General features: G+C 37.2%; 1 protein-coding gene across 6 annotated transcripts; it reads right to left on the bottom strand.

Moving 5' to 3' along the window:
- Positions 1–36,639: 36,639 nt before the first annotated feature.
- Positions 36,640–137,852, bottom strand: NNT (nicotinamide nucleotide transhydrogenase). Of its 6 annotated transcripts, none has more exons than XM_054486921.2 (22): positions 137,735–137,852; positions 131,460–131,663; positions 127,705–127,934; positions 125,116–125,333; positions 122,073–122,160; positions 117,355–117,443; positions 113,090–113,277; positions 96,467–96,600; positions 95,988–96,179; positions 95,274–95,427; positions 91,540–91,701; positions 90,265–90,375; positions 88,970–89,115; positions 87,633–87,828; positions 84,766–84,999; positions 83,248–83,408; positions 80,719–80,898; positions 67,070–67,229; positions 64,933–65,014; positions 41,933–42,051; positions 39,403–39,518; positions 36,640–37,880 (listed from the first exon to the last, which is right to left on the bottom strand). In XM_054486921.2, exons 2-22 carry the CDS (start codon positions 131,608–131,610, stop codon positions 37,731–37,733), a joined length of 3,261 nt encoding a protein of 1,086 aa, XP_054342896.1. In that variant the 5' UTR covers positions 131,611–131,663; positions 137,735–137,852; the 3' UTR covers positions 36,640–37,730. The 6 variants fall into 6 exon arrangements, with proteins under 6 accessions (XP_054342896.1, XP_054342899.1, XP_054342898.1 ...); XM_054486924.2 differs by having other exon boundaries at positions 137,739–137,828; XM_054486923.2 differs by having other exon boundaries at positions 137,598–137,814.
- Between the last annotated feature and the right edge of the window lie 6,327 nt (positions 137,853–144,179).

Here is a 144,179-nt window from a genome sequence, read left to right as displayed (position 1 = left end):
CCTAATCCCCGAGTAGCCTAATTGGGAGGCACCCCCCAGCAGGGGCAGACTGACACCTCACACGGCCGGGTACTCCTCTGAGACAAAACTTCCAGAGGAACGACCAGGCAGCAGCATCTGCGGTTCACCAATATCCACTGTACTGCAGCCACCACTGCAGATACCCAGGCAAACAGGGTCTGGAGTGGACCTATAGCAAACTCCAACAGACCTGCAGCTGAAGGTCCTGTCTGTTAGAAGGAAAACCAGCAAACAAAAAGGACATCCACACCAAAAACCCACCTGTACGTGACCATTATCAAAGACCAAAGGTAGATAAAACCACACAGATGGGAAAAAAACAGAGCAGAAAAACTGGAAACATTAAAAATCAGAACGCCTCTTCTCCTCCAAAGGAATGCAGATCCTCACCAGCAATGAAACAAAGCTGGACGGAGAATGACTTTGACAAGTTGAGAGGAGAAGGCTTCAGATGATCAAACTACTCCAAGCTACAGGAGGAAATTTGAACCAATGGCAAAGAAGTTAAAAGCCTTGAAAAAAAATTAGATGAATGGATAACTAGAATAACCAATGCAGAGAAGTCCTTAAAGGACCTGATGCAGCTGAAAACCAAGGCACGATAGCTATGTGACAAATGCAGAAGCCTCAGTAGCCAATGCGATCAACTGGAAGAAAGGGTATCAGCGATGGAAGATGAAATGAATGAAACGAACCATGAAGAGAAGTTTAGAGAAAAAAGAATAAAAAGAAATGAACAAAGCCTCCAAGAAATATGGGACTATGTGAAAAGACCAAATCTACATCTGATTAGTGTACCTGAAAGTGACGGGGAGAATGGAACCAAGTTGGAAAACACTCTGCAGGATATTATCCAAGAGAACTTCCCCAATCTAGCAAGGCAGGCCAACATTCAAATTCAGGAAATACAGAGAATGCCAAAAAGATACTCCTCCAGAAGAGCAACTCCAAGACACATAATTGTCAGATTCGCCAAAGCTGAAATGAAGGAAAAAATGCTAAGGGCAGCCAGAGAGAAAGGTCGAGTTACTCACAAAGGGGAGCCCATCAGACTAACAGCTGATCTCTCGGCAGAAACTCTACAAGCCAGAAGAGAGTGGGGACCAATATTCAACATTCTTAAAGAAAAGAATTTTCAACCCAGAATCTCATATCCAGCCAAACTAAGCTTCATAAGTGAAGGAGAAATAAAATCCTTTACAGACGAGCAAATGCTGAGAGATTTTGTCACCACCAGGCCTGCCCTAAAAGAGCTCCTGAAGGAAGCACTAAGCATGGAAAGGAACAACTGGTACCAGCCACTGCAAAAACATGCCAAATTGTAAAGACCACCAAGGCTAGGAAGAAACCGCATCAACTAAAGAGCAAAATAACCAGCTAACATCATAATGACAGGATCAAATTCACACATAACAATATTAACTTTAAATGTAAATGGGCTAAATGCTCCAATTAAAAGACACAGACTGGCAAATAGGATAAAGAGTCATGACCCATCAGTGTGCTGTATTCAGGAAACCCATCTCATGTGCAGAGACACATATAGGCTCAAAATAAAGGGATGGAGGAAGATCAACCAAGGAAATGGAAAACAAAAAAAGGCAGGGGTTGCAATCCTAGTCTCTGATAAAACAGACTTTAAACCAACAAAGATCAAAAGAGACAAAGAAGGCCATTACATAATGGTAAAGGGATCAATTCAACAAGAACTAACTATCCTAAATATATATGCACCCAATACAGGAGCACCCAGATTCATAAAGCAAGTCTTTAGTGATCTACAAAGAGACTTAGACTCCCACACAATAACAATGGGAGACTTTAACACCCCACTGTCAACATTAGACAGATCAACGAGACAGAAAGTTAACAAGGATACCCAGGAATTGAACTCAGCTCTGCACCAAGCAGACCTAATAGACATCTACAGAACTCTCCACCCCAAATCAACAGAATATACATTCTTTTCAGCACCACACCACACCTACTCCAAAATTGACCACATAGTTGGAAGTAAAACACTCCTCAGCAAATGTAAAAGAACAGAAATTATAACAAACTGTCTCTCACACCACAGTGCAATCACACTAGAAATCAGGATTAAGAAAATCATGCAAAACTGCTCAACTACATGGAAAATGAACAACCTGCTCCTGAATGACTACTGGGTAAATAATGAAATGAAGGCAGAAATAAAGATGTTCTTTGAAACCAATGAGAACAAAGACACAACACACCAGAATCTCTGGGACACATTCAAAGCAGGGTGTAGAGGGAAATTTATAGCACTAAATGCCCACAAGAGAAAGCAGGAAAGATCTAAAATTGACACCCTAACATCACAATTAAAAGAACTAGAGAAGCAAGGGCAAACAAATTCAAAGACTAGTAGAAGGCAAGAAATAACTAAGATCAGAGCAGAACTGAAGGAAATAGAGACACAAAAAACCCTTCAAAAACTCAATGAATCCGGGAGCTGGTTTTTCAAAAAGATCAATAAAATTGATAGACCGCTAGCAAGACTAATAAAGAAGAAAAGAGAGAAGAATCAAATAGAAGCAATAAAAAATGACAAAGGGGATATCACCACGAATCCCACAGAAATACAAACTACTATCAGAGAATACTATAAACACCTCTACACAAATAAACTGGAAAATCTAGAAGAAATGGATAAATTCCTCGACACATACACCCTCCCAAGACTAAACCAGGAAGAAGTTGAATCCCTGAAAAGACCAATAACAGGCTCTGAAATTGAGGCAATAATTAATAGATTACCAACCAAAAAAAGTCCAGGATCAGACAGATTCACAGCCAAATTCTACCAGAGGTACAAGGAGGAGCTGGTACTATTCCTTCTGAAACTATTCCAATCAATAGAAAAAGAGGGAATCCTCCCTAACTCATTTTATGAGGCCAGCATCATCCTGATACCAAAGCCTGGCAGAGACACAACAAAAAAAGAGAATTTTAGACCAATATCCTTGATGAACATTGATGCAAAAATCCTCAATAAAATACTGGCAAAACGAATCCAGCAGCACATCAAAAACCTTTTCCACCATGATGAAGTGGGCTTCACCCCGGGATGCAAGGCTGGTTCAACATATGCAAATCAATAAATGTAATCCAATATACAAACAGAACCAAAAGCAAAAACCACATGATTATCTCAATAGATGCAGAAAAGGCCTTTGACAAAATTCAACAGCCCTTCACACTAAAAATTCTCAATAAATTAGGTATTGATGGGATGTATCTCAAAATAATAAGAGCTATCTATGACAAACCCACAGCCAATACCATACTGAATGGGCAAAAACTGGAAGCATTCCCTTTGAAAACGGGCACAAGACAGGGATGCCCTCTCTCACCACTCCTATTCAACATAGTGTTGGAAGTTCTGGCCAGGGCAATCAGTCAGGAGAAAAAAATAAAGGGTATTCAATTAGGAAAAGAGGAAGTCAAATTGTCCCTGTTTGCAGAGGACATGATTGTATATCTAGAAAACCCCATCGTCTCAGCCCAAAATCTCCTCAAGCTGATAAGCAACTTCATCAAAGTCTCAGGATAAAAAATCAATGTGGAAAAATCACAAGCACTCTTATACACCAATAACAGACAAACAGAGAGCCAAATCATGAGTGAACTCCCATTCACAATTGCTTCAAAGAGAATAAAATACCTAGGAATCCAACTTACAAGGGATGTAAAGGACCTCTTCAAGGAGAACTACAAACCACTGCTCAACGAAATAAAAGAGGGTACAATCAAATGGAAGAATATTCCATGCTCATGAGTAGGAAGAATCAATCTCGTGAAAATGGCCATACTGCCCAAGGTAATTTATAGATTCAATGCCATTCCCATCAAGCTACCAATGACTTTCTTCACAGAATTGGAAAAATCTACTTTAAAGTTCATATGGAAACAAAAAAGAGCCCGCATCGCCAAGTCAATCCTAAGCCAAAAGAGCAAAGCTGGAGGCATCACACTACCTGACTTCAAACTATACTACAAGGCTACAGTAACCAAAACAGCATGCTACTAGTACCAAAACAGAGATATAGACCAATGGAACAGAACAGAGCCCTCAGAAATAATGCCACATATCTACAACTATCTGATCTTTGACAAACCCGAGAAAAACAAGAAATGGGGAAAGGATTCCCTATTTAATAAATGGTGCTGGGAAAACTGGCTAGCCATATGTAGAAAGCTGAAACTGGATCCCTTCCTTACACCTTATACAAAAATTAATTCAAGATGGATTAAAGACTTAAATGTTAGACCTAAAACCATAAAAACCCCAGAAGAAAACCTAGGCATTACCATTCAGGACATAGGCATGAGCAAGGACTTCATGTCTAAAACACCAAAAGCAATGGCAACAAAAGCCAAAATTGACAAATGGGATCTAATTAAACTGAAGAGCTTCTGCACAGCAAAAGAAACTACCATCAGAGTGAACAGGCAACCTACAGAATGGGAGAAAATTTTTGTAACCTACTCTTCTGACAAAGGGCTAATATCCAGAATCTACAATGAACTCAAACAAATTTACAAGAAAAAAACAAACGACCCCATCAAAAAGTGGGCAAAGGATATGAACAGACACTTCTCAAAAGAAGACATTTATGCAGCCAAAAAACACATGAAAAAATGCTCAACATCACTGGCCATCAGAGAAATGCAAATCAAAACCACAATGAGATAGCATCTCATACCAGTTAGAACGGCAATCATTAAAAAGTCAAGAAACAACAGGTGCTGGAGAGGGTGTGGAGAAGTAGGAACACTTTTACACTGTTGGTGGGACTGTAAACTAGTTCAACCATTGTGGAAGTCAGTGTGGCGATTCCTCCGGGATCTATAACTAGAAATAACATTTGACCCAGCGATCCCATTACTGGGTATATACCCAAAGGATTATAAATCATGCTGCTATAAAGACACATGCACACATATGTTTATTGTGGCACTATTCACAATAGCAAAGACTTGGAACCAACCCAAATGTCCAACAACGATAGACTGGATTAAGAAAATGTGGTACATATACACCATGGAATACTACGCAGCCATAAAAAAGGATAAGTTCATGCCCTTTGTAGGGACATGGATGAAACTGGAAACCATCATTCTCAGCAAACTATCGCAAGAACAAAAAACCAAACACCACATGTTCTCACTCATAGGTGGGAATTGAACAATGAGAACACCTGGACACAGGAAGGGGAACATCACACTGTTCATGTTGTGCGGTGGGACTGTTGTGCGGTGGGGGGAGGGGGGAGGGATAGCATTAGGAGATATACCTAATGCTAAATGACGAGTTAATGGGTGCAGCACACCAACATGGCACATGTATACATATGTAACAAACCTGCACGTTGTGCACATGTACCCTAAAACTTAAAGTATAATAATAATAAAATTTTAAAAAATGAAACACTTGAACCAACTAATAAACATTAACATCATTAAGAGTAGGACAACTTGACATCATGCACCTCATAAAGAATAAGTACACAGAGCTTCTTATGAACTAGTTTCAAAAAAACTGGACTTGAATGTAATTAAGTCTCCAAATCTTATATTCTAGAATTTGAATATAATTGTCTATAGTTCTTATATTCTAGAACTTGAATATAATTATGTCTCTAGATCTCTAATGCAACAAATTTACAGGAAGTATGAGGGATAAAGGAACAAACTAGATGACACCATGAAGAAGCCACCAGCCAAATCCAGAGTGAAGAATGTTAAATGATGACACCAGCAACCTGATTTCTTCAACAAAGTAATGGCATTAAGAAAAAGGGAGATGAGAGGAAGAGAACCTGTTACAAACTGAAGAAAACAGACATATCAACTAAATATAAATGTGGTCTTTACTTAAATCCCACTTCTAATAAAACGACTGGAAAAGACATTTCTGAGAAAATTGGGAAATTTTTAGAAAGCTTTACATTTTAAGTGATATTAAGGAATTGGTGTTATTTTTTTAGGTATGATAACAGTATCGTGGTTATGTTTTTAAGCCCTTATCTGTTAGCAATACCTACTGAAGTATTTATAGATAAAATAATATTGTTTTATCTATAAATGACTAATTTATAGATAAAATTGTTGGGGGAAAGAGAAGCAAGTCAAGGGATTGAGGAAGAGGTTAAATAAAATTGACAATTGTCGACAATTGTTGAAACTGAGTAATGGATATATTGGAGTTAAGTATACTAACTATACTTTCATGGATGTTTAAAAAATTCCATAATAAAAAGATTCTGTAAACTCTTGGTTGAGTTCAGGTGTGACATTTTCAATTGTCAGGAATGCTATCCAGAACTTATGCTAACCAATCTTCCCTATTATGTGTAAGAAGCCCACATTCCTTGCATTTGATATATTTACATGATGCTCTGTTCATCTACCATTCTCCTTACTCAATGCATATCCCAATTGCCTCCAGGCCAAAGAAATAAAGGATTGAATAAGACCTAAAAATTATACACCATGCGCATCAGTTGGTTCCACAGGCTAGTGACATCATAAAACTATTCAATGTGTGGGCTAGCCTGATTTAACGTAATACTGGGTTTATTTTTTTCAGATGAGAACTGTTTGTCAGGACCCTTAATGCAGATGTTCCAATACAATGGCAACCTTTAAATGTCAAAGCTGATTTTAAAATGAGACATTTCCAAGATTCATAAACTGGATTTAGAGCCCCTTTCTGGCACCACTGCTTTTCCTATGGATGAACACACAGAAACGGCATGTGAAGACTTTGCGGTCCTCTGATGCTTCAGGCCTACTGGGCTGGATGTGCAAACAGCAACACTATCAAGTGATTCCCCAAACAACTTAAATCTCTTTAAAAAAAAAGTTTGGTGCTGTTGAAAAAAGAATATGGAAAAAAACAATACTGTGACACAAAGATCAGCTATAAGAACACAACAATGCCATTATAAATGATAAAAAATCAACTTCTGAAAAAACACTGCAGAAAGCACACAGATTTGGGAGTCAGATAAACCTGCATTTAAATCCTACTTTTATGTCTTGACCAGGTGTATATCCCATGGGCAGGCTGTTAAACTTCTCCATATTTCACTTCCCTCATTTGTCAAGTGGATATGAAAATGCCTATTTAATAGGACTTTTGTAAAAATTGAAGAAAATTTTACACATATATACAAGTGCTTAGTAAAACACATAAGTACTAAAAAATAGTAACTGTTACATGAATTAGAGTGATGAAATGTTCTATCCAATTAAGATAAGAAACTCCAAAACTACTTTGCTAGAAAACTAAAAAGGAACACAACAAACCATTTTAAGACTATTTACTATTCATAACAAAACATGAGCACTTTATAAATCATTTATCAATGCTGAATACATGTCTCCTCGTTGCAATAGAAATGGATATTTCTACAAACAAAAGGCAAAATTACATTACTGAAAATGCCTTAAGTGAAGAGAACAATCAGTTGGTCAGTGTAAATTGCAATTCTCTATTTCCTACTACCATTTCATGAAATTTCCATCAGTTCCTTTGCCACATGACTTTGATTTCTTCCAATCAATTCCTGCTCAGCCTGCTGTGCAATTCCCTTGGCCTATGCCCATGTGCTAATCCATTATCTCAACTCTAAAGTACATATACCTTTTCTTTTGTGTCATGTACATACTTGATTCTCCTTAACTATTGTGTATCCCAATTCTACACTGCCATTTTTATGTAGTATAACTTTATCAATTTATTAATAGGGTCACTTATGATGCATAATAATTTGGATAGGCTTTTACGTATTGTTTTGCAAACTTACCATTTATGGAACCAGGTAATAGTGTAGATATATCTTCAGTGAGTTGCTCTTTTGGCATTCTGAAAACATTTTGTAGAAGTTTGTATTAATAATAAAAATAGCTAATATACATCGAGCATTCAACATGTATTAATAAATGCCTAAAATGCATTAACTAGTTTTATCCTGATAACCCTAAAAAGAGGATACTATTACTATTTCCCCTGTATAACAAGGAAACTGAGGCTTAAAAAGCTCAGTTCTTCCTGGAGTTCACATAGCTAGTACATAGAGGAATTGGTATAACAGGTCAGTTGGTCAGATTCACGAACTCTTACACTTAACCATTAGACTTTATCATTCATTTGTATTAAGGATTCTGCATTATAATTACTGTATAAGCTCTTAAGCATATTATCTATCAAAGAATAAAAACACAAGCTCCAAGTTAGTAAAGGTTATATCTCATTCATCTGTGTATCCCCAGCACCTTAACCTACATCCTGCCATACATAGAAAATCAATCTTTGATGAATGAATAAATCAATTGATATCAAATATAAATTCTTCAAAGTTGTTAGCTCTTGCTTTGTTTTGTTTTTAAATCAAATCTGAAGAATGTATCACCACTCATTTATTCACAGACTAACATAGTAATTGTGTTAAATATTCTGATCCATTAATTTAATGCAAACCCCCTGAGAATCTTTCATGAGCAGTATTTTAGTAGCCTCATTTAGTAGCCTAGTATTTTTAGGCACTTCAAAGTCACAAAACCAGTATTATATTTTTTCCAAAATATTCTGGGAATGTTTTTTATTTATCCAACTTTTAATCTAAGTAAACTTCCACTTTACTTAGACCAAATTAATTAGGTGGTGTTGTGTTGGCTTTATATTTTTATTCCACTATTTAGAGTATATATAAGCCCAATTATTCCACTATTTATATTTTTATTCCACTATTTAGAGTATATATGAGCCCAATTTATTCCACTATTTAGAGTATATATAGGCCCAATTTATTCATATATATTTTTTCAATATATATATGAATATATTGAAATATATATTTTGAAATATATTCACAAAATATATGAAAAATATTTTCTCAATATATTCAAAAATATATGAATATATATTTTTCAATATATTCATATATATGTTGAAATATATATGTGAATACCTATACTTTCACAGTGTTTCAACTCAAAATTAATATTGTCAAGAATTTGGAAATAACTTTTGAATTTAGGCAAGTAGCAAATTCTTTTTCATAATAGTAATCACGGACACAGACACTACTGAAAAAATAACTACCAAATAACAGAACTGATTAGGGTGGGAGGAGCTTCAAGATGGCTGAATAGAGGCATCTGGCACTCGCATCTTCCACAGAGAAGAACCAAAGTAGTGAGTAGAATACTTTGAATAGATTTCTAAGAGAGAACACTAGAATTAACAGAGAAGTGACAGGAACCACCTAAAGCAAGGAAGGAGAGAGAAGCAAGGCAGCCTGCTGTCCTAGGAACAGCTGGGAGCCCAGAGAGGCTCCCTAGTGCAGGGAAAGAGTAAAGGAAAGATCCCAGCAGTTTGCATTCCCACTGTGGACTCCTATAATCCTCACCATAAGAGAGTCCCTCCATCTTCGTGGACCGAGACTAACATAGGGAGCTGCCTGGAGAACACACAAAGGTATTGCTACAGAGAGGGAGCTCATGCTGCGTCCTTCACACTGCCCAAGAGCTAAGCAGCTACAGCAAAGCACCATATTGAAAGCCCAACCCCTACCAGATTTCATCTTTTCTGGGGCCCAACAGTCCCCGCATCTCCTCATCCCTAAAGCTCCTTTGATATCTCCCATCCACAGCCTCCACCGCTTCTGGCTGCTGCCACCAGGGCCAAAGTGAAAGCCACTGAGAGCAACCCCCTCACCCACAGTAGTGGATATATCACGCATTTGCAAGATCCCTAGGGCAGGCTCCCCCATAAGCAGCCACTGTCTATATCGAAACTTCTCATATGCTCCACATAAATATATGCTTACCCATAAAAATTAAAATTAAAAAAATTAAAAATCGCTAGAAGAGAGGACTTGAAATATTCCCAACACATAGAAATGATAAATACTTGAGGTGATGAATACCTTAAATACACTGATTTGATTGTTACACATTCCATGCATGTGTATTCCACACATATTAACAAAATATCACTTATACCCCATAAATATCTACAAATATTAAGCATCAATAAAAAACTTAGAACTAAAAATCCTTTTATTTGGCTTCTCATCATCATTAAATATCATTATCTAAAAGAAACATTTATTGAGTAACTCCTATGTGTAAGACGTAGTACTAACAGCCAAAGAAGAGATTAGTTTTAACATAATATGAACTCTTATTGTATGTCCTTGAGTTGGTAGCTTAACTATTTTGTGAAATTATTTCTTCACTTGTAGAATGGGAGTGTCCATTTCTATCTCTTCATACTTCACAGAGTTGTGAGGTTTAGCAAAATTTAAAATGAGACTTTTGTTTAAAGGTTCTGCATAAACTCAAGATGTCTTTACCTCTAGGTATCATATTAAACTTACATGAAGCAAGCAATACTAAACAGCACAATGAGAGAGACATGGGACTTGAAATCAAGAAGCCCAGATCTTTGATAAGTTCTGACATCTTGCTTGAGGGTCAGATGACTGAGAAATAGGCTAGTCTCCTCATCAAGCAAAGGCAAGTCCTGGACAAAAGAGAAAAGGCAAGTCCTGATTATCCTAAGGACAGACACCCAAAGATGTAAGTTTCAAATATGTCTGAACTAGGAAGATCCACAAAGAAGGAAGATAAACAAAATGAGTCTCATAATCCACAGTCCCCAACTCTGTAGATTTAGGTTGTTATGAATTCAATTAGGCTGTTGTCATTCACTTTTTTCACCAAAAAGTTATTAAACACCTAATACATTTCAGGCACTATGCTGATCATTGGGAACCTAAAGATAAATTAGACAAAAGCCTGTCTCTCAAAACAAAAATAAATAAAGCTAGGAAAACAAATAAATAAATTAAAATTTTATAAGAAACTGTGAAATTTGCTATGATAAATGTACACACTGATAGTACTAGGAGCATATAAAAACAGCATGTAAACCAAAGTAAGAGAGGACAGGAGAGGCTAAATCCAAAAGGACAAGTAAGCACTACCAAATGAAAGGTATTGAGGAGGCTTTCCAAGCAAGAGGAATATCATAACCAATCACTGCAACACCTCCATTATCTTAATTTTCTACCATTCCCTTCTCCAATCAACATCTCATATGATTCTAATGCACCCCATCCAATACCCTATCAACAATTTTTTGACCAATACAGGACCTCCAATCTACAGACTCTATCACTTTTACACTGTCTCTCACCCTACTCCTGTCTTCTTTTCCTTCATTACCCAACTTCAATTCCAAGACTCATCATTAAATTCGCTCTTTTACATATGCTCTGAATTTCCTTGCTCCTTTCATAAATTCTGGGTGAGACTCCAATTCTACTTAAATGCAACTCTCTGTCTACCCTGTGCATAGCCTGAGCAACTCAATGTTGCTGGAGAAAAGCAAACCACCATGCAACAGATCTCGCTTTACACTTATTTCTAGTAAGCTAAAAAAAAATTAAAATAAAAAATGCTCTTGATACTGCCTGGCAATTCTCACTTAGCTACTGTCCTACTCTCCTAAAAATCTATTTCACACATCTCACTTCAAACTACAAACACCTCTTCTGCCTCCTTGCTCTCAGCTCTGGCCTTTGCTCCAATTTCACCAAAAACCCTTCAGAGGAGTAACTTCTACATCCTGTTTTCCCAACCACAACTGCCACTCTATATACCCTGCCATCCTGCCAGTTAAAAATGGTGAACCACCCAAGATCCTATTGGGGGCCAACTCCTCCACTTGTAAATGGTTCCCATCTGCTCCCATTTAGTCAAGGGCATTGCTTCTGCTGTTACTCCTACTCTCTTCCACCATCACGAATTTTTCTCTCTACTGAGTCAATAACATTTTCTTCTTAAAATGCTTCCCTCCCTTGGCTTATGAGGCACCACTCTCTCAGTTCTTTTTCTACCTCAGGGGCTGCTTATTCAGTCTCCTTTGCTGTTTTTTCCTTATCTTCTAAAACTATAAACATAGAAGTACTAAGACCTCTTCTGCTCTCTCCTAGGTGAGTTCATCTATAAATTTCATCTATACTTTCACACTCTTCAGTCCCAACCTCTCCCCTGAACTATTGTCTCTTATATACAGCATGAAGAATCAGAGCTTTATTGAGGGGAGGCAGAGTGGGGTGAGGAGGGCATCCATAGAGAAGGGTGGCCCAGGATAAGAATCACAGTCCAAGCAGGGTTAAGAGGGGATCAGTGTGGGAGAGAAATTCAGCATGGGGTGTCAGAGCCCAAATATGGTGAGAAGGATATTCATGCAATAGGATAGTCTGACATGAGGAGTCCATCCACGGAGTGGTCTATACAAGACGAATAAGGGATATAGGGTATGGAACATGAAACACAAAAGCCCAAGCAGGAAGAGGAAGACCTTCCCAAGGCAGTGTGGCCAGGCACAGAATACCACAGTTCAGCACAAGTGAGGGAAGGAGGATGTTCATATTACTACTACTATCTAGACACTACAGTGTGTCCATACAGATGTGTGACCAGGTACAGGGTCAAGATCTAAGTAGGATGAAGAGGATATCCATGCATCTTTTAAACCAGGGACCTATTTGGTCTCTTTAAAGTAATTTTCAAAATCTCTAACCTGATATAGTATGTGTTTTTCAAGCTCACTTACTGTTACATCCATGTTCTACCTATAAATACAAAATACTGTGGCAACTTGTTGGAATGGGAGTGGGTAGGTATATGAGTGGTGGCCAGGTCTAGTATCACAGAAGAGGTGACAATATTTCCCGGACTGTAAGGATTAATTTACTTTCCCTAGATGCAGAGAGGGGGCAAAGTTAATCTACACCAAAGGAATTCCAAAGATGTAGAATCATAAAAAAAAGTCATCTATTTAGTAATTTAAACTAGTTAAAGTCTGGAATGAAATAATTTCAACTTGAACAGTAGATTATGAGAAGATACAGTTCCTAGATAAATTAGAGAACCCAACATCCATGTAGTAGTAGTGAGTATGGCATATAGGTAACATATCCAGTTCTGAAGTTAGATTTGCGCTATTATCTCCGCTTCGGAAATTACTCTTTGTATGATCCTGGACAAATTCGTAAACATTATATACCTCCATTTCTCTACCTGTAAAATTGGAAATAGTAAGTGCTTCTACTTATTTCATAGATTTATTATGAAGATTAAATCATATCATTCCCTTAGACCAGTGATTCTCAACCAGGGGGTAATTTTGCCCCCAAGGGACTTTTAGTAACGTCTGGAGACATTTTTTATTATCATGACTGGGGAGGTGGGGAGGCTGCTACTGTTATCTAGTAGGTAAAAGTCAAGGATGTTCTTAATATCCTATCATCCACAGGACATCCTTCACACAAAGAATTTCTGGACCAAAATATTAACAGTTCTGAAATTGTAAAACCCTAACTTATAGTATACAGTCAATAAATGTTATGGGGAAAGAGGAGGAGGAGGAGGAGGAAGTAAGGAGAAGGAAAAAGTAGTGGGGGAGGAGGAGGAGGAATGATGCTGTGCACAAGAGATTAGCTTACTGCAGCTGCTTTCTGCTATGGTGAGTGCTAAGACATCATGACCTGCTTGTCATTGACTGCACCCTCTAATCCCAGCCACCACTTATTCTTCTACTTATACAATTGGTCATAGGATGATTAGATAAGAATTACAAACTGGTAAACTGGTGAGCCCTGAAAGGGGAGTCAAGCATCTGACCAAAGATAAGTTTATAAAACAGGAAGCATGAGTGACCAAACTCCCCTGTAACTCTAACACATAGGCACCATCTCCTGTCCCATGAAAAATCAACCCAGACCTGAGAACAGTAAATCGCAAGACCCAATAACCAACCATGAGAGCCGGCAGTTCACTCAGTCACTAGTCTTGAAAGAGTGATTCATACAACTCGTGTCTAATGAACCAGGCATGTATTAAAAATGGACCATATCACACTATACATTTCTCCCACATAAATCCTGGGAGGCCAAAAGATCTCTGAAAATTCTGCAATCCAGTGGGTGACAAAGCTAGAAATGGCTAAGGACAAGAACAGAGGATGCCCTGGTGAATATATAGGATCCATGACAGTATAGCTTTCTTCAAACTAAGCTTCAGCTAACCACACTTTGGCAGAACAAAATACAGAAGCAAGGATTGAGCCACAAACCAAAGAGCAATCTGCATGTATACGGACATGGAAAGAACTGCTTGTCAGAGGCTGGTTTTTCTCAGCCACAGGCTCACATGCAATGGTATCGTCTTCAAATTATGAAGGAAAATTGGATTCCTTATCCAGGCATGCAGGGAACCAATGAAGGATAATACCCTAGTTGACAAGTTAATGTCTCAACAGGAAAGACCAATTAAGAAATGTGTCATTTAAGGCACTGCCTATACTTCCAGAATCAACTCAATGTTTTTGTTTGAACTGACATCTCAAAAGAACAACTAAATGCTGGGTCTGGAGTCAGACAGAATTGGGTTTCAGTATTAGCTCCACCATTCACTGACTGCATCTTCGAGGAAAAGTTATTAAACTCTCCAGACTCCAATTTCCTCAACTCTAGAATGGGGATGCTAATAAAAGCTACATTGTGGAGGTGTAGTGAGGATTAACTGTGATAATTCAGGTAGAATTCCTATCTCCACACCAAGCACAGAGTAAGCCTTTGGTATATGCTGGCTGCCTTTGGTGTCCATGAAAAAAAATCATCTATTTAATTTTCATATATCATCTCCTATATTTGAGAGGAAAGAACACAGGTCTTCTCAATCATGTCACACATTGATAACTGTGAATTGGAGTGCAGGGGTTCATATACACTAAAAATAGAACTATAAAACAAACTGACTGATGAATGTGTTCACGATTCTTCCCCAATGTAAACATAACATTTCTTTAGTTTTGATATATCTATTCAAATGTTTGTCCTATGTTCTTTCTCACACCCATATTACCACCACCACTTTTAGAAGAAAGGACATTTCTTTTGAATAATCTGTTCCTCTTATATTTTTCTTTCTCTGCTGTGCTACTGATCAACCATTGTCCGAAATCTGTCAGCAACAGAAGTTCCACTGAGTGCCAGGTACAGTGGCTCATGCCTGTAATCCCAACACTTTGGGAGGCTGAGGCAGGAGAATTGCTTGATGCCAGGAGTTTGAGACCAGCCTGGTCAACATAGTGAGACCCCGTCTCTACAAAAAGATTTAAAAATTAGCTAGGCATAGTGGCATGTGCCTGTAGTCCTAGCTATTCAGGAGGCTGATGCAGGAGGATCGCTGGAGCCTAGCAGTTTGAGGTTACAGTGAGCTATGATTGCTCCGCTGCATTCCAGATTAGAAGACAGAGCAAGACTGTGTCTCAATAAAAAAGGAAGAAGAAAGAAGAAGAAGAAGGGGAAGGAGAAGGAGAAGAAGAAGAGAAGGAGAAGAGAAGAAGGAGAAGGAGGAGGAGAAGAAGAAGAAGAAAAAGAAGAGAGGGAGGGAGGGGGAGGGGGAGGGGGAGAAGTTGTTGCACTGGCAGAAGTTTTCTAGTGGTCACTGCAGTAGCTCAGTCCCAGGAATTATAACGTGAAAACAAACCCATTTCTTCCTGGAATGCAGAAGTTAAGCTATCCCAAAGTCCATGATTAGAACATGATTGCTTCTAATGAAAGGTACATTTAGTAAAATATAAGTCAGTTTCATATCTAGAGGCAGAATAATAATAGGTTAGAATACTAGAATAAGAGAAAGGAAGGAAAGAAGCACAAAATTAAATTAGTATTTCCACTGATGGTTTTGTGAGTTGCAATAAATCAGTTTTCATTGTAAGTGAAACATGAAAAAGTCATGATCGCTACCATTTTTTAAATACCTACTAATGTGCCAAGCACGGTTCTAAGTCTTTTACATATATTAACTCACAACAATCTTATGAGGTAGAAATTATGACAGCTGCATTTTGTAAGATGAGGGAAAGGAAGGTTAGGGAGGTGAACTACCAAGATTACACAGCTAGTAAGTGGCAGATCTGGGGTTTAAACCCAGGTAGTATGACTCCAGAGACTTTCCTTTTAACCTCTACTCTTTAATGTCCCTGAATAAAAGTAAAGGAATATTGCCTATCAGAGAGCATTAGAAATCTAGACAACAACCCATTTCACAAGATAACATTAGGTAATGAAACTATAATCTCATCATGGTAACAATTTAAATGATTTTGCTCCCAACCAAAGGTAATGTTGTATTTTAAGGAGAGTAAAGAAAATCTTTTAATTCATTAGGATTGTACAGTCAGCCCACAAAACTTTCAGAATTTGGTGATTGTAATCGTCTTAATGAGAATGAGTATTTTTTCTTCCAAGAGTTTAACATTCTTACCAGAAAGTAATATGGGGTTTTCTCCAAGTAGTTTAACTATAAAGGTCTGTCTTAAAGTGTCCTAATTTTTCATTGTCTTTTTCTATTTAATTCACAAATTTCTCATTTCCCCTTAAGTGAATAAACCATAAACTCAATATTTTTCTTCTCATTGGCTCACAAGCACCATCTAGTGAAGAAATAGAATAATTACAGAATAGTTTCTGAATGGGAATCACTATTTAATTTGTATTAACGAAGCCTAATACAATACCATTTTATCATTCTTCTAAAACAGAATGAGATGTGTTCAATGAAAATGTTATAGACAGGGCTAAAATTTGCATTCAAAAGTTGTTATTGTTTTGAATTTGCAGATATTGAGAACTAGCTTGCTTTCTATTTCCAACCCTTATTGGCCTTCCTACTACCAGGGACTATGAGCTATCAGATAGCATTTAAGTGATAGATTTTAGGTACCAATATTGCAAAATTGTTTTTGAAATTTATTGTTCTGAAACAAACTTGTAGAGACAGGATCTTGCTCTGTTGCCCAGGCTGTTCTTGAACTCCTGGCCTCAAGCGGACTTCCTGCATTGGCCTCCCAAAATGGTGGGATTGCGGGCGTGAGCCACCCCACCCAGACTCCTCACAGTTTTTAAATGCTGCGAAAAATGATAAAGGATAAGAGCCAGCTTATAAAGCACTCCCAGAACAATTCATTCAGTTTCTAAAAATGTATTTTTTAGCGCATTACAAGCAAATGGTTTAAGATTACAAATAGTGTTAAAAAGGTTTACACGAAGAACCAATAGTTCCTCTTTTCCTCTGTCTTTTCTCAGAGGCAGCCACTTTCTGCTCTTTATGCTCATTCTTCTGGTAATTGCATCATATTTCTGTATTTTATATTTATCTAATAAACATTATACAATTGCTCTTGTTTTTTTATCCAATTTATTAATCTCTGTCTTTTAATCTATTTACATTTAATGTAATTATTGATTTGGTTGGCTTTAAAGCTAACGTTTTGCTATTTGTTTTCCATTATCCCATTTTAAAGAATTGTTTTCCTTCTGTCCTGACTTCTTCTGGAATAAATTATATTTTTAAGTCTCCTCTAAAAAAAAAAAAAAAAAAAAAAAGAAATTTATTGTTCTGTATCAGCCCACCCTTTGCTCTCTCCCTTTTCCTTTTCATTTCTCGTGCTATGTTTTTAAAAATATATTCACCAAACCATCTATTGAGGACAACATCTGCCCTCAAGAAGTTCACAGTTTAGTAGATTTAGATGTTAGGGAAATAAAGTATTACAGGTGTTATGATAGTGTATAGTGTATAGTAGAATTAATCAATTCAGATAGAATTGGCTACTATTTTGCAATTTATTGAAGAGCAAGAAGCACATCTTATTATACAGCAGAAACTCTTTTAGCCAGCCTCCACTTAACCAACTCACCCCATTAACTGAAGCTCTTCATTGCGTCTGTAAAACATATTGATTAACTCCCACTGTATACTGAATGCTTTGGGCTAGTAGGCTACTCTAAAACGCTCGTGGACTTCTGTTGCTACCAGCTAAGTTGTATGCTTAACAAGAGGCAACTGGGTTTTGTTTCCAAACATGTGCATGCAAGTTTTACTTGCAGTCACGCAATATTAATTACACAATTTAATTAAATAATACATCAACCAATAAAATATAAGTTTAAGTACTATTGTCAAATCAGGTTGGAGTGAAACAACTATAAAAGATTTGAGGAAAATCATAAAAGCTAAAAGAATTCTGCATTCAAATTGCATTGAAGATGTTTTTAGGTTTTTACTCTAATTTAAAAAAAAACTTACTTGATGTCTATAGATATGTTTTGTGCAAGAGAGACAGTGTGCAGCATTTCTAGTATCTCAAACTTTAAGATGAAGTGAACAATGATGGCAAAAGGATTAATAACAAAGAACCATATAAAAAAGTGGCACAGAGGTTTAAGAATAGTGTCAAAAAAAGCAAAAGCACAAAGGGAGCTCAAGGCTGTGGAAAAAAACAATAAACTTGGCTCTTAAAATCATATTTAGAGAAAAATGAGAGCATGAGATGTGCACATCTTTGGAGTATGGTAGATGATGTCTTAAGTAGCAGAGAGAAAGTAGCAGAGAGAAAGTTGATCTCAAATCCCATTTTCCTCTGTTTCCTGTAAAAGAGAGTGAAACTTAGCTGGAAAAAGACCCTTACAAAGGACCTCATAACTCCTCTAAATTGCGTTCAAATGAAACTTTCACATGCTATTTCCAAGCATAATTCCAGAGCATGCTTTGAGATGATGGAATCTGTTGTCAGCCATCTTTAAAGAATCAAGACAAACTAGAAAAGTGTTACAAGTGTTACAAATATATTCCTGACCAAAAATGGCAAGAAGTGGATAGTGCAAATGAAGGACTGGACTGTTAATCATCTTCAGCTACATTCCAGAACAAATTATTAAAATCTTAGACTATGAGAATTTTTAAAGGGAACCATGTTGAGTATGGATCAGAATTAGTTCATAGAAAACAAGTCCTACCAGAACTAACTCATTTCTGGATTTGTGTATTTATTACATTAGTCAGTTTCCTATTTTTGTGTGCTTTTAGATGACGAAGCTTCTAAGATATTTTTCTGGACAAAAAGTGAAGAAATATGAGTTCAATATACACTGTTGTTTCTACTTAAAGTACCCAGATTAACAGATCAGAGTCAGCCTTGGAGAAGAGTTTGGAATGCATGTTGCCCAGTTTTAGCCTAAGCCCTACAAAATGATGACATCTTTTTTCCCTCAGTGAATCCAATGAGAAAATTGATGCTGTATTTACAGGTGACACAAAATTAGAAGGAACAGTCAACTCATTGGATGAAACAGAATCAGAAACCCGATCTCAGAGGATAGAAAATGGGCCCAAATGAGTCAAGTTAGGAAAAAAAAACGTACATGTGTAAATGGGAGAGAAATGGATTCACATCAGCAGCATGTGTAGAAAAAGATGAAGGGCTTTAGTTAGGTTCAATATAAGAAAAAGAAGTGTCAAAACAGTTCATGTTATCGTAGACTGTATTAATTAAAGAACTAGTAGCCTAGAGAGGAGACACCCAGAATAGTCTGTCAGTGGTGTCAAATGTTACAGAAATGTGCAAGAAAATGCATTTGAGATTTGTATTTGGTGATAAGGAGGTTACTGTTTACTTTCCAAAGTGATTTCGTTAAGGTAGAGACCAACAAAAAAAGTGTTTAAGGAGCATACAGAATGTGAGCAAAAGTACCCATTAGAGGGCTTTGATTGGTAAAGGGAAGAAAATAACTTTTAGGTAGAGAAGATGAGCTAATACTAGATTAATGTTAAGTACTCTTGTTTTTTTAAAAAAAAACTTTGAAATTTTATGCAATTTAGAGTAAAAAATTAAAATTCAAAAACTATATGCTTAGTATTCCTAGATTATTATCCAGCTTCAGCTGTGCTGTCTCTAATAATCAATAACTTTTATATTTTATTTTAATTTTACTTTTTTAGATAATCAAGCATATCAGAAAGACCAACTCTGTGTGATACAAAGGAACTAGAATATGGTTTAGCAGAATTATTGGAGTAGTAAAAAGAAAAGAGGAATCTAAACTGTGAGCAACAGCAGACAGAAAGAAAATTTTCTGCCTATCAGCTCTACCATAAAGAAACAACCTGTATAGGAAACATGGGCCAGAATGGAACAGAGAAAAGAGTCAGAAGATGATGAAGAACCCAGACAATAAAAAGAGGAGCACTAGAAATAGGAGGACAGAAATTCTGCCCAAACCAGGCTGGACTACAAACTTCATAATTTTCGAATAAGGAAAGAGTAATAGTTAACACCAGAACCACAATATGGTTTTCTAGTTGAATAATTTGTAGCTTGTTATGTGAATATGTATGCTTAGGTAGATAATAAGGACTACAGCTATATCATGAAAAAGAGGGAGAAGAGGAGAGAGCGAGAGGGAGAGAGAGAAAGGAAAAGAGAGGGAAGAAAGAAAGAGAAAACTACTCAAGAGCAGCCTGCCCATAAAAAGGAGTACTACAGACCCTGGGAGTGAAGCACATGATCCTTCTCATGGCACCACACCAAAACAACTCATTCTGTATTTGTAAAGGGTGAAGAAATCTTTCTGAAAAATTGACTCTACCAAACACATGCATGAAGTTAAGCAAATGTCAAATTGGTACAATTACTGTATTTCTTTGCTTCTTTGTTTAGTATCCCAAAGAGTCCAAAAATTACAAATAGTTTCAACTTGCTAAGAAGTTGTTTTCTAAATGTTAGTTGGCAAATCAGTTCTATGACAGCAAAGTGTTGTGGTTCAGAGTGGAGCCAGACAGCCCAGATTCAAATCCTGATGCCACCACCTACTTAATTAATTGGGCCCAGAGCTTCCACATCTATAAAATAGGATAGTTACTCAAAGGATTGTTCTGCTGTAATTAATAAGTTAGTATATTGAAAGTCTTTAGGACAGTGCTTGGTACTTAATCAGTGTTAAACAAATGTTCGCTATTATAATTAGCATCCTTATAGAAAGAGGAACAGGAGCATAATAGGGCTCTGGCTATGGGAAAAAAACAGGAGAGAAATACCATGTCACCAGGAAATTGATGACATACAGGCATAAGTCATTTTATTGTGCTTTAAGGCACTTTGCAGATATTGTGCTTTTTTACAAATTGAAAGTTTGTAGCAACCCTGCATTCAGCAAGTCTGTCAGCATCATTTTTCCAACAGCATGTGCTCACTTTATGTCTTTGTGTCACATTTTGGTAATTCACATCATATTTCAGACTTTTACATAATTTTTATGTTTGTTATGGTGATCTGTGATCAGTGATTTTAATGTTACTATTGTAATTGTTTTGGGATTGATAAATGTTGTGTGTGTTCTGACTGCTCCATCAACCAGCCATTCTCCAATCTCTCGCCTTTTCCTCAGGCCTCCCTATTACCTAAGACACAATAATATTAAAATTAGGACAATTAATAACCCTATAATGCCCTCTAAGTTTTCAAGTAAAAGGAAGAGTTGCACATCTCTCACATTAAGTAAAGAGATAGAAATAATTAAGCTAAGTGAGGAAGGCATCTTGAAGGCCAAGACAGGCTGAAAGCTATGCTTTCTGTGCCAGTTAACCAAGTTGTAAATGCAAAGGAAAAGTTCTTGAAAAAAATTAAAAGTGCTACTCCAATGAACATGTGAATCATAAGAAAGTGAAACAGGCTTATGGCTGATATGGAGAAAATTTGAGTGGCCTGGAGAGACGATCAAACCAGCCACAACCTTTCATTAGGCCAAACCTAATCCAGAGCAAGGCTTAACTCTCTTCAATTCTCTGAAGGCTGAGAGAGGTGAGGAAGCAGCTACAGAAGAAAAGTAGAAAGCCAGCAGAGATTGGCTCATGAAGTTTAAGGAAAGAAGCCATCTCTGTAACATAAAAGTGCAAGGTAAAGCATCAAGTGCTGTTGTAGAAAGTGCAGCAAGTTTTCCAGAAGATTTAGCTAAGATAATTGAAGGAGGTGATCGCACTAAACAAAAGATTTTCAATATAAATGCAACAGCCTTCTATTGGAAGAAGATGACATCCAGGACTTTCATAACTAGAGAGGAGAAGTCAATGTCTGGTTTCAAAGCTTCAAAGGACAGGCTGACTCTCTTGTGAGGGGCTAATGCAGGTGGTGACTTCAAGTTTATGCCAATGCTTATTTACCATTCTGAAAATTCTAGAGCCCTTAAGAATTATGCTAAACCTACTCTTCCTGTGCTCTAGAAATGAAACAGCAGAACCTAGATGACAGCGCATCTGTTTACAGCATGGTTTACTGAATATTTTAAGCCCACTGTTGAAAACTACTGCTCAGAAAAATAGATTTATTTCAAACTATTACTGCTTATTGACAATGCACCTACTTATCCAAGGGCTCTGCTGGAGATGTACAAGGAGATTAATGTTATTTCATGCCTGCTAACACAAGAGTCATTCTGCAGCCCATGAGTCAGGAAGTAATTTTGACTTCCAAATCTTATTATTTAAGAAATACATTTTGTAAGACCGTAGCTACCATAGATAGTAATTTCTCTGATGGATCTGGGCAAAGTCAATTGAAAACCTTCTGGAAAGGATTCACCATTCTAGATACCATTAAGAACATTCATGATTCATGAGAAAAGGTCAAAATATCAATATTAACAGGAGTTTAGAAGAAGTTGATTCTAACCCTAAAGGATGATTTTGAGGGGTTCAAGACAGAATGGAGGAAGTAACTGCAGATGTGATGGAAATAGCAAGAGAACTAGAGTTAGAAGTTGAGCTTGAAGATGTGACTGAATTGCTGCAATACCATGATCAAACTTTAACATATGAGGAGTTGCTTCTTCCGGATGAGCAAAGAAAGTGAGATGGAATCTACTCCTGGTGAAGATGCTGTAAACACTGTTGAAATGACAACAAAGGATTTAGAGTAAACTTTGTTGATGAAGAAGCAGCAGGGTTTGAGACACCAATTTGAAAAGAGGTTCTATGAGAGTAAAATGCTATTACACAGCATCACATACGACAGAGAAATCTTTCATAAAAGGAAGAGTTCATCAATGCAGCAAACTTCATTGTTGTCTTATTTTAAGAAATTGTCCTCTGGGGACTGTTGTGGGGTGCGGGGACAGGGGAGGGATAGCATTAGGAGATATACCTAATTGCTAAATGATGAGTTAATGGGTGCAGCACACCAGCATGGCACATGTATACATATGTAACTAACCTGCACATTGTGCACATGTACCCTAAAACTTAAAGTATAATAATAATAATAATAATAAAGGAAAAAAAAAGAAATTTCTGTAGTCTACATGAAGATGTAAAATAATAACTGAATTACCAAATTCAATATTATAAATATATACAACATAAATACATAGACATATATATAAATATATATAATGCATTTGCAGTAATCAAACAGAAATTTTTTATTTTGTAATTCTAAAAACACTTGAAATAAGCCATGATTTTTGAAAAGAGGATTGCTGAGGGCTACATGCCCTATCATATATTACCTCATATAAAACTGTGATCCTGGGCTTCAATATGTATTGACCTACATATAATGTTATTTCTCAGAGTTGGTATTTCTTATTATTTTTTTAAAAAATTTTATTGGTAACATTAATATTTAGCAACCTTGTGTGTATTTGTAAAATAAGCATGTGCCAATTAGGTAAATACTATAAAACTTTTTTTAAAAACAGATGTTAAAAAGATCCTATGTAAGAATGTCCTTTTTATATGAGAAAAAATATCATACAGATGAGAATTAAAAGGCTCCTGATAATTAACCATGACCATGAAAACTTGTATGAAAGAGAACTTTGATTTAAAATTGTCAGAGTTGTCAGAGATTCCTGAGGGAGAGAAGACACTGCTGGTTAAACACCCTTGTTCTAGTACAGCAATTTATAAAATATTGAACTGTTCTGTGAAATTGCTTTTGCTAACAGTGGAAACAGTCCTAACAAAGGTGCCAAGTTCTGATGTACATACATAATAAAATGAAACTTCTTGGGTATATTTCATTAAAGTTATATATTACAAAAAAAAAAAAAAGAAATTGTCACAGTCACCTCAATCCTCAGCAACCACTACCCTGACCAATCAGCAGCCATTAACATCAAGGCAAGACCCTCCACCAGCAAAAAACTATATATATATATATGACTCATTTATGGCTCAGATAATTGCATTTTGTAGCAATTTAAGTATTTTTAATTAAGGTATGTACATTTTTAAAGACATAATGCTATTGCACACTTAGTTGACTATAGTTTAGTGTAAACATAACTTTTATATGCACTGGGAAACCAAAACATCTGTGTGACTCACTTTATTGTAATATTCACTTTATTGTGATATTCACTTTATTGTGGTGGTCTAGAAGTGAACCTGCAATACCTCCAAGGTACGCCTGTATACACCTCTCTATATGCATAAGAAGAGGATTATTTATATCTCACAAACATTTTGAGGGTTAAGACTCCCAAAATTTAAACTGAGAGAACACATTTAAATGTCAAAGAACATACCAAACCAAAAATGTTTCTAATTAAATTTAAAATTCAATGATCAGATGACAATAGGAAATGCTGTATATTATAACCTTCCTTTTGGAGATTTACAGAGCATATTATTATCAATCCTGTGACAAAAGAAAAAAAGCACTATTTAATTTTATTTAAGGCAGCATTTCCTAAACTTGTGTGACCACAGAACCCATTTTTCTCTTTCCTGCCATTAGCATCACACTTTAAGAAGTGCTTCTCCAGATCAATTACTACCCCAGATATTCTAAACTGAAGAACAAACAGCAATTATCCCTAGGGAAATAAAAGTGGCAGCTTTTGACTCATACCCCTCAGAAAATGACAAAAATGCTATTCATAAGATAAACATTGGTTAAAACATGATTGCTATTCTTGCTCAACCCATTCAAAGTTGGAATAGCAATATTAAAAGAAAATCTAAAGCTCCATCACTTCCTTTTTTCTTATATTAATAAACCCACTGTATATAATTTTTATGTTTAATTATTACAGGCTTCAGTGAAGATAAATCAGAGAACTGCAAAGTGTATTAAAGCATTATAGTTCTTCCTTAACACATCTCAAATTATTTAATTATAAAAGAAAGGGAAGCTATAAATTATTATTGCGTGGAAAAACAGGAATAATATTGATGGCGCTCCAGTGATGTTTTTAGAATGCCTGCTAGTACAAGGCATGTTAGCTCTTATTAGTTTTCTCACTTCTGGAAATGATTTTGTTCATGGGTTACAATTGAAATGGGTCAGGCATTGTAAGGGAGCCTACATTGGTCTAATACGTCTTCATTTCAAGCATAGCACACTTAACTTTAATTTCCTCCTCTTGAAACATCTCACAGAGCTTTTAGAATGCCAAGTGACTGCTTTTTTGCCCCCAATAGTAATAAAACACCAAGTCCAGGAACAAGAATTTCTAAAGAAAGAAAGAATTTAATTGTTCAGAATCGCAGTTCATTCATTCACTCATTCATTTAACAAATATTGAGTATATTCTGTGTGTCAGCGTATACGGAAAGAATTGGGAATACTACAGTGGGCAAAATAGACAAGGTCTCTGACCCCTTGGAGCTTACAGTTCTAGGAGATATAAATATAATTACATATAAAAAATGTTGAATTGCCACTGCGATAAGTGCTCAAAGAGGAGATATTTGGTACTATCAGAGCCTATAATGGGAGAATTAACTTAATCACAGGGTTCAGGGAGTTAAAAGCTGAAGGAAGAGGCCAGGCATGGTGGCTCATGCCAACACGTTGGGAGGCCGAGGCAGATGGATCACTTGAGGCCATGAGTTCAAAACCAGCCTGGGCAACACGGCAAAACCCCGTCTCTACTAAAAATATAAAAATTAGCCAGGTATGGTGGTTCATGCCTGTAGTAACCCTAATCGGGAGGCTGAGGCAGGAGAATCACTTGAACCTGGGCGGTGGAGGTTGCAGTGAGCTGAGATCACGCCACTGCCACTGCACTCCAGCCTGGGTGACAGAGCGAGACTTCGTCTCCAAAAAAAAAAAAAAGAGCTGAAGAAAGAGCAGGAGTTATTTGGATAGAGAAAAAGGGGAAGAGCCTACCAATCAGAAGTCAATGTGTGGGCAAGTCTTTCTGTTCCCTCTCAGTTAGCTGTTTCCCAGGAAAGCAAACTAACAAATTAATCCTGGCTCAATGGTGAATGACAAAGAATAGTGTTATGTGTCCAGGGATAGTTGCATGTTTATTCTTGGAGATGAAAATTCTTTAGTTTAGGAGAAAATTTTCCTTATTTATATAATGGTGAAGTTTCAAGTACCAGGACAGGCTGATAAGGAAAAGATTCTTGGTAAGCAGGGCTTGCCAGTATCTCCCAACTCACAATGCTTACAGCACCAGCCATCCACACCTCCATGAGAAAAGACAAAGTTGAGACAATAAGAGGAAAACTAAGGAAGGAGTTTAAAAAGGAATAATCAGAACTAAGTTAATGCATAGTTTGTTCATTTAAAGAAAGAAGAAAGTTTGTTGTGAAGGCTGTTATAGCTTCTTTCAGTCTTCCATTGCCATATAACAAACCACTCCCAAACAACAATTTATTATTTCTCAGAATTCTGTTTCTCAGAAATTCTGACAGGGTTCAGCTGGTGGGTCTCCTAATTCCCCATGCCTCTCTCCATGTTGCCTCTCATGATTCAGCCCAAGCATCTTTTCAACATAGTAACTGGCTCCCAAAAGGGAACTTTCTAGATAGCCAAGCTCCAATGCACAAGTACTTATGAAGTCTTGGTTTGCACTCTCTTGCTAATGTCCTATGGGCCAAAGCAAGTTATATGGTCATGCCCAAAGTAAGAAAAGGATTAATTCACATTTGCAGGAATAAGTGCTCTTTGGATTTTTTGAAAATGATATATGTGTACACATACTATCACCAAAAGTGTCACTAAAAATATTTAGCCTCCTCCTTTTCTCACATTTGTAAACATTCTCCACACATATCTCCACTCTCTGACACAAAGAAGACAGATATTACCAGTGTTGGACGTTCCCTCGGTATTAAATTGTCCCCTATGGAAAAACAATGGTTTACATGGGAGAACCATTAACTGTATTCATCAATCAATTCATAAAAGGCAGTGAAATATGAGTCACCTAATTTTTATATTTGTTAGAAGAAGTGGTTGAAATTACTAAATAACATGTTTTAATCACCTGTAATTTTAATGATTTATGCCACTCAATTGCTGATCACTATTAATAACCACAAATTAGCCACACTTGCATTTATGGTGTATTGTAGGGGAACTGTACCAGTTAAGGTTCAATCAGAGAAGCAGAACCATTATGTGTGATGGAAAAGAAGAGATTTTACTAGGAATTAGACTTCCCACAATTGTGGATGCTGGTGAAGAAGCCTCTGAAATTCTCTTGGCTCTGTTTCTGGTGGTGGGCCAGAGGTGACGATAGGTGTGAGCAGGGCTGCCAATGGACACAAAGTCAAGAGAGCGAGGAAAAACCAGAACCCTCCCTCATCTGTCTCTCACTGCCTTCATATCCAGTGACACACATGTCCTGCAGAAGCTGGTGCCCTTCACCATGGGGCTGTACATCAGCTTTTCCCAGGATGTAGAGAAACTGAAAAAGAGATCCTGCAGGGGCAAGAGGAACTGTGGTCCCAGCTGCCATGCCAGGCCAAAAAGGGAGGCTAGAGATCAGGCACAGTGTGCACAGAGCAGCAGTCTTCCAAATTTCATACAATTTCTCTTGGGGCTACTCCTGGGGCAAACCTCAAATCAAAGAGGAAGGAAATTCTGGGAAACATACTTCCAGCTTAGCCAAATATATTCCAAAACTACCATAACCATACCCACCATCCATCAGAAACAGGGCTGCTTCTTGTCTAACAGACTAATCTGCGATCAAGCTAGAGGGCAAACAAGACACCAGACATCAGAAGAAAATAGAGAAACTGGTACTACTGAATTGCTGATGCCTGGTTTCAACTGACTCAATGTTTTCTTGGTAAGTTGAGCCCTCTCTAACAAAAAGAACAGAGAACGCCTTCTTCATTTATACTCTAACAAAGGAGTAAAAAGTAGATTTTGAAAAATACTGGGAGTGTTAGTTTTTATTTTAGTTTTGCCTGAGAACTGCATAAGGAAAGGGAGATTGGTCAATGCCAAAATCGACAAATAACTTTTAAAAGTCAATTAAAAAAATGACTATTCCAAGAGTCATGGCCCCTTGCCTCCCCCTCACAATAACCTGAAAAATGATACAGTTCTCTAGCACAAGAATTTGATTTAAAACAATAACAATTTAAAAATCTACATTATATTACATATTTGAAGATAACTATTTTCTTTGAAATTTCTTGATTTGGTGAATTTCCACATGCTTTCTCCTCCATTTAAAAATTCCTGTTCCTAACTGGGAACAGTGGTGTATGCCTGTAGTCCTACCCGGCTTGAGGCTGAAGTGGGAGGATCACTTGAGCCCAGAAGTTTGAGTCCAGCCTGAGAAACACAGTGAGACTCCACCTCTAAAAAAAAAAAGAAGATGAAGAAGGAGGAAGAGGAGAAGGAGGAAGAGGAGGAGGAAAAGAAAATAAAAATTCCTGTTCCTTCCTTCTCTAACCATCTCTTCTGTATCTTCTAGAACCCTTCCTCTGCAGAAATTCCCCAGAACCCCCTACTCAGATTTCACCTCTTACCACAGGCAGTGAGAATCATTCCTCTATAAGCCACCGCCATAACTTGTAAATCATTTGGTTTTTGCACCAAATTGTAATTTAATGTCTTATATGTATCCCATATTATACTGCAAGCTTCTTGAGGCAGGTGCCATGTCATATGTGTATGTTACCTGGCACATGGCACATAACAAATATTAGGGCTCATCGTTGCTACATGATTATATATTTTACAGATGGGAGACCAAACCAAGTCAGCAGTGGAAGGAACAGAATTCAAAACATTTCAAAACAAGCAATTTCTCACATCTCCTTATAATCTAGAAAATGTCATTTACTGCTACCATTAGTTCCTTTTATAGCTTCTTCTAGTTTGAATTGCAACTCCTTACTCCACATGCCTTCCAAAAATCTCATGCTCATGGTCTCTCTGATTCTTCTCCCCTTTGATATCCCCTACCACTATTTTGAATTGAAAAGAACTATCACAGTTTGGGTTTCACCCCCATCTCACAAATGGTTGTTTGGTCTCTCTTCTTTCCAGGGACTTTTCCTCCACATCTCATGGAAAATGAAAGGTCCCCATGCATAGCGGTAGCCACTTCACCTTTCTCAATCTGTGTCCCACCTCAACAAGCCCTCTCATCCCCCAGGCTCAAGTCCATCAAAAACACCAATGATACTATTGTTCCATGCTCTCTCTGTAGTATAGTCTAATTTTATGCTCAGATGGTGGTATAAAAATATTAAATCATGGCAATTTTACACATCTCTCTTCTTTGTTCCATTTTGCTCAACTTCATTTCTGTGGGGAAAAAAATATTTTTCCACAGGAGCAAAAACTTTATGCATAAAATATGAACCATTACATTTACTGAAATGCCCAAGTACTTGTAATTAAAGAAAAATATCCTTAATTGGCAGAAGATGTAACTCTTGAACTTCCATCTGCCACAGGTTAATTACAGGAAGGTTGTGATGTTTCGTGCTCCAATTTCTCTAGTAAAAATCACAATTAACAGCATACATAGAAATCACTTTTTTGAAAAGATTTCGTGAGTAATACAACAGTACGAAAAAAGTAGATGGGCTGCAAATGCTAACTTGTGTTTCTAAAAGAATACTTATCAAAAGAGCTGTGTTTTGACCTTTCTGTGTTTGTTTTGAGATGTGTTCCAATTATGAATTAATGGTTCCTTTCAACTTTTGGCTATATATTTAATACCAAAGCATTGCTGAAAAAAAACTAACAGGAATTAGATGACAGTGCACTTTTCATTCCTCCTAGGGCAGCACTTTTTATTCCTTCCCCCAAACAATTCACTGTCTCGCTAAATTTCTCAAAGTAAAGATTTCTGAAGCAATTGAGTTAGTCTCAGGAGATGAATTAAATGCCATCTCCTTAACTTTTTTTTTTTTTGCTTAGATCAATTCCATCATAAATTATTTGAATAGAATACCTACTATTTTCCTTGTGAAAATAGCACTAATATTCTATTCTCCTACAGAGGCTTTTTAAAATTTCACCCCAAATATAAGTTGTAGTCATAGGAGAAATTTGCCAGAATCTGTTGAGATTACCATACCCTCCACCTCATGCATTTCTTCCTTCCCATTCCACACTGCATTAAACATCTTGTAATTTCTATTTCATTTAAACCAAAGAAGAATTAGAGGATGCCAGTGTGCAAAGATATCAGTAACCAAGACTAGCTGTGACAATATGTATCTAAGGGATGCCAGACAGGATGGATGAAGACCAGGACACAACTCACTCCACCAAACTGTGACGTTACATCATTTACCTTGGTCCCCACCCACTTTGCCTTTGAATGAAGATGTGTCCCCAGCAGTAGGAGAAGGAGAAGGAAACACGCTGAATTAAGGTCAAATTTACATCAACAGAGAATATAGAGGCTCAAGAGAGGAATTCACTTAAGTTACAGGAAAACGAAGTCATATTTTGGCACATCGAGTTTGTGGCCTTTGAGAAATGAAAATCCTCAGCAAAAAGCTTTTGTCTGACCAGCTGTGAGGTAAGAATGTGCAAGAAGTCAAAGCAAGCGAAGAGGCGGAGCCAGTACTGTCCTGGAAAGCAAAACCCAGAAAGGTGGAGAATCTGCTCCAAAGCCGCCTCTTTTCTGCTCCTAAGGAAGATGCATTCTCAGGATACAGGCTTTTGTGTATGAGAAAAAAAAATGGCAATAGCTGCTTACAGAGAGAATGGGTGGAAATGCAAATTATGACTATATAACCAGCAACTTTCATAATTCTATGTAAAAATGGCATATAATTGGGCTCTTATTTTCTCTATGAAATTGGAAACATCTCTTCCTCTCATTTTATAAATAAATGGCATCTTCTTGATGAAATTTAACTGCTTTTTTTCACTTTTATGACTTGCATGCTTTCCTTTATTTTTAACAGAAGTCAACTGAATGGTTAAGTGGACCTCGCCATCAGCCAGATTTCAGTTTAAGTCCAACTCTGCCATTTGCTATTGTAGGATGCACTGAAACCCATAGGTTGTTAATAGAATGTTGCCTAGCACAAAATGAGTACTCATTAACTAGTAGATGCTATTACTATTATCCACCCACTGAACACTTTAAATAAAGGAACAAGGTCTTTCTATCTATAACCTTAAAAAAAGAAAAAAAAATTGAGCCAGAATAAAATTCCAGATGAGTCCTGAACAGAAGTCAATGAGAAACATATATAGTATACATTCCCCTTCCTCCACCCTGCATGGTTATATATGGATATTTATTTACATAATATATACACACATAATATATATTTTTATATGTGTGTTTATATATATTTATATATATAAATGCCTTTGTGCTTAATTTATCAAGAGGTGATACACTCTAGAAATGTAAGCATAACCAAAAGTGATTCATTTTGTAGAAAACAGTAACACCTTTCATAACGATGCCACCATCTAAATATTCATCCTGAGTTCATCACTAAAATCCACCCTTTGGAGCAACATGTACAAAACAGTGTTCTGGGAAAGACGCATTACAACGAGGACCACAGGCAGCACAGATATTCTGAAATCCTTACACATATAGTATACCCATATGATTTTTGTGTTATAGTCTTTGTTTTTTTTTATTTTTTTTTAATTATTATTATGCTTTAGGTATATCTCCCAATGCTATCCCTCCCCCCTCCCCCCACCCCACAACAGTCCCCAGAGTGTGATGTTCCCCTTCCTGTGTCCATGTGTTCTCATTGTTCACTTTCCACCTATGAGTGAGAATATGCGGTGTTTGGTTTTTTGTTCTTGCGATAGTTTACTGAGAATGATGATTTCCAATTTCATCCATGTCCCTACAAAGGACATGAACTCATCATTTTTTATGGCTGCATAGTATTCCATGGTGTATATGTGCCACATTTTCTTAATCCAGTCTATCATTGTTGGACATTTGGGTTGGTTCTAAGTCTTTGCTATTGTGTTATAGTCTTTGAATGTTCTATTGGTCTTATTTACAATCGTGATTCTAATCCTTAAAAAAACACATTTCCTAGTTACTATAACTATACCCAGTGCTCATGGGGCAGTTACTCCCAATCAGACACAAGGATGTGGACCTGAACTATGTGTAAGCTTCCATGCCCATATATATCCCAATGGGACAAAACCAGAGAGTTTAAGGACACAAAACTTTCCATGAGTCAATAAAGCTTTAAAAGGCTCTTTCTAGAAGGAGTGATTTCTGAAGCACAGTGTTCCATTAAACTCAGACTAGTGACAAAACATCCTAAAGGGATGAAATTCTGCTTCATCCCTCTGGGGAAGAAATTATCTCCCTCCTGTCATAGCACAAAGGGTTATTTAGTGTCACATTCTCCCTTTTCTCTGGAGAGTTTTAGACATGACCTTTCAGTTCTAACCCACTGATGCTGCTGCCTCCATGTGTATAACTGGGGACTAGAATCAAAGTCTAAAGAGAATTAACCAGGCACAGGACCCTGCTCCATTAGCGTTAATCACTGTATTTTTGTGAAAGGTGCACCCCCTAACTGGGAGGAAAAAAAAAAGACAAGTCCGGCTGATAATAACTTACTGGCTTTTAAAAACTCATTTCCAGAAAGGCACTGAAAAGCATAACACAAGGTGGTAATCACTGGCAAAATATGAAGTGCAAAACTTCACTGGTGGAATCTAATTCTATCCCTGACTGTAGACATTCCTGAGTTCTGCTTTTCCCATTGTAAACCAAAAATGAAGTAAGAGAATAGAAAAAAAAATGGCCTTATTTCAATTTCTAGATGGTCCTTTTCCAAAGGTTTTTATTATTCCCTACATCATATCTTACTGATACTTTGTATTTTTCATATTCCCAAATGCAACAGGAAGGAGGGTGAGAAAAAGTTTATTAGATCTTCATATTCCATCTTTACACAGGGAAACTTAAGCATCCCCCACTTCCTTGCTCTGAGCTCCCACCTCCTTTTCACTTGTCTCCATGGGGGGAAAGAACTAGCCACTATCATCCTAAGTGTCACCTACTTTCCCCAAATCCACATCCCCTTCCTCAATTCTTCTCAAAGTCCATGACAACCACTTGTTCTCCCCACTATCCTATTGCTGCCATGTGGACTCCCCTCTGAATTCACAGTCACCTTAGGCAAGCAAGATCACTTTGACTCTCTTCATTCCAATGTCTTTATGTCTGTTTTTCACAGTGACCAAAACAATGTGGCCTAACTGTCCAGCTCTCTGAAAGTCTAGTTTTGTCTATGGATAAAATATGAAATATCCAGGGACAAACTGGACTCTATATCTTTTAGGCAATTTTTACGCTAGTGTTATCCTTCATAAATATGCTTTTGGCAAGAACTGGAAGGCAGAGCTCAAGGCAGTAATCTTTGGCAAAATATGAAGTACAAATATTTTCTATAGAATGATGAGGCAGTCACATGCTTTGACAATCAACATGACACTGATGTAATATCTCCCCACTATTTAGGGTTTCAACTTTTAAAGTTCTTAGCTTTCTCTACCATTGTTAGGATTCCCTACTATTCTCCCAAATAAATTATCTTCCATGGACTATTTTTTTCTACCACTATCATAATCATCATATATAGGAGTTTCAAATATTGGTTGCTCTAATTACTGTTCTCATCATATACATCATTTTGTTGCCAATAGCCAAAAGGTTTTCATTCAGAATTATAACATATGCCATGCTAAATGCCTTTAATCACTTAAATAATAAAGAAAACAGTTCAATTCCTTAACCTAATATGTAACTTCTAAGAGACAAAAGTTTAAGAACTCTGAGTGCTTCAAAATCCAAATGTGACCATTTCTGCTACTTTACTAAACAACACTTTAAAAGTTTCACTTAGAAAAATTTTTTTCCTCCTTGTTAATTAACCTAATTCTTCTTTCCTTTGAGAATCTAAAGAATACCTGGATTATGCAAGTTGCTGCCACTGGAGGGAAAGGTTTTGAGTTTTTGTTATTGTTGTTTACTATTCTCACTGAATAATATTTGTTGGCAAATGCTCTCAAAAACTTGTGAACTATAAATTAGATATTTGAACTATTCTTCCTAGTTACACAAAAGAGCTTTCCAGTACTAAAATGCTTTAATTCACAAGACTTATGCCTTATGGGACTAAAAAATTTGTCCCTAGGTTAGATGAACATATGAGTCACAAGTTACTACTTCTAAAGAATATAACTTTGGGATCAGATAAATTGTATGAAACCTTAAAGTTTAATGATATATAATATGCTTTATATTTATGTTGGATGCGAGAATATAGCAAAATCTAAAAGTTAGGGTCATGACTTGGGTAGAATCAGAAAAGCAACGGTTCACTTTCCAAATTCATTACCAAATACTTAACAGATATTTCCTTACTCAGTAAAGGGTTAAAAGCCTACTGCACGAAGAGATTATTAGTCTCTATTAGTCCTCTCTATTCTAATTCCTAGAAAAAAAGAGAATATAAAATGATAGAGTCTACATGCCAGAAAACTGTCCAGATAGATACATGGGTAGCAATATAAGCATATATATAATGTGTAAAAACTTATAAATTTACTTTTTTTAATGTTTGTATTTATTGTGTATAACGTGATATTTTGAAGTATATATGCGTTATGGAATGACAAAATCTTTCTAATTAATATGTGCATTACCTCAATTAGTTATCACTTTTGTGGTGAGAACACTTCACATCCACTCTCCTAGAATTTTTCAAGAATACAATATATTGTGTTTTTTTACCCCAAAATTTATTTATTTTTTTAATGGGAAAGATCACATTTATTTCAGCAAATAACTTCTTTATAAATAGCTTCTGTTTTTTTTTTTTTTTAATTATACTTTAAGTTCTAGGGTACATGTGCACAACATGCAGGTTTGTTACATATGTATACATGTGCCATGTTGGTGTGCTGCACCCATTAACTCGTCATTTACATTAGGTATATCTCCTAATGCTATCCCTACCCACTCCCCCCAACCCATGACAGGCCCCGGTGTGTGGTGTTCCCCACCTTGTGTCCAAGTGTTCTCATTGTTCAATTCCCACCTATGAATGAGAACATGCAGTGTTTGGTTTTTTGTCCTTGTGATAGTTTACTGAGAATGATGGTTTCCAGCTTCATCTATGTCCCTACAAAGGACATGAACTCATCCTTTTTTATGGCTGCATAGTATTCCATGGTGTATATGTGCACATTTTCTTAATCTAGTCTATCATTGATGGACATTTGGGTTGGTTCCAAGTCTTTGCTATTGTGAATAGTGCTGCAATAAACATACGTGTGCATGTGTCTTTATAGCAGCATGATTTATAGTCCTTTGGGTATATACCCAGTAATGGGATTTATATACATTTTTTGCTTAGATGAGTAATCTAAACACAAACTCCTAATTTAAGACAAATGAGAAAATAAAGGATAGTTAACAAGCCCTAAAAGACAAATCAACATTAGCATTTCAATACCTACGGATAATTTTTTTTTTTTGGTGACAGACTATAAGGTACAATAAATTTTTTTAATTATTTATACTTAAATATCATAAAGACATAGGGAATAATACAAAAATAAAATAAGTCATATCTACCAATTGTATGACTTATTGGAAAAAGAGGAATAATGAAATAGAATGTATAAAAATCATTTTTGTTGTTTTTAGATTTTTGCCATAATTTATCATCTAAGTCCACTAACCTTTTGGAATATTAATTTAAGAAATTATATATACAAAAATCCTTTAAATATCCTAACCAATAAAGTAAAATAAAATGAACAGGGCATGAATTTTCAATTCATTTAACACAATTGATGACAAAGGATTGGCAAATAGCAAAGAATAAGATAATATTAAATAAAAATATTTATAAATTAAAGTTTTTACTATGACAAAAATAAATTAATAAATCTAAGTATGATTATTTTTAGTTTAAACTGAGTGCAGGAACCTTTTCAAGAAATCAAAATTGCTTCTTTCTAGATATAGCTACACGACTTTGAGAGAAGGAAAAGGGCAGGAATAAAGATGGTGTTTACTTTCTTCTAATAGAATATTCATGATATAATTCAGCCCTGAGTTTACTAGTGACCTAAGATCAATTAACAAATTGCATTTATCACTTAAAACTTTAAAAAAAGTCTTTTCTGCTTTAACACACACACACACACACAGATCTTAATCTCAGGCACAGCAAAATCGAAACTGATTATAAAACCAAAAGATACTGTGTGTTTTAAACTCACTAAACACCAGCATTACAGTAACAAAATTTGTACTACTTCTTTTTCTGGTTTAGAGATTGTCTTTCATGTGTTAATAATTTTTTGAAAAACTTAGTACCAAACTAATTATATAGAGAGACAAATAATCTGAGTATTCATCACACATTCACCTATATTTAGAGCTTTAGGCACAATAGCAAAGTCACAAACAAAATCTAGACTTCTATAAAAAGACATGATCTTTACTGGTGCTTAAATGAACAAAGAGGTAGCTAAAAAAAGCCACCATTTCTCTCAAATGTCATCAATTACATAAGACCTCAAAACACACACTGATTTGAAAAAAAATCCATCCCTATTATAAACAGTGAAGACAGATTAATGTCATCTATTTCATAGTAGCGGGTCTTCCTTGATATTTATAACAGGTAGAAATATTTGATTTTACTCTTTTGTCACCAGAGATAATTGCTACATCACTTGCCAACATAATGAACTCATTTTATTAGTCAAATGTTGAATTCCACTCAAGTGCACTTAATACAGTACTACACATTATAAGTCGATTGAAATTAAAGAGATCTCCAATTAGAAATGGGATCTTCAAAAATACTATTACTAATTTTCAAGTTGTATGTTTCACTGGTATTCTAATGAAACATATAAAGCAAATGATTTGTTTCCAGCATCTCTGAAAGATTATTTAGTCCTTTAATGTATTAAAATAGTAGTGAGAAAATATGCCCTTGAAATATAGACTCTGAAGTACAATTTAAAAAATTAAAACTGATTTGATATGGTTAATTCAAACTGTGGTTAAATTGCAAGGGGACAGCTCAGAAGTTCATAAAAGTTTCAAATTAGTCACATTTGTTGAAAAAAAAAACATAAAATGCAGGTGCCTGCAATGTTTACATTGTGTCAGATATTTCAGAGCCATGTATAATGTAAGTCCTGAAATTCTAAACACTTAGTTTCTTAAAACATTTCTGGCTACTGAGGAGGCATAAAAAATCCAACAGGACTACATCTAAAATGAGGCTGTTCTTTCTCCTTTTGTAAAATACTTTTGATTCCTAACACAAAAAATATGCACAGAAAGACATTTAGAATTTTCAATCCTTTTTTAAAATTGAGGGATTACTGCTTTTGAAAAATCTCTCTATACAGTTTTTGCTTTGCTTTCTTCAGTCTTCATTTTCTTCTAAGAGCTTTGCTACAGATGTACATCACCATGTATACTGATACTTTATTTGCCTGTTCCCACAACTGCAGAGGTGGCTTTATTAGCCAACAACTTGATCCTTAATATTTACTTCTGATAGGATTCTCTAACTTTCGCCTGGAGCGCGTCACATGTTTTCTTGGCATCACCTAGAAGCATGGCCGTGTTAGGTTTGTAGAAGATTGGATTGTCCACTGCAGCATAGCCAACACCCAAAGACCTCTTCATAACAATCACCTGAGAACCAGAGATTAAATGAGAGAGTGTATTTAACCACTAACCTAGGACATGTTAGGCAAACAAACATTGCTCTCTTCACTACCTTTGAACAAGGCATGTACCACTACTAATTCTTTAGTGCAGGGACTTTAAAAATACACAAGAAATATTTTTAACATATGTTTACATTGTATTAACTTTAATACTTAGGTGTGCCCTTATTCTTATATCCATTAGAGAAAAAGTCATGTTAATAATTTATCTCTGAGTGATAAGATTACAATTATTTTCTTCTTAGTGCTTTTTCTCTATAAAGACCATGAATACCATTTTCTAATCAGTAAAATAAGCATCTTTCTATGAATGTGCTAAAGAAAACAAGTTTAGTGCATAAGTTTCCACTACAAATTCTAAAACAGATGAGGTTGAGTGGGAAGTTATTCTTTTCTATGACTTTAAAGTATATCAGAAAGTTCTAGAACAAAAGCCCAAAGAGCAATCCAGCTTCTCACAATAACAGAGCTATAACTAACAGAATGTTCCTATAAATCAAAATGGAAGAGGTAAGTCAATCTATAATATTGATATGTTATAGACATTTACAATGACGTGTGTTATGGATGTTGCTGTCCTGCTGAATATCAAGTCATTTCTTAATGAAATGAAAAGCCTTTCTGTGGTCTACTAGGACACGTAATCTATTAAAAAATAGGAGCAGTGCAAATGTATTCTTCTTCTTATAGCATTAGTATAGTAATGCACTCTGCAAATTCTCCAATATTGACTACTGATACAATTTTTCATACACACATAAACAAATATATTTTATGTCTACTCACTCATCACAAATACTAAGTTCTAAACTCCCATATTTACAATAAAAAGAAATGAAATTAAATGGAAATGTACATTATGTTATGATTTTTTAAATGCAGAGGTGACTCAGTAGTGGTAAAATGTGCCTACTGCTGAGGCAGAGGAAAATTTACAAGCCTTTGAGTTATCTAAAATCTAGCAATTAGCTTTTTCAGGAGTAATATGCATGAGCGAAGCTTGCTTCATTATGCCACATTATTGTTTGGATTTCTAAATCACCTTTCTGCTAGACACTCTATAACAACTTATAAATTCCCTTTCAAAAAGTTAAGTGAAAAAAATATGCTCATCTTGGCATATGGAGGCGATTGATACTTACTCACTGTCCCAGAGGGAAGCCATCTGCTTCACAGGACTCGATCTGGAATTTAGCCAGACTCATTACAAAAGCTCACAGCTCTTTTTTCAGCTGTGGTTACTGATTTTGTTAATCCACCCACATAATCTCATCTGGTTCTACTTGTGATCAGGGAATACACTCAGGTTCTCTGGTGGCCAGAGAACAGACAGAAGCTGGATATAGGAAACTGGGCCCTAAACATGCTCTTACTCCTGGCCTCCTAGAAGGCATCATCATTTCTTATCAAATGATCAAAGCAAGTTCTGTGTGTGTATTTTAAGTGACCTTTGATTATCAGAATGAAATACAAGTCTGAAACTTTACCTGCTTTGATTTCCAGACCTCAAGGACTGGCATGCCTGCAATAATAGAGTTGGGATCTTCTTGAGCTGCTGAATTAACAGTGTCATTAGCTCCAATTACAAGGACCAAATCAGTATCTATATAATAAAACAAAAAAGAAAGAATATAAAACTCAAATGGTCACTTTTACATATTTTCAGACAAATTATAGTGATCTTTACTTTATAATAACAATAACAAAAATATAGGATTCGCACTTGTGCCAGGCACTTTACAAAGAACTTTATCAGAGAGGTTAAGCAACTCGGCCAATGTCACACAGCTAAAAATCAGTAGGTCTTGCATTTGAACTTGACTATCTTGACTACAGCCTGCATTATTATGCTTCTCCCCTCTCAATAAATCTACCTAATCTGACTTTATAACTTTTATGATCTCAAAATGATCTTACTATAGGGTCACATGAGTTTATGATATTTACATTCCACTTTCAACCTTTAAAATGACCACTTAAACCTCAAACTATAAGAGTCCAAGAAGAAAACCTAGGAAACACCATTCTGGACATCAGCCTTGGGAAAAATTTATGACTAAGTCCTCAGAAGCAAATGCAACAATACAATAATTGACAAGTGGGACCTAATTAAACTAAAGAGCTTCTGCCTGGCAAAAGAAACTAACAAGAGAGTAAACAGACAAGCTACAGAATGAGAGAAAATATTCACAAATTATGCATGCATCAGACAGAGGTCTAGTATCCGGAATCTATAAGGAACTTAAACAACTCAACAAGCAAATAAAATAAAATAAAATAAATTTTTTAAAATTGAAAAAAAAACATTTAAAAAATGGGCAAAAGACATGAATAGACATTTCTCAAAAGAACACATCCAAGTGGTCAACAAACATGAATAAATGTTCAACATCACTAAACATAAGAGAAATGCAAAGCAAAATCACAATGAAATTACTATCTCACGCCAGTCAGAACGGCTATTAGTAAAAAGTCAAAAAAATAACAGACGCTGGCAAGGCTGTGGAGAAAATGGAACATTTACACGCTGTTTGTGGAAATGTAAATTAGTTCAGCCAGTGTGGAAAGCAATTTGGAGATTTCTCAAAGAACTTAGAACTCCTACTTGACCCAGCAATCCCACTACTGCATACATATCCAAAAGAAAACAAATCTTTCTACCAAAAGACACATTCACTAGCATGTTCATCACAGCACTATTCACGATAGCAAAGACATGGAATCAACCTAGGTGTCCATCAACGGTGCACTGGATTAAAAAAATGTGGTACATATGTGCCATGGAATACTACACAGCCATAAAAAAAAGATGGAAATCATGTCCTTTCCAGCAACATGGAAACAGCTGGAGGCCATTATCCTAAGCAAATTAACACAGGAAAAGAAAATCAAATACTGCACATTCTCACTTATATGTGGGAGCTAAACACTGGGTACTCAGGGACATAAATATGGCAACAATAGAACCTGGAGACTACCAGAATGGGGAGGGAGGGACATGGGCAAGGGTTGAAAAACTGTGGGGTACTATGCTCACTACCTCCAACCCTCAGCATCCCACAATATAACCAGGTAACAAACCTGCACATGTACCCCTGAATCTACAATAAAAGTTAAAAAATATACATAAAAATAAACTAAGATGACCCCTTGAGATGCAATCTGATGTCTAATAGACAATGGTCTCAAAATCTTCATTAAAGCCATGTCCATAATTCCTGGAACTGGCTGGTGTCACACATAATTTAACAACAGTGGAATCTGAAAAGGGACATAAAATTAAAATGGCCTAAGTTTTCTCTTTAAGAACTGCAATATAAACTACCTTAGACTGTTGCCAAAAAAATGCCATGTGAATCTAGACATACACACAATTTCAATACTTTTTCTAATAAACAGCATTTTTTAAGTTTACAGTGGATATTTGCCAACGGGAAGTGGTTTAATTTTAACAAGCATAGGCTTGGGCCAAATGTCATTACCATTCAACATCTACCCTATGACAGCTATAACGTACAGCACCTTATCTAGGGAAATTCTAGTATTTTTAAAAAAGAAAAGAAAGAGAAAACTACTTCACCAGTCATACATTAGTACAATTGGAAACCAGTAAAATCTCAGAGACTGGCAAGAATCAGACACTAAATTATCAACAGAAGCACTCTTAAATGAAGAGCCTGAGGTTGAGTAACAAGCTACTGAGAATCAGGATCTGGATTCAAAAGCCAGGTCTGCCCAGATCCTCAGTCTTCAACATTTCTATGCTACACACCAAGGTTTTCGCCATCCTTCAGTTCTTCACAGAGGAGAAAAATTTACCTGTGCTGTTTACGAATCTTTTGTACCTTATTCAATACTATGTTTCACTTATTTAATTTCAACTTGTTATCTACCATGTACAAGTTCTTTTTCATCTGACTAGTCAGTCTTCACTGAATCTACAATTTATATCCCACATCTGCACTGCTTTATTCATAGTAAGAATATTTAAACTTCACCATTGCCCCCATCACTTACCTGGAAAATCATGGTTGATCTCATCCATTTCCAACACAATGTCATATGGCACCCCAGCCTCAGCCAGCAGCACATTAAGCTGACCAGGCATTCGGCCTGCAACGGGGTGAATTCCAAACCTAGACATGAAACAAATGAAGAGCTGGCCTTACTTGACAGGACATAATGTACAGAGACCCCAATATCACCTCCAAATCTGCACACTTTGTTCTTGGCACCTCTGCTTTTTTCTGGTACTATCCAATCTCTACAGAATGAAACAGAAGTAGTCCAGATATATAGTCAATTTACAAATACTGAAGTTGAAGATTCAGTATCTTAGTGTGCAGAAACTATAACTTCCCTCAGAAAAATAAAAACTTAACTTTGGAACCAGACTCTTCCATATATGTTTTCAGTGCAGTGAACTTCCAATAATGTTAATAAATAACATCACCTTACATTTAAAAAGCACTATGTTCTCTCATACTTTCTGATAAATATTGAATCTTTAAAAACCTATTCACCTAGCCTGGAATTAAATGTTTCCCATGAAAAATCAACATTATTCTATCAAAAGCTGACTTCACATTCAACTTTAACCACTTTGTTCAAAGGTAGGGAGATGCCTGGGCATGGTGGCTAATGCCTGTAATCCCAGCACTTTGGAAGGCCAAGACGGGCAGATCACTTGAGGTCAGGAGTTCAAGACCAGCCTAGCCAAAATAGCAAAACCCTATCTCTACTAAAAATACAAAAATTAGCCGGGCGTGATGGTGGGTGCCTGTAATCCCAGCTACTCAGGAGGCTAAGGCAGGAGAATCGCTTGTACCCAGGAGGAGGAGATTGCAGTGAGCTAAGATTGTGCCACTGCACTCCAGCCTGGGTGACAGAGCAAGACTTTGTCTCAAAAAAAAAAAAAAAAAAAAAAAAGGTAGGGAGATAAAATGTTGTCATACACATGATGTTAAAGCCTACAGCCACTCAGAGAATGATATAAAGTACTACTCCACATCACAGAAGACATGTGATGGGAACACACAGGAGCATCTAAAACACAGAGTGGGTAATACACAAGCAGAGCTCTACACTTAAGGTAAAGGACCCCAAAGCATCAAGCAACTTCTTTTGACCACAGATATAATGAGGTCTTTAAAGTTTTTTAATCCAACCTCTTGCCCAGTATTTATCTGTCTCCACAATACTAAGAACAGTGTGTGGCACATAGAAAGGGCTCCATAAGAAGTGAATGAATGAATGAATGAATCCAAAAAGAAATGCAGTTTATACTATCTCTTGGAAGAGATCCATCCAACCTCAGCCTAAATACCTTCAATGACCCTTCTAAGGTCTAATCCATTACTAGACTACATATATATGTGTGTGTGTGTGTGTCCATGTGTGTGCAAGTATGTGTATATATGTGTATGTATGCATATATATTCATATAGTAATATATTCATTCATATACAGTAAGTCCTCACTTATCCATAAGTTCTTAGAAAGTGCAACTTTTTAGAAAGTGCAACTTTAAGTGAAACAAGATATAATGAAACCAATTTTACTCTAGGCTAATTGATATAAACAAGAGTTAAGTTCCTACAGCATATTTCTGGCCACAGAAATATCACCAAACTTCTAAATAAAGACCAAAACACTTCTAATATTAAACACTGAAATAAATGTGAGCTATACATACAGTTAGGAAAGATTAATAAAATCAAATAAGATAATTATTTACCCAAGGCAGGAACCAGATCTGGACAGGACACCATCTCATTGCAGGGCACACTCCCAGACACCCATATTCACTCAAACTGGGACCACATAGACACATCAATTCACCTAACATGAACATCTTTGAGATATGAGAGGAAAGCAGAGAATCCAGAGAAAACCCACACAGGCATGGTGAGAATGTGCAGACTCCACAGAGACAATGGCCCCAGCTGGGAATTGATTTTTTTTTTCCTCATCAAAGTGGTAACAAAATGATACTGAACAAAATGACATTATTTGAGGATTTGCGATATATATATTTTCATATATTAATATATTCAGTCTTAATATAAGATTATATATTATATAATATATAATATATTCATCCATATTAAGCCAAAGATAAATAAATTATATGTGTGTATATGTATGTATGTGTGTGTGTGTGTGTGTGTGTGTATATATATACATATATATATGGCCCGAAGAGAAACTCCATCTCATTGTTTTCCAAGGTCTGTAGTTGTGCCATCTGGAACCATAATGAATCTACAACCTCTTTTATTTGCAGATTCCTGTCCGCTATCCTAGTGATATGGTTTGGCTGTGTCCCCACTCAAATCTCACCTTGATTCCTATATGTTGTGGAAGGGACCTGGTGGAAGATAACTGAATCATGGGGGCAGCTCTTTTCCCATGCTGGTCTCGTGATAGTGAATAAGTTTCACAAGACCTGATGGTTTTATAAGAAGGAGTTTCCCTGCACAAGCTCTCCTTTTTTTGCCTGCCACCATCCATATAAGATGTGACTTGCTCCTCCTTGCCTTCCACCATCACCATCCACATAAGATGTGACTAGCTCCTCCTTGCCTTCCGCCATGAATGTGAGACCTTCCCAGCCTTGTGGAACTGTAAGTCCATTAAACCTCCTTCTTTTATAAATTGCCCAGTCTCAGGTATGTCTTTATCAGCAGCATGAAAATGGACTAATATAGTAAATTGGTACTGGGAGTAAGGTGCTGCTGAAAAGATACTCAAAAACGTGGAAGCAACTTTGGAACTGGGTAACAGGCAGAGGTTGGAACAGTTTAGAGGGCTCAGAAGAAGACAGGAAAATGTGGGAAAGCTTGGAACTCCCCAGAGACTTGTTGAACAGCTTTGATCAAAATGCTGATAATGTTATGGACAATGAAATCCAGGCTGAGATGGTCTCAGATGGAGATAAGGAACTTTTTGGGAACTGGGGCAAAGGTGACTTTTGTTATGTCTTAGCAAAGAGAATTACGGCATTTTACCCCTGCCCTAGAGGTGTGCAGAACTTTGAACCTGAGCGAGACGATTTAGAATATCTCACAGAAGAAATTTCTGAGCAGCAAACCATTCAAGAGCTGACATGGGTGCTATTAAAGGCATTCAGTTTTAGAAAGGAAACAGAGCATAAAAGTTTGGAAATTTTGCAGCCTGACAATGTGATAGAAAAGAAAATCCCATTTTCTGAGGAGAAATTCAAGCCAGCTACAGAAACTTACATAAGTAATGAGGAGCCTAATGTTAATCCCCAAGACCATGGAGAAAATCTCTCCAGGACATGTCAGAGACCTTTGCAACAGCCCCTCCCATTATAGGCCCAGAGGTTTAGGAGGAAAAAATGGTTTCATGGGTCCCTCTGCTGTGTGCAGTGTAGGGACTTGATGCCCTGTGTCTCAGCTGCTCCAGCCATGACTAAAAGGGGCCAAGGTACAGCTTGAGCTGTTACTTCAGAAGGTGGAAGCCCCAAGCCTTGGTAGCTTCCTTGTGATGTGGAGCCTGCGTGTGCAATGAAGTCAAGAATTGAGGTTTGGGAACCTCCGCCTAGATTTCAGAAGATGCATAGAAACACCTGGATGCCCAGGTAGAAGTCTGCTGCGGGGGTGGGGCCCTCACAGAGAACCTCTGCTAGGGCAGTGCAGAAGGGAAATGTGGGGTCGTATCACCCACATAAAATCCCTACTGGGGCACCACCTAGTGGAGCTGTGAGAAGAGTGCCACCATCCTCCAGACCCCAGAATGGTAGATCCACTGACAGCTTGCACCGTGCACCTGGAAAAATCTGCAGAAACTCAATGCCACTCCATGAAAGCAGCCAGGAGGGAGGTTGTACCCTGTAAAGCCACAGGGGCAGAGCTGCCCAAGACCATGGGAACCCACCTCTTGTATCAGCATGACCTGGATGTGAAGCATGGAGTCAAAGGAGATCATTTTTGAGCTTTAAGATTTGACTGCCCCACTGGATTTCAAACTTGCATGGGGCCTTTAGTCCCTTTGTTTTGGCCAATTTCTCCCATTTGAAATGGGTGTATTTACCCAATTATATCTAGGAAGTAACTAATTTGCTTTTGATTTTACAGGCTCATAGGCAGAAGGGACTTTCCTTGTCTCATATGAGATTTTGGACTGTGGACTTTTGAGTTAATGCTGAAATGAGTTAATAATTTGGCGGATGGTTGGGAAGGCATGATTGGTTCTGAAATGTGAGGATGAGATTTGGGAGGGGCCAGAGGTGGGATGATACAGTTTGGCTGTGTCTCTACTGAAATCTCATCTTGAATTCCCATGTGTTGTGGGAAAGACCCAGTGGGAGGTAACTGAATCATGGGGCAGGTCTTTTCTGTGCTGCTTTCATAAGTCTCATGAGACCTGATGGTTTTATAAGAAGGAGTTTCCCTGCACAAGCTCTCTTTTTTGGCTTGCTCCCATCCATGTAAGATGTGACTTGATCCTTCTGACATTCTGCCATGATTGTGAGGCCTTCCCACCCATGTGGAGCTGCAAGTCCATTAAACCTCCTTCTTTTGTGAATTGCCCAATCTCACGTATGTCTTTATCAGCAGCATGAAAATGGACTAATACACCTTGGATGCCTCCTAAGCAAAACATCCTCAGTCCTTTCAACTGTTTAATGAATGACAGACATCCTGACCTACTGCTGTCCTAGTCATCTGTATCCTATATTGTCAATGCCCAGCTTAAGCCTCAGTCCCTCAAAGTGAATACAGTGTGCTAGACATGATCTAGATGCATAAGGCACAGTAAGAAAACCATATCCTCACATCTTCCATTGATAAAGCCTAAGTCTGTATCAGCATTTTTGGCCACCACAACACACCGCTGCCTCACACAAAAATTATGGTCATTTAAGATGCCTTGTTATTTTTCTCAAGAACTGCTGTCAAGCCAGGCCTCCCCACTCCTCATATAGGCGCATCAGGGAAGAGGTTAAAGAGCACAGGACTTGACCCCTTCCTAAAAAGAAGACCTGAAAAGAGCTATAGATGGCCATTTATTTTGCCCAGATAAGTGAGAAATAGTTTTCTACATCTTTAAAGCTAATAATGAAGACTCTAAACTACAATTAGGGGTCTTGTAATTGGAGGAAAAATACATCGAATGACAGATATTCTTTTTTATCAAATACCTCTATACACACAAATTAGAAAACCTAAAAGAGTTGAATACATTCCTGGACACATACACCATCCCAAGACTGAACCAGGAAGAAACTGATTCCCTGAACAGGTCAATAAAGAAACTGAATCAGTAATAAATAGTCTACCAACGAAAATAAAGCCCGGGACCTGATGAACTGACAGCTCAAATCTACCAGATGTACAAAGAAGAGCTGGTACCATTCCTACAGAAATGATTGGAAAAAACCAAGGAGGAGAGACTCCTCCCCAACTCATTCTGTAAGGCCAGCATCATTCTGATACCAAAATCTGTCAGACACACACACACACACACACACACACACACACACACACACAAACTTTAGGCCAATATCCTTGATGAACATTGATGCAAAAATCCTCAACAAAATACTTGCAAACCAAATCCAGCAGCACATCAAAAAGCTAATACACCACAATCAAGTAGGCTTCATCCCAGGGATGCAAGGTTGGTTCAACATATGCAAATCAATAAATGTGATTCATCACATAAACAGAACTAAAGACAGAAACCACGTGAATATCTGAATAGATGCAGAAAATGCTTTCAATAAAATTCAATATCCCTTCATGTTAAAAACTCTCACTAAACTAGGTATTAAAGGAACATACCTCAAAATAGTAAGAGCCGTCTATGACAAACCCATGGCCAACATTATACTGAATGTGCAGAAGCAGGAAGCATTCTCCTTGAAAACTGGCATAAGACAAGGATGCCCTCTTCTCAACACTCCTAGTCAACACAGTACTGAGAGTCTTTGCCAGAGCAATCAGGCAAGAGAAAGAAATAAAGAGCATCCAAATAGGAAAAGAGGAAGTCAAACTATCCCTGTCTGGAGATGACATGATTTTATACCTAGCAAACCCCACAGTCTTGGCTCCAAAGCTCCTTCAGCTGATAAACAACTTCAGCAAAGTTTTAGGATACAAAATCAATGTGTAAAAATCACTAGCATTCCTATACACAAACAATAGCCAACCCTAGCCAAATCAGGAACATTACGAAATTCCGCATTACGAAATTCCATGGGTTTTATAAGCTTTATGTCAGGAATGGGAGACAAAGACTAAATAGGTATTTTTTATTAGCACTGATAGCAAGTGGAAATGAACTGCAGAGAATGAACTATTAATACTCTAAGATTATTTTAAAAGGAATCCAGCATCCCTTCCTTCAGTGGGTTGTTGACAGTTTTATTTAAGTGAGAATAAAATTAAAGGCATTCATTAGTTTTAGGTGGTCATCCAACCTCACCATCTTAATGCAGGTTTTAGGTTTTTCAACCATGAATTATTCTATCACTTTTGGCAATATTACAGATAGTTCAACACTTAAGTTAAATTTTTTTTAAATCTCTAGAAACAAGATTGTTTATTTTTTTAACCAAACATTGCTATCCTAATGTCATCATCTGTACCAAACCAGAGTTTCAGTCACTCCTGACAACAAATGAGTGAGGCAAAATACTGACAATTTATGTGCATACTTTTCATGTAGTAATACGAGCTATATTCAGTACTACTACAGCTGTTTTCAAACTGCTCCAGAGAAAGCATTTCCAAATGTTACATGGATTCTTCTGCTGAGATCTCTACTTTAAAAATTTAATATTTTACAGTGGCAATAAGAAAATATTTGGAAAAAAATTTCTCCAGCAATCAAAGTGCATGCTCATTAAATAAGAGGTATTTTTCTAAACCTCAACTCTAAACATAAATATCTTTTCATATGCAGGTTTAAGCATGAAAATTAAAAATAGATTTAGAAAGCAAATGCATTATATTGAAATAACCAAAATATACTCCCAAGCCTACTGATCACCAGGAATTTGAGAAAAGAAATGATGAATGGAAGTTTCCAAGGTGCCTGAGTTTACAAATAACCATCACTGTTTTCATCAAGTTCCAGACTTTTAACCTTGTCTTCTATGGTGGAGATAGCTGAATAATCCCTCAGGTTCAGGGACAATAAAAGAAGAACTAAGAAAAAGATGACAGATCCAGAAAAAAAAATAAAGCTTACTTAAGTATAATAACAATTCAAATTTTTTTAAAAAGGGGAAAGGGCTGAATTTGTGTAATCCTTGAGTATGTGAGAAAGAAGGATGCAAACAAAGCAAAATGCACATGAGATTGACACAAACACATGGCTTTAAAGGCATGTATGACACAAAGTGTTTAAAAACAAGAAAGTTATTTGAACATCAAAATGGAAAGAATAGTAAGAGATTATAATCCACTGCAGAAAGTGGGAAACCAGGAATCAATACTGATAACAGATTCATAAGTCAGTAAGAAATAAACAAACAAACAAAGAAGCACTCTCCCTTACAGTGGTAGACCATGAACTGATAAATGTGATGGGGTTTTTACATCACCATTTTGCAATCATCATAATAAAGATTGGTACCGTAAAAATCATCAGCATGGACAGGCTCAGTGGCTCACGCCTGTAATCCTAGCACTTTGGGAGGCTGAGGCGGATGGATCACCTGAGGTCAGGAGTTCGAGACCAGCCTGGCCAACGTGGTGAAACTCTGTCTCTACTAAAAATACAAAAATTAGCTGGGCATGGTGGTGGGTGCCTGTAACCCCAGCTACTTGGGAGGCTGAGACAAGAGAATTGCTTGAACCCGGGAGGCGGAGGTGGCAGTGAGCTGGGATCACGCCACTGCACTCCAGCCTGGGCGAGAAAGCAAAACTCCATCTCAAAAGAAAAAGAAAAAAAAAATCAGCACACGTTCAGTCTAGGGAGTTAAGTTTGATGAAGAGCAAGATATTTGCATGGTCTTAAAGAGAGCTCAAAGCAGTTTGCCCCTGTTCCCTTACTCTAACCTCAACTGAGAAAGAAAAAAAAATTAAAACTTTTAATGCTTTCTTTGATAACTACGTCAATGAAAACTGATCTATAATCAGACAGTAGTTGTTAGAAATATTAACCACCTGTACACTTTGCTGAATGGGCATTTAATTATGTGGACAGAGTCCGTATTTTTCTTTTCTCCCCAGATAATAATTCCTTGTAAATACCTAACAAAATAGATTTTACCAAGTTTAACATCCAAATCTCTGCCAAGAAGAACTTACATTGAAACTGTAGTTTATTAATATGTATTTTAATGCACTGTTTGGTGGACACAGTAATGACAATATTTTAACTCAATGTTCTAACTATTTTATGAACCAAAGAAAGGCACAGAGATTGTGCCCCAACAAAGGCAGAGATCCTATAATTAAATTTTAGGGCCCTAGCATGTGATTATTTTTGAATAATAATGGAAGAAAATCATTTCCAAAAGAATGTATCTTAAAATAAAAAGTTTTAGATTGAAAAAGTCATTTCACTTTAACAGAGATTCTTAGTAATATATCTAAAGTATTGCATTGCATTATTAATCAGATGATTTTCTTTCAAAGAAAGAATGCCAAGTTGTATTTCAACTGTATCAATTTCAAATCAACATTTCAAATTAACTCAGAGATTTTTCCCCCAGTTACCAAAGGTACTCTTTTATCACTGACTAAACCCAATGATGAAACTAAATAACTAGATTTAGCTCATAGAACCACAGATTTAAAAGATCAGAGGGCACTTGGATAAGGTTCAAGAGAAACACAAAATACCTAACAACTTAAAAAATAACATACTCTGGCCGGGCATGGTGGCTCACACCTGTAATCCGAGTACTTTGAGAGGCCGAGATGCGCGGATCACCTGAGGTCAGGAGTTGAAGACCAGCCTGGCCAACATGGTGAAATCTTGTCTCTATTTTAAAAAATACAAAAATTAGCTGGCCATGATGGCACATACCTATAGTCCCACCTAACTCAGGAGGCAGAGGTGGGAGAATCGCTTAAACCCGGGAGGCGGAGGTTGCAGTGAGCCAAGATTGCACCACTGCACTCCAGCCTGGGTGACAGAGCGAGACTCAGTCTCAAAACACACACACACACACACACACACACACACTCTCTCTCTCTCTCTCTCTAAAAAAAATTCTGGATCAATTGGCCAGAAAAAAAGGCAAAACTGTGATTTTCAAATAAACCACAGAAGATGACCAAATATTTCTTATTTGCACAGAAGAGAAGAAAATATTCAAATGCAAAAGAAAGAATTTAAAAATTTTTTACTAAAAAAAGCTTTTTGTTAACAATTTAAAACAAATGCCTTATCTAGGGAAATTTCAGGCTTCTTTTTTGTGGGTCAGAGGGAGACAGGCTCATTAATCTGCCCTCATGCATAACCCCCAGTTCAATCCAAAATGAATCCAAGAGTATTTTACATATAACTCAAAGGACGGTTGGCAGTGGGCATGATCAAGACCATTATGGAAGCTGGGACAGCCTTTTATTTATGGAAGGTGGGGGAGGGATTTCAACCAATGGTCTTAAGCACTAGTAAGAGCAAGAAGCAGCTTAGAGGGAGCCCAGGATTTCCAGAATAACTACATGATGTTGCCCTAGCTCAATCCTACAGTACTAACTGCCTCTCAAATTAATCATGTGTGCTCTTTTGAGGTATTAAAAGTAATACTGGACACCAAAAATGCTTCCTAATTTCTCAATCCAGATCACCAGTAAGTGTCTCCTGCTTCCCCCAGGCCCACCAGGCCCACTGTTCTTCCCAAAACCTGACTGATGAGAACTTAAGACTAAGAATCGCTGTTCTACATGATATTTAAAGTCTGTATTAGTTTCATATTGCTGCTGTAACAAACTACCACAAATTCAGTGCCTTCAAACAACACAAATTTGTTATCACTTAAGGGCTGAAGGTCAGAAGTCCAAAATCAGTTCCCCTGGACTAAAAAAAAAAATCAACATATCGGAGAAGCCTTAATTCCTTCTGGATTGTTTTGTGATGAATTCTCCAGGTGTTCTTTGAGTTTTTCTAGGTGTTATTTGGATGTGTCAATCTCTAGCAAGGCCAAGGGGGTTTTCCTCAATTATTCCCTCAAATATGTTTTCCAAATTTCTAGATTTCTCTTCTTCCTCAGGAACACCAATTATTCTTAGTTTTAGATGTTTAATATAGTCCCAAACTTCTTGGAGGCTTTGTTCATTTAATGCTTTTTTCTTTGTCTTTGACAGATTGGGTTAATTCAAAAGGCTTATCTTTGATCTCTGAAGTTCTTTCTTCTGTTTGTTCGATTCTATTGCTGAAACACTCAATGCATTTTACATTTCTCTATCTCTGTCCTTAATTTCCAGAGGTTGTGATTGCTTTTTATTTATGCTTTCTATTTCACAAAAGATGTTTCCTTTCATATCCTGCATCATGTTTTTGATTTCTTTGACTTGGACTTCACCTTTCTCTGGTGCCTCCTTGATTAGCTTAATAATAGGCCTTCTGAATTCTTTTTCTGGCAATTCAGAGATTTTGTCTGGAAACGACACCCTGTTCAACAAATGGTGCTGGGATAATTGTAAGCCACACGCGAAATAATGAAACTGAATCCTCATCTCTCACCTTATACAAAAATCAACTCGAGACGGATCAAAGACTTAAATCTAAGACCCGAAACCATAAAGATTCTATAAGATAACATCAGAAAAACCCTTCTAGACATTGGCTTAGGTGAAGATTTCATGACCAAAAACCCAAAGGCAAATGCAACAAAAACAAAGATAAACAGATGGGACTTAATTAAGCTAAAAAGCTTCTGCACAGCAAAAATAATAATAATCAACAGAATTCACAGACAACCCATAGAGTGGGAGAAAATCTTCGAAATCTATACATCTGACAAAAGACTAATCTCCAGAATCTACAAAGAACTCAAGCAAATCAGCAAGAATAAAACAAACGATCCTATCTAAAAGTGGCCTAAGGACATGAATAGACAACTCTCAAAGAAGACATACAAATGGCCAACTAGGATATGGAAAAATGCTCAACATCATTAATTATCAAGGAAATGAAAACCAAACCACAATGCAATACCACCTCAATCCTGCAAGAATGACCATAATCAAAAAATAATAAAGGTTGGTGTGGATGTAGCGAATAGGAAACATTTTTACACAGCTGGTGGGAATGTAAACTAGTACAATACACTATGGTAAACAGTGTGGAGATTCTTTAAAGAACTGAAAGTAGATCTACCATTTGATTCAGCAATCCCACTACTAGGTATCTACCCAGAGGAAAAGAATTCATTATACAAAAAAGATACTTGCACACACGTTTACAACAGCACAATTTGCTATTGCAAAAATATGGAACCAGCCCAAATGCCCATCAATCAATAAGTGGATAAAGAAAATGTGGTATCTCAGCCATAAAAAGGAATGAAACAATGGCATTCACAGCAACCTGAATGGAACCGGAGACTATTATTCTAATTGAAGTAACTCAGGAATGGAAAACTAAATGGAAAATTATATGTCCTCACTCATAAGTGGGAGCTAAGCTATAAGGGCACAAACGCATAAGAACAACACACTGAACTTTAGGGACTCAGAGGAAAGGGTGGGGGTGGCAAGGGATAAAAGAGTACACATTGGGTACAGTGTACACTCCTTGGGTGATGGGTGCACCAAAATCTCAGAAATCACCACTAAAGAACTTTTCCATGCAACCAAACACCTATTCCCCAAAAACCTATTGAAATAAAAAGATAAAAAAATAATTTAAAAAATTCCTTCTGGAGATTCTAGGGCAAAGTCCATTCCATGCCTTCTCCAGCTTCTGCAGTCTTCCCTCTTTCCTTGGTGGGGGGCTACATCACCCCAACTTCTGCTTCCACTGTCACATGTCCTTCTCTAACTCTGATCCTCCTGCCTCCCTCTTATAATGACCCTAGTGATTACACTGAGCCCACCCAATGATCCAAGAAAATCTCCCCATCTCAAAATCCTCAACTTCATCAAATCTACAAAGTCCCTTTTGCCATGTAAGGTAACATAGTCATAGGTTCTGGGGATTCAGATGTAGACACTTTGGAAGACCACTATTCTGCCTACCACAAAGCTCTCCAGTCCCGAAATTCAGTGAACTAGGACTTCTATTTTAGCTAAATGACCCAATATATACTTTGTGATTACTTTTGGATTTCATTTTTATATCCCTCCTTGATTCCAGCTTATTTTGTTTAATTTTATTTGTTTTTAATACTGCTTTTGTCATCTTTAATCCATCTGGCTACCATCTTGAGGCTTTAACTGAGGTATCTTGGACCAAATTAGATATTAAGGACCTCTAAATATATTAGTTCTCATTTTGATGCCTTGATTAGCTGCAGACTGCATAAAGACACTGTTTCTGTTGAGCTAGTTGTAAAGGGTAAATAATTACCAATATAACCATCATGTTATGCCTAATATCCCAAAAGACCGATCATTTTATATCTACTTGCACAGTAATTTATTACGCTAAACTTTATGACTCTAAAGTCAGAGAAAAACACGTGCAAGATTATTACAAGAGAATGCCAATGTTTTGAGAAGAATAACAGAATACAGTCAAATGTGTAGAGAGATTATATATGCACACTGATGAGTCAATGTGAGTTTATAAAAAATTCTGGCACATGTAACTGGCTAAACCCCAAAGTATGTATTAAAATTAATTATAATACATACTTGGGGCCAACAATACATGGTTGGCCATGATGAGCAATTTCCCGGAACTGATGGCCAAAGCTCATCAATATTCCATCACCACATGAAGAATATCCAGAATTTCAACATGCAAAACCTACCAACCTTTTAGTTCTTCTCTTTCAACTATGAACATTATCTTTTATTATGTACATGCTTTAAAAAGAATGAGCTATCCCTGACCATGACAAGATTCTACAGAGGAAAATAACTAAAATGAGGTCATAGAAAGACCTTGCAGGCTTTCAGAATTCTTCCTTTATGCATCTACTTCTTACTATACAATAACATAACTGGTTGACATGACTGTGCTCTTCTAAGAGTTCCTTGAGAATAGGAACAAACCATGTCTTATTTATCAGTTCCTGACACTCTATTGTAAGGACTCCATTCAAGAGAGAGAAGGGGAGAAGGGGTTTTAAACAACACAGTGTGCCCAATAAAGTATACTGATTTATATACTATCTATGTCTCTTTCTAGAGAAGGGATTTAGAAAAGCAGTATAGGGTAGCAGTTAAGAGTTCTAGATTGCCACTGCCAGGTTCAAAGCATTTGAACAATTTACTTCTGTGTACCTCCATTCCTTCATGTGTACCATGGGATTGATAATAAAATCTCTTCAGAGGACTATTGAGGGATTTAAGTGATGTAGTTTGTATAAAAAGCTTCTCATACAAAGTGCTTTAGGCCAACACCTGGCAGACACAAGTGTTCAATAAATGTACACAGCAATTATCCTGTTCAAATATGTTTTTGTATAATAATATAAATGTTCATCTGTGTTTTTCAAATAAATGCATATTTTTAATAATCACTTAATACAAAGAAGCACACATTTTCACATTAAAACAAATGTTGATCTAATGTCAACACTTACTGGGTTGCTTTTCTAATTTTTATCTTGTAATGCCAGTAAAAATTAATAGAGTCCAATAGAAGGCAGAAATTATTTGTATTTGCAGCTACATCAAAAATATTAAAAAACTGCATAGTCAATCTAGATTGAGGCCAATAATGGTAAACGTTGGGCTCCCTGGGAACTTGGTCAAAACTAACATTCAAATACACATTTATTTTGATAGTCAATTTTCAAAAGGCCATTTTTAACCATTTAACAGATATGATTAGGCAAAAATGTATTGTTTCCTCGGTTGATAGATACAACAAATGTCATCAAGTTAGGATAATCTCTTCAATATCTTGAAGCAAAAAAAAAAAAATTCAACAGTATTTGCTATTTTCCTCTCTCAAATATGAAAACAATAAAGCCTTTCATAGAACATTAGATAATAAAAAAGCTCAGGCTTCAGTCATCAATTAAGAATAGACCCAGGCACAGTTCAAAAAAAGTAGAATAATCTACTCAAATGAAACAACCTGATCTTCAGAACCTTTTAAATTAACCAAGGAAGAATAAAAACAAATATGAGTGTATACAAGAACTATTCACAAATACTGAGTATACTTGGTAAAATATGAAAAAGAAGCAATTCAAAAAGTACAATTTTTTAAAAGCCTCTTTTATAATATATGGTGACATAAACCTCATTCTTTAGAGTTTTTCACAACTTCACATTAGACTTCAGATACCACATGTTTTAAAGGGGACACAACAACAGAAATTTCCATGATCACAGACCATGGAGACAATATGTCCTACCAGGGTACATAACAGCAGTTTTCTTGGGCATGTGAGGCTACTGAAGAATATAAAACATTCACCACATGGATCCTACCACAACTGTTCAAATAAACTATGTTTTGCTTCTTGTATTATGGAAATATCCAGACCTAGTTCAGCAATAAACTATTAAGAATGTTTAATTAAATCGAGCATCCCAATTCAACAGTTACACAAAGAAACTGTAAGTACAATTGGGCCCCTTTCTAAACTATTTAGAGTGCTTTTTCCATTTTGCAGCTTCTTGCTATTATAAATAGTGACAAGGATCAACAGATTTTTTTTTTAAAAAAAGAAGGTCTTTACAACCTTCAACTATTTGCTTACATGTTTTGTGAGTCACTATGCAAAATTTATGTCCATACTCCAAATGTTCAGAGTTACTTTCCCTTATTTTACTCTGTTTTACATTTTAAAATCAAGCTGGATATAGGACAATGTACATTGATAGCATTTTGGAATTTTGCCTTCCCAATACTATCATCCCACAATTTTTCTAAATATGTTATGATAACCTTCTAGGAGGTTGACAAATTAGGCAAAATACATAAACAGAAAATAAAAAGAAGGCTCATTTGTTAAACATCTACTAACTTCCCCTGTTTTAAAACTATAAATATTTATAAATCTATAAAACCTTAATGGTTTAAATAGAACTTAAAGATCTTCCAATCCAACTGCTTCTTAAGGTAGGAACTCTTCATTTAGAAATTATACCAAAAATGTTTGTACAGTGTTCTGTCCCAAAAACAGGCTGGAAATTCCACTGTGGATACAATAAAGAGTCCCTAGTATGAGCTATAGCTCAAGGACCTTTGGAATTCTGTTTGTATGTGGCAGTGTTACATTCTGAGGAGGGTCTCTGGAGGTAATCAAATGATTCTTTACTATATTCAGTATTTTTTTACATTTAATTATGCATTTCACCTGTGAAAAATATGATAGACTCCCTGAAAAGGCAAGTTTCTTTGGTTTATCACAAGCTGATCAGAACTTCTGGTGACAGTTATAAATCACACTTATTAAAAGTACAAGGAAAAGGGTTTTTTTTAAGCAATCATTTTAGTGAATCAGTTCTGAATAAAAATTTCCAAATCATGGTGTCAGCAGGGTAATTGTTCCTGTTAGATAAATTATCCTTGGTAGTGAAAAGGCCTGGACCAACAGGGTGGGGCTAGTCTATCCATCCAAAGGGAAACATGGTAAGCAAGTGAAAAAAAAAAATTCCTGATGAGGCAACTGCTGTCCACAAAAACTAATGAATGAGATGGGTTGTAGAGTCAACATCTCTGGTGAGGCTTCCCAGGCAAAGGAATAAACACCTAGCTTTCTAAAACCGTCAAAATCCTTCTTAGAAGCAGCGGTTCTGATGAATTCACTCATACAATTCATAGTGAAAAAAAAGTGTTCATTTAACTTCCTAGAACTTTCCAAAAGCCAGAATTAGAGAACACTTTGTACTTTTCTTTTTTTGAAGGCAAATAAGGGCTGAACTGCTACTCTGTTTCTGAATTCTGTTGTTCATCCATGGCCTTCCCTTCTTCAGAAAAAAAAAAATATGAAAGAGAGCTTACGAAAACATCTCAGGGGAACAATTTTTCTAATGCAGAATAGTAGACCTTGTCTTATGAATGTGAATCAGGAAATGTTTGACAGGCTACAGTCACATTTTCCATCTGTACATGTGGCCTGTGACACTCATCAAAGAGATGAGCTGTCACCTAAGAAGGATCAGCTCAGATGGTCTGGTGCAAACATCAACGCAGTCCTCTATAAAACCATGTCCCAAAACTACCTTTTTCATCCTGAGGAGAGTAATTATAGATTGTGCCCAAATCTGGCTTTTCCATCACTTAACCAAATCCAACTACCAGGCCCAGAATAGAAACTGTATGACTACTGACACTGTTTTGATTTTAAAATAGCCAACGAGATTATGAAGAATGATACCAGAAAAAAAAAAATTCAATTTGCAACTAACTCTTGAATATTACATTCTGGCATATTATAGAGCTTTAATTAAAATTATACATAATTTCATCTTTCTGTCTGAATAATTTTTATGATGCTATTAAATGGCTGCTGGAATGCAATGGTTAATGAGCTCAATAAAATGAAAATTATTTATAAGCAAGATCCTTATTTATTTATTCACATGAACTTCATTGTAAAAACTCAGCTCAAAGAGTTTCCTGTAACTAATACTAAAACCGGAAGCCAAAAATCACCCTGATGGTCAGTGACAATGATTTCGTCAACAGTAAGAGTTTTTTCCTCAGATCACAGGAATGCCTGTGATAAGAGTTTATAAGGAATGCGCCCTAGAGTGGTATGACCAAAAGAGGCTTTACAAAGCACCTAAAGCACAAGATTTAACACAGTCTTCTGTTCTTTCCACCATACCAATATGCTGTGGACAAGATAAAGCCAATCTGGGATGAAGGTGGCCACTTTCTAGGAGCATAACAGACACCTTTGATCTGGGAGATTACTAGCAACTCCACACAATAGGTTGAACATAGATGTGAGTGAATGCACATACTTTCTTTGGTTTTCCTCTCTTCCATCAAAGTTTCACTCATTTGACCAGTTACACAAATAACCCATACCCACTATCCTGCCACCATGTTTTTCAAGAAGTCAGCCCCAGTGCAAAGTGCAAAGAAACACACCACATTCTTTGAGAAAACCAAAAGGGCTGGCTAATTCAAGGCCAAATAGTGGCAGCTATAACTTTGAAACTCTGATACAATAACCTATGCTACAGCTGTTCTCTGGTTTTTCAAGTAGCATTGAAATTGGGAGACAAATGGGCTTATAATCCCCAATTCAGATTATCTTGAAGCCTATTAATTAATTAATTAATTAATTAACTAATGTAAATTCCATAAGACCAGGAATTTTCAGCTGTTATCTTCACTGAGGTATCCCCTGGACCTACAACAGTAGCTTAGGAAAGAGTACTATATATTATAATTATTTGTTCAATGAATGGTTATGGATATGAATAGTGGTATCTTTATTTTATAAAAGTATTACAAAGCTGACATGAAACTGCTAAATAATGTCTATTTCGTTACTCAAATACTATACAAGATAATTTTAACTGGCCTAGTTTCTATTCTCGTCAGAAATACATGACTTTATTGCTTTACCAATTTGCAAGCCTTGACTCTTCCTCCACCCAAAAACATAACAAATCCAAGAAGGCTGAACTTTGTTTATCTGAATCACACTTATCCATGAAAAACAGGAAAATCCTGCCTGAGTGCAGTGGCTCACACCTGTAATCCCCGCACTCTGGGAAGCCAAGATGGGCAGATCACCTGAGGTCAGGAGTTTGAGACCAGCCTGGCCAACATGATGAAATGTTGTTTCCCCTAAAAATACAAAAACTAGTCAGGTGTGGTGGTGCACGCCTGTAATCCCAGCCACTTGGGAGGCTGAGGTGGAAGAATCGCTTGAACCTAGGAGGTGGAGGTTGCAGTGAGCCGAGATCATACCACTGCTCTCCAAGCTGGGTGACAGAGCAAGATTCCAACAACAACAACAACAAAAAAAAATCCAGTTAGACAGTTAGATGGACAAAATATTTTATATTTTCAAGTGTCTTCAAAGAATCAATTTCTAAGTAAAAATAATACGTATTTAAACTTATAGCCATATTACACAAGACTGTAAAACATTATTAGACTGCAAATACCACAGGCAGCTAGATGTATTTAGACAGTATGTAAAAAATAAATGAAAATATTTATTTTTAAAAACATGCAAGATATTTCAGGTTGTAAAAAGTTTAAAATATCTCCTGGACAGCTAACTACTCCTTGCATTCTTACTGCCACTCTACTTGTCTTAGCATATTATCACATTAAATGGAATTCATTCATTCATTGATCTGTTAATAGAGATTTCTTCATAACTACAAACTTTTGAGAATTGGACTTATGCATCCTTGTATGCTCAGTACCTAGCAATAAGTTTCTCAGTAAGTTAGTAGTAGAAGGATATAGCAGAACATTAACATGAAAGCAATACATAACATCAGTTAGTCAAAGAAGTTGAGGCCGGGTGCGGTGGCTCACGCCTATAATCCCAGCACTTCGGGAGGCTGAGGCAAGCAGATCACTTGAGGTCAGGAGTTCGAGACCAGCCTGGCCAACATGGCGAAACTCCATCTCTACCAAAAATACAAAAATTAGCCAGGTGTGGTGTTATGCGCCTGTAGTCCCAGCTACTTGGCAGGCTGAGGCAGAAGAATCGCTTTGAACCCAGGAAGCAGAGGTTGCAGTGAGCTGAAATCATGCCACTGCCCTCCAGCCTGGGCGACAAGAGTGAAACTCCATCTCAAAAACAAAATAATAACCAAAAAAAATAAGTTGAAAGGTGTTTAATAAATTCAAATGATTTCTGTGATAATTCAAGCAATGATTTATAGAAAGAAAATCAAGCAGTAATTATAATAAAAAAATTCTACCCCTTTCTTTTTTTTTTTTTTTTGAGAAGGAGCCTCGCTCTGTCACCCAGGCTGGAGTGCAATGGCACGATCTTGGCTCACTGCAAGCTCCGCCTCCCAGGTTCACGCCATTCTCCTGCCTCAGCCTCCCGAGTAGCTGGGACTACAGGCGCCTGCCACCACGCCTGGCTAATTTTTTGTATTTTTAGTAGAGACGGGGTTTCACCGTGTTAGCCAGGATGGTCTTGATCTCCTGACCTCATGATCCGCCCGCCTCAGCCTCCCAAAGTGCTGGGATTACAGGCATATTCTACCCCTCCCTAATTACTCAATGGGAACACTATCTCTGCCTTATAATGAAAAGCCTATCATATAATCAATCCAAAAATTGGGAAGGAAAAAGAAAAAATATCTGTGGCTCTTACATCATAAGATTGTTGTCATAAAATCCTTTTAGACATCAAGCAGAAGTTAGGTAAGCTATACAGGCATTCTGGGCTACTGGGAAGCAAATGATATCTTGGCCACTAAAGAAAGTCTAAGCCAGTGAACTTTCATGACATTCTAAAATGAGTTCTTGTCATGAAATGTCATGTGCTTCATTATATAATCTCAGCTCGTGAGCATGTTATGACTATGGCCAAAGTAAAGGAAAACAGGAGTGTCTCTAAATCAATCATGGGCCATGAAGCCAGACAGACTGTATGACAGATGCGATTTTTCTTGGCACCACTTGGGTGTAACTAATTGATGACAATCATATGTCCACACTGGCACATTTCCACAGGGGATGTGTGTGAATATGTCACCACATCTGGATGCTAGGCATGCTGGGGTCCTGAGGCACAAAGACCTACTAACTCCAGAGGCCCAGCAGCTGTACTCAATGAACACCGTGGGAGCTCCACAGAGTGATGAAAGGACTAAATTACTGCAAACTGTAAATACAGATTTATTTCATTAAAATACGAGGTAACTGCTGCAGTCATCTCTTGTTCAAACAGACGTTTGCCCCTTAAAAAAAAAAAAAGGAAAAAAGCTAGCATCTATGTATATACATATTCCTAACTTCGTAAAGACAATTTGCATTTCTCCTGTGAAAAGATAACACAGGCACAAAGCAAAATCACAGTTTCTACAAATCTCTTTCAATAAAAAAATTCACACAGAAAAATATGATGATCTACTGTCATAATTTCAGCAAGAATAGTCCTCTTCCGTTTAATTCAAATGGAAGATTTACATAATTTGTTACAAAGTTCATGTTGAAAATTCAACACACTATAGTAAAAAAAAAACTACAATATATTAATATATTTTACCTTTAATATGAAAGAAAGATGACTATAAATAACTAACTTACAAATAAACTAGACTGAATTAATCATCTTATTCTGATCCTACATAATAAATTATTAATAAATTTATAAAATTATTTGAACTACGTTAATAATTATGTGAAGCAATGAAAAGCTCTCTCATGAAAAGCCCTTGGTCCTATTCACACAATTACTTCAATAAAAAATGTAGAACTGAAAAACTATTCATATATGTATAATTAAATATTTCTCATAAACCTTTCATCAAGTAATTACTCTTCCCAAGCAGTGTCACAGAAATCATCCTACAACAGTAGTTTATATCATGTCCTCATAGATAAAATTCTAATTTTAATCAGATCAGAAACAAAAAACTCATTTGTCTTATCCTTTTTCCTTTCAAATCATTTTTCCCATCTCTCTTATTTCCTTTGACATTTCCCTTAAGGTGCTGCCTTCCCTCAAGCTACACTACAGTCACAATGCTCTTCACTCCACATCCACCTATTTAACACTGGACTGATTTTCCAAGATGTCTGGTTAACCTAGGCTGATCAACAGGTAACAAGAGAGGTATGTCAAATTAATCCTTCCCTTTCCTAAGGATAACTAAGACATGAAAGGCATTTTTCTTTCTCTATTATGATTGCCACCCATCTCCTAAACATTTATGTGGTGAAAGAGGGCATTACAAATACATTAGACTTTTTCACATGTGGACTGAATAGAGAAAACAGTTTCTTTTTAGGAAAATCAAAAAACGTTGTTTAACACATCCTTTTCACTTGCAGGCCTACAAATGTTCTCAGTAGCAAAATGATGGCTTTAAAAAGCACAGTTTAATATCCTATGTAAAAATTGGAATAAGTAACTAAAAAGTAGACTTCTTATGTAAAAATTTAAAAATAAAGTCAATGACTTTTCTCATCTTCTATCTTCAATTCATCTAAGATTCTCAATAAATATGAAAATCTTATCACAGAAATGCTGGTCCCACCACAAAATAGTATTTTGATTCTATATATTTGACAAACAGAAACTATAGATTGGAGGAAGGAGTGGAGAAGGAGTGAGAGAAGAAAGGAAGTGTAGGAAAGAAAGGAAGGAAGAAATAAAGTGCAGCTGACACTAATACAATTAACTGCTGACACTAATACAATTAAGGTAGCCCCCTGATTTCATCATCTAAGTTTCTTTCACCACTACTAGCAGCTGGGACATTCTAGCCAGAGATTAGGATTCTGCATCCAGTCCAGCAAAAAGTACTCTGACTGGCTCTAGGAATACTGTTTGGCTTATTTTCTCATCATCTGTCTCCAGACAAAAGCATAAGGTTGATGTCTAAAACTTTTATGAACAGAAATTAACAGTTTTGTTCACAAACATTAACATCCTGGTAAACAAACTAATTCTATTTAATGAGTTACCTTGTCTCTCCGACTTAACAGTGTCACATCAACACAACTGCTAGTGAACCAGCCTCCCCACAAAACGGGCAGCAGTTGTCCTACCAGGGATAACTCCATAACCTCTCTTCTCTGACTCCTAAGTAACATCAGAGTCCCAGAATGGGGACCCAAAGGTGAGCAGGAGAGATGCAAAGTACCTTGAGGGTCACCACGTTCATCACCCAACGGCCCTATTTGTATGTTCCTCAAACCGTTTATCCAACGTCATGGAGAATAAGCTAGTAAAACAGAGTCCTCAACTTTGCCATTCTGCTTAATATCCTCCCAAGAGCAGGCCAATGCCCAAATGGCAAGTGGCAGGAATAGCTGCTGCTCTGATTCGTATTCCAAAACGTGGATAGCTTTATGAAAAGAACACTTTCAGCAGTCTTTTCCACCTGAGCATATGAGAGCTAACTCAGCAGAAAAGTAACCAGCGCACAGGTTTATTACTTGGTCTTGCTCTTTGAGGCCTCTCTTTTAAGACCTTTTGTTTTTATTCAGTGTTACCGGAAACCAAAAAGATACAACTTGATGTAGTTAAAATGCTTAACTTGACCTCTTTCCTCAAATCAAACCACAGAGAAACAAGACATCCGATTTCCCCATTAATAAATATCCAAGAATTTGGAATAACAAATTTTCCTTTTCTAAAATGAGTCGATAATATTTGAGTTGATGCTAACCCAGGGACAGCAAAATCTAAATAGTAAGACTAAGACCAGAATATGGCTTGTTCATTAACAACTTAACTTCTTTACCTAGGATTACACATGTAAAACACCACTTTAAGAAACAGTCATCTTTTTCAGAAGCCATATACAGCTGACCCTTGAACAACATGGGTTTGAGCTGAGAGGGTCCACTTATCCACAGATTTTCTTCTACCACTGCCACTCATGAGAGCAAGACCAACAACTCCTCTTCCTCCTTGTTCTCATCTCACTCAACGTAAAGACAAGGATGAAAACCTTTATGATGATCCTTCCACTTAAGGAATAGTAAATATATTTTCTCTTCCTTATGATTTTCTTAGTAACATTTTCCTTTCTCTACTATTTAATACATATAACATACAAAATGTGTTAATTGATACATATTTTGTTTATGTTATCAGTAAGCATTCTGATCAGCAGTAGGCCATTAGTAGGTAAGTTTTTGGAGAGTCAAAAGTTATATATGGATTTTTAATTGTATGGGCAGGTCAGTGCCCTAACCCCTACATTGTTCAAGGGGCCACTGTATTTCCTTTTCTCCACACACACATCTTTACACATACTGCAAGCCTTTCCACTGCAAACACTTACCTGACTTTTTTGCCTTGCTCAGTGAGCATCTTTACCAAATCAGCGATGGGGTATTGAGCTTTGGCTGCACAGAGACCATAGCCTGCAAGGAACATTAAGAACACAGAAGAATATGTTTTTTATTTTGAAATTACATGAAGTACAACTTCTCTCTTGATCAAAACACATGTTTATGCCAACACAGGCAATCATTTAACAGGACTAGAAATGAAAACAAATTTATAAGCTGGGCTTTTAAAAATATTGCCCTAAATTTGAAATTGGAAATGTAATGATTGCTCCTCAATCTTCTGTAGTGTCTCATGCTGCTGTGCACCCCTGCTCCCGACACTGCACACACCCTTGGGTATTCCCTCTCTTGTCTCTTTCTCTGTCTCTGTCTCTGTCTCTCTCTCTCTCTGTTTTTAAACTCTCTTCATACTTGGCTTTGATGACACTGCAGTCCCCTGTCCCAGCCTAACTTTGTTATTATTCTTCCTCTAGTTCCTTGAATAGTTTTTCTCCTTCTTTTCTCCACTTATATAACAAAGTTTCCAAAGGGCTTTAACTTTGACCTTCACATTCTCCTTGAAAATCTCAGCTCATCTCATGGCTTCAACAACCATCTGATGATTCCCAATCTGTCTGCAGGCTTGACCTGTCATTTGAATGCCAGTATAACATGCCTCTTGTCCCATCTCCACCTCAAATTTAATGTCTCAAAAAAAGAACTCAAAATTTCCCCCCACCCCGCACTCCAAAAACTGTTTCCATATTTCCGATGTTATTACAGGTATAACCAAGAACTTCAGTCATCTTCACCCTCCTTTCTGTCCATTCTACCTGCACAATGAATCTCACATCTGTCCCCACTTTTCTATCCCTGTTTTTTCAAATGCCAAGTCTCTGCTCAAGCTATTCCCACTGGCTTCTCCCATCCCAACACCATCTATCCTCTAAGTCCTAAAAACAAATCCTCACCTCCCTACAAACCTTCATAGGTTTCTTGTGATCGAAAAATTGTCTACATAGTTCAGTTTAGCCCTTATCATAACCCACCTTGCATTACTGATCTACCTATCTGACTTCATCACTAGATGGAAAGTGCCTAGAGGAAATAGATTGTGTCCTCTACATCTTTACACCTTTATACTCCAGAACAGCATTGCTCAATAGGTAAGACCAATGCTACTTTGGGTGTGATGATTCATTATGCAGCAGTGTCCCACACATTACAGTACATTTCATTTATCTGCTTCCATCCACTAATTGACAGTAGCAGTCCCATCTTTGGACAACCAAAAACCCAAATCCACCTATTTCAAATGCCCCTAAAAAGTGATATTGTCCCAAGTTGAGAAGGCTTACACTTTAACATTCAATTCAGCTAATGTCTCCTATTTTTACTTCAGTACATAACTAACTAGTAAACTACTCACATGTCAAATCAGTAGATTTTATTTAGAGAAAACTCATTTGATAACATGATAGAGTTAAAATCTTAATCTGAAACCAATGTATTACTCATAATACCACAGCATCCTGTGATAACAGTGAAGAAGAACTGAGCTAAAACTCAGAAAACTGGAAAATTGAGGCCTGGAGAGATTAAATGACTTGGGCAATTTCCCATAGATTGTTAGAGGCAAAATCAAGAACAAAAGTGAGGTATCGTGACTCCATACCAAGCTCTTCCTACTAGGCCACATTGCCTCATTTTGTTGAAAACCACGTGATTCTTGATCATTTTTTAAATAATCATTTTTGAAAAAAGAATAACATTTATTGAGCAACTCTAATGAGTGAGCTAAAGACTTTCATATACTATATCTAATTTAATCTTGACAATGGGCCCAAAATTACCAATGAGAAAAAAAAAAAGACTTGAAAATGATGTAAACATGTACACATAATCACAGAAAGACATGCCTAGAACCCACTGTAAGAATTTATAGAATTTCCATGCGATCTCCAAAATATTAACTTAAACTGAGAATTCTCAGTATTTTTCACTTAGTAATCATAGAATTGCTATTAAGTTTCCATTATATTTTCAAAACTAAAGAAGTTTCAATTCTACTTTCCTATTATAAGAAATTTTAACGTCATCAATTGTAACAGCTATTATAGGTTATTTGCTTTTGCTTTTTTTCTTTACCTGGTGTAATAATAATGCTATTAGCTTCTCGAATCATGTCAATTGCATTGTCAAGGTTGATTTCCGTATGTGTGCCAGAAATTTCCATGGGTTTTCCACCAGCTGTTGAAGTGGTGCCATAGCCTCCAAGAATCACATTAGCCAGGGAGCGATTCATTGCCTAGAGAGCCAAATTATCAGCTGTGAGAGTTCAATACACATAACTTTGTGAGAATGGTATACAAATGTTGTGTATATGATATTTGGAATCATTTTAAAAGGTTTATTTGATCATTTAAAACACTTTAATCAGATAAATTTCAGCTGGTTTCTGACAATCACTTCAAAAATTGAAATGACAGAAGATATCTGAGAACCACATTATCTTTTTCCCTATCAAATCAATTGCACTGATATATTTTCAGTAAAAAAAATAGAAACCAACAAAAAATTATCAGTAAAATTGATAAACTAATGAAAAAATCACATCTACTTATTACTGTCTGAATGCTGATTGAGCAATTTTATCTCTCAGCTGAATTCTGCTACAGATTCCATCTTCACAGATACCAGCTGTGAAGAAGCAACTGGTAAGAATCAAAACAGTAAAGATCCATTTCATCTAGAATTTTGCTGCCCTCTGTCATCAAGAAAATAGAAATATGGGGGTTGATACTGTCTTATTTTCCAAATCAATTATAGCTCCACAAAGCCCCATACCTAAGTTTTAATAGAAGTAACTGGGTTCACCATTAGGACTCTAAAATATTTCAGAAGAATAAAGTTATATACTCTTTAAAATTTATGCTCACTGTTTTAACTAGAAAAATAATCTCAAAAGAAAAATAAGAGAAATGAACTTCTCACGATCATTTATAATCACTAAAGAATGTACCATAGGAATGCCACTGCTGAAATATGTGACAATAACTGATCTGGTTTTGAAAACAGTTCATTTGTAGACCTCTGGAGGTGGGGTAGTAAAAGAAAAGGAAAAAAAAAACTAGTTGTTCTGAGTAATCAAATGCATTTTAAGAATTCAAATCACTGCATGTGATCAAAACTGTCATTCTACATAATCATAACTGACTTTATCACTTCAGAAAAAATTTCCAAAAACTTATTGAACTCTATTTTAAGTGCTGTAATAAATATATTATTTGCTTCATTATACGACTTAAAGGCTATATAAGTGTCAATCTATTGCTTTTTTAAAAAATACAACACTTTAGTATTAAAAAAGTAAAAATGCACCAAGATCTTCAATGATAAGTACCACATCGAGAAAACTATGGCCACCCCACACAATGATGGCTCAGCCTGCTACCAGCTTGGTGGAGACATTTCCCTTAGGCTGAGTAGGGCCCAGGCAAAGGCAGGGAGGAAAAGGTACACAGAAGATGAGCAAGAAGCCATACTTTAATAAAGCCTAAATAAAGTAAATTTCAAAGATGATGAATCAAAATGTTGCCAGAATTGTAATTGTTCTTTCAATCTAAACTCATTTATCAGACACAACATTGACATTTTACAGAGCCCAAAGTCTGACAAATTTGGCTAAGATTATTACATACAAAATAAAACCTGAAATGTCTTTACTTGTATTATTAAAGGACAAGAGGGTGAAAGAATTAAAGTAATGCCTTTTTTTTTTTTTTTTATTTGAGATGGAGTCTCACTCTGTCACCCAGGCTGGAGTGCAGTGGCATGATCTCAGCTCACTGCAACCTCCGCCTCCTGGGTTCAAGAGATTTTCCTGCCTCAGCCTCCAGAGTAACTGGGATTACAGGTGCATGCCACCACACCTGGGTAACCTTTTATATATTTGGTAGAAATGTGGTTTCACCATGTTGGCCAGGCTGGTCTCAAACTCCTGACCACAAGTGATCTGCCTGCCTCGGCCTCTCAAAGTGCTGGGATTACAGGAATGAGCCACAGTGCCCAGCTAAAGTAATGCTTTTAATTAAGTTCACAATCCCTAGCTGACATGATGTTTTAAATTCCTAACACCTTCCTCCCATATTTAAACCCAACGTTTAATGAAAACACAAATAGCCACATCTGAGACTTCCCAAACATTCAACTCATTGATCTAGATTAATCCTTTCTAGTTTTGAATTACACAATTCTGAAATTGTTATCAAAATATATGTTCTACCAAATTTTTGCCCTTAAAATTGATTTAAAGGACCATTTCAGACATTAAGATATTTCTGCCATAGATAACTTTTTTAAAAAAAGAGTCCAGTGAGGATTGGGTTCCAAGATGGCCAAATAGGAAGAGCTCCAGTCTACCGCTACCAGCATGAGAGACGCAGAAGAGGGGTGATTTCTGCATTTCCAATTGAGGTACCGGGTTCATCACACTGGGGCTTGTGGGACAGTGTGAGCAGGACAGTGGGTGCAGTCCACCGAGCGTGAGCCAAAGCAGGGCGAGGCATTGCCTCACCCAGGAAGCACAACGGGTCAGGGAATACCCTTTCCTAGCCAAGGAAAGCGGTGACGGAGGGCACCTGGAAAATCAGGTCACTCCCACCCTAATACCACTGCGCTTTTCCAACGGTCTTAGCAAATGGCACACCAGGAGATTATATCCCACGCCTGGCTCAGAGGGTCCCACGCCCACAGAGCCTCACTCATTGCTACCCCAGCAGTCTGAGATCGAACTGCAAGGTGGCAGCGAGGCTGGGGGAGGGGCGCCCACCATTGCTGAGCCTTGAGTAGGTAAACAAAGCAGCCGGGAAGCTCGAACTGGGTGGAGCCAACCACAGCTCAAGGAACCCTGCCTGCCTCTATATACTCCACCTTTGGGGGCAGGGCATAGCTGAACAAAAGGCAGCAGAAACCTCTGCAGACTTACACGTCCCTGTCTGACAGCCTTGAAGAGAGTAGTGGTTCTCCCAGCACGGAGTTTGAGATCTGACAACGGACAGACTGCCTCCTCAACTGGGTCCCTGACCCCCAAGTAGCCTAACTGGGAGGCACCCTCCAGTAGGGGCAGACTGACACCTCACATGGCTGGGTACCCCTCTGAGACGAAGCTTCCAGAGGAACGATCAGGCAGCAACATTTGCTGTTCACCAATATTCGCAGTTCTGCAGCCTCTGCTGCTGATACCCAGGCAAACAGGGTCTGGAGTGGAACTCCAGCAAACTCCAACAGACCTGCAGCTGAGGGTCCTGACTGTTAGAAGGAAAACTAACAAACAGAAAGGACATCCACACCAAAACCTCATCTGTACGTCACCATCATCTAAGACCAAAGGTAGATAAAACCACAAAGATGGGGAAAAAACAGAGCAGAAAAGCTGAAAATTCTAAAAATCAGAGCGCCTCTCCCCCTCCAAAGGAATGCAGCTCCTCGCCAGCAACGGAACAAAGCTGGATGGAGAATGACTTTGACAAGTTGAGAGAAGAAGGCTTCAGAGGATCCAACTTCTCCGAGCTAAAGGAGGAAGTTCGAACCCATCACAAAAAGCTACAAACCTTGAAAAAAGATTAGACGCATGGCTAACTAGAATAAACAGTGTAGAGAAGTACTTAAATGAGCTGATGGAGCTGAAAACCATGGCATGAGAACTACGTGATGAATGCACAAGTTTCAATAGCCGATTCGATCAACTGGAAGAAAGGGTATCAGTGATTGAAGATCAAATGAATGAAATGAAGCGAGAAGAGAAGTTTAGAGAAAAAATAGTAAAAAGAAATGAACAAAGCCTCAAAGAAATATGGGACTATGTGAAAAGACAAAATCTACGTCTCATTGGTGTACCTGAAAGTGATGAGGAGAATGGAACCAAGTTGGAAAATACTCTGCAGGATATTATCTGGGAGAACTTCCCCAACCTAACAAGGCAGGCCAACATTCAAATTCAGGAAATACAGAGAATACCACAGAGATACTCCTCGAGAAGAGGAACTCCAAGACAAATAATTGTCAGATTCACCAAAGTTGAAATGAAGGAAAAAATGTTAAGGGCAGCTAGAGAGAAACGTCGGGTTACCCACAAAGGGAAGCCCATCAGACTAACAGCTGATCTCTTGGCAGAAATTCTACAAGCCAGAAGAGAGTGGGGGCCAATATTCAACATTCTTAAAAGAATTTTCAAGCCAGAATTTCATATCCAGCCAAACTAAGCTCCATAGGTGAAGGAGAAATAAAATCCTTTACAGACAAGCAAATGCTGAGAGATTTTGTCACCACCAGGCCTGCCTTACAAGAGCTCCTGAAGGAAGCACTAAACATGGAAAGGAACAACTGGTACCAGCCACTGCAAAAACATGCCAAACTGTAAAGACTATTGATGCTAGGAAGAAACTGCATCAACTAAGGAGCAAAATAACCAGCTAACATCATAATGACAGGATCAAATTCACACATAACAATATTAACATTAAATGTAAATGGGCTAAATGCTCCAATTAAAAGACACAGACTGGCAAATTGGATAAAGAGTCAAGACCCACCAGTATGCTGTATTCACAAGACTCAAGTCACATGCAGAGACACACATAGGCTCAAAATAAAGGGATGGAGGAAGACCTACCAAGCAAATGGAAAGCAAAAAGAAGCAGGGGTTACAATCCTAGTCTCTGATAAAACAGACTTTAAACCAACAAAGATCAAAAGAGACAAAGAAGGCCATTACATAATTGTAAAGGGATCAATTCAACAACAAGAGCTAACTATCTGAAATACATATGCACCCAATACAGGGGCACCCAGATTCATAAAGCAAGTCCTTAGAGACCTAGAAAGAGACTTAGACTCCCACACAATAATCATGGGAGACTTTAACACCCCACTGTCAACATTAGACAGATCAATGAGACAGAAAGTTAACAAGGATATCCAGGAATTGAATGTGACTCTGCACCAAGTAGACCTAATAGACATCTACAGAATGTCTCCACCCTAAATCAACAGAACACACATTCTTCTCAGCACCACACTGCACTTATTCCAAAACTGACCACATAGGTGGAAGTAAAGCACACCTCAGCAAATGTAAAAGAACAGAAATTATAACAAACTGTCTCTCACACCACAGTGCAATCAAACTAGAACTCAGGATTAAGAAACTCACTCAAAACCGCTCAACTACATGGAAACTGAACAACCTGCTCCCGAATGACTACTGGGTACATAACGAAATGAAGGCAGAAATAAAGATGTTCTTTGAAACCAATGAGAACAAAGACACAACATACCAGAATCTCTGGGACACATTTAAAGCAGTGGGTAGAGGGAAATTTATAGCACTACATGCCCACAAGAGAAAGCAGGAAAGATCTAAAATTGACACCCTAACATCACAATTAAAAGAACTAGAGAAGCAAGAGCAAACACATTCCAAAGCCTACAGAAGTCTAGAAATAAGTAAGATCAGAGCAGAACTGGAGGAGATAGAGACACAAAAAACCATTCAAAAAAATCAATGAAACCAGGAGCTGGTTTTTTGAAAAGATCAACAAAATTGATGGACCACTGGCAAGAGCAATAAATAAGAAAAGAGACAAGAATCAAATAGACACAATAAAAAATGATAAGGAGAATATCACCACTGATCCCACAGAAATACAAACTACCATCAGAGAATACTATAAACACCTCTATGCAAATAAACTAGAAAATCTAGAAGAAATGGATAAATTCCTGGACACATACACCCTCCCAAGACTAAACCAGGAAGAAGCTGAATCCCTGAATAGACCAATAACAGGCTCTGAAATTGAGGCAATAATTAATACCCTACCAACCAAAAAAAGTCCAGGATCAGACAGATTCACAGCCGAATTCTACCAGAGGTACAAGGAGGAACTGGTACCATTCCTTCTGAACTATTCCAATCAACAGAAAAAGAGGGAATCCTCCCTAACTCATTTTATGAGGCCAGCATCATCCTGATACCAAAGCCTGGCAGAGACACAACAAAAAAAGAGAATTTTAGACCAATATCCTTGATGAACATTGATGTAAAAATCCTCAATAAAATACTGGCAAACCAAATCCAGCAGCACATCAAAAAGCTTATCCACCATGATCAAGTGGGCTTCATCCCTGGGATGCAAGGCTGGTTCAACATATGCAAATCAATAAACATAATCTAGCATATAAACAGAACCAACGACAAAAACCATATGATTATCTCAATAGATGCAGAAAAGGCCTTTGACAAAATTCAACAACCCTTCATGCTAAAAACTCTCAATAAATTAGGTATTGATGGGACGTATCTCCAAATAATCAGAGCTATCTATCACAAACCCACAGCCAATATCATACTGAATGGGCAAAAACTGGAAGCATTCCCTTTGAAAACTGGCACAAGACAGGGATGCCCTCTCTCACCACTCCTATTCATCATAGTGTTGGAAGTTCTGGCCAGGGTAATCAGGCAGGAGAAAGAAATAAAGGGTATTCAATTAGGAAAAGAGGAAGTGAAATTGTCCCTGTTTGCAGATGACATGATTGTATATCTAGAAAACCCCATCGTCTCAGCCCAAAATCTCTTTAAGCTGATAAGGAACTGCAGCAAAGTCTCAAGATACAAAATCAATGTGCAAAATTCATAAGCATTCTTATACACCAATAACAGACAGAGAACCAAATCATGAGTAAACTCCCATTCACAACTGCTTTTAAGAGAATAAAATACCTAGGAATCCAACTTACAGGGGATGTGAAGGACCTCTTCAAGGAGAACTACAAACCACTGCTCAATGAAATAAAAGAGGACACAAACAAATGGAAGAACATTCCATGCTCATGGATAGGAAGAATCAGTATTGTGACAATGACCATACTGCCCAAGGTAATTTATAGATTCAATGCCATCCCCATCAAGCTACCAATGACTTTCTTCACAGAATTGGAAAAAACTACTTTAAAGTTCATATGGAACCAAAAAAGAGCCCGCATTGCCAAGTCAATCCTAAGCCAAAAGAACAAAGCTGGAGGCATCACGCTACCTGACTTCAAATTATACTACAAGGCTACAGTAACCAAAACAGCATGGTACTGGTACCAAAACAGAGATATAGATCAATGGAATAAACAGAGCCCTCAGAAATAATACCACACATCTACAACCATCTGATCTTTGACAAACCTGACAAAAACAACAAACAGGGAAAGGATTCCCTATTTAATAAATGGTGCTGGGAAAACTGGCTAGCCATATGTAGAAAGCTGAAATTGGATCCCTTCCTTACGCTTTATACAAAAATTAATTCAAGATGGATTAAAGACTTAAATGTTAGACCTAAAACCATAAAAACCCCAGAAGAAAACCTAGGCAATACCATTCACGACATAGGCATGGGCAAGGACTTCATGTATAAAACTCCAAAAGCAATGGCAACAAAAGCCAAAATTGACAAATGGGATCTGATTAAACTAAAGAGCTTCTGTACAGCAAAAAAAAACTACCATCAGAGTAAACAGGCAACCTACAGAATGGGAGAAAATTTTTGCAATCTGCTCATCTGACAAAGGGCTAATATCCAGAATCTACAAAGAACTCAAACAGATTTACAAGAAAAAAACAAACAACCCCATCAACAAGTGGGCAAAGGATATGAACAGACACTTCTCAAAAGAAGACATTTATGCAGCCAAAAGATGCATGAAAAAATGCTCACCATCACTGGCCATCAGAGAAATGCAAATCAAAACCACAATGAGATACCATCTCACACCAGTTAGAATGGCGATCAGTAAAAAGTCAGGAAACAACAGGTGCTGGAGAGGATGTGGAGAAATAATAACACTTTTACGCTGTTGGTGGGACTGTAAACTAGTTCAACCATTGAGGAAGACAGTGTGGCGATTCCTCAAGGATCTAGAACTAGAAATACCATTTGACCGAGCCATCCCATTACTCGGGTATATACCCAAAGGATTATAAATCATGCTGCTATAAAGACACATGCACACGTATGTTTACTGTGGCACTATTCACAATAGCAAAGACTTGGAACCAACCCAAATGTTCATCAATGATAGACTGGATTAAGAAAATATGGCACATATACACCATGGAATACTATGCAGCCATAAAAAAGGATGAGTTCATTTCCTTTGTAGGGACATGGATGAAGCTGGAAACCATCATTCTCAGCAAACTATGGCAAGGACAAAAAACCAAACACTGAATGTTCTCACTCATAGGCGGGAATTGAACAATGAGAACACTTGGACACAGGAAGGGGAACATCACACACCAGGGCATGTCGTGGGGTGGGGGGAGTGGGGAGGGATAGCATTAGGAGATATACCTAATGTAAATGAGTTAATGGGTGCAGCACACCAACATGGCGCATGTACACATATGTAACAAACCTGCGCATTGTGCACATGTACCCTAGAACTTAAAGTATAACAATAAAAAAAAAAAAAACCAGAAAAAAAAATCCAGTGAACAAAGAGGTTCCATCACCCTTATCATACAGTCCTGCAGAAGATCACAGCAGTAGATGTACCACTGTACAGATGTAGAGGGACAGAGGAGAGGGATAAATAAACCATTTTATTCTAACTCGTCTTAAAAGGAACCATTATTTCCTCCTATAAAACTGAATGAAGAAGAAGGAAAGAATCTCTGAGGACATTTAATTAATGGGTACCCACTTCTGATGGCATCGTAGGGAGAAAAAAAAGGAACCACACAGTAGTTTAGCCATCACAGTCAACTTGTTGAACATGTATCCACAATTATATCACCATTAAGCTATAATAATTCTATGTGGTCTCTTAAAAACGAAATTATTTTTATCTCTAAATTTACCATTGCAACATCATATTCTCAACAAATGTTTAGCGTCTATGGTTTTGTTTTGGTTCTTTCTCTCTCTGTCTTTTTTTTTTTTTTTTTTTTGCCTGCTTAAATGATTAATGAGAATATCCTATGACCACTGTTCCAGAGATTGAACAGTTCCCAGCTTCCAAGACAAAGAATTTGCAAGACTGTTTAAGACTGTTCCTTTTAAGCTATTAAGCCAATAATTAAAATTGCATTCTACGTTAAAGAGAATCCTAATTCACATAATTCTGAACACACTGTAAGAAATAAATCTGAAAGCAAAGGAAAGGTCATAAAACTGACAAAGCCAAAGCAATAATAACATATATACCATTTACTAGCATCTCTCATTTCAATGCTTTGTAGATACTAATTAATTAATCACAAAGGAAAAAATATTTTTGATTTGGTTTTTGATCCACTTCATTCTGTTCTATTTTTATTTGGAACCAAGCAGCAAAGTGCAAAAATCAGAAAATTTGATCTGAAAATGCTGTTCAATTTTTGTAAGACCTCTATTTCTGAGGCAATCTGGATACTATCACAAACAAAGAAACTGTAAAATCATAAAGAGGTTAACGTCTATATGATATTTGGATATTATTCATTTGAATTGGTTGTTTGGACACTGTCAACATTTTTCAGTTTTTATAATCTTGGGTATTGTGTAACCATAGCACTGAGCTCAGAGGACACCCAACAGAACAAAAATTCAATTTTAGGGATTGCTGGTTAGCCATTTGGGGTGCATTCCATTCCCTCACACATAATAAAATCACCCTGTTCTAGTTTGGACTTGCGTGTTTCCTTCAATAAATAACAGTGAAGGTCAATATACTGGTACCATATTAACTCTACTATATCTGCTATCATAGTCTATCTGGAGAAGATTCTAAAACATGAAATAAGCTAACAAATAAAATATTTCTCTAATGTTCATTTAACAAACCAATTTGTGTGAACGTGCCAGGTACTTGGCCAGACTCCACAAACACAAAGGTGAATAATAAATGGTGCCTTACAATACTTTCTCAGTAAAATGAGAATAATATTTCCTACCTCAAGAATTTGTGTGGGGATTAAATGAGCTATATTTTGTAAAGCACCCAGCATAATGCCTGCTATGTTGCACTAATGCTCAATTTTGAGTAGCTATTTCATTTTTATGATTATACTGATCTACCCAGAGCCACTAAGCACAGCCGTGAAGAGATTGAATAAATCTCCTATAATTTCCTATAATAAAGAAGCATAAAGAAGGTTTATCAATGAAGGTTAATGTAAAAAGTGAGAAATCAGAAAATTGTAGAAGAAAAGATAATTTCTATCTTCAAAATCAAAAAATATGACAGGCTTGTATTTGTTGGTTTCTGACTTGTTTTTGCCTAGGAGTAGAGATCATACAGTAAGACAAACACATTGCACATCACAAGTAAGAGCTTTGACTGGTGAATCCTTTGTGGAGATCAATTTAGCAATATTAAAAGCCAACAAAAAGTTCTTACTCCCTTTGACCATGTAATTGCACTTATAAAAACTGGACCTAAGGAAATAATCAAAGATGTAGATGAAGGAAAACTGCAACCAAAAAAAAAGAAAGTTAAAAACAACTAATATGAATTTGAATAAATAGATTATGGTAATATCTGTGTGGTATAATAGTAGGAGCTAAAAATTATTAGAAAATTAAACATTAATTAAACCTTAATTAAAATTAAGGTTAGACAATTACATAATATATTAAATAGAAGGTATTTAAACATATTCATATAAAAAAGACTAGAATGTTAATAGTTAAGTGGTAATGGAAGTTTAGGTAATTTTATTTTTTTATTTATCCTTTTCTGATTCTTCCAAATTTCCTACATTAAACATCTTTAATTGGAATTTTTTTTTTTTTGAGACAGGTTCTCACTCTGTCACCTAGGCTGCAGTCCAGTGGTACAATCACAGCTCATTGCAGCCTCAACCTCCCCAGGTTCAGGTGATCCTCCTGCCTCAGCCCCCCAAGTAGATCGGACTATAGGCATGTGCCACCGTGCCCAGCTAACTTTTATATTTTTTGTAGAGACAGGGTTTTGTCATGTTGCCCAGGCTGGTCTTGAACTCCTGGACTCAATTGATCCACCTGCCTTGGCCTCCCAAAGTGCTAGAATTACAGGTACGAGCCACGGCGCCTGGCCAGATTTTTTTTTAAATTAAAACTTCAACTGTTCTTGAATCCAAATTATTAATCTGACCCAATATGATATTTATGGCCTCAGGCAGCTATCGGAATAATTTGGTAGTTCTATATACAGAATAGGAATACAAAATATCTATGGAATGCTGATGGTAAGTGGCACGCCTATGGCAGTGAAATGGAAAGAAAAGAAATAGAAGATGTAGAGAAAACATATCAAAAAAATAAAAGAATAAGAAAAATAAGAGAAAGATGATATAATTGCAGAACACGTAGAGGAGAGTACTTTCAACAAGTACCTCTTACTACCTTATTCTAGGGTTACAGAAGAGTTACTGTAAGACTTACTATGGTTGCTATAACTAATAATAATAAAAGACACTAAGTGAAGAAGGAAAAAGAGAGTAATAAGAGAGACACAGACAGAAATGTGGGGAATACTCTTCATAAATTTAAAAACCTAAAGAAAACCATTTTTTAAAAAGGATAAAATGGGAAATTACCCATGCTGACATTTCAAGAACTAGAAACAAGTCGTCTTCCCTCCTCTCCCCATATCAGCATGCCATAGGCTTTGTTAACATTCAAATCCTTCAAATCCTCCCATTTAACTTTAAAAGCCACTTTCTGACAAACCACGTTTAAGTAATAATGAAAATCTGCTGCCCCCTGCTGGTTATTCAAATTCATCAACTGAAGCAAAATCAAACTAAGGGTTAAAAGTTTACTTTTACAGAAAACTGTATTTCTAGTACAATTTCATAAATATTTCTTCTTCACAAATGTTTCTTCTTTCTGTCACAAAGCCTGACACTTTTCAAATAGGATACATAAATCTTCACCTTTCCAAATTCCCCAGGTAATTTAGGCGATTTAATTTTAAAACTCCTTAGCTTGTTTTGAATTTGGGCTATTAAATCCTTTGTTTTGCAATATAGCCTAAGAAACAAAAATATTTTTTACTATGAAAAGATACTTCAGCCTTCCAAATTACAATGAGATTTTCAATTAAATCATAAGAAAAATCCTAAGTTGTAAAATATTTTTTTTAATATTATAATAAAAGAATGAAGGTAGAGTAAGTATCTGATATGGTTTGGCTCTGAGTCCCTACCCAAATCTCATGTCGAACTGTAATCCCCACATGCCACAGGGGGGGCCTGGTGGAAGTTGATGGATTATGGGGGCTGACTTCTGCCTTGCTGTTCTTATGCTAGTGAGTTCTCACGAGATCTAGTGGTTTAAAAGTGTGTGTCACATCCCCCTTCACTCTCTCCCCTTCTCTGCTATGGTAAGATGTGCTTGCTTCCCATTCATCTTCCGCCATGATTGTAAGCTTCCTGTGGCCTTTCAGTCATGCTTCCTGTTAAGCCTGTGGAACTGTGAGTCAATTAAACCTCTTTACTTCATAAATTACCCAGTCTGAGGTAGTTCTTTACAGCAGTGTGAGAATGGACTAATACAGATCCCTTTCTTGTCTAAATTATTTATCAGTGTAAAATCACGTTCTGCTTTCATTTAGTTTCATACTTGTACTTTAACAATTATTCAAAAGTATTATTTAGAAAATAACATCTATAATTTGAAAAAAAGTTCTACTCAAACCTTTAATTATAATATTTGCAGAACGTCTTCTTGCCATCAAGAAGAGAACTTGAAACAAACAAACAGAAAAGCCAGGAAGTATTAGTGTTGTTACTTTTTTCTGTTCTTTTTTTAAAAAACCATCATGCTGACCACAAAACTTCTAAGGTAGAAACTCTCATAGATGACCAACGGGAGTGTAAATTAGAACAACCTTTCCAGAAACATGGCTAAAGTATAATGAGCCTATAAATTCTAGGAATCTATCTTAAGACAAAAATCTGAAATGTCAAAGATATGTACAAAGAGAAATCAAAATCAAACAACTTCATATGTATAGCATTCAGGGCAAATTAAATAAATTTTGTATATCCATATGATGGTTCAGGATAAAGTCTCTTAAAATAATATTTTAAAAGAATTTTTAATGACAAAAAGTCAACAATATATTATAGAAGTTTTTTTCAATGTAAGACAATATACAACATGGTCAGACAAGTAAATACACAGATATGCCATACATAAGGAAATAAACCAAAATCTTACCTGTTTAGCTCCAGATGGAGAGAGGCACTAGAAGATTTTCATCTTTCTATTTAATTTTCCTAATTATTTACAGTTGGGTACATTAAAGGCAGTCTTGGAAATTTATGCAAATGAAATACTCTGCTATTTCTGCTGAAGAGAATTCAAAGCTACCATACTCCTTTTTTTTCTTTTCTTTTGAGATGGAGTCTCACTATGTCACCCAGGCTGGAGTACAGTGGCATGATCTCAGTCACTGCAACCTCTGCCTCCTGGGTTCAAGCAATTCTCTGCCTCGGCCTGCAAAGTAGCTGGGATTACAGGCACCCACCACCACGCCTGGCTAATTTTTGTATTTTTAGTAGAGACAGGGTTTTACTATCTTGAGCAGGCTGGTCTTGAACTCCTGACCTCGTGATCCACCCGCCTTGGCCTCCTAAAGTGCTGGGATTACAGGCGTGAGCTACCATGCCCAGCCTACAACAGTCATTTTTATGGCTAATAAAAGAAATGACAAGCACATCCATGTTTTCAGAAAGCCATTTCCTTTTGTTTCATGTATGTGTTGTTTCTTACCACACACATGATGTATGACAGGATAGCACCAGACGAGCCTATGAGTGCACCCACGATGGTCAGCAGATTGTTGTTGAGCAGGAAGCCCTCTGCACACAGGGCCCAGCCTGAGTAGCTGTTCAGCACAGTGATGACGACGGGCATGTCAGCACCCCCAATAGCAGCTGTCAAAGTCACACCCTAGAACAACAATCAAATCAGAACTCAAAATTAATAACATAAAAATAAAACCTCTGACATTTAACATTTTGCTCCTTAATTATTCTAGCTTTCCCATTAATATATTTACATATAAGTTTCACTTCTGGTAATAAGTGTCTCCCATCTGACCAACACTTCCACAGGTGTAACAACTATAAACACTGAGCCACCCACCCCCCTAAAAAAAATCCCTACATTTTAAAAAAAACACTTTTCAGTGATGAAAAGCAGGCAGAAACTGGAGAAGTGTCTACATTTGGAAAAATATAATGACACTAAGTGAATTTCCCAGTTTTTATGGCTTTAGACTGAGGGCAATCCCCTGTTGGTACCAGTTAAGGAAATTATAAAATATAAGCCCGCAGTCTTACTGGCTTGAAGATCCTAAAGATAGCATTTGAGATGACTAAGGCAGCTGGAAAGTAATAAGGGGAATCCCACAAAGAAGCAGGCTAGAGAGAAGGAGTCCCAGTTTCTGTTTATAAATTCTACTCAAATCTCTGGATGACTCTTGAACTACACATATGTGAGACAGACTCCAAGCAATCCTGATAAGGATAAAATAACAATAGATTTCAGCTGCCCCCCACCACCCACCATAAGGGAGTCAAAATTTGGAATTTGAGTTTAGCCAAGTTAGCTGGCTACAAAAACACATAAATAAAAAATAATAATCAATACCCTTTGAAGGAATATAACATAATATCCAAAATGTCTAGAATGTATCATTAACAATGTCCGTGATACAACTCAAAATTACTAAACACAGGAAAGGAAAAAGCTTTTTGCTTTTTATTTCACATATTTTTACCGTTTTTTGTTTGTTACAATGAGAGCATATTCATGTATTACTCATTTAAGCCAAAAGCAATAAAATAAATTCAAAAAATACTTAGACATTCTCATAGAACCAATAAATCCTTTAAATATCATATTCACTGCTTCCCAAAAACAACAATTCTTAAAGTTTTAGATTTGTCTATCTTTTTTTCTTTATTTTTTTTGAGACAGAGTCTTGCTTTGTCACCCAGGCTGGAGTGCAATGGCATGATCTTGGCTCACTGCAACCACCGCCCCCCAAGTTCAAGCAATTCTCCTGCCTCAGCCTCCCAAGCAGCTGGGAATACAGGTGCACACCACCACACCCGGCTTATTTTTGTATTTTTAGTAGAGACGGGGTTTCACCATGTTAGCCAGGCTAGTCACAAACTCCTGACCTCAGGTGATCCACCCACGTCGGCCTCCCAAAGTGCTGGGATTATAGTCATGAGCCACCGCACCCAGTCACATTTGTATATCTTTTATTTTGAGACTTCATTAGCCTATTCTGCTTTATTAGATTAAAAATATCAAAATTATTTTTCTTTTGTTTAAAACAATAACCAGTGCAATAAGCCAGAATAAAATTAGACCATGAGTGTGAATATAAAGATGAGATTTTAATTTACTTTTCAGTGTTCTAAAGTTTCTGCGTTAAAATCATGACCTAACTCTCATGATCACACAGAAATAAGTATCATTTTTACACTATAAATTAGGTGTTTCTGAATCAAGGAGCCAGTAAGTATTTCATAAGCAATTGCTATGTGTCTAACTTTGTGTTAGGCACTGTAGATAATTTTTTTAACTTAAATATACACCTTGTTTACAGATTAGACACTGAAAGAACATGAGTAACAGTGAATAACAGTAAATAATAGCACTGCATGAAACAGCATCATACATTGATATAAGATGCCAGACTGTCACATAGACAACTAAAAACTACTGTGTGTTTCAATATACTAAACATAAAAATTGCAGAGAAAGAGGAAGGCCGAACCTATCATAAAAGGCTTCACTGAACACTCTCACTGAGCATACAGGGTTTTTTAACTGCATTTCATTCTATACTTATTTGATTTCGTGTCATATCTTCCAATGATGTGAGAGCAACTAGTGGGCACAGACTATCTTACTTGTATTGTATAAACCCCAAAGCACTATTTTGTAGGGCTTGTCATGTAGTAGGCACCTAATACATTGAAACCCTTGGCCTTTTTAAGCTCTTGTTCACCAACACATTGATCCAGTGAAAAGACTCCAGAGCAATAAAGGTGTCTCATGTGACAACTTTAAAATGAACAATTAAGTTGCAAGAAAGAATAATGTTCTTCCTACACTCTTCTATGTTTTCCAGATTCTAAAAAGATGAACATGTGACATAATTTTAAAACATTTTTATTCCATCAAGGTTCTTGAAGAGATAAAAATATGATTACACTTTAATCTGACAAAATATTCCCAGTTCTTCACCAAATATGTGCTTCTCAATCTCTGACTTCTTACCATGACAGCAGAGAGAGCAGACACAGAACCCAGACAGGTGATGCCAGTGACAAAGCTTGGGTCCACCATGAATGGGATTATCCCGCCCACACTAGCAGCCAGTAAGCCTGCATTGAGTAAGTGCCTTCCAGGCAGTAGGAGAGGGGCAGATTTCAGGAGACCTAGAGCCAAGCACATAGTAGTTAGAATTCAGAGTGTGTTGTAAGAAACCCCCTCGCACACACTCAAGTGTGTCTTTTAATCCTAAACTACCAAAATTTAACATTAGAATAACATGCTATTTAAAATATTACTTTGTATCACCAGATATGAAACATAAAAGCAAATTAGAATTATTACACATAATAAACATGAATAGAGGCAGAAAAACTATGGTTTGACTTCACTATTCTTTTCCCTATTTTGACCACAAAACAATTTCTTTCCTCTTTGTCATGAAATCTTAAAAAGTTATTTTCTCATGTATGACCAACATGGAAATTGTTAAGTGTGGCTTTATTTATTTAAAACTTCATGCCTGCCAGACTTCTGACAAAAATAAAGCATAAAAAAGTAAAAATAAATAAATAGAACTTCATGGAATCCTAGTACACTAGTATTTTGGATTCTATCAACTGAGCCCAAGGAAGAAGAAAACCTGTGTGTTATTTGTTCCTAAAGGCAAAGCATGAGATAAGAATGTTTGAGACTTGAAGTTCTTTTATGATTTTCAAGTTTCATGGAAGTTCCCCACTTAATTTTCATGACTTTATTACTGAGAGGCAAAACCATGTTTTTAAATCACAAACTAGTTTCTCTAGAGACTTTTTTGTAAAAACACTGACAGCAGCTTCTGTAGGGTTTTTTCTCCACTTCCATTTTCATGATTGACTTTACTAGCAGCAAAACTTGTCATGCTAGAGTCCTAAAGTGCGTATTTGTTTTCAAAATAAGTACTGTTTACTACTCACACAAACTTATTTAATAAGCTTCTATTTTGGAAAATGTATAAAGTTCATTTCTGTGAATTCTACACAGTCATCTCTAACCAAGGATTATGAGGATGCTGTTTAGTTCATATGTATTATCAAAAGTCAACTAGTCCCTCCATGCAAATTTCTGTTCACTAATTTCCTCCATTAGCTGTCTGCAAATGAAACAGCTTCAAAGCTTTATGAGACTTATTAAGTATCAATAAAGGGGAAGGACAAGGGGAAAAAAACTCTTACAATTTCTGAGTGCTATACGAATACTCTTCACCTAACAGTTTTACTGTTAAGGCATTTTCTTTTTTTAATCTTTTTTATTAGTAGTAATATTTTATTTTTTATAAAAAGTAGAGATAGGGTCTCGCTATGTTGCCCAGGCTGGTCTTGAACTCCTGGGCTCGAGAGCCTCCCACCTCAGCTTACCAAAGTGCTGGATTGCAGGCATGAGCCATTGCACCCAGCCCTGTTAATGTATTTTCTGAAATTAAAATGGATCCCTAAATGCCCTAAACAATAGATATTTACCTCTATGTTATGCTGAATCACTTACCCTGCAATTTTCCATAGGCAATGAGAGAGCCACTAAAGGTGACACCACCAATGTAAGTGCCGAGGTAGGCCACAATCTTGGTGAGATTTGCTGCTGCATCCGTAGCAAAATGTGGATATTCTATAATGTACTCAGCTATGCAAGTAAGTACAGCTGCCAAACCCACTAAACTGTGAAAAGCAGCAACTAATTGAGGTAAATCAGAAATCTGGATGCGTTTGGCAATTGTCAATCCTGTTATGAAAGGTCAAAAATAAATTAAAACTTGACAAACTTTTGAGAAGTAACCACAACAAAGATCACCCTTAAGGATTTCTACCATTGTCACAAATAAATATTATCTAGTTCCTAGTATGGGCTAAATATTCTCTACAGGGGCTGTACAGAAGGTAAGGGCACTAGTTGTATACAGGTTGAGTATCCCTTATCTGATATGCCTGGGACCAGAAGTGTTTCAGATTTTAATTTTTTTTAAATTTTGGAATATTTTCATATACATAATAAGATATCTTGGGAATGGGACCCAGGTCTAAACACAAAATTCATTTATGTTTCATATACATATAGCCTGAAAGTAATTTTAAACAACATTTTAAATTATTTTGTGCTTGAAACAAAGTTTGTGTTAAGTATTTATGTGTAGAATTCACCACTTGTGGTGTCATGTCAGCACTCAAAAAGTTTTGGATTTTGGAGCATTTCGGATTTTCGGGTTATAGATGCTCAACTTGTATACCCTTTCAAAACAACAGTTTTTCTCCACACACCTAAGCACGACCCAACTCCAATGAATCCCAACACCCAGCATCAATGCGTGCCTCTTCCCGTCACAAACTCCCAACCTTCCACTAGCCAACACTTCTTCAGACTACCTAAACCTCTAATCAAATTCCCTTATATTCTCCCCATTACAACCCAGGCCCTCTTCTCTATAGCCAGTGCTTGCTCCTGAGCACATAAGAAACACCTGGAACATGAAGAAGACCTTGGTTTTCAGGTGGGTAGGTGGGAGCAAAGTCCCAAGGTAAAGAAATGCAAAAATCTGGGCAGTAAATACCCAAATTAGGAGCCTCTGAAGGAACTGCATGGCTATAGGTAGGTGATACAGAAGGAGTGGGGCTCAGAATATTTGCTAAGATCATGTCTAAAGGTTTTCCTGCCATGAACCTACAGAGCAAACATTTTCCTTCAAGTCCCTTTCCCCAGAGATTATCAAGAAAAGAGTCAAAGCTGTCCTGAGGAAGTATAAAAGGAGGCCTAAAGCCAGTGTTCCACTGGGAAACATTTAATAACCAGTTCCAGGGGAAAAAAATACATGCACATACAAACACATGAGCTTTAACTGATATAAAGGTGGCTAGCATACAATTTTCAAATAATAAGAAATACAGTGCTCTTTATTGAAAATTCCATGTAGACAAATTGACTTTCATAGAATGTTTTTATGGATCTTTGCTCTTACATCTGTAGCCAACCTAGTGTTTGCAACTGATGAATAAGCATACTTCCAACAGGAACATTGTTTGATATTTTTATTTGCTTTAATAAGTAAGATGAAAGTAAAACAACAGAATGTATGTGAGAACTTCACTCATTTATCAACCATATGAGTGACTTTATTGCTGAATCTGATAATAGTTTTCAAATACTGGAAGATTATTTGCTCAATTATTTGTGCTATTCACAATGTCATAGCTACAGTCAAAACATCTCAAGTTTAAGCTGCATCATTAACATTTTCTCCATCACTTTCTCATGTCTGGACAATAAACAAAACAATAAATCTAGCCCAGATTTGTAGCATTTGCTTATTTCCACTCTGCAATACTGCTACAAAGTCAAATTTCAATCTACCAATGTGATGTCATTGAATGTAGAATTGAAAAGAGATGTACCACAGCCCACTGATACATAGTATTTCTTCTATACACATACAATAAATATAAGTAACCTCAAGAGCATAGATAATAAAACCTAGTAAATTAATTACAAAGTTATGAGTTTTTAATATTATTATCTTTGTTTCTGATTCATTTAAGTTTATGTAATTTAGTATTTAATAATGGCTGTGTTTAACAATCAACTTTAAAAATTCCTGGAAAAAAATTTTTTTTTTTTTTTTTGAGACAGAGTCTCGCTTTGTCACCCAGGCTGGAGCGCAGCAGCATGATCACAGCTCACTGCAACCTCCAGATCCCAAGTTCAAGCGATTCTCATGCTTCAGCCACCCAAGAAGCTGGGATTACAGTTGTACACCACCATGCTCAACTAATTTTTGTATATTTAATAGCGACAGGGTTTCACCATGTTGGCCAGGCTGGTTTCAAACTCCTGGCCTCAAGTGATCCACCCACATCAGCCTCCCAAAGTGCTGGGATTACAGTGTGAGCCACCATGCCCAGCCTAAAAATTCCTGAAAATTTAACAATCCAGCAAACAACTGAATAAAATTAAAACAGTGGTTTTTCTGCTGGCACAAGTTTTTTGTTTTTTGTTTTTTTCATTTTTAACAGGTCTATGAAGCAGAATCTTTGGCCGTTATTTATACCCAGCAGAACAAAAGTTAGCTTATGTATAGTACATACATAAGGATTCCAATCCCCCATTCCATTATCAGCTAACGGGACACAGTCAGTAAGGAAGATAAGAATTGAGTATAGGATATTTTGACTCAGTTGATGCATTTACTCAGTGTTTTAAAATGTATTTGAATGAGAATTACACCAACTGGAATGAATTTTCACCAAAATAATATTAACTGAAGCAATTTCCATGAACACAATTTAATTATTTCATCAATATGGACCTTAGAAATATATATTGAGAAACTGGAGTTCACATAAAGGCAGAAGCCCACAAGTGCTTACCAATGGTACCACCCAAAGCCATCGCTCCAGACATCTGAGCTAGTAATTCTGGGCCCGGTTTTAGGACTCCGAGGGTGGCTGCCAGTCCTCCAGCAACCCCAATCATGCCCAATGCATTGCCAAGACGCGCTGTTCCCTGGGTGGAGAGGCCAGCCAAGGCACCGACACAGCACAAACCCGAGCCTAGGTACATGATCTTTTCAAAGGAAAAGTGAGAGAGAGAGATTATTAAAACCTTGGGTCTATTAGCTTAGAGATTTCAGTATACTTTCCTGCCCATTAGGAATATTAACATATTAAATACTTATATTGTATTTGCACTTATACCATTTATATAAATTGGTTTCTTCTGGATTTGCTCTCATGCACAAATACACATAAAAGTACCTAAATTTAAATGGAGTCATTATTGGATCTAAAAATACTAAACCTGACCAAATGCTGTAAAAGAGCCAACCCCTGAGGTAAGTGCCAGGGGCTTTGCCATATGTTTTATTTGTGTTGTCACAGTCTCATGAGATCCACAAGAAGGAAAAATCATTACCCTTATTTTGCAAAAGAGAGAATCAAAGCTTAAAGAAGTTGCATATTTTCTCCAAGGCAAATGATCAGTAAATTGGAAATCTGGAATTCAGACTAAGGTCTTTCTGACTCACTGCTCCAACTCTTCTCAAAAAAAAAAAAAATTGTTCATTCAATAAATACTGCATGTTGGAAACACAGAAGAAACTAAAAGACAGCCATTGAAAAGAAATAGAAAATACGGAGTTCAGAACAAAGTTGAAGGTCTGTTACATTACAAGTTGGAACTTTCAAAGTCCAGCTGGATTATTTCTGTTTTTCTATACAACATTAAGTTTAAACTATCCTTTTTTTATAAATTTTTTTATGATTATATAACATCTCTTGGTACCAAGAGATGATGTGCTGGATTTGTAGAGGAAGAATAGGAAAAGAACTAATAGTACTTAATAATAATTTTTCAAATTTTGTATTGTTTCATTATAAATCCACCGCAATCTAGCTAGATACATAATGAAGATACTGATAACCTTAACTCCTTTTACATGTGGAAAAACGTGTAAAATGTATCGAAACAAAGACATAAACCCATATTTAAACTCAGTTACCAGAAAAATCTGTCTCTAGAATCCAGGGTCCTGATCCTTAGGGGAAGAGAATGCTCGGTTTGACCAAAATGTTTCTAGGGTTATTGTTGTATTTGCTTGACAGAGTTGTATTTGCTCGATAATTTGAATTAGGATAACTAACAATGTTAAATCTAATAGAGAAGAAAATATTGTGGTAAATATAAAACCTTACAAAGAGCATCTTACCTGTTCAATGTTATAACCACTGTAGAGGGCAGCTAAATATCCACCAACAAAGGTGCCGGCAGGGAGCAGGTACAGGTAGTTGTATTCTGGGGGGTCAGTGGGACGCTTGAACATGTCCAGCATTCTCTGAGTCACCAGAAAGCCACCTTAGCAAAGCAAAGGAAATAAAAAACATAGTACCTCTTTGAGCTCACTGAGCAACATGATTTTTTAAAGTGCTACAATTTTTCTGTTTTAAGCACATCTTTATCACCTAGGAACAAATATAATTTAAAATAACATTTTGCAACCTCAAATTCTTTTTTTTTTTTGAGATGGAGTCTCACTCTGTTGCCCAGGCTAGGGTGCAGTGACACGATCTTGGCTCACTGCAATCTCCGCTTCCCAGGTTCAAGCTATTCTCCTGCCTCAGCCTCCCCAGTAGCTGGGATTATAGGCTCGCGCCACTATGGTGGGCTAATTTTTGTATTTTTAGTAGACAGGGGGTTTCATCATGTTGGTCAGGCTGGTCTCGAACTCCTGACCTCAGGTGATCTGCCCGCCTTGACCTCCCAAAGTGCTGGGATCACAGGTGTGAGCCACAGGCCCAGCCAAAATTTAAAGTCATTCTATTACTCAAGCCAGTTCCATTAGAGAGGTGGGGGAAAAAACACTAAATATATTCAGGAAGAAAACTTGCTATCAGAATGCAAAACTATTTCTGCATGACTAAAAGAAAAAAAAAAGCCATTCAAAAAGCTTGAGAATGTGAAAGATCAAAGATTGGTATCTTTTCCTAGTAGGTTGTTACATTTGTAAAACCCTATAATAAATTATAAAAGAAAAAAATACCATATCAACAGGCACCAGGTTTCTTGGACACATTAAAGAATTGTTATCTACAAAATAGCATCAAATGAGTCTCACACATGAGTTTGTTTCAGTTTCCAGAAACAAACGCTGGCTGGGATAAGGCGAAAGACTAAAATTTTATCTAAAATTATACTAATTAATAGATGTTACAGTGATAGCTCTAACCCAACTTACTTCAAAACCATGCATTCAATAACTTTCCAGTTAACTTGTAGCAAGACATCATTTTGTTTGTTTGTTTTGGGGAACTGGGGGTTGTTCTTTTATCCAGAGTTTCTAAAAATTACAGATGGGCAAAATAACTAATTTTCCTGCACAAAGAGCATTTACGGTCTGAGTGAAACATTTTTTAAAGGCACAATTATGTCTATTTTATATTGATTTATATTTGCTTTGTTTGTCTCCATTGAAAATAGTACCGAGACCTTTCACTGACATCATACCTGCAATGTTGACAGAGGATATGAATGTGGCAAGAGCAGCAAGGCCCTGAGGAGTTGTGGAAGGATACAAATGTCCTCCCATCAGTGCCAACCCACCAACTGCAGTCAGCCCTAGAAAGAAAGCATTAACATAGTGAATAGTGATAGTGACACCACCAAATCAAATATCATAGCTGAAGTACCTCACATACATAGATTCATAGAGGGTAAAGTTCTCAATATTAAAAAACAAGGCAGCTTTCTTACACCCTCATTAAAATGAAATAAACAATTTTCCTTATGCAGACTGTTGGCAACACACCTTCACATCATTCTCACTGAAATTACTACTGTGGGAAAAGGGTTAACAAAACCTTTTCTCCTTCTGCATTGGAATTGGACTTTCCTTTAACTTTCTAGCTATGTTCCTCTAATACAGATATAAATCCACCAATGTTATAGACAACATTGCTTATGGTTAAAAAGTGACCCTGGTAGATAATTTGCATGTAAACTGGAAGAAACTATTCATGAACTGTAAATGCCTGCTGGGGATGCCTAGCTTTGGGTTTTCCTGACTACAGCACCTCTTGGAGCTAGACATGTTCCCTGCAGAGATCCTCGAACCTGTGCCTATGGCAATGTTATAAAAGATGACTATTGGCCCTGAGGCTTTCAAGCCAGGACAGCTCCCATGCTTGTCCAATGTAGGACTCATTCCCTCATATCTGACCCATTGCTAGGGGACAAAGAATAGATCCTGGGCAACCATGTGGACTGCTGCATGAACTGCTGAAAAGACTGGCACCAAAGAGAAATGCCTGATGCCACCTCACTGGAAAGCTGTGTTTTCCTGTCCCATAGCTTCATGGTGAACCTGATGCCACATGGGGCCTATTGTAGCCTTGCTAGGCTGAATGTTGAGTTGAATCCAAGGAGAGCCCTATAGGATGTTGCAGCTATGATTCTGTGGAACACTGGTTTTCAAATGTTATCAGTGGAATCCTTTTCTTTAAAAAAAAAAAAAAAATCAAACTTGGAAGAAATGACAGTGGCTCTGCACTGCTTGAAATGGGAGCAACCCAAAGAGCTGACACACTCCCACGGCCTCTTACTTTGCAGGCCCATATCCCATACCCTCTCGGAGTCTGGGAGCCCTTAGATCACCAAAGCAGATGACCCAGATGCCAAGCAAAACAACTTGAAAACACACTTTATAAACGTCATTGATAGTCCTCCTAGAGCTGAGTAACCCTATGAAAACCTGAGATTAGGAAAAACAAGAGAGGAACAAACCTGAGATTGCATTCGTCACAGACATCAGTGGTGAGTGGAGAGCAGGGGTCACTCCCCAGACAGTATGATAGCCCACAATGCCAGCCAAGCCAAAAGTGGTCACCATCTGAGAAAAGGCTAGATTGGGAGCTGCAATGCCCAAACCCAGTATCCCTGTGAGACCTAGAGAAAGAGAGTAAAGAGTGTGTGTGAGCTGACATCCAGTTATCTCAGTAAAATTAAAAGCACATACATAAATATGTGGAATAGTCAATGCTTTTAAATTCCACTCCCTTGCCAGTAATGAGCAGATTTTTTAGACATTTGACAGTTGAGAATTGGGGGGATGGAGGAATACCATGGACAAAACCCAACTTTCTGACCACCCCCCCAAAATAAGCTATAAAGATCTAGTAATATTTGTGAGTCACCTTAATAACAATTTGCACATTTTCCTCTGTGTAGTTTGTCCTCTTCCCTGTTTTAACTTTTATTGACAATGCCACATGTGTTTATACAAGCATTTTTATTCCCAATTACAGGCCCACAGAGGATCTACCAAAGCATTTTCTACTTGGGCAAGACACAACCTTTATAAGACAAGACTTTTATGAGGCCAATTTTACGTCACTCTCAGATTTGGCTGAAGAATAGGGGTTTTAAAAGAGTAAGAAGAATTTCATTCACTCCAGCACCTCCCCAAAACATATGGCTTCCACCCACCCGGGACACAAGTTTTGCAATTGCTCCTGAATCTGGACTGGACTGTTGGCCAGGACAGTCAGCTCCAGCCTCAACACCAAGTCAGCAAACAGGATTTTACAAAGAAAAGGAAAAAAAATACAAATTAAATTAAGAATGTGCAGAATACAAACAGCTCTGAACATACATCTTTAATTATCACCTTCCTTGATAGCAAACATGTGGACAGTTTTTCTGCAACAGAAGAAAGGGTTACCTAGTGGTCAGTAAAAAGAAAATGACAGTGGGTGACCAGGGAACTAGAAGTTAACTTTCCTGAATAAGGTACCTTTTTCCTTGATGTAAACTATTACTTTGGAAGTGGCACCACTGGAATATCTAGGGATTGACATTAATTTTACATTAAATCATTCAATATGACTGTAGTTTTATTTTCCTACCCACATATCATGTATCCAAGGTTCCAGTGCATAGCCCATTAACCATCTGGTGAGAGAGTTAGATACAACACTATTTTGTCTTCCAGTTAAAAATTAGAGAAGTTGCATAGGGTTGTGAATAAGAATATGTTTTCTTAAGTCAGTCTAGTTTGAATCCTGGTTTTGCTGCTCCCTAGCTGTGTCATCTCAGGCAAGTTACTTAACCTCTCTGTGCTTCAGTGTCTTCATAGGTAAAATTATCACCCCTCTCTGTCTTTATCTGGAAAAGAAAATAATAATATACCCACTTTGCTGAATTCTCGTAAAAAATAAATGAGCTGAGGCATGTGAATTATTTAGCACAATGCCTAGGAGTCACTAAATGCTAGCTATTATCATGACCACATTAGTCAAGAAGCACTACCTTATCACAATCCACAGTCCTTTGTGTTAGGCATCTATGATAAAAATTACATCATACACCTGAAGGTTTTCTTATCAACTATTTAATAAACTAATGTCTTTTCTATAATATATTTAGTAACGTATGTCAGACTATATTTCCATATCTGTATAATAGAGGAAGAGAAAGGCTGACAAAAGAAGAGAAAGCAAATCACATTCTTTGAAGAATGCTGTTCAAATACATTCCTGATACATATAAAAGAAAAATGCTTCTTTTTAATATGAAAGAGGGAGTTCAAGATAAAGAAAAACACATATAAGTTCATCCTTTCATTCACTGGAATATGCCACTATCATATATATTAAGAAGCAATATGCCCTGATTCAAGAAATATATGAGAAACTGAGAAAAATAAATCATTATATGTGCCTTGCTACATTTCCTTATGAATCTGAAACAGAAATGGAAATTTACAATCCTACTCATAATATGTTCCATGTACAACACAATAACCTCATTTCTTTTGTTTTTTTAACAAATAAGTGCAAGTAGGGACACTGCTTCATCTACTCACAGTGTTCACCACTAGAGGCTTTTTCAGTCATTTTGCTGAGACTTACTCTTTATTCAAGGAGAGTTACATGTTTAGCTTTAAAACATCTGGACTCACATGGGAATTTGGAGAATGATGACTCTACAAGAATTCTATGCGCCTGGTGCTGGTCCTTAATTCTTTATACTTTGCTTTTGTTTTGTTTTTGTTTTGGCTCTGAATAGATCTAAATATTTTTAATTCATTCTTTGAGACAGAAACCAATTTAAAATCAAATATTCGTATTTCAGCCTCTAACAACGCATAGCCAGAATGAATATTAATCACTACTTTACAATAAATTATTTAGTGTTTTCGTGAAGATGAATTTTACAAAAAGAATTTATGTTAAATTATAAAGAAAGAGATTTAAATGAAAATATTGAATTTTTTTACAAGTTGAGTAACTTAAAATGTTAGTCAAATGTTCAAGGGCTATAGCCTATATTGTAGTATTTATTCTTCAAGGCAAACTTTGCTTCCCTTGTCTTACCCATGTGTGCAGATAATCACAACTGATATTTCACAAAAAAAATAAATAAATAAACAGAAAAAACCGTAATTATATTTATATGCATTTAACACCAGCACAATATGGCATACATCGCTTCTCAATACATTTGATGTAGATAAAGGTAATCTCAGCACTCTGGGAGGCCAAGGCAGGAGGATCACTTGAGCTCAGGAGTTCAAGACCAGCCTGGGCAACACGGTGAAGCCCTGTCTCTACAAAAAAAAAAAATACAAAAATTAGCTGGGCATGGTGGCATGCGCCTGTAGTCCCAGCTACTCAGGAGACTGAAGTGAGAAGCTTCCTTCCTAAACCCCAGGAAGTTGAGGCTATGGTGAGCCATAATCACACCACTGCACTCCTACCTGAGCAACAGAAAAAGATTCTGTCTCAAAAATACATATATGTATATTTTTAGTATATATATAAATGACTGTATTTAAAATGTTTTCTATAAAAGGAAAAATGTTTATTGCCTGCATATTATTTCACATGCTTTCATTCCAGTATTTAGCACAGTGCCTCTATTTACCGAGTCAATAAATGTAATCTCCAATTCCGTAGAGGTGGGACAAGTAACATGTTGCTGAAAAACCAAGTCTGTCAGGCCCGATTACTAATGGAATCCAAAAAAGACAACAGCATTTCATTTACTAATTTTGACAATTAATATATTACTTGCAGGCCAGGTGCAGTGGCTCACGCCTGTAATCTCAGCACTTTGGGAGGCTGAGGCGGGCAGATCATGAAGTCAGAAGATTGAGACCATCCTGGTTAACACAGTAAAACCCCGTCTCTACTAAAAGTACAAAAATTAGCCAGGCGTGGTGGTGGGCGCCTGTAGTCCCAGCTACTTGGGAGGCTGAGGCAGGAGAATGGCGTGAACCCAGGAGGGGGAGCTTGCAGTGAGCCAAGATCGCGCCACTGCACTCCAGCCTGGGCGACAGAGCGAGACTCCGTCTCAAACAAATAAATAAACAAATATATATATATATCTCTCTATAGATATATATGTAGATATATATGTGTATATATATCTACATATATATCTATAGAGAGATATATATATATATAACTTGCAAAATCAAACAATCAAGACTAAACCCTGGTAAATGGTATCCTCACCTGCTGTATATGCAGAAGCCGTTGACATTGTCTTCCTGAAGGGTGTAATGGTAGCTGCTTTTTCAGCTTCCAGCTCAGCCACTGTCTTTTGTTTTACTGGGGCACCTTGAGGAATATTTTTCGGTGTGGGAGCTGGGAAAATCACTTTACCATCCTAATAGACATTAGAAAATAGTACGTATTAAAAAGTCAATCCAGCATTTCAAAATTGCTTAAAGAATATACTTTACTATTTTTTAAAACCCTGTTCTTTTAAATATAATTTTATGTAAATATACAAATTCATATAATTTGTAACATCATTTTACATAAATATGTCACATGCGTATACAAATACTAATATCCATGTTACATATACATACATATATATGTAATTTGTATATGCACAGGACCATATATGCAAGAGTGCAAATTAAACCCTTGAAAGCAGATAAGTGGGGGGAATGTTTAATTTTTACTTTATTCAATTTCTTTGTTCATTCTCTGTTTTTCAAAAGCAGTGTATATTTTTGGTTAAGTCATGTACTTTTAAGTCTTTGAAATATTTTTCTTTAAATCATTCTGCATTTACAAATAATTTTTATCAGCATAAAGCTGTCATACCAATACCTTATTAAAATATGTCTCAATTCCAAAATAGAATTCTTCCATAAGCAGAAATTCTAAAACAAATTTACATTAAAAGCACAGGAAGGAATAGATCTCTATACTTACTTTCATCACTACAGTTCCTCTAATGACATGACCCATCGTACCAAAGTCAAAATCATCTTTCACATCAAAATAAAAATTATCTTTGTCCGGGCTGATGGCCTTTAGGAGTTTGGTGATGTTGTTGGAATATAGGGTGCTGGCCTGAGTGGCCATTCGGCTGGGCAGGTCTGTGTAGCCTATGTGAGTAATTCCCTAAATGAACAAAATTATAGTCAAAAAGGTCTATCACCCTATGTTCACATTCATTCTAGAACAATTATCATTCATATTCAATGCTAAGTTTTGAAATTATATATCTTTATAAATATATATACATACCCATAAACATGAATACATATTTCAACAGGAGCTTTCAATATGCCTATTTTTAATTTTAAAATTTCAAGCTTCAATGTCTCTAAATATTTAAAGAAATAAACACCCCCTCATAACTCAAGACATGAGAAGTGATCACAGATAGAAAATACATCTTGCTATACCTTATGAATGTAGAGTTCTCCTGGCTTAGTGGTTTCAAAGTTTCCACCAGCCTCAGCAGCTAAATCCACAACAACTGAACCTTCCTTCATTGACTCAATCATTTCTTTATTAAATAAAACTGGAGCTTTTTTACCTAATAAAATCAAAGAAAGCAGCGCAAGTTATATTATCATCTTCTAATGCCTTAAAGTCTAATTATTACAGTAGTCTCTGGGCATTCAGAAATTTAACATCTGAAATTTTAACTCTTTCCAAGAGACCCCTAAACACCATAGCATGGGTGAGATTGGGCATTCTCTTAAGGAAAAAAATATGATGAGTGTGAGCAGCAAAGGCAGTGTGCAGGAGGAAGCCATGTGGCTGGCAAGCAGGCCCTGCCATCTGCTAAGCATGAGAATCTCAGCACTGCTCTCCCCACCCGGTTTATACACCACAGGATTCATGAAGAGATAAACAGTTTGACTGTTTCTTAAAAAATGCATAATAATAAACCACTATGGAAACTATATGCACCCAAATTGAACAATTCATAAAGGTCACCAATGTCAAGAGTACAGTTAATACTAATTTATGAATTACAAAACAGAACATTGCCAATTATCTTAACATATGTCACCAGATTTTCTAACACATCATATTAACCTACCTTAATTTAACACAGAAAACTTTGAGGAGAGACAGGAAACTGCCAAGAAATCAAAACAGTGGAATCCTACAACTCCAAAAGGTTTAGGAGTTCCCTCATACACTTTTATTCCCACTCAACAACTATGTATTGGTGTCTATAGTGAGTCAAGCCCTATCTATGCCTAGTGCTGGGAATACAGTGGTAAATAAACAAAAAAAGTCCTTGTTCTCATGTTGTGCATTCTCCTCATTTAATAGTTCACATTTTAAATTCACAATGTGTTTTTAAGAAGTTCACTAATTCTTACATAGAAGATGAAAACCCAGACCTTAGGACTTTTTGAGCTAATATACATCAATATGTTCAACAGGGGCTTATACTGTCAGCATACTATCGTGTTCACATTTCATAAAACAATGGAAATACCTAAATCAAAAGATAAAGGAAATAAACTTGTGACATTAGTAGTATGGAAGTAGAGCATGGCTGGGTGCAGTGGCTCAGGCCTGTAAGCCCAACAATTTGGGAGGCTGAGGTGGGGAGGATCACTTGAGCCCAGGAGTTCCAAACCAGCACATAGCAAGACCCCATCTCTACAAAAATAAAAAAACTTACCTGGACTTGGTGGCACATGCCTATAGTCCTAACCACCCAGGAGGCTGAGAAAGGAGGATCACTTGAGCCCAGGAACTCGAGGATGCAGTGAGCTATTTTTGCACTACTGCACTCCAGCCAGGACAACAGAGTGAGACTCCATCTCTTTAAAATATACATATTTTTTATAAAAAGAAAGCAGAGCATTAGTAGCCTGATTATCTTTAGTTCTTCTTTTGAAAGCTTTCAATTCTGTGTTTAAAGAATTTGATTCAAAAAGGAAAAATAACATTTGTAGTACATGTGGAAATAAAAGGTTGTGAAGATACAAGTGAGGTGTTTATGTAGTACTTCCTTCTTTTTGCTACAAACTGTATAGTTTCGAGATAAAGTCCAAATCCTAAGGCTCCTGGGACTGAATGCCTCTCACCCTGGGTGAAGTGCTTTTTCTAACATGCCCTCTCAAAACTGCAGCATTGGACCTTCTATTTCAGCCACACTGGGCTCGCTGCCACATGATTTGTTATAAGATCTCTTGTTCTTTCTTTTGGGTTTCCAAGAAAGAGCAAGAATCAAGAGACATTTTGCCCAGAGACAACACCCTGAAGTGCTGGTAGTTTCACCACTTCTCAAAATTCTCCAAAAGTATTCCTTTCCTCTAAGCTCCGTACTGTAATCTAACAAAGGCACCTTGAATACTTAACTAAACTTTACTCAACCATGAGAATTTGAGGAAGCAAACCACATCCATCTGAGGACTCTTCCCAAAATAAAGGTCATGCTGCTTGGCTCTCCAGTGATTTAAAGCTATGGATCATATGGCCGCCTCCACATAAAGGGGCACATTTAAAGGGCTACCTGTACTTTCCAGGTATTTACTGTCATCACCAACCCCACCCTCTAGGGCCAGAGCCTCTTCTCTATTTACCAGCCATTGTTTAAGCACAGCTTTTCCTCCCACCTTATTTGTACCCAACTTTGGCCAATGATTGCACATATTTGATTTGGCATCTAACTAATTTCTCCTGCCCTAGATATGTGGGATTCCTTCTTTCTCCTGAGACATCCATAGCTAAGGATCAGTCCCTGGACTGTATGCTACCACTTTGCGAGACATCAAATGGCCAAAACCATTTTTAGGCTCCCTAGAAACATCAAAATATACAACCCATTTATCTCCTCTGATTTCACTCATTCAACCTCCACAGAACAACTGTACAGTGGCTAACACAACTTTGCAAAACACATGTACATGTTTGCATCTTAATAGAGATAAGTTGGGTATTTTGTCCCAATTATTGCTCAGAAATTCAATCACTTTTAAAACAATAGCATATTCTTTCACATAGGTTAACTTATTTGGTATACAGACTGAAGGGTATCACTATAACAAGTTTAAAATTTTACTTAAGTCACACGAGAAAATTTAAAGACATTGAATTATTATAAGTAAAAAGCACATAACAAAATAGTATGTAAGTTTAGATATTATTTATATACATGAATGTTTCTCATTTATATATACATAGATTAATATTACATAATACATTACATATACGATACAGTTTGTAGTAAATTCTATATCATATAACATTTAACAAAACCAGGGTATATTTGAGTGGTGAGACTATTTTCTTCTCTGTGCTTTTCCTTATCTCCCAAATGTTTTAATTTTAAAATTAAAAGTTTTTAATAAGGGCTACAGGGAATACAATCATGAATGTAACAGTGCAGCTGCCTTCAAGCATTCACATGTGGATTAATTTTTTGAAAATTCTGGAAAGTGCAGAAATAAAAATTGAAAACAGAAGGGAAAAAACATAAAGCCAAAAAAGAAGCAGAATAGTAAATAAAAGCTCCAGATAAGCAAAACCCCAAAAGAATAGGTCCAGAGAAAGACTGAGAAGACAATTTCAAAATACTACCTTACCCTGGTAGCCTAATATAATAAAGTTTAATGCATAATAAATGCAGCATTACACAATGAAGAACAGAAGTAATAAGATGATTAGTTAGGTATCTGGGTAAAAAATATCTACCCAAACCTAATACCATACGTTAAACTCTAGAAAAATAAGAATTAATTGTAAAAGAAGAGAATCAATCCAAAAAGTGAAAGAAAAGAGGAAAAAGGAAACCTTGGGGAATATCTCTCCAGTCTGTGGATAAAAAAGCACTTCCTAAATTTAAATGAAGAAAATTACAAAAGAAAACATCAATAGATATGAAAAAATATATATATGATATATATGAAAAAATATATATATGATATATATGAAAAATGTATATATTATATATGTGTATATATGATATATATGAAAAATGTATATATTACAATTCTCAGATAAAAATTGAAAAGCTCACAGAAATTTCAATTAAAACAAACACTATATTCCTATAGATAAGTGAACAATAAATACAAATGGAAAATTCAATAAAAACAGTAAAAACAAATGAAAAAAATGTTCACTCTTAGTATGATGTGGAGAGATCACAGGTGATCTTTATTTTCTACTTTATACTTTACAGCATCTCTAATAAAAGCCACATATCATTTTTATTTTAAAGATAAAATAAAAGTACTCCTGGATAATCACAACCAGTTTCTCCTTTAAGTCAAGAAGAAGTGGCAGTTTAAAAGTTGGTACTAGGAGAACTAGAAGAATTTAGAAAAACCCCAACCTACTTACTTACCAATTGAAAAGCCTGACTCAAAGTCACCTGCCCTCCCTTCTACAACAAATGAAGCTATGCAGTTAGGGCAGTCTTTCAAGGAGTGTACCAAAACACAATAAAGGGAGACATGGGCATAACTAAACATGGAATACAAACAGGAAGATGTGTCCAGATTTTCCACATGTATAACATGGAAATGAATATATCCAATGTTTAAAAATTCTTCAAATATAAAGAGATGCCCTCTACACCCCAGAGACAGCTTGGTGAAAGACCTAGATATAAAAGACAAAATAAGTACATCATTCTGACAAAGGCTTATAAAAAAGAAAATAATAATAAGCACATCAGGTATTTTTAGATATAACTGCAAAAGAAACAGGAAAATTAATAAAAGAAGGCAGATGAGAGGCATTTTTAAAGCCCAATTGGGCTTTAACTTTTCCATTAATTTTATCATTTATCTGCAAAAGATGAGATACACAAAAAGATAATTATATTTCCTAAACCAGCCCACTTAAAAAAAAATCAATCACTGTGACAGAATAAAATTAACAAGGAGAGAAAATTTTAAGAAATATTTTCTGACACAATACCAACTGTGGGTGAAGGATTTGGCATGATATCCAACTTTATGAAATATTTCTTGATCCCTTCTCGTTCGTGCACATTAAGTTCCCCTGGAAGGGTTACTCAGTTCCCTCTCAGAGGGACTTATTTCCACACTTTTGCCAAGAAAACTGTAGGACGTCAAGCTCTTACAGTCATCATTCACATATTCATTCATTCATTGACATAATTAATACTTACTTAGTGCCTCCCATGTGCAGGGTGGATGGAGGAAGAAAAATTTTACTTAGGCTCTAGAGTCTAATATTTTACAACTAAAAGTGGCTGCATTCAAAGGTTGTTCAACAATTTTATTACTAGAAGAGTTGGATATTTAAAGCACTCATGTAAAAATTTGAATTATAGTTTCCCAAGTGGTTGGCAGTTATTTAGAGTGAATAAGGGTACCACAGGTTAGTGTAAGGCATCCTTGAATCTCCATGTGCACCATGAATTGACTGTAGACTGAAAAACTGCCTCATGCATGTGTACTATTTATTGATATATGCACATATGGCTGTGATTCACATAAATTCATTTTTAAATGTTATTGAATTCATAGTACCTTTTCTCAACCATGTATTTTCTCAATAAATGAATACTAAGATGCAATTTTAAAAGTATTAAAATAAGGAGCTGCTATGAAAACTAACTTCTGCTTTGTTTTTTGCTTTTTCTCATCTGTGACTAGAGAACAAATTACTAATTTCTAAAAACAGCTTTAACAACTCATCGCTATGTAGCAAAAGAATATATCATTGCCTTCTTTACAGCACTAAATTCAAAAAAAAGTCACACAGCTAAATGTGTGACTTTTAGTCTTACCAAAGACTAAAGACTTGCCAGAAAATTCTGTAATATATTATATCTTTTTGAATGAATCAGGCCTAACATGATCATCTGAAATCAATAAATTCCCAGATTCTATCTTAATGGGAAAAGAACCAAGCCCTCACACTTTAATCATACCAAAAAGAAAAAATTAATTAATTAATTAAGAAGAAACCACTAAAAATATTAAAAATAACAAGACATGAAGATGAAATGGGTTTACCACAAAATTTTATAATGATTCCAAGGAGCATTCAGCATCATTTACTGGAATTATTCAACAGCATGTAATCAGATGGAGAAATTCCTAACTTCCTGGCCTGTAAGGCATCAGAGTGTCTTAAAAAAAAAAAAAAAAAAAAAAAAACTTTCTGCTTTAACAAGAACATGAGATATCTAGCTCCACAGTAGCAAATAAATAATATGAATTATAGAATCTATTAATCCAAACCAAAATAGATTTCTCATGAACAAGAACTAGGCAGACAAGGACAGTTTTTAATGTAATGTAGTCTCTATATTGACTAAATGTAAAATAGAGGAGGTAAAGAAAGATAGGCTGAACTTTATCATTTACACTGTAAGAAGCTTCATTATAACAACACAATGTTGCACTGAGTATTGTTAGTATCTACTCAGTATCCATTTTCTCCTTTTATCACTATGCTGATTTTCATTTTTCCACCCAGTCCACAAGCTTCAGGGAGACATGACCTCAGAAACCACTTGTATTAGTCTGATCTCACGCTGCTATAAATTGCTGGCCGAGACTGGGTAATTTATAAATGAAAGGGGTTTAATTGACTCACAGTTCTGTAGGCTGGGGAGACTTCAGGAAACTTACAATCATGGCAGAAAGGGAAGCAAACATGTTCTTCTTCACATGGCAGAAGGGGAAAGAAATGAGTGCCCAGTAAAGCAGAAAGCTCCTTATAAAACCATCAGATCTCATGAGAACTAGCTCGCTATCACGAGAACAGGATGGGCGAAACCGTCCCCTTGGTTCAATTCTCTCCACCTGGCCCTTCCTGTGATACGTGGGGATTATGGGAACAACAATTCAAGATGAGATTTGGGTGGAAGCACGACCAAATCATATCACCACTCCAGAGGCAGGCCTGGAAGGCCTAAGGGTAATCTTATCACCTTATTAGTGACTGGTTCAGAAATCCAGGTGTAAGCCCAGGTGCATATCATTGCCCTACCTACAAGGATTGGTTCAGAAATGGTCATAAATCAATCAAGGTTAATATAAATGAGGGAAAATTTGCTAAGGATTTCTGAAAAAGAAGTTTCCTTCTTTTTGCTCTTCAAGAGGGTGCCGTCAGCACCGGACTACCTCCTCTAGATATTGTGTTGTACACACTGGAGCCTGAAATTGTTGCTGCCTTCTGCGCAGCACTGAGGATGAAGCCAACTCAGAGAGGAAAGCATGAAGGAGCACAGTCAGAGTGTCCCAGCCCACACCTATCCACAGCTATAACTGGACTTCGTTCTGTTAACAGAACCCAAGAAATCACCTACCTTAAGGCAGGTTGTATTAGAATTTCTGTTTCTGGCAGCTAAAGGCATCCTAACGGATCCATAACAAAATCTCTTTTAGCATTTCAAAATCACTGATGGGGTTAAAGTACTGAGTCTTAAGCTTTTAAAATGTTACCAATGATAACAAAAGGGTTTTTATACATATATGTATGCATATGAGAATAAGAAATAATAGATTATGTAAAATATAGAATATGGCAAGAAAGTGCTGAACATCTAATCCACTGATCCATTATCTAATCAGTCTCTGATTTGGCCGGCTCCATAGTACATAGAGCAACCCCTCTACTCTGTTTATCATAGATATGAAAGCTGTGTTCATGAGCCTAAAGAGATTCTGGCCCAAGCTTAAATAGTCAAGCAGAGTACTTTATATGTGAGCTTTATCTCTGGAACCACAGGAAAACTTTGTCTGCATAATTATTTGTATAAGGAACCAGACAGAAAGTCAGGCTGGCAAATAGTTGGCTTTTACAAACTGGACCCCTTGAGATATTTCTAAATGTAATACTTCTGAAATATGATTAGTCAGCAGCATATTTTAGAAAATTAGAAAAAATCCCTAAAGATCTATTTAAAGAAGAAACCTAAAAACAAGCTTTTACCTCATAATTTAAGAACATGTTTATAAAAATTTTGAAAGGATTAACTTAATAATTTACCTCTCATAGCTGCAAAATTCTGTATAAATAAAAAGCAAAATTAGTCAAGATTTTACCATGGTTTCACAGGCTACAGGAATTCTCCAAACTTAAATGGTAGCACAAATAAGGAAATATATATTCTCATAGAAACTATAGCATTCTTTGAATTCTCTCCAACATATGTATAGATGTACATTAGCTACCAAAATCCTTTAAAAATTGAAGCAATAAAATTGTATTACACATTCTGATGTTATTATTTTGTTACTACAAAAGAATTTAAAAGTGTTTTAAAAAAATAGAAACAGTACTGCTTATTTTCTTTCTCATGTCTTTCAACTTAGGTCAGAATGAGGTTAACTGGGAAAACAGCCTTAATAAAATGGATATCTTCAGCAAATTCATATCAAAAACAATTAAGTCATGTTTCTCCCCAGGGAAACCCATGCCACATTGCCATCTAATAAATACTGGTTATGTAACTTCATGGGTGGATTCATGAGGCACCATCTTCAATGGTCCACATAATCCTTGAGAATGTCTGGACTTTTATTGCAAAAGTCAGTAAGATTTGTGTCCTGAGTACCATCCAGAAGACGAGGCATCGCCAATGGAAGAAAGAATTACAATAATGCTCTCTATGCCCAGCCCTGCACTGGGTTTTTTCTTCATTCCTCAAAACAACTTTGCAAGGTAGAAATTTTTATCCACATTTCAGAGATAAGGAATCTGATATTCAGAGAGACAAATCAGCTGTTAAGTAGTGGAACCAGAATTTTAATCTACTCTCTCTGGCTCTAAATATATGACTCTTCCTCTGTTTTCCAATGAACAGATTAAACATTAACACATAAAATTACAAAGGAGGGAAGATGAAAGAGGCTGTTAGCTGTGCACAAAAATCTACATTTGTTATGGGCTGAATTGCGGCCACTGCAAAATTCCTATGTTGACGCCCTAATCCCCAGTGCCTCAGAATATGGCTGTATTTAGAGACAGGGCCTTTAAAGAGGTGATTACGTTAAAATGAGTCTATTAGGGTGGGCCCTAGGACAATCTGACTGGTGTCCTTAGAAGGAGAGGAAATTGAAGCATAAAAAGAAAAACCAGGAATGCACACACACAGAGGAAAGACCATGTGAGGACACAGCAAGAGGGCAGCCATCCACAAGCCAAGGAGAGAAGCTCAGAAGAAACTAACCCCACAGACACATTGACCTTATACATCTATCCTCCAGAACTCTGGGAAAATAAATTTCTGTTGGTTAAGCCACTAGGTCTGTGGTATTTTGTTATGGCAGCCCTAGCACACTAATACAATGTTCTCTTATTCCTGGGCACAGAGCTAGACAATTCCCAGCTTCCTTCACAGTTAAGTTTGGCCACATGACTAAGTCTTAGCAAAAGAATGCAAAGCAAGAGTGATGTGTACCACTTCCTGGCCTTCCATGCACACTCCTCCATCCCACTTTCCCTCTGGCTGGCTTAAATAGAGACAGTCTCAGAGCAACCTTCATAGCCTGATAATGATGATGGCAACACTGTCCTAACCCGAATCCCAAATGACCATATGAAAAAGAGCTGCCCACCAATATGTGAACCTACCTATTACTAAGCAAGATGTAAATTTCTGTAACATCAGAGCCATTATGCATTGTTGGATTGATCTGTTATAGCAAAACTCATAGATTTAGGGCTAGACCACCCTAACTAATACTGAAGCACAAGAAACTGTAGGGAAAATGGAAGGAAGGAGATACAGCAATGCATATGGTAGGGAAGTACTAGTACATTAGCAGTAACGCTATTTGTGCTGCTTTGCCAAAGACAGCCTCAGTCTCCCAATCCTTTACAACCCAGGGAAAGCCAGGAAGGAAGCATAATGCATACAAATGTTACAACATGCTTTTGGAGAAATACCAAACCAAACCAAAGTATAACGATGACATAAATTTTCCTAATAGAACATTTGTTAAATCTGGCCCAGTCACTCACAAAGTGTGCTCAAATACACCCTAAGAACAAGACTGATAAATAGCAATGGAAAACATCACAGTTTTGGCATCTTCCACTTGAGGACAAGTTGCTTTATCTGCATTGAAAGCTACGAAGAGGTGTGTAGACAGCCTGTGGTTACCAACCCTTGATGTTGCAACACTTAAGTTTCTCTCTGTTCTTCAAAATGTCTTCAATATCCTCAAAACAAATGAAACTTTATATAACAATATTATAAAAGTCTATATAATCACAAAATACATTGAAGGGAAGGAATTACAGAATATGAATCAGATAACAAAAAAAGTAATATAATTCCAAAAGATTTGGGAATAACTGATCTATAGCATATAGTTTTGTCCTTTGTGATCATAATGCATACAGAATAAGAAAATGAATAATAAATCCCTACTTTTGGGAAAAACTTTAGTCATCAAAAACAATATTTCTTTGTGGAATTACACAACTAGAGAGTATCAGTTATTTTTGTATCAACTACTCTCTTGCCCGAAAGCACAGGTTTCAACAATTACCATGGAAAGTCATTCTTTTGCGCTATATTTCCACTCCATATGAAAGATAAATTCAACAAGACAGATGGAGAACAAAGCAACATCTCAGGTTCATACATGTAAGGAACTTGTATATTGGAGGAAAACACCTCCCACCCAATTCTCCAGAGACCTGGAAAATTACCACAGAAGTCCACATCCTTTGAGGGGTGTATTTTACAGATCCTAACAAGTATAGATAAAAACAAAAAGTATGGCCACCCTAATCTGGATTGTGCCTAAAAAGAGACACAAGTACATATGGTGTAAGGTATTTTAATTTACAATCGAGCAATGAATATGTTCCTTCCTCTCTGACATGACACTTTCTAATTCCCAAATAGCCCTTCCACTACTTCCTAATTCTATCTCCTGAGAGGTCTAGCTAGCCAACCACCTCAAACTGCAGACTGGGCATGTGTTCCAGTTTTGAATAATTTAAGAAAGTTAAGTTCCCAGGCTTAAATTAGCCTCTGCAATGTTTCTATCCAAAAGTGAACCAACAGAGTGTTCTATCAGAATTTGGGGATAGCACTGAAAAAAGTGAAGGGAACTGTACCAACCAAGACCTAAGGAAGGTATCCAGAATTATTAGTTCAGCAACATTTGCTAAGCCACCATTGTGTACAAACCACTATGCCAAGCGCTGGCATAAATCAAAGACTCCTGCTGCACTCACTGGGAGACAAGATAACTGAGGAATGATGGGACTAAGCACTGCTGTAATAGGAAGAACAAGCAAAGTGCTTTGAGTGCAGAAAAAAGAAAAAAGAACACTACTGCTGAGCAGGAGGCAATAGAAACTGTGGAGGATGTAGTAATTGAGTTGAGTAGGATTTCAAAAAGCAGGTAAGGGCAAGGATAGCATTCCAAAGAGAAGGAGCAATATGTGCAAAGGCAAAAAAGTATCTTGGCCCATTTGAGGAGATAATAGCAGTCAACATGGCTGAAATCAGGCCCAGAGAATAAGATATTAATTTAACACCAGACCCAAAAGCTAAATCAGGACCAGATAATGAAAGCCAAGAAATACCTCCAAGGAATGCAAACTTTATACCACAGGTAATTGGGGAGTGGGAGACTATGATCCAACTCTGTTCAATTTAGATGGCTTGCTTCATCTAATGATGCTGGCAACCCAAGTCGCCCAAGCTACTGTCATCATTGCTAAACAAAAACCCAGGCCTTAAAATAGCTATGGTTCCCCTAAATTAATAAGGACTAGACCTGAGGTGGGAAAGGGGAGAGCTGGGAAGGTATAGGACTTTAAGATGCTCATGAATTTTTAATTAAGTGGTCATCAGAAAGATTTCAAATGGAAAAGTTGGTTTCTGTCAGGTTAAACTTAGCATGTGCTACATAGTTCTCTTCATTCTCATTGGAACTTAGGTGAAATTTGCCCAAGACAGTCAGTGCAAAATCACCATGATTCCTTCTCACCCCATACCGTACTCCCCTCCCCAACATACTTATCAGATTTTCAACCTGAGTCAGTCCCTTCCTGATTAACTATTCTATGTCTATGACAAGTCTCTCTAAAAGGGTTTCAGATCACTAGGGATGCTAAAAAATCTTGTGTCCCAAAAGGCTTAGCAGAAAAGATTATGTGCACAGCCTGAACATTACCAGAGAGCAGGGTTGCCGTACTTTTTAATGGTAGCCCCAAAGGTCAACGAGCTGGACAGGAAAGTAGAGAGCTTTCCTTTGTGAGCACAGCACCACAAAGTGGGGCTGTCAGCTTGGCCCCACCCTCAAGTTACCTGCATTAAGTGAAATTCTCACCTTTAACCCATCACTCAACCCAATAGGGGGGTGAGATGACAGTATAAGATGTCAGGCAGCATAACCACTAGCTAGCTACAGAACTATCTCATTCCACATACAAACTACGTAAGTACAAGTTCATTGTTTTTTCAAGACCACCAAGTGACGTATACCTAGGACAATAAAAATTTACTAGCTCCGTAAAGTTGCTCCCTGAAACTAGTTACTTACCTGTGTCTACCTCTCAACATTCTTATCCACACCAGGCCTTCAGTCCAGCCTTCCAGGGATCTCAGTCTGCAAATCTTAGCTTAGAGAATTTCTGACATTTGACTTAATCCCCTTTGAATCCACTCAAGGAAAACTTCAGAACAATTTCTGCTCTGAGGGTCATTCAAGAGTCAGATACACCATCAGGGGACCTAGGCAAAGGCTCAGGACATAAACCAGTAAAGGTAGAATGCCAAGGACATTGTTTTCCAAAGGGCATTTGTACCTTCATGTATTCTTTCAGTCATTTTTGTTAAATGCTCATGCTTTCCGTTTTCAGTGCCCCAGAGATAGGAAAGATCTTTAGAAAAATCACCTTTTTCCATATAATATTCTAATTCACTTTTTTCTTTCTTCATTTTTTTTTTTTTTCAAAAGAAAGTAAAGGCCCTTTTCAGTCAGCCTTTTGAGGGTGAGCTCTGGGCTGAGGTACTGATCAAGGACTTTCTGCAAGTTTAATGTGAAGATCGTGGCTTCAGAAAACAAGAAAGGCTTAGTGGAACAGATTAATAAAACTTCTTCAACTAGTCTTCAAGATTGTCATACAGTCTGACCTTTTACTAAAGTACACTAACTATAAGCTACTTATAAAAAATAAAATATTATGGGGAGAGGGGAAGGCCCTGAAAGTCAGTATGTGTTTATAAAATAAACCTTGAGTACTATCACTGACATCTAGCTCTGTAATCAATAATAAATCTATATACTCTATTCAAATTATCCCTAGCTCAATCTAGAACTAGAAATACCATTTGACCCAGCCATCCCATTACTGGGTATATACCCAAAGGACTATAAATCATGCTGCTATAAAGACACATGCACACGCATGTTTATTGCGGCACTATTCACAATAGCAAAGACTTGCAACCAACCCAAATGTCCAACAATGATAGACTGGATTAAGAAAATGTGGCACATATACACCATGGAATACTATGCAGCCATAAAAAATGATGAGTTCATGTCCTTTGTAGGGACATGGATGAAATTGGAAATCATCATTCTCAGTAAACTATCACAAGGACAAAAAACCAAACACCACATGTTCTCACTCATAGATAGGAATTGAACAATGAGAACACATGGACACAGGAAGGGGAACATCACACTCTGGGGACTGTTGTGGGGTGGGGGGAGGGGGGAGGGATAGCATTAGGAGATATACCTAATGCTAAATGATGAGTTAATGGGTGCAGCACACCAGCATGGCACATGTATACATATGTAACTAACCTGCACATTGTGCACATGTACCCTAAAACTTAAAGTATAATAAAAAAAAAAAAATTATCTCTAGCTCTTTAGAGTATGAGTTGACTAAATAAAACTAGCTTCCTAGCCACATGGCTTACTCCATGAGTAAATGTTTTAGCACCCTCTACTGGCCACTTGTTACATCTAATCCTCTCATAACATCCCCCCTAATGCGCAGCTGCCTCTCAGAGGTCAGATGGTGGCTGCAGCATATGTCACCCCATTCCTTCCTCAGAACCACCTGTGAAACAGCTGAGGCAGGAGCCACTGCCACACAAAGAAAGGATGAATCCTGAAGTGCTCTCCTGACACTGCTTGTGCATGAGTTATGTCTTCACTGACAGATTTCACAAACACTATCCTGGGTCCGGGGTTTGTCTGATCTGCATGCACCTCCAGAAACCAACCACAGGCCTCATTCCTACACTTACAGATGCTCCCACTGCCTGAGTCCTGCCGAGATCCCCATATCAGCCTCCTACCTGTCTGCTTCATCTAGCCGCTCTGGGGGGATGAGGTTATCTGGAGAGACCAGCTCACCTATCACCTGGGTTAACAGAGGACAGAAAGAAAAACACACTTGGGAGGCTTGTTTTCCCCAACAAGCTCACAGATCTGATGCCAATCAATTCTTTGTCCTTGGGTTTATATTAGCCAGGTTTTTTGTTGTGGGGGAAGCTACTGGAGAAGAGTTTCTCCTCTTTCATAGCCTCATGACAAAGCAAATTCTAATTCTCCACAGTACCTCAGAGAAAGTGAGGCTCCTTCACTAGGATCTAACATAAGCAACCAAGAACCCTTTAAGCTCTCATTATATGACCCACTTTCTTTCAGAAAGGAAAAAATTAGAGTCAGTATGGTATTCATTATTCAATAACAAAAGGAAAGGATAGGTGAAGAGAAGAGGTGAGACTATAAAAAGTGGACAGTTTCTTCACTCCCAAATCTTGCTAGATCAAGCTACTGCTTACTGATTAATAAACACTTATTGGTTTGACATCAGTCATGCACTGAGTACAAAATACTCTTTAGAAGGAGATTTGTAAAGGCAATAGAAAGTAATTCCTACCATCAAAAAGCTCACAATTTGGCTGAAAACATGTCAAAGGAAATAATTTAAAACTGACAAAGGGTCATTTCCATAAGTAAAAATATACACTGAAAATTCCATAAATACATATACATACAAAGTCCCCTATCTCTCTCTCACATATATAGAAAAATATTATCAAAATATTACTGACAGTCATTTTTCTGGTAGAACTTCAAATGATCTGTATTTTTTTTTCTTATTTATCACTACAGTTTGAATTTCCTACAAGGAGAAGGTAGTATCTTAACAAAGAAAATGTAAATAAATTAACAATCAATTTATCAAGGGTTTGAGCAGATGAACCTGCTTATGAATATAATATTGTACATACATCAAGAAATGGTGCTGGGATAACTGGCAAGCCACATACAGAAGAATGAAGCTGGATCCTCATCCCTCACCTTATACAAAAATCAACTCAAAAATGGATCAAAGACTTAAATCTAAGACCTGAAACCATAAAAATTCTAGAACATAACATCAGAAAAACTCTTCTAGACACTGGCTTGGGCAAAGAGTTCATGACCAAGAACCAGAAAGCAAATGTAACAAAAACCAAGAAAATAGATGGCACTTAGTTAAACTAAAAAGCTTCTGCACAGCAAAAGAAATAATCAGAGTAAACAGACAACCCAGGATGGGAGAAAATTTTCACAAACTATGCATCTGACAAATGACTAATATCCAAAATCTACAAGGAACTCAAACAAATCAGCAAAAAAAAAATAAATAATCCCATCAAAAAGTGGACAAAGGACATGAATAGACAATTCTCAAAAGAAGATATACAAATGGCCAACAAACATATGAAAAAATGCTCAACATCACTAATGATCATGGAAATGCAAATCAAAACTACAATGAGATACCACCTTACTCCTGCAAGAATGGCCATAATTTAAAAATCAAAAAATAACAGATGTTGGCATGGATATAGTGAAAAGGGAACACTTTTACACTGCTGGTGGGAATGTAAACTAGTACAACCACTATGGAAAGCAGCATGGAGATTCTTTAAAGAACTAAAGTAGAACTACCATTTGATTCAGCAGTCTCACTACTCGGTATCTACCCAGAGGAAAAGAAGTCATTATATAGAAAAGACATTGCATACACATGTTTATAGCAGCACAATTCGCGGTTGCAAAAATATGAAACTAGCCTAAATGCCCATCAACCAACGAGTAGATAAACATACATATACATATATATACACACACACCATGGAATACCACTCAGCCATAAAAAGGAACAAAATAATGGCATTCACAGAAACTTGGATGGAGTTAGAGACCATTATTCTAAGTGAAGTAACTCAGGAATTAAAAACTAAACATTGTTAAAAGTGGAAGCTAAGCTATGATATAATGGGCTTTGGGGACTCAGGGGTTAAGAGTGGGAGTGGGGGTGAGGGATAAAAGACTAAACATTGTGTACAGTGTACACTGCTCAGGTGACAGGTGCACCAAAATCTCAGAAATCACCACTAAAGAACTTTTCTATGCAACTAAATACCACCTGTTCCCCAAAAGCTATTGAAGATTTTTAAGTTGCAGAGAAAATAATAGTAATAAAAATTTTTTCTAAATAAATGGTGTTTTATTCTTAGGAAAAAAAAAACATTGTACACACAGTATAATCTATGAACTTATATAAAAATTCACAAAAGGGCTAGGCGCGTTGGCTCACGCCTGTAATCCCAGCACTTTGGGAGACCAAGGTGGGCGGATCACCTGAGGTCAGGAGTTTGAGACCAGCCTGGCCAACATGGCAAAACCCCGACTCCACTAAAAACACAAAAATTAACCAGACATGGTGGCGGATGCCTGTAATCCCAGTTACTTGGGAGGCTGAGGCAGGAGAATTGCTTGAACCCAGGAGACGGAGGTTGCAGTGAGCTGAGACCGCGCCACTGCACTCCAGCCTGGGCAACAGGAGCGAGACTCTATCTCAAAAAAAAACATTTTTCACAGAAAAAATAGTTGAAGAAAATTATTAATGACTATGAATATTGTCATATGTTTTCTCATTTTCTAGTACTTTTATAATAGAAAGTACTAGATCCTTCCTTAAATTCAAATGTTAAGCAATCATTCACTCTTGCTTTAAAAAAAAAAAAAAAGAGTAAAAGTGCTTTTAAAATAACCATTTACTTAATGGCATACCTGGAATAAGTGCTGTGCTGATAAGGATGTCTACCTCCTTGCATTGTTGAGCAAAGAGTTTCATTTCAGCTTCAATGAACTCTTTGGACATCTCTTTTGCATATCCTCCTTGTCCCTCACCAGATTCCTTCAAGTCCACCTCCAAGGGCTCAGCACCAAGAGACTTGAACTGTTCCAAAGCTGCAGCTCTAGGGTGATTGTTAAAGTAGAAAGAGTAGTTATTTCAGGCCCTAATAAAGAAGTCAAGATCATCATTTACATATACCTTTTTAAGAACAACAAACTATATATTCAAAAGTCAACAGTCCCTTTGATGTTGTACTTAATTGTTCCAATTTTTTTCTAAAGGCAAGTAACATATTTATGAGAATATTCTTTTCTGAAAGAAAAAAACTACTGAGAATTCCAACTTCTACTTAGTTAAGTTGCAAAAGCAATTTCACGATTGCCAACTCCAGTAATCAATTGTGTTCCTTATGACCCCGATGTGGATGATGATGTGATACCTGATACACATCACGATTTGATATCATTCAAATCACTCAAGATGAGGTTTTTCACTTGTAAATATTCTGAATTTGTTCTTACTAGAGATCTTTCCCACAAAAATAACTCTTTATATGTAAAATTATTCTAATAAAGTGATTTTTTTTGCCCCCCAACCAGTCCTCATTAAATTGTGTTTGCAAAAAGTAACCTATAAATAGTAGTAAAGGGTAAAATGTGAAAAGCCAACACATTTAAATTATATAAAAATAAATTCAGTTTTAAATAAATAAATAAATGCTACCCAAGTACTGTCTCATGGTTGGAAAACCAGAGCCAACAAAGACCTCAGCTCTGTGGTGGACGTGCATTAACTCGTCAATATCCATTCCACTATCGTAAATCTCAAACCCCCCTAATGACAATAATCACTCAGGGTACTTGTTAAAAATTCAAATTCCCAGGCCCCTTCCCAGACCCACTGAATTATAATCTCCAGCAAGCAGGCCAGATGCTATATTATTTTTAGCAAGAGCTGCAGTTCATCCTTGTCATCAGGGAAGTTTGGGAAACCGTGATCGGGGCCAATAAATCCCTAGCAACCATCATGTTCAAGAGTATGCATAAAGGGTAGGACATACAGTCCATGGGTGAGCAACAGTTTCTCCCTCTGCTGGCTTGAGCAAGGAATCGGGTAGCCCAGATTGTCCCCTGGAGGTAAAGTTGCAACCACAAGTGGAATCAGCCTTAGGAGGAAGCCAAAGCCAAGGACAGCAGAGAGGAGTGACAGAAACTGGTCCTTGATAGCACGGAGGAGCATCTCACTCTAATGTGAAAAGGAAGTCATCCCCCTGGATTCTCAGTTAGAAGAAATAATACATTTTCTTATGGTTTAAGCCAATCTGAGATGGTGTTCCATTTGTGGCAGCCATAGGGATATAGTTCTTTAAAAAGCTTCAGAATTGTCTACCAATATTAATAAGAAATAGATGAATTCAAAATTTTATATTTGTATTTATGTTATATATACACACATACATATATGTGTGTATATGTGTGTATACACAGACATATATATTATATATAAACACATATATATACACACATATACATATATACACACACCCATATGTATATAAAATAATCCAAATTTTTGTTCAAAAGTTATATATATATAATTTCTATAAGAAATTACACCAAAATATCACTAGAAATTATATCTGATAGAATTATAAAAGGTATTTTCACTTTCATCCTTATGTTTCTCTGTATTTTTCAATAATGAATATGCATCATTAGAAATATAAGCTATTTCTAAATCTTTGTAGTTATATCTTTGCCCATAAAATAATCTCATAATTTAAAAATATTATAACATATTAGCATTTAAAATGTGTATATCTTTTGACTCCAGTATTTCCTTAGAATTTATCTAAGGAAATAATGAGATATCTCCATAAATGTATGTTCTCAGATATAAAGTCATCCCTCAGTATCCATGGGGAATTGGTTCCATGATCCCCCTCAGATATCAAAATCCACAGATGATCAAGCCCCTTATAAAAGACAGTGTAGTATTTGCACGTAGCCTACATACATCTTCCCAAATAGTTTAAATCATCTCTAGATTATTTATAATGCCTAATAAATGTAAATGTTATGTAAATAGTTGTTATACCATATTGTTTAGAGAATAATGACAAGAAAAACAAAATTGGTACTAGCTCAGTACAAACACAATCATTTTTTCTGAATATTTTTGATCTGGTTGAACCCACAGATAATAGAACATGGATACAGGGCTTACTGTATGTACATGTACATGTATATTGACCTACAGAGTATTGTTTAAATATAGCAAAACATGAGGCCTAGTTAAATAAATTGCTGTACTTCTATACAATGGAATCTTCTGCAGCCACTAAAAACATGTATAGGTAAGGAAAGATCTTCATGATCTACTGTTAATTGAAAAAAGATAAATGGAACAGTAAAATTATATTTTTAATTAATGTGTAGATGAGGAAACACATAAAAAATATCTCTAGGCAGTGAGACTGTAGGGTATTTTATTTTCTGTTCTTGTGCTTTTTCATATTTTTCTGGATTGGAAGAATAATCATGTACTATTTTATGACAGGAAAGAAAGCAAGGTTTTTATATATTTAAACTTTGTGATACAGGCATTAGGCAAGATAATCACTATTGCTAAGAGGGGTATCTCCTAGTTATTGTTTGAAAGAATTCAAAAATCAGACCATTTAAACATCACTGGGCAATGAGCTGTCTGTAAGTTTTTAGGATATTTAACTGAAAATACATACCACTCAATCTTCCAACAAGAATTTAAAATCAAGTATGTTTTCCAATACATTTGGATTTCATATTTATAATATGAAACCAAACCCATCTCAAAATAGTGACTAGAGTAACTAATGAGCTATAATTCTTAGAAAAGTATTAAATCACTTCAGCCACATCTTTCTTCATTGTATACTTGAAATACCTGTATAACTAACTTAATAAATTATAAAGAAAAATTGAGTTTTTATATTTTTCTAATATAAGCAACAGCCATATTCTAGCTGTTGATTCTGTACACAATCTAAAAAATGACATCAATATACTAAATTCTCAGTAGTTCACCCACCACCAAGTTTCAAATCACCTTTAGGTCAAATACATACATTTCTATTTTAATACTACTGTCCACTACAATGAAAAGTTAACCTGCTTTCTACGGGCTTGGAGGTCTTGAGAAAACTTCACATCAACAAACAGTAAAAATAAAATGACAGGATCAATGGCATGCTTAACTCTAGCTATCCTTGGTTTGTGTCCTGGTTACTTTGGAAATGCCTTATTTTCTCATTTCAGCAGGACAGCTTTTTATCAGTCATCACTTTAACTCTAGATAAAGACTATTAACCATATTCTATGGAACATTCTTTACTCTGAAAAGTCACATTCTTCCAACTTTGAATGGTTACTTTTTTTCTTTTTTGATCATTCTATATTCAAGATTAACAGTAGTATTATTCCTCCAGTACCCTCAGCTGATAATAAATAACTACATTTTTCAACCTCAAAAATTATTAAAACACATATTAACTATACTCAACTGACATTTAATAAAATCCAGTGTCTAGTGTCTTCTGAAATGAAGAAGAATTTTAACCAAACTTCTCTTTAAAGACAATCTAGGAAAATGTGTATATGTCTGCATTAAAGAAATACACAGCGTACATAATCAAGTACTTTCACCCAGGGGCTCAAAAATTATCAGAAAAATATATGCAGCTCTATCTTAACATAAAACACAGGAAGCATAAATAACGCAGCATAAATAATTCATGTGCTGCTCGTCAAGTGAAGTGCCAGTCAGCTTTATTTGCTTCTATTCATTCAAGGTAGGGCATGCCCCCAACTCAGCCTGCTATTTTACTCTTTCTTCAGATTCACAAACATCTTTGTTCATGCCCTAACTAGTGCCTAAAAGCATTCTGAACAGAAATAGGTAAAGCAACATGTTAGAAACTCAGGATAGAAAGAATTCTGGTCCCACTGTCAATCCACCCAAGAAAACAGAGCTGTGAGTTGTCAAAGTAATACATTTTCACTTTGCATTAACTTTTAAAAAGTGGAAACATTTTTAAATGGAAAGAGCTTATAGACCAGTTGCAATGTGCTACTTCAATTTATAAGTTTTAAGGAAAGCATAATATGCCCCTGAAACAAAATGTTTTTACCTTAACATCAGTCACTATTAAAGCACTCACCTTGTGTCAAATCCTCGAACAATTGCACCCATCGACTTTGCTGCTCCTGCAGAAGCAAGCCCAGCAACACCACCACCAACTATCAGAATCTAGAAAAGAAGATAGACCCAGTTATGTGTTAAGGCTTATTATCAACTAATAATGAAAAATCATCAGCAAACAATTATTGGTGCCTAGTATAAGTTTAGCATCAATAAATGGCGGTGCTGATGGTGATAATGATGATCAGCTCTTAGTAACTGTATGGAGTACATAGACTATTCTTTAACTGAACCACCACTGATCTTAAAATTTTATCAAAGAAACAACTGCTAGCAAAGGCCAACAACAATTCACTAAAAATAGCCTAATAATCAGCATATCCGTGTAAAACTACCTAAGCATGATCAGCATTACGTATGTTGAAGATTAACAGATTCTTTTCCACTGTCTAAAAGTTCCTTCCACTAAAATTCCCAGTGTAGCATTCTAACTACCTTTACCCTATCAAATGATAAGGTTTTTCTTTGTTCATCAAACATCAAAACACATTTCAAAGATGGATACAACACTGGTGAAACATCTACCCCAACCTCTATTTTGAGCCAAAATGCTTCTGAAAGGAACAGCTGATGAGCAACCACAATTCTGAACCATTTTGAGCAACTCTCCATAAGTCTGAAGCAATGTAACTAATGTCCCTAATCATGCAAGGATCAGCAACAAGAGAACCAAAGAATTCCTCAGAAACAAGAGTCTCCCCCCACCCCCAACTTCTAAGAAACAAAGTAAGAACAACATTGTCTCCAGTCTGGAACTGGCCTTCCAGAGTAAAGTCCTGTTATGTATCCCATAAACAGTCAATTGAAAGCAACACTTTGTTCCTGTAGAAAAAAATGCCACCCACCGAATCAGTGAAGCTTACAAATTGCCACCCACCCATCATGCCCACATGTCCTTCTGCCTTTACAAAGACTAGGCTAGTCAGACTGTGCTCCAGTGAGCTCTGGGCAGTGTCTCAGAGGTCATGTGAATTGATCTTGATAATGGGGTGTTTGGTGCTGTGTTTGGGGACAGGAGTAAGTCTATAGGAAAGGGGGTAAAGAGTGACCAGAGGGAATAAGCAGGCTCTAGGCTCCAAAGCACCAACCTCTTCCACACAGAAGCTCCATCACCACTTAAAGAAAGAAAAAAAGAAAGAAAGAAAAAGTAAATAAAAATAAGTAAAAGTCACAGGACTTGGCCAAGCTATCCTGAATCAAGACATAACAAAAAACAAAAAACATAATTAAAAAAAACAGAATCACAGAATCGCACAAAAGCAGCAGATCTTACTATAGAAATTTGCTTTTTCTCTCTAAAGCATGGAGTAAAGAAAAAGACACAGCGAATAAGAGTCAGAGAGCTTAGGTCAAAATCCGGACTCTGTTACTAACCAGTTCTGGGTGATCTTGGGCAAGCTGCTTATCATCTGCAATACAGCAATCAAAGTGCCTTCTCAGACTGTTGTTACATTAAACAATGGAATCTAACCGAAGCGCTTACTGCTAACTGTTACACTGTAGGCATATGCTCAAGAAATAGTACAGGGCCAGGCAGGTGGCTCGGGCCTGTGATCCCAGCACTTTGGGAGGCCAAGACAGGAGGATCCCTTGAGCTTTGGAGTTCAAGACCAGCCTGAGCAACATAGTGAGATCCTGTCTCTATTAAAAAATAAGAAATAAAAACTTTTTTAAAAACTAAATAGTATGGGAAAGGGCAGGAGAAAGGAAATAACTTTAGGAACATTGTTCGTGCTCACGCATATAACTGCCCCTCCTCTGGCCTTCCCCATCTGAGTAAAGGCAGTAACTATGCACAATTGTTTAAGCCAAAATGGGGAATTCATCAACTCCTCCCTTTGCACATATTTCCATTTCCAATTCATCAACAAGTAGTACTGGTTTTAACTCCCAAAGATCATCCCTAATCCAGATAAAATCCTTCACCTTTCTCTACATTTCTGGTGCCGCCATCTTCCCAGGTGCAACCAATTGCTGACACATCTTACCTTCACCCTACTACCCATTCCCCCAGAGAACAGCCACATGATTTTTTTAAATCCTAAACCAAACACTTCCCTCACCTGCAGGAGAATCCAAAGTCTATAACATGACCTAGAAGACAGGACCCACATGATCCAGCCTAGACCTTCCTTTCCAACATGATCTCAGATCACTCTTCATCTTGTTCACTGCACTCCAAGACCAATGGTATTCTTTATTTTTCCAGAACCTAAATACTGGAATCCTAAATGCTTGGAATCCTTAAACTCCTGTTTCCTTCTTCTATGCTTCAAATCTCACCTCAAAGGTCAGAGGAAGCTTCCCCATCACTCTACTAAAGTGGCCTGTGCCCATTACTGTCACATCATCCGGTTCATTTTTTTTCCTGTGTGAAATTATCTCATGGCCAGGTGCAGTGGCTCATGCCTGTAATCCCAAAATTTTGGGAGGCCAAGACAGGAAGATTGTTTGAGCTCAGGAGTTCCAGATCAGCCTGGAGTGAAAACTCCAGGCAGAGTGAGACCCTGCCTCCAAAAAAAAACCAAGTCAAAAATAATAATAATAATAAAATAAAATTATCTCAGATATTTTTTTGATCTTTTGTCTCCTCACTATGACCCCCACTGGAGTGTAAGTTTTATGCAGCAGGGATTTTGTCTTGTTCACGCCATATCCCCAGCTCCTAGAACAATGCCTTGCATATCATAAGCCTTCAACTGATTGATTTTCGTTCAATCTAGGCCAGGGGCCAGTCTTTTGGCTTTCCTGAGCCACACTGGAGGAAGAATTGTCTTGGGCCACATATAAAATACAGTAGCTAACACCAACAATTGCTGATGAGCCAAAAAAATAAAATGGCAACAAAAATCACATAATGTTTTAAGAAAGTTAACAAATTTGTGTTGGGCCGCATTCAAAACCATCCTGGGCCACATGTGGCCCACAGGCTGCGGCTTGAACAAACTTGTTCTAGACAGGTAAGAACCCTCCATGTTTAAAGGAAATCCAAATAAAAGACAGTATTATGCAATCCACCTTAACGAGCTGTACCAGTGCCTTCAATTTCAGAAAACTATTTCTGTCATGTAACCAAAGTCCCTTAAGCTGCAATTTAAATTTTCAGTAAAGATAGTCACTTTTCCACCTTTTTAAAGCTGATTCTCTTTCCTTTAAGCCTCTTGTCTTTTGTTTCACTTTTTAATATCTTTTATTCACAGCTTTTCTCTCAACTTCCACATATATCTAGAAAGAATATAACCAAAATTAGTAGTAGACTTGTGCTTCAAGGCATTCAGTCAATTTAAGAACAACATTGAACTTCCGGCCACTATGCGTGCCAGACATTTTTGTATGAATCCTGAGAAAGAAGTCAAAATTTAATCACTCTACATCTCACGTCTGCGTTGTTTGCTCACACTTTCTTGCTAAGTATTCTGGCCTCCACTTAAACCGCTTGCCATTTTTTTCACCTGGCCTGTTTTTCAAAACAATATAATTTCTCAAAGCTGCTATTTGCTTTTGTTTTAATTTTTTTCCAGGAGATCCATTTTGTGTGAGAACTCTGGGCTTATATAACAAAGTACTTAACAGCAGGAAGCACCAGTAAACCTGCAACCTACAGGTAGGTAAATGACCACATTTAAAGTCAAGTTTCCTGTACCTAGTGCTATGGTTTGGATGTGCTTTATTCCCACGAAAACTCATGTTGACATTTGATCCCAAATGTGGCAACATTGGGAGGTGGGGCCTAGTGGGAGGTGTTTGGGTCATGGGAGTGGATCTCTCATGAACAGATTAATGCCCTCCCTGGGAGTGGGGGGCTGAGTTCTCACTCTGGGGGTTAACAGAAGAGCCTGGCTCCCTCAGTTTCTCTCTCTTGACTCGTCTCTTACAATGTGATCTTTTTTGCACACGCCTGCTCCCTTTACACTGTCCACCATGAGTTGAAGCAGCCTTGAGGCCCTCACCAGATGCAGCTGCCAAATCTTGAATTCCAGCTACCAGAATTATGAGCCAAATAAACCTCTTTTTTTAAATAAATTACGCAGTCTCAGGTATTCTCTTTTAGTAACACAAAATGGACTAAGACACCTAGCCTCAGGGTTTCCATTGTTACTGAGTGTACATAGGATTGAAGGATCACAATATGACCTCCTATTCTTTCAGCAAGCCATCGTCACCTCTCATCATTAACTGTTCCCCTCTGCTTTCAGTGTGGATTAAAGAAACTGGCACCATTTCTCTCTGCCAAATACCGTGATTACACCACCTCCCATTACCTGTCTTCTTGATCCAAAAATTGACAAGAAGTGAAGAAACCAAAAATACCTTGTATATGTGCCAAAATGTTGCAAAAATTGAGAAACCCAGAATCTTCTGAATGGTATCTTGAAGGTTTTTTAAAAAAATTAATAATATATAGGCTACAGAGAAAAAGTTATCCAAAGTTCTTTTAAAAATTCAAATTAGTAAGTCAACAAACAGAAAAGACTAGAACTTTCAGAAAGTCAAAGTTCATTTTTTTCTAACAATCTTAAACATTAAGTTTGAGGTTTCATGAAATATTTATACACACCAAAAAGTCATCAGTGAGGTTAACATATAAAAATTTTTAAATAACTATATTTTAAGACTATACATACCGTTTCCTTTAGTCAATGCATATTATAAAGAAACATTAAAAGCTGTACCTACCTTAGCTGGAGGAACTTTTCCAGCAGCTGTGATCTGACCAGTAAAAAAACGTCCAAAATGATTTGCTGCTAGGACAACAGCCTTATAACTTTAAAAATAAATAAATAAATAAATAAATAAATAATTCCATAAAAGGAGAGATCTCAGACTCACATATCATCATAAGTCATCAATGAAGTTTTGTCAAAGAATAATAGCTAATATTTATGCAGTATGTACTATGTGTCAAAAACAGTTCTAAGTGTTGTATATACACTTGCTCCTTTAATTTTCACAACAAGCCTATGGATAGGTACAATTACTATCTTCATCCCATAGGTGAGAAAACTGAGGTACAGATTGAGAGACTTGCCCAAGGTCACTCAGCTAGTAAATGGTAGAGCCAAAAGTCTAACACAGACAGTCTGCCTACAGAGGCACTCTCTTATCCATCATGCACCCACCCTCTTCATAACAAGTACTGTAGAACATAATAGAAAATGTAATGAAAGAAAGATAGGAAAATACGGTTTTCTTTGGGTGCTAGGACTATACATCCTTCACACTTACTTTACTATATAGTCCAAATATTCTTTGATGACTAGGTGCTTAGGTAATGGGGGGAAAATCTTTAAAATAAAAAAAAATTAGGTCAGCCATAGGCTTGTACATAATAAGATTTCAACGTCGGAGAACAGAAGAAACACTTCCCTTGATCTCTAATGGTTCAAAGTATGGGATTTTCCGACATACTGACCTTAGTTCATGTCCTAGTTCTCTGACTGATTACCTTTGTGACCTTGGGCAAATTTTTAAAATTTTCTAAACCTTGGTTTCCTCATCTATAAAGTAAGGGCAAAAAGCATCTATCTTTTAGGGTCGTGAGGACTAAATGAGATAACACAGGTGAAACACTTTGCATAAAGCCTGTCACATAGAAAATGATCAGTGAATATTAAGTGTTTTAGCCAAAGAAACAAACTATTTAATAAATCAAATAATATGCATCATCTTTTCTTTAACAGGATATTTTTAACATGCTACACTAATTTCATTTTCATACCATTTTATATGTAAAAGGCACTTTTGCATTCTTACTTGGTAATATATACACTGGCTCAATATTATAAAGCAACTATTAAAACTCCCCTGCTAGGTGACAAGAAAATCTTCTCCCTGATCATATTTTTACATAATAATACTTGATACAATAATTGATGCAAAAACATATAAAGTCACCATTATTAAGTTAATCATACTGGAGCAAAAAACAATACTTTAGAGATTACATTATCTGCTGCTCTCCTGAATTCAAGTGACAGCAATTTTTAATGGGCAAATATGACAAAGATTCAAAGGCCACTGTAAGAAATTAATTGTGGAATTAATGCTCTAAAAGATTCAGTTGCTATTCTGAAAAATAAATCATAAAAGGAGATTGATTACACAGGAAATGTATAAGAAAACATTGATAGTGAAAAAAGTAATAAATTGGACATTTTCTTCACGACAGCAAAAAAGTTCAGAATGAACAGTAATGAAGTGGAAGTAGCACATCTTCACTGTAATATGGCTGTGTGTATGAATGAGACAGATAATGATTTATCATTCATTGTATGGATATGTATACTAGATGATTCCTTTCACACTATGCTCTCTGCATATATCAGCTCAGGACATAAAAGAGTGATTCCTCAAATTGTGATCCCTGGGTCCCTGAAGGTTTAAACTTCAGACAAATCTGGGGCCATAGTGGATGAGATAGAGAGTAGGAATGTTTCTGCACAATCCTGCCATACTCAGTGTACCCAAAGCTACTCAGCTCTTATTGGATTTATTTATATTGTCTCATAATATTTCATTTGCTCAAAAGATTCAACAGCTAAAACCACTTGATCTAGAGCGACTGATTTTGATATTCTTTCACATATGTGCATTTCAGAATCAACAGTACTCTTAAAACTTTATACATTTTCTAGATAAAATTTTAAGTCACACATTGCATAATATAACTCCCTTAAGGCTAAATAAATTTAAGAGTGTGCAGCTAACACACAAAGTAGAATCTATGACATATTTCCTATGCTAAAATATAAAACCTAAGAAAACTTTCTGCTTATGTGTCAGGCTATAAAAGGCTTTATTCATGTTAGTCATGTTAGTGTCTTTTTATGCACTGTTTTTTTAAAAAGATTTTCTTTGTGCCTCATTAATATTAGCAAATTGTCAACTACTAATAGTTTTCAGGTTTAAAATATAATTTAATTAGTTTCTTAGAGAAGTTGATTCGTAAGCATTATCCCATTTCCAGATTGTTCCCACACTTTAAGGCAAAGTCAGCAGTACACTGCATTCATGTAGCTATTCCTGTCCCTCACCCATGGCAGGCATGATTACTCAATCATAGCCACATTCCTCCAAGCAGAATGGGCCTTAGAATCCTTCTCAACATAGTACTCCAGGCAATCAACAGAGAATGTATTAGTGCTATTGGTCAAATGAAGCTTATTACCATCTTGACCTTAAAGGTAGAAGACATAGCCCTCAGTTATCAATATGAGTTTTGACATCAGATGAAACTTCCTCTAGTCCAGACCTTTTTCCTGTTCTTTAAATATTTTATAAATTTACCTAAGCAAAACCTAATTAAGACAGCAAATCCACTAATATATGCATATTAATTTAACCACATGAAATTGTCACTATTCAACCATTTTTGACCTATAAAAACAGTAACTTCAACCTTATATATACATGTACACACACATATGAAATACAGTGTGTTCCTCATACAAATAATCTGACAGCTATTTGCTTTGGTAGATGGAAACATTACTACTCTTCTACTCATTAAGATTAAAAAGGAATATATAATAGAGTTCATTTCCTATCTAATTACTGTAAAACAATAAAATGAGTCAAAAATAATTTAAATGCACTCTCAAAAGGCTGTAATCTCCAACAATAATTACAAATAAAATCACTGTAAGACAGAAGAGCTACAGTGTGAAGGTTTCTGTAGCACTATTGTGCTTTTGTTCATTTGAAATGGAAAAGAACCTACCCCGCAATATTGGCCATGGAGCTTAGCGCATCATATCCCTGAGCAATTGTGACTCTTGGAACCTGGTCCATTGCCAGAACTGTAGTTTTTCTTTGGGAAAGTTTATTTAGCAACTCTGGATTTTGGGCTGGGTAAATAAAACTAATCAGTGTTCCCGATGTCTTTAAAAGGTCAGCTTCATGAACACCTAATGTTGGATTAACCATAGGGGCTCGCACCTGGGGAAAAAATGAAGTCACAGATTAAAAATATAAATACTTTAATCATATTTTTAAGCAAACAGGAAAACTTAGATAATATGCCATGACTGAAATAATACTCCAGAAATCAATCTTCCATCAATAAATTTCTGACTAAATTCTTAAGCAATATAAGGCACACACAGATGTATACCCTCTATCCCCTGCCTAATGACCTGTGGACTGGTCTGAGTAAAGGGCACACACACCTGGGAAATACAAAATACTGAGACTGGTTTGACAATTAACTGCAGAGAGGTGAAAAAATATATGGAAGCTCTACAGCAAACCTGCAGTCCCCAAAACTTATTATCCTGGTAAAATTAACAGATATTAGAATAAACAGGAAGTTTTGTTGTGAGTTAAATCCTTCAAGCAAGATTCAGTCCTTGCTAATTTTGGCAAGCATGAATATTTGGAGTGATGAGACATTAAGAACATCGTAAACTAAAACTAAGTATAGATTTATGTCACTTTAAAATTCCAGATGACTATTTATTAGATGAACACAATTCACACTAGTAACCTTGCTGAATTGGGTTTAAGCCAAAAGCTACAATATATTCTGTTACATTAAGAAGTATCAACTAAGTCAATGCATACACACTCCATATGCTTGAAAGTTTCCAATATCCACTTTTTAAAGCCAGATTTTTAAAATTGTATTTTAAATGTATTTTAAAATGTTTTATATCCAAGTTTAAAATCAACCTTCAAATAAAATATCCCATTTCATTAGTTCCCAGTTAGCAATAGTGCTTTTAGGCAAGTAAACACAGAAAACACAGCCTCTGGGACTTATGTTTTAAATACAAACACAAACATTGGGTCAATAAGTTTATCTCACAGCATTTCACCTCAATTTACCTATGAGACACCTTTGTCTGCTATTCCCATTTCAGTTGTTCATCTGGTGATGCATATGTTTCTAGGTTCTGGACTTTAATTAAGGCTCTCTGACAAGGTCTACTTTTCCTCCAAGAAAATCTATAACATAGATTTAGTAAAAGTTAGAAAACAACTCTGAATTGATTCTACTGGCCCCTATCAAATGCTCAGCTGAGACCGTTGTCATCTGAGTAAGTCAAGCCAATAGAATGTTTCCCTGAATGCACTCCTCAGGATATTAACAGTCTTGGCTCAAACGAGAGGCCCCCAAGATCAAGAAGTTTATTAATGCTAGTAGTACGTAAAGTCATATAATATTCTATGTTATAGGATTTCTGAGCACACCATTAACTACTTATATACATTGTGAATCCCTAAAAGGAACACATAGCACTTCCAAAATGTAAGCACACCCTTATAGGGCTTTTTCAAGGCATCTCAAAAGATGATCCCTAGAATATATATGAGAATGAATTATACTTTTCTTTTTTCTCTAAGTAATTTTACTATATATCTAGTTATATCACCAAGCATTTGTAAACTTAAACCTTTAAAAAGCTTTAGCTGAGTTACAGTTAACCCCCATGCCACAAATTTTACTATTAACTTTCAATAGCAAAAATTGGTTTTGTAACTTTAGCAAAAACCGCCTGTCAAGTGTTAGGATCCTGTCAAGTTATTCAGTGGGCTTTATGTAAGGAAATAAAAAAACTATGTGATTGATACCTCATAGAAATTAATGTAGAAAAAAGCTTGTATTTCCTGAAAAAATGAGTTACTTCCCTGTTTGCCTTGGTTGCAGGAGGCTTAGCATTTAATTTAATGCTCAACTCTAGTTATCAACTGTGCTAGACCCTTGATACAGTCTCTCCCCCTTTCCCTAAAGGATTTTTTATTTAATATTTTAATTCTCAAGTCATTTAGTATATAGATTTCTGTTATATATTACCTTAAGAACTTATTTTAGAGTAGGTAAAGCTACTCGCCACTCAGCCCAAAGCTGCTTTCTCCAAAATAGTCATGCCCTCTCTAGAAATAGCACGTATGTCAGTGTAAATCACTGTGCCTTCAGGTGTCAGAAGATCACTGAACATTCAGTCCCAGACTAAGTTCCATACCTTCTTTCCATTCTAGCAGTAAATGTTCACATGTGGGTATTCTGGATATATATGGACCATGTAGAACAAATTTTTCCTAGCCAATTAAAAGAAAATGTCCATATAGCAAATGTAAAAATAAAGATCACTTTTTCTATCCTTATGGTTAAACATAGATTATATTGTCTGATAAAAGTTTTACTGGAGCATGAAGAATATGACAACATGCAATCATTTCTTTGAGAAAAATACACTGTTTGAAAATAGGAAAAGGTGTAACTCCAGAGAAAGTAATTTAATTTTTCTATGAAAAGATTTCAAAAAGTCAGCATGCTGTAAATGGGAGAGGAAAAAGGAATAATTACTTTGACCACCAAATCAGAAGCCAGCACTTCCTTTGCCCCTTGGATTTGGGCACCTGCCGCTCTATAGTGATCATCTGAGAACTTGGAAGCTTCGCCCGCACCCGATTCCACGACAACATTAAAACCCTGCTTGACCAAGGTCTGAACGCCAGCAGGAGACAATGCCACTCGCTTCTCATTTTGGAATATCTCTCTGGGGACTCCAACAGTCAGTTGCTTATATGGAATTCCTACAAACAAGCAAAGGCAAAAAAAAATACATTTGGTAAAAAACAAACAAAAAATGTTCAAAAACAGATTTTAGAAAATTGAAAGAGGCAATCTTTTCTTCAAAGTATACCACACATGCAAGCTGCTGTTCAGAATGATGTTCCTGATTCATACTTATAATTCTTTGACTTTTTTGGTAGATGAGAAGAAATTTCATGCCTACTCTTCTGAAACTTCTAAATATTTTATTTAATCAATTGGCTTTCTTCAAGGAACATAACAAGCTTAGTTGATGTGTAGGAGAAAAAAAATGGGTTTAGAGATCCCTACACATGCTGACTCCACTCTTCAAACTAAGCCTCTTGGGTTATGGTCTCCTTGCCCTTACTTTTAACAAAAATGGAATTAGCTATTTTGAAGAACAACTGTATCCTAGACACTTTGATGGCCTGCCACACTCAAAGTTCCCTTCCAGGTAATTTGGCCACACACAATGCCTCATAAATTTCTAAGTGTTGTATCTTAAGACTCTACACACTCAGCCACTTAGACAAGGGATCAGCAACTGTGTCAAGGAACAATCATCTACAGGGCAGACGAGGAAAACTAGCAGCTGCACCTTATAAGGTGACTTAGACAGGAACTCTGTCCAAGGACACTCTATGTTGGCCAGTGACTACTCAACCCACTGGGTTCTCTCTCAAGGAGTTTGAATGGGAGACCCACAAAAAGGGACAAGGAGAGTAGATCAGTGCAAATGTTATTTGTAAGCACAGCTATGAGGTAATCAAAGGGAGGACAGCAGTAACAGTGATAGAAACATCAGTAGTAGATATTTAAAGAAAGAAGATGGGTCACAGCCATGAATTCTACAAATAACATTCCACTTATCCAAGGAGTAGATGGGGGGTTTCTGGGCTCTCACACTTGCCAAGAATCCACATAGCAAACCCTCATCGCAAAATATAATCTGATGTGATTCTGTTCCTTGCAACCCAAAAAAGCCTATATAGTATAATCTTATATTTAGATATGGTTCAGACAATCTTTAGCTACAGGACATCAGTTTCTCCTGATGTTTTACTTAATATGCAGCATAAACATTTTTTAATGAAGAGTATCTGTTTCTATATAAGGTTTATTAAAGCTTAGGAAACCCATTCTTGCAACCTAAGATCTGAATATGTATAATTTCAAAATGAATGAAATTATCCCTACAGAGTAACTTATTAAGTAAGACCTTAGAGAAATTAAGTCAACCTAGACCTGAATTTGAACACTGTCTTAGATTCCACACTACCTATACAGTAATAAGTTACAGTACACAAAAGGCAAATAACGCTGAATCTTACTCCTTACTGGAAGGAGAGGGAGGAAAATAATAGAAAGCTGGCAAATATTTGGATTGACATACAAAGCTCAATCACATACACTTATCTCAAGTTCACTTATCTGACAACCTCAAATTGTCAGGCTTTACATGGCAAAAGCAAGGAAGCTACCAAAGATGACTGAAGCCATGTCAAAAGGATTTAGAAGCCAATTTGAAAGGGCTTCCACTGACCAAATAAGAGATAATTTGAGCACATACAAGGGACAGAGAAACTGGCTAAACAATACTAAGAGGATTCAATGAGCCAAACCTAGAATGTTGTAAATTCTACAGAGCAACAATGAAATTCTTCAGTATATTAAAAGGAAAAAAGAGAGGGGAACTTATAGATAAAAAGAGACAAAAGAGACATAGCAAATACAATGTGTGGACCCTGTTTGGATCACTCTTTGAACAAGCCAACTGTAAAGAAAAAGAGGGAGGAAGGAAGGAAGGAAGGAAGGAAGAAAGAAAGCAATTAAAAAATATGAATACTGATTGTAGCTGGAATTACTTACTACACTTTTCAATATGGTAATGAACTTATGGTTATATTAAGGAAAAAATAGACTCCTTATCTTTCAGAGACAAAAATAATTAGGAAATAGTGAAGAACCAGAAATTAAACAAAAATGTCTTATACATAATCAATATAGAGACCTTGACGTCCATGGATTTACTCACAAGGACAGTTTTCATGTCTTCAACAGTTATTTACCTTTATTTTATACACAATTTTATCACCAGGATAATCTGGCTTTCCAGAGCAGTTTAAAAGAAAGCATCTGAAGATAAAGTCGGAGGCTTGTAGGGACAGATACCCTGCCAATTGTGACTTGTCATCTGAGAACAAGAAAAGAGGCTATAAAATCTATTCAAGGCAGACATAAGATCTCAAAACACCTAGCAGTTTAGAGGTCCTTAATGAATTGACAAACAGTCTTACAAACTTAAAAAACAAAAGAGGGCATTATTCTAGGTGACAAAGGTTGCCCCCCAAAATATCCATCCTGTTCCTCCACCTTAAGAAGATGCCATTTTTAGCTGGGTACATTGCCATCTAGAATAAAAGACAAAATGTCCAAGTCTCCCTTACAGCTATAAACAGCTACATGTCTGAGTTCTGTACAGTGAGGTGAAGTGACAGAAGTACTGGGATGAAAGACTTTGAGCAAGACTGATGGCAAGACTGATGAAAGAGAAGTGACTTGCAGGCAACCCGCTCGGGTCCCCTTCCACTCTGTGGAAGCTTTGTTCTTTCGCTCTTTGCAATAAATCTTGCTGCTGCTCAAAAAAAAAAAAAAAAAGAAAGAAAGAAAGAAAGACAATTGACTTGGTTTAGAAGGGCCCCTTTTAGCCTCTCCTCCTTCTGGCCTGTACCCCAGAACAGAAGCAAGGAGACATTCTATCAGGGAAGGCCTTGTAGGCCACTGGAAGACTTCAGATCTTCCTCTGTAAGAGCTAGGAAGCAAGTGGCAAATTTTGAATTGAGGAGTGACATGATTGTACATTTTAAAAAGATTATTCTCACTGTCCTGTGCAGAACAGACTGTAGGGGGCAGAAGTAAAAAGCACAGAGACCATTTAGAAGACTGGTGCATCAGTACAGGTGACAGATGACGATGGCTTGGACCAAGATGATAAAAGTAGCAATGGCAAGAAGAGGACAATTTGTAGATATGAGATAGAGCTGACCTATACCTACTAGGAGGATGTAGAATGACTCCAGGGTTTCTGACCTGAGCAACTGCAATCAAATTGCTACTAACTAAATTGGAAAGCATTAATGTAGACCAATTAATATACTTAATTCCTAATTCCTGAGCATAGATGAGCTGTATATGGTACAATTCTCAAATACTAACAAGGAATTAGAAAGGGCTTCTAGGAGAAATGGTTGTTATGAGCAATAGGCTCCAGGGACAACTCAACTGGTTTATCTTTTTTGTTTGTTTGTTTTTTCTATTACCTTGTCTTCTCTGTAGCACTGGAAATTAGGAATGTCTATAGTACATGGAAAATACAAGATAGCACTTACTTGTTTTTTGTTTAAAATGATCACTCACAAGCACCAGGCCATAAAACTACATGGCTTTTCCTTTTATCGATCATCAGATCTATTAGTTCCTATGACTTGAAGGTTTCATTTACAATCACTGAAGTGAGACTTTACCTGGTTTTACAGGCGCTTTACACCACAGTTCTTGGTGAGTATGAAATGTTCGTAAAAAATCCTTCTTCACACGTAGACCCTTACAGGACCCCAAATTGCTAAGTAAAGGACATGAGCAGCCAGTCACTACTGTTTTCAATAGGTTTGCCATGTTGATATGAGTTCCCAATTTTCTGACTCCCCAGTTTCCTTGAAGGCAAATCACTAAGAAAAAAGAAAATAGGATGTTTATATGCCAAGAAAAAAACTATTTGTCTTTTAAACATGAAAAACATTTAAAAAATACTAATCTAAAGAGCTTGAAATATAACAGTTACATGTAAACATCTATAAAGAATTTATTTGCCAAGCTCCTTACTTATAGAAGTGCTCAAAATTCGTTTTCCAGTTCAGGCATTTAAAACTTGGAATCCATTTTCCCACTAAAATTGAAGTTCTAAACTCACTATTCAATTCCAAGCCTAGGTCATATAACCTATTTGATCCTGAATGTAGCTAGAAAGCTTAAATACACACACATATTGCTACAGAATCAAGTCATATCTTACATGAAAGTTATCTTCTAAGTCAGCATGTCCAGCAAAACGTGCATGTAATTCAGTTACCTTTGAATTTCCCTTAAATTACCTAAAATACTGTACAGTATAATGGTGACTTACATTTAGCCACCAGATCATACCAAATACTCTGACATCCTATTCAGTGCAGCAGGATGCTTATCCGCTGAGACCTCTGAACTGAGGCTGACTGAGTGAGTGAACAAAAGATTCATGTTTGCCAAGTGCACCTCTCAAGAAAATTAAACATGCATGACACATGACTCTAAGAAAAGAAGAAAGAAAGAAAAATTCCATAGTATATTTATCAAATAAGCTTGTACCTGCAGATGTGGCCATAACTATGAACTCTTTTGTCAGTGGTTCTCACAAATGGCCACTTTTTGAGAGTTCTAACCAGGCTGCATGAAGTGTCACTGGGCGTTGCTGTTACTAAGGCTTCAGGAACTACCTCCACCACATTCCTCAGTGGATCCCCAGGGATGCATGAAAGGCACTCCCACTGTCCCCATAATTCCCCGTGGTCCTGCATACCTTTCTCTTCTTTCTTTCAAGAATGGAAAGAAGCCAGGCGCGGTGGCTTATGCCTGTAATCCCAGCACTTTGGAAGGCCAAGGTGAGCAGATCACGAGGTTAGGAGTTCAAGACCAGCCTGACCAACATGGTGAAACCCCGTTTCCACTAAAAGTATAAAAATTGGCCGGCCCTGGTGGCTGGCGCCTGTAATCCTGGCTACTCGGGAGGCTGAAGCAGGAGAATCGGTTGAACCTGGGAGGTGGAGGTTGCAGTGAGCCAAGATTGCGCCACTGCACTCCAGCCTGGGTGACAGAGCTAGACGCCATCTCAAAAAAAAAAAAAGGAATGGAAAGAAGCCGAGGACTTAGAATTTTATCAGCCAAACTCAGCTAACACTGCTAACTCTGCCTGTAAGTTCTGCTGTATCACGTGGACCCTCACAGAACTGAGCACCTGATCCTAGCAGGCTCCGTAAATGTTCTTCCAGACTCCAGAGGGAGAAAAACTTAGCTCATTTCTAATTTCAGAACTGCTACCACTGGCCAGGCATGGTGGCTCATGCCTGTAATCCTAGCACTTTGGGAGGCGTTGCCTGAGTTCAGCAGTTCAAGACCAGCCTGGGCAACATGGCAAAACCTCATCTCTACTAAAAATACAAAAAATTAGCCAGGCGTTGTTATGCACGTCCGTGTGAAGAGACTACCAAACAGGCTTTGTGTGAGCAATAAGGCTGTTTGTTTTCACTTGGGTGCAAGTGGGCTGAGTCCGAAAAGAGAGTCAGCAAAGACAGATAGGGGTGGGGCAGTTTTATACGATTTGGGTAGGTGGTGGAAAATTACAGTTAAAGGAGGTTTTCTCTTGCATTCAGTGGTGGGGGTCACAAGGTGCTCAGTGGGGAGCTCCTGAGACTCATTGTCCAGAGAAGGAATGTCACAAGGTCAATTGATCAGTTAGGGTGGGGCACAAACAAATCACAATGGTGGAATGTCATCAGTTAAGGCAGGAACTGGCCATTTTCACTTCTTTTGTGGTTCTTCAGTTGCTTCAGGCCATCTGGATGTATACGTGCAGGTCACAGGGGTTATGATGGCTTAGCTTGGGCTCAGAGTCCTGACAGGAGTGATGGTGCGCACCTGTAGTCCCAGCTACTCATGAGGCTGAGGCACCAGAATCGCTTGAACTTGGGAGGCGAAGGTTGCAGTGAGCCGAGATCATGCCACTACACTCCAGCTTGCCAGCCTGCCAGCCTGGGCGAGAGAGCAAGACTCTGTCTCAAAAAAAAAAAAAAAAAAAAAAACCTCCTACCTCCACAACTCCCTGAAGAAACATCTTTAAAATACCAGAAATCAGCACTGGTAATGGAAATTTTTAATCCAGGGAGCATTTATTCATAAGATGCCCCTTAATTCAACAAATATATACCAAGGGCAGAGTTTTGCCATTAAGAAGCACTTGCAGAATCAAACTGGAATTTTCCTGGAGATAAGAAGTCAACAAATAACACTACAAAGTAGAGTAACAGAGTAACACAAGCTCAGAGTCCTTTGAAGGATCAAAGAATGAGACTGTGTCCTCTTTTAGAGCTCAGAAAAGGAAGGGAAAGCTGTTTGAGATGAAGAGAATCAAATGAAAAATAGCTAAGGAAGAAAGAATGCAAGATGTGTTTTGGCATGCAGTTAAAAATATGTATGAATAATTATTTGCATTTGGACAGACAGCTTTACATGTTCAAAGTGTTTCCACATATCATGTCATTTCATTTCAGTCCTAAAGTATTCTCAAGTCTCAAAAATACCCTACTCATTCATTCATGGGTCACATCTAGAGTTATCATGGCTGAGAATAAAGAGAAAATTAGTTCAAAATTCAGCTACACATTCAAAACCTCTACCGAATCTATGCCAAGAACTAAGGGAGATGCAAAGATGTGTAAAAGATTATTCTTGTCTTGAGTGAAATTTTTTTTCCCCACCATTACTGAGTGACCTACTCCTATCCCAACCTCCCCACTTACCCATGTTTCTCTTCTTAGATCATCCCAACTCCCCAACAACCACCATTTTTATAGGGCTGACAAAGAGTTCCCAGACCTCATCAGCAAAAGAGTGACCTGAGCTTTAATAGAGTCCTGTATTGTCCAAATTCGCCACTCACTTACTGTTCGACCTGAACCTCCCCCTGCCTCAGTTAGCTCAACTATAAAAAGAGCACAGGTTTCAAAGGCCATTTTAGTCTCTAGAAATTTTATGATTAGATGAGACTTTGTTATGCTATAAAACTGAAGTCCTATTTCATGGCGGGAAATCTGGAAAATTTGTTCCTTCTAGTTGGAAAATGGTAATCTGATGTTCAGCAGATCCCTGGCAGGGGCATCAGACATCAGTAGGGCCAAAGCCTTCATAGGCCAATTTCTGTGAAAAATTCCACTTGATTCAACTGTGAACATACAGGGCAGAGATCAGGAGGTCATTTCTTGGCAAGAGCAATACATATCATTAAGTCTAAACCAAATACAAATGGCCCTGAAAGATAGAGAATATTTAAACTATCTTATCATTGGCCTGTACAGGTTCATACAAAAGATAATACTCCATCTTAATCATCACATTTGCCTCCATCTTCACTGTAAAGCTCTCATTCATCCATGTGCTCCTGTGGCTTTGAAGCAATAAGAAAAACACTTTATAACTCAAAATTAGGGGAAAAAAGCATAACTTTTTAAGCATTGCTTTCATATGTATGTTTAATGTAACTTATATAGGTTATTTCCCCTATTATTAGACAGTAAAATCCTTGAGGGCAAGCACCCAACCTAAAGAGGGACCACAGATATTTAAGAGAGTCAGCTCTGGATCTGTGGATTGGAAGCCCCCACTCTACAACTTATTGGCTGTGTGACCTTGGGAAGTCACTTAACTTCTCTGTACTTAATTTCCTCATCTTTAAAAGGGGGAATAATAGCACCCAGCAAGGGTGGTGGCTCACACCTATAATGCCATCTCTTTGGGAGGCTAGTGGGGAGGACCGCTTGAAGCCAAGAATTCAAGACTAGCCTGGGCAACACAGTGAGACCCCCATTGCTGAAAAAAAAAATTAATTAGCAGGGCATGGTGGTGCAAGCCTGAAGTCCCAGCTACTTGGGAGTCTGAGGCGGAAGAATCACTTGAGCCCAGGAGTTCCAGGCTGCAGTGAGCCATGATTGTGCCACTGTACTCCAGCTTGGACAACAGAGCAAGACTTGAAAAAATACAATAACAGCACCTACCTCTCAGGGTTGTTGCCAGGATTGAGAATATCTTTATGAGCTGTTATATTCACTTTGGTATTACTCTCCCCCAGTGCTTTGCACAACACAGAGACTTTCAGTATTTTTGATTGAATGAATAGGGCTAGGTGACCTTAAGCCTAAGTACCTATTGAGCACATTTTCCAAGGATTTTCAGAAAATTTCCTTTGAAAAGGAAATGTTTGTGTAGCCTTGTGGAAAACTGATTCTATCACCAAGGTAAGCCGCCTAAGCGCACCTGCTGGAAAGAAGGTGATCCTAAACTGCCTGTTAATAAAAAGTCAAGGTTTGCAAATAAAAGGGGTGCAATGAAGAAAAGGGGCACACTTTAAATAAGAAGAGTAGGTAGGCACCTAAGCCCCACGCGCTGCTCCGAATAAGTCTGTCCCACAAGACTCCTGACAAACAGACCACCTAAGGACTGGCCAGCGCCACAGGGTGAATAAAGGACACCGGCAACCATAAACAAGTCACGCTTTTAAAAGCGAGACATACCAGCAAGGACACAATACCCTACTGAGCCAGCTTCGGCTGGCAGGCGCCGTGACCTCACCCAAAGCCACCGGTGTCACGGCTACTGCCACCGGTGCCGCCCCTTGCTCGGCAACTAACTGCCACCCGCTGGCATCTGCACGAGACCGCTATTTATAACCTCCCTAGGAAGCCGATTGGCCACGGCTGCAAATAGTCATTCCGGCTGTTGAGTTTGAACTAGCTCTGCCCAGGTCGCCCTCTCCGCTGTCTCTTCCTCCTCACCAGCCTAGGCCCCAGAAACTTGTACCCACCACCGCCAGACCGCCCCGACTCACACTCACAATTTGTGCTAGCAATCTCCTATGTCCCCAGCCGGACACCCTCTCCGAACTCCCTCAAGGGTCAAGCACACCTCAGGGGCATCCAGCTGCCACCTCTCTGGGTGAACCGCCCATCGAAAGTCCTCTATGACCTCCCTCTCCACCACCCCCGATCTTGAGGGCCGAAATGACCCCGTACGACTCTCGCTGTCCCCCAAAGCTGCAAATATCTGCACCTGCACAGCTGCCGCCTCGTTCCCTGCCCTCTGTGGGGACCCAGTTCCCAAATCCACCAGCCCACTCCCTTCGACATCGCCCCAGCAGGAGACGAGAAAGGGATCCCAAGAGGCACGGTTCTTCTTCCCCACCTAAGCCTGCGGCCTGCGGACACCCCAGTGCACCCTGCGCCCACCCCAGTGCACCCTGCGCCCGGGACACCGCCGACCCCGCCCCACTTTGCTCTTTGACAGGTCTCTCTCCCGGCGAGGGCCATGGTCTTCAGGGAAGGCCTGAGCCCCCTTCCCAGCTGCGCCCTAGGCGCGCGCCCCGGCTGCCGCACCCGCCGGTGCCGTCGCGCTCACCTGGGCCGGGAGGCTGACAGCCTTGGGCTGTGTCCTGCGGGCCGCGAGGGGACGTCCCGCTGGCAGACCCGGGCTTGGGCCCCGCGGCGCTGCGCCTCCAACCCGGAAGAACAGCCCCAACTCCGCGGCGGCGGGCGGCCACGTGACTGCAGCTCCGCTCCCACCTCGGCGGGCGCCCCTTACCCGCCCAGGCTTTCTTCCCGCCAGGCCCCTTCCACCCGATCGCCGCGCGCTCTCCGAACCAAAAGGCGACCTCACGAAATGCCCCTTTGAGCTCAAAGGCTAGTTACCCCCAGGGGCCCTTCCACTCTCGAGGACAGGCAAAACCTCTTTGTCTCTGCTTCGGCCCGCGGCCCCCAGCCCAGCCTCCGCGCTTTCGCTCCGCCAGTCCTTGTCAATCAAACCTGATGCCAAATGCGGCAGCTGAAGTTTTCAGGGACACATTTGCTTCTCCCCTTGAAGAACCAATTACAAAGCCTGATTTCCTCTCTGGGGTCCCATCAGAACAAAGAAACAGGTAATATAACTCCACTCCGGGTACCTGCCTTTCCTCCAGCTCGCTAGGAAAAATCAGAACTTCTGTAACAGGAGAGGACCCAAGGGAAAGGGGCAGGCGGAGAAGGGTTGGTGAAGGGCGGGAATGGGGGCGTTGATTTTCCATTCTGGCAGGAGAGGTGGAGTTAAATTCCTCAGAAACGATGTCCAGGCTTGAAAAGTAACACACATCTCCGTGCTTGTCTTCCAACATCAGAGCCAGCCTAGAGGAAGCTGGCTAGTGTCACTGCTAGTACGAATATCCCCGAGGCTGGAAAGCATCTGGGTGGAGGTTGTGAGCTTTCCAGACCAGGCCTCGGCTGTTTTTGTAAAACTATTAACCGTAATGACCTAGTCGTTCTTTTCACACAGTTCTGTTACTTATTCTGCAGGTGTATTCTGACTAAAAGTGGGAGGAATAAAAAATAGAGTGTAAAATGGTTCACTTGCCCAAAACTTAATCATCATGAAGTGTCAGTAACGTCATTTCTTTCTATTAATTGAAATTTTGATACAAGAAAAATAATTATGAATCTAAAAGGCATAAGCAGAACAGGTATTCCATAACTTTAAAAAGAAATGAGCTGCAGGGAAACCCTTAGTTTGAGAACTTGTCTTGTGATTAACCTACACAGAAGGTCATTCAACTAATGGATTCCCACTGCAGTCCAAACTCACAGACAGGAAATGACACAGCCCCATATTTTAAAATAATAATGAGCCGTGGCAAGTGTGACCATAGGGACGGTTTCCAGACACTGAAGGTACAATGAAGTGGGATTAGTAATGGATAAGGATTTTAAACTAAGTTATTGATTTAAAACTTTTGGTAGGAGTCAGGAGTTGCTGCTTTGTCTTTTAGGGATTAATAATTCGTGGTTCCCAACTGGGGCAGTTTAGTTCCGAGGGATATTTGGCAATGTCTAGAGACATTTTGGTTGTCACAACTGGAGAGGGGACCTACCTGATGGGTTGGGGCCAGGGATATTACTGAACACCTCACACTGCACAGCCCCTCAAGATGAAGCATTATCCAGCCCCAAATGTCAATAGTGCTGAGGCTGAAAAATCCTGGCTTAAATTAATGCTCAGTACATTATTTAATTTGACTTGCTTAAAAGTTTATATCACATGAAAACAAACTCAAAGATAACATACTGTTTTTCACTTTTGAAAATCATGAATGGTAGGCATATGATAATTTTAATAACAAGCATATGATTATTTTATTCTGCTTACTTGTACAACATAATTTGGGTGCCATTTCTTTGGGTGAAAACATTTGTCATTTGGAATGCTGTTTCAGTCCCTAAGCTTCTACGTATAATTACAGCATATTATTCATAAACGGAGTCCCCAATGAAAATAGGATTAAGTTCCAAAAGTTTGCTTTTAGGTTAGTTGCTTCTAAGTCTTAGACACTGTCTTGAATAAAATTTTTGTAGAGATTTGATATTCCTTATTAAGTTTTGAGGGCCTTTCCCACTCTGACATCTATTCTTTCCTCCCTGACTATCCTGACCTGCAAACTCTCATCTTAAAATAGTACCTCTCACATATGTGTAAGTTTTCATTACAGATTGTTCTATTATTGAATAATTTTTAAAATATTTAAAAATTAGGATAAACATCAAAATTTAAACCCTTTGAAGTTTAGGAGTTTTTGTAGTCACAAATGCTTAAAAATAGTTTTTAATAATTAGAGTTCTAATCTATCAGAAGCAAAAAGGATGAAACATGTACAAGACTATAATATAACATTTGGATCTGCTTTAAAGCCTAAAAACCAGAGAGGTGCCCAGTAGCCAAAAATCAAAACATAGGCTGAACCTGAGAAGACATGTAATCAAAAACTGACCTCTAGTGATGGCTTGTTACCAAAACCCAGCATCTAGGTAAAATCAGGCTAGAGAAAAGGTAGCTTTAATGTCTTTTCATTGTGGTTATTGTTACATGGTTATTGGCCATTTATTGTCTCAGCTTCCCTTTTATAAATAATTATTAGTAAAGTGAACAGCCCCAGAGAGATGGGATTCTTAGATTTCATTGCGGACACTCAACAGGTTTTAAGGGAACCATCACTAACCTTAATCTTAGCCCTCTTCTCCCAGGCTAACCAATCAAGAGTGTTTGATTTTAGGAAATAAATGTTAACTGACTAAATGAGCTGATGCTAATCAACATTAACTGGAAGAAAAAATAGAACTGATATTAAAGAGCAAGCACAAAGTTCAACAATTGGCATTTGTTTAAGCTACATAAGTAAAACTAGTTTGCATTTGAAATTTCTGTGAGCATCTAAAAAACTAGCCCGTAGCATACTACTGTGAATATTGCCCTTTGCATATAGTAAGTACCAATTACAAAAACCTATGGATTTTTAAATCAATATAAAAAATTGGCCAGGCACGGTGGCTCACGCCTATAATCCCAGCACTTTGTGGCCAAGGCAGGCGGATTGCCTGAGGTCAGGAGTTCGAGACCAGCCTGGCCAATATGGTGAAACCCCATCTCTACTAAAAATATAAAAATTAGCTAGGCATGGTGGCAGGTGCCTGTAACCCCAGCTACTTGGGAGGCTGAGGCAGGACAATCGCTTGAATCCAGGAGGCGGAGGTTGCAGTGAGCCAAGATCATGCCATTGTACTCCAGCCTGAGTGACTAGAGTGAAACTCCGTCTCAAAAAAAAAAAAGAAAATTATCTGTGTAATCATAGTTTAGAGGGTCTGGGAAGCTGGTGAGGAGTAGAAGCTATGTTAGTTTCCTAGGGCTGCTGTAAGAAATTACCACAAACTGGATGGCTGAAAACAACAGGAATCATTTCTATCACAGTTCTGGAGGTCAGAAGCCCAAAATGAAGGGATTGGCAGGGTGGATTCCTTCTGGAAGCATTGAGGGAGAAACCATCCCATGCCTCTGCCAGAGCTTCTGTTGGTTGTCAGCAGTCCTTGGTGTTCCTTGGCTTATAAATGCAGCCAATCTCTGCCTCCATCTTCACATTGCATTCTTCTCTATGTGCCTGTGTCCAAACCTCCCTCTCCTCTCTCTTATAAAGATACCAGTCAGTGGTCTTAAGGACCACCCTAAATCCAGGATGGTTTCTATCTTGAGATCCTTGACTAATTACATCTACAAAGCCTGTATTTCCAAATAAAGGTGGACACAAATACTTTGAGGGGGAACACTATTCAGCCCACTACCTGGGCATTCTGTGTGTTTAAGGGTAACACACTGTAAAGAGGGTTTTGGGGGTTTTTGGGGGGGAGTTTCTTTGTTTTTTGAAGAGGGATGGATTTGCCAGTTCTTGAGTTTAAAGTGAAAATCCAAATTATTTGGGGGAAATTCAGGTGAAAGTCATTTTGTATTAATAATTCGGGAAAAATTTCCTTAGTTATATACCTGGTTTACTGGTTTAATAAACACTCAACTAATTGAACTTTTCCTGCAATTTCTATATATCATATATTTATCACTATTATCAAACTACTTGATTATAAAACCCCATAATAGTACTTGATAGAAGAACTTCAGCCAAATTAAATTTAAAGGAGTTTAATTGAGCAATGAACCATTCATGAATCGGGCAGCCCCCAGAATCACAGCAGATTCACAGAGACTCCAGGGGTGCCTTGTGGTCAGAATAAATTTATAGACAAAAAAGGTAAAGTGAAGTACAGGAATTGGAAATAAGGTACAGAAACAGTGAGACTGGTTACAGCTCAGCGTTTGCCTTATTTGAATGCAGTTTGAACATTCAGTAGTCTATGAGTGGTTGAAGTATGGCTGCTGGGATTGGCCACCACTCAGCTATTGTTACAGGTGCATAGTTATTAAGTTAGGTTTTCAATTTTGCTTATTAAGTTAGATTACAGTTCATCCACAAAGACTCAAATATAGAAGTACAGAGTCTTTCTCAGGCCATATTTAGTTTGCTTTAACATGCTTAACATTTTTATAATATTTCACTTTTTAAATTTTGCGTTTGATTAAAAATTCTAATTTAATATAAGTTTTGCAAAGCATCATCTCTTTGAAGATCTTTTTTTATGCTACATCATGTTACCCATAATAGAAAAATAAAAACCAGAATATCTCACCTCCACTGGTTTGTTATACTCTCCTATCTCCTCTCCTCGTACCATTTATTATCAATTCTTTTTTTTTCTTTTTCTTTTTTTGTTTGTTTGTTTTTTTTTTTTTTTGAAACAGTCTCACTCTGTAGCCCAGGCTGCAGTGCAGTAGGGTGACTTCAGCTCACTGCAACATCTGCCTCATGGGTTCAAGTGATTCTCCTGCCTCAGCCTCCCAAGTAGCTGGAATTACAGGTGACCACCACCACACCTGGCTGATTTTGTATTTTTGATAGATGGGGTTTCACCATGTTGGCCAGGCTGGTCTTGAACTCCTGGCCTCCAGTGATCTGCCTGCCTCAGACTCACAAAGTAGCGGGGATTACAAGTGTGCACCACCACACCCAGCTCATTCTCAATTATTTTACCACTTAAATGTGCACATGTTTCTGATGTTCCCTTGGCCCTCTCTCCTATTAACTCTAATACTTTCTCTGTGTACAATGTTACTTGTGCTAGGACCACTCCCAAAGCTCAATCTCTAGCCCAGACCTCTCTCCTAAGCTCCAGACTCTTGCAGCCAACTGCCTGCTGGTCATTGCCATTGAGATATCCACAAACATTTCAAGCCAAACATGAGAAAATTCCCTACTACCCTCCTTTTAGCTACAGCAAAACACTGGATGTTTCTTGAATGTATGGAGCAATTCCATACTTCCTTGCCTTTCGCATGCTTTTCCTTCAGTCTAGAACGCTCTCCCTGCTCTACCTTTTCTTTGCAAGCTTATGTTCATCCTTTAAGGTGTAGCTTTTTTCTCTTCCTCTGTGAAGTATTCTAGGAAGCCTTGTGCAACTCCTGTTTCCTCAAGCTTGGCACAGTGTTGGCACATAACGAACGCTAAATAAAAGTTAGCTAGATCAATAAGCAGCAGCCACTATGGAAGAAGACTGGATTGAATCCTGAGTCTGGCTGAGTACCCTTGGGAAAGTTCAACTATAAAAAATATGGAGACAATAACTATTTAACAGGCCATTGTGAAGAGGAGAAGAGAATTTACGTAAAGAATATAGCCCAGAGTCTAGCCCATCATAGGTTTTAAAAAATGCATCTGACTTCTGGCAAGGGTGCGAAAGCAATTCAACAAAGGAAAGATAGTCTTTTCAACAAATGGTACTAATACAGTTGGACATCTGCAGTCAAACAAAAATGAACCTCAACCTAAGTCTCACAGATTTTTACAATAAAGTCAGGATGGAATACACAGTTACATGTAAAACCATAAAACTTTCAGAAAAAAATAGGATGAAATCTCCAGGACCTAGGAATAGTCTTGACACCAAAAGCGTTATTTTTTTACCTTATTTATGTTGAAGGACTAAAAAAGCATTATTTACAAACGGAAAAACTGATAAATTAAACCTTGTCAAGAAAAAAAAAAAAGGCCAGGTGCTATGGCTCACTCCTGTAATCCCAGCACTTTGGGAGGCCAAGATGAGCGTATTAGTTGAGGTCAGGAGTTTGAGACCATCCTGGCCAACACGGTGAAATCCCGTCTCTACTAAAAATACAAAAATTATCTGGGCATGGTGGCAAGTGCCTATAATCCCAGCTACTCGAGAGGCTGAGGCAGGAGAATCGCTTGAACCCAGGAGGCAGAGGTTGCAGTGAGCCAAGATTGCGCCACTGCACTCTAGCCTGGGCAAAAGAGTGAGACTCCGTCTCAAAACAAGAAACAAAACAAAACAAAAGCAAAAAAAAATTTAGCTCTGCAAAAGAGTCAATCAGTTATATATATATAAATTTATGTATATTTAAGAAATATATAAATATATATTTAAGAAATATATAAATATTTAAGAAAATATTTAAGAAATATTTTCTTATTTTTTTAAGAAATACATATTTAAGAAATATATATATATTTCTTCAAAACTCTTAAAACCTAACAGTAAAACAAAATTCAAATAGAAAATGGGCAAAAGGTATAAAGAGACGTTTCACAGAAGAGGAATACATGCACATGAAAAGACGATCAACATTATTCGCCGTTAAGGAAGGGAAAATTAAAACTGCAATGAGACAACCACTACGTATCTATAAGAATGCCTAAACAGGGCTGGGCACAGTGGCTCATACCTGTAATCCCAGCAGTTTAGGAGGCCGAGGCGGGCAGATTGCTTGAGCTCACAAGTTCGAGACCAGCCTGGGCAATATGGCGAAACCCAGTCTCTACAAAAAATACAAAAATTAGCTGGGCGTGGTGGCATGTGCCTGTAGTTTCCGCTACTCAGGAGGCTGAGGTGGGAAGATGGCTTGAGCCTGAGAGGCAGAGGTTGCAGTGAGCTAGGATCCAGGATTGTACCACTACACTCCAGCCTGGG

Source organism: Pongo pygmaeus, chromosome 4, assembly GCF_028885625.2.
Source record: "Pongo pygmaeus isolate AG05252 chromosome 4, NHGRI_mPonPyg2-v2.0_pri, whole genome shotgun sequence".
In the NCBI taxonomy this organism is placed as follows: Eukaryota; Metazoa; Chordata; class Mammalia; order Primates; family Hominidae; genus Pongo; species Pongo pygmaeus.
The sequence above is the reverse complement of the archived record's forward strand: the minus strand, read 5'-3'. Positions and strand labels throughout refer to the sequence as shown.

Bases quoted from the DNA above. Each gene is read 5' to 3' on its own strand.
- NNT (XM_054486921.2), bottom strand. From the start codon at position 131,610: ATGGCAAACCTATTGAAAACAGTAGTGACTGGCTGCTCATGTCCTTTA. The intron at 127,935-131,459 runs GTAAAGTCTCAC...GCTTGTTTGTAG, and splicing joins TAAAGCGCCTGTAAAACCAG to GAATTCCATATAAGCAACTG. The intron at 83,409-84,765 runs GTAAGTGATTCA...GCTTGGCTCTAG, and splicing joins TGCCTATGGAAAATTGCAGG to GTCTCCTGAAATCTGCCCCT.